General features: G+C 48.5%; 2 protein-coding genes across 13 annotated transcripts; one reads left to right on the plus strand and one right to left on the minus strand.

The window, feature by feature from the left end:
- Nucleotides 1-3,382: 3,382 nt before the first annotated feature.
- On the plus strand, nt 3,383-62,842 carry LOC144121469 (phosphatidylinositol-3,5-bisphosphate 3-phosphatase MTMR3). 9 transcript variants are annotated; one of them, XM_077654685.1, is made up of 15 exons: nt 3,383-3,657; nt 21,020-21,355; nt 22,013-22,170; nt 22,575-22,689; nt 25,963-26,076; nt 27,661-27,884; nt 28,172-28,397; nt 28,532-28,727; nt 31,407-31,592; nt 37,296-37,463; nt 39,768-40,621; nt 49,052-49,223; nt 57,359-57,469; nt 58,091-58,284; nt 58,966-62,842. In XM_077654685.1, the coding sequence occupies exons 1-15, from the start codon at nt 3,518-3,520 to the stop codon at nt 59,168-59,170; spliced, it is 3,399 nt and encodes a 1,132-aa protein (XP_077510811.1). In that variant the 5' UTR covers nt 3,383-3,517; the 3' UTR covers nt 59,171-62,842. The 9 variants fall into 9 exon arrangements, 7 of the variants coding, with proteins under 7 accessions (XP_077510811.1, XP_077510812.1, XP_077510815.1 ...); XM_077654686.1 differs by having other exon boundaries at nt 58,094-58,284; XM_077654689.1 differs by having other exon boundaries at nt 58,856-59,474.
- Nucleotides 62,843-71,451: 8,609 nt separating this feature from the next.
- On the minus strand, nt 71,452-115,096 carry Tao (Serine/threonine-protein kinase Tao). Of its 4 annotated transcripts, XM_077654692.1 has the most exons (18): nt 114,775-115,096; nt 112,940-112,981; nt 108,536-108,829; nt 101,091-101,162; nt 99,454-99,555; nt 99,270-99,315; nt 97,047-97,196; nt 95,502-95,654; nt 94,227-94,320; nt 90,380-90,461; nt 90,092-90,268; nt 87,565-87,777; nt 87,000-87,038; nt 86,246-86,425; nt 85,327-85,461; nt 81,607-82,383; nt 81,325-81,507; nt 71,452-75,572 (listed from the first exon to the last, which is right to left on the minus strand). In XM_077654692.1, the coding sequence occupies exons 3-18, from the start codon at nt 108,665-108,667 to the stop codon at nt 75,327-75,329; spliced, it is 2,781 nt and encodes a 926-aa protein (XP_077510818.1). In that variant the 5' UTR covers nt 108,668-108,829; nt 112,940-112,981; nt 114,775-115,096; the 3' UTR covers nt 71,452-75,326. The 4 variants fall into 4 exon arrangements, with proteins under 4 accessions (XP_077510818.1, XP_077510820.1, XP_077510819.1 ...); XM_077654694.1 differs by lacking the exon at nt 87,000-87,038 and having other exon boundaries at nt 114,775-115,091; XM_077654693.1 differs by lacking the exon at nt 112,940-112,981 and having other exon boundaries at nt 114,775-115,069.
- Between the last annotated feature and the right edge of the window lie 29,083 nt (nt 115,097-144,179).

Consider the following 144,179-nt stretch of genomic DNA (forward strand, 5'->3'; position numbering starts at 1 on the left):
AGAAGTCAAATGACTGTCTACAGAGCCACCCTTTTTGAGTCATTTACACATTGCAAACTCTCCACCCAGGTAGTCACTCATAGATAGCACAGATGTCCTAGCAAACAGTGTAAGTGAAGAGATTTGCCTCAGATTATTGCAGTAATGGCAGGCTATGCCAGTTGCGCAGTCAGATAACGTGCTAGAAAGGAAGATAAACATGCAAGAGTAAAAATATGTCACTACAAGTGACATGGACAGATCAGTAGAACTGCCAAGTGGTCAACAGTACTCATACATTTGTTATTCACATAATAAATATATCTGGTGGTTTCTCTGTGTGCACACTGTGAGGGCCAAACATGGTGTGCACTGCAATTGTAAGTTAAATGTGATCAGCTCTTGCTGCATTAAGCTGATGCAAGATATCAACTCAACCAATCAACCAAGAAGTGCACTCCAGCAAGCATCTGCACGCTGTAGGTCATATTAAGCGTGACAGTGCATAACTCACTAGCAAGGCCCTGTTATGAACAAAGCGAGCGGTCCCCAGAGCTCTCTATTGCCTTCCAAATAAATCTTTTGCATTCCCACGCCTGTGATTAGTGAAATGAGTAGCTAGTGATTATAGGCCTACCTACAGAGGCTAATACAAAAGCCGGAATAGATGTCAGTGCCAAGTGCCATAAATATGTCGGCATAAATGGTAGAATACAGAAACACAAAAAGCTGATGAGTTCGAAACTGAAGCTTTCACAAATATTTAGGAGAGAAATGCCAAACAGACTAAAAATTGTGTTTGCTCATGATATGCCTGATCACTTGCCTATCAGGTCATCATATTTCTACAGGTATAGTTTTGTCTTTTGTAAAAAAGTGAAATTGACACTTTTGTTTTAAGTAAATCTTGGTCAGTATATTAGATAAGTCGTCCCCATAATGAGAGAAAAATTAAAAGATGCTAATTTTGGATCCTTACACAGTGAGGCATTTACCACAATATGGCTGTAATACTGTACATAAACCAATACTAATAGCAGCATTAACTGGAAACAAATTAAATGCAACTTAACATTTAATATAAATCTGCTCTCCAACCATTATTTCCTCAAAGAAACAAGCACATAAAATGCTTAATTCGGGCCCTGGAGAATGCAGACAGAGTGCAGCATGTTTTAACTGCATTTTTCTTATCAGTTCGGGAGAAAATTTATAAACACAAGTCCAGCAATGATTTGTAATGGCATTTCGTGCAACTTATTTAACAGACAGTTAACACTGCTGTCAAGGCAACCATGCTATTCAACTGTAAACATGGTAAAAACCACATAATTTTCCAATTTGCTTATCTCTGCCAGCATACCAAAGCTTACAGCTGATGCCTCAGTGTGGCACTCGTGACAATCAGGTTGCCAACTTTCTAAATTTAACAAGGTTACACATTAAGTGAAACATCCATCCATCAGTCATAAATGCAATGGTGAAAACAAAAAAGCAAAGAATGCTTACATATCAAAACTTCTTGCCAATTTCAACGAGACAACATGCCAGATTAATATTGTACCCTCCTATGGCACTGCATGTGCCAACATAAAGGTACTCAAAAAAACTTTTTTAAGAAAGAAAAAGATAACAACAAAGAGTGCTTTCTAACGTCACGGTAACCAAAATGCAATGAGTGGGCAGGTCTACACATGCAAGAAAAAAGTTCTTACATCTGGACCAACAGAACGCGCTCAAAACCGGGTTACCAAAAGCGCTGCCAATCAACTAACAAAAACCGTCGAGCATGGCAGGATACCACTGTGTCACCAGCAAAACATGTTTCGAGTGGCCTGTCAACGCTTTAACAATAACCTCCGTGCAACTTCGAACCCGCAGCAAAAAGCGATTCCTAAAAGCACCAATCCTCCCTTGACTCTGCTCCCTTGACTAGAGCACGACACAGCAGCGACAGTAGCGTGGCCTCCCACCCCCAACCGAAGGCGGAGGTGTCACAGGGGCAAAGTAGGCATGCACCTTCAAGTCCAGTAGGTGACTGCGCAGCTTGCGAATGCCAGCGCGCGTGATGAGCTGGCAGTCATACAGCTCAATGCGCTGCAAGTTCTGGCACGTGACCAAATGCTCCAGCGACGCGTCCGTTATCAGTGGACAGTTGTCCAGCTCCAACACAAGCAGGTGCTCCGCAGCGCCGGCTCCGGCACCGAGATGCCGGATGCCTTCATCTGTCACGAGCTCGCAATGTGACAAGCTGAGCTGCTGCAACCTTGGACAGCCGTTGGCCAAATGAAGCAATGTATTGTCCGTGATGAGCACACACTCTTCGAGGTCCATCTTCTCGAGGGCATGGCAGGAGCGTGACAGCGCTTGGAATCCGCTGTCTGTCAGCTGTGTGCAGCCGGCGACCTCAAGCGTGCAGAGTGTGTGGCAGCCCTGGCTCAGAGAGACGAGTGCAGCGTCCGTCAGGTGTGCGCAGTTGGAGACGCAGAGGAAGTGCAGCTTGGGACAGTGCTGGCTGACGGCCTGTATCGCTGCATCGGTGATGTTGGTGCACTCATGCAGGTTCAGAGTCTGCAGGCCCCCGCAGAACTGTGCCAGTTGGGAGACGGCCTCGTCATTGACCAGGGGGCAGCCTTTGCTGACAAAACTCCGCAGCCTTGGGCAGCCAGCTGCCAGTGCCTCCACACCATACTTTGACACCTGGGCATGGAGAGGTGTATGCATTAAGGAGACACTATTGTAGACTACGCATGTAATGAAAAATAAAAAAAACTACAAGTGAGTGAACTGACTAAGGTTAACCATGCAGGATGTATCTGCAATGAAATATTTAAAGATTTTTCTTACTGCAGGAAAAAGAACCCCGTGTTTGCAAGCACTGGATGCCGCTTGTATACAAAGAATGAGTTACTGCACTATAGGACGCATGCTTACAACCAAGGGATATGGTGATCAGACACTGCAAAAAGATGTGCATTCCTAATACAACTCGACGACTTTGTCTCTCCTTGTATCTTTCCACTGCGCTCTGCCAGAACAAGAGATTCGAGATCAGTAAGCGTTCCTGCCTGCGGCAGTGCTAAAACCAGAAATGCAACGCACCTGATCGCACCAAGAGATGTTGATCTGCTCCAGCGCGGGGCAACCCTGGCCGATCGCCTTGAGCGACAGGTCTGTTACTTGGCAGCAGGAGCCCAAGTCGAGAAAGGTCAGCTTGCTGCAGTGCTTGCCCAAGCTCTGACAGGTGCTGTCGGTCAGCTTCTTGCAGCCGTTCAGGTTCAGATCTTCGATGTTATTGCAGTTCTGGGCGAACGTCTTGAGCGACGCATCCTCAACGCTCTGACAGCCGCGCAGGCTGAGTTTCTTGAGGAAACCACCGCATCGGCGAGAGATGTTCTCCACGACGGGTCCCTCGATGTCCGTCTGGAAGTTGAAGAGGTCGATCTTCTGCCAATTGCTGCCGTCCAGCGCGAGCTCGTGCCACAGTTTGGACACCTGCGCACAGGCGCACAGCGAGACAACGTCCAGGTAGGAGAAGATGCGAAGCAGCAGCTCCTTGGGAAGCTTCTTGTTGATGAGAGCATCGTCGTCGGCCGCCGTGACTCCCCTGACCAGCACTTCCACTTTGGCCTTGGGCGCCAGGGTCATCACTTGCCGAGGGACGGGCGAATCCCAATGGTGCGTACGACGACTAGGCGTTTTGGTCACTCGCCATCGCATGCGCTTTACGGACCTGCCTCGAACGACTTTTGTGTCTTTTTCGCGGAACAGCGCAGTGCCTTCTCTCCGTCGGAGTGACGACTTCGGAAGAGAGAGGATCGCTTACCGCGCGCGGCAGCTGATCGCCGAGTATAGCCGGCTTTTCTCCAGAATACTTTAACTCCGCGACGCGAAAGCTGCGAATGTGGGCACTTGCCTCGAAAGCGCAGCAACTCCAGTAGCGAGTTGTAAACACGCCATGAAGCGCATCGCGGGAACGCGAGAATACGACGAGGTGGGCGTATGGAGGGAAAAGCTGATAGAAACAACAGCTCTTCGTTGTAGCCTTGTATCAGGAGCGTGACTAGCGCCACAAAGATCGGTAAAGTACAGGTCACAACGAAATAGTTTTCTTTCAAACTATTTGCTATATTAATGCAACTAAATAAGCACGTTATGTCATTTTGCATAAACTGGTTCAATTTTAACTTGTAATAACTTTTTAAAAATTTTGCAAAAATTATTCACTAATAGTGTAGTAAATTAACAAAACTTTATTCAATATTGTGATAATTTTGATAGAAAGCGTTATTTTAAAAGTATATTTTTGATTTTTATTTCTAGCCTACGGTAGAAGTCTATCAAATCACTTAACAATTTCGCCATCTGGCGGCTGAGCGTTCTCGAAGGATTTTGTTGTGATGTGACGTAACTCATGGACCGCAATCGATTTTCTGCTAGGGCCCTATTTACGTCATGATAATAAGCAAAATTTTAACTACCGTGTGTAGGGAATTCAGTTTTTGTTCTCACATCTGAGCTACTTGACGTGCGAGGTAAGTCTTCTCGCAAGCTAGCCCTGATATAGGCTTTATGTCCCTGTGTATGTCGCTCATGAATGACTTGTCTGCAGAGGCCCGCTGTGTCCCGACGCTTTTATCGTTGCGACTGGAACCAAGGGGGGGCTCGATTTTACTGGAAAGCTAACAGCAGTGATCTTGCTGCTTTGAAAAACGATTTTAAAGCCGTTTTCAGCTCCGTGCAGTGTGTGCACGTCCAGGCGACGTAGCCGTCGCGACGAAAGTGGGTCATTGTGGAACGCTTTCTTCCTCGGCGTTCGGCTGGTGGTGGCAGGGGGGTTGTTTACATGGGGGCTGCAGACCGCCAGAATCGAGATGGGGCGCCGCAGTGCCTCACAAAAGCACTTCGGTAGTTGACAGTCGTTCATTCGTTTTCCACAGTGCATGCACTGCAGTTGTCGACAGGCTCGATCATCCTTACAGCTGAACCTTTCCCGCTCGCGGGTACGCGTTCTTCGAGGGGCTTGTCACGAACGTCAGTGCCAATAGAACTGTTCGCTTCCTTCGGTCTGTTACGCTTGGCCAGCGTCGTCGAAAGGCATCGCTGGAATCAGCGATCGGGCCGGAGAAAAAGTGTGCGGCTTCCTAATTTCTTCTCGTCGCCGATACCGGGCGGGGAATAAAAGGAAACAAACAGCCCAGGGAGGAGAGCGGCTGGGAGGGAAGACGTAAAGAACAACAACTAAAATCGCTGCGTCTGCGCGCGAGGTGAAGGAGCGGGCGCGCTCGCGAAGTGACCTTCAGCAGCGAGGCGGCACTCTGGAGAAACTGCATTCGCATTCTTCGGGGTGCGGCGCGCGGGCCTGTGCCCTCCCACGATTTTATTTCTTTGGGCGCGCGGCACTCCGGACTCAATCGTAATCGTAGCGTCGGTTAGCCGGCCGATGTGTGTGTAGTAGTTGCGCCGGCGGCCTTGCATCCGTCTCTGGTCGTCCGTGTCGCGCGCGGAAACCCTAGGAGGGGGAACGCTCGCTTCCTTTTTCCGTCGGCCCGCGCGGGTCTCGCAGCCTTGTGGAAGCCTGTGGAGGGCGGTACGCCCCAACGTCGTCTCGTTCCTTGGAGGACACCCCGCGTGGTACTCGTACACCGCCGAGATCTCGCTCGCCGCGCTGCTCCATTCTCTCGCGCAGCCCCCCCGCCTGGGCCTGTTCAGGTGCAGAGCCGGCCTCGCTGCAATAAATTCTTGCATTGTGGCCGTTCTTTAGGCGACGCGGCTTGAAAAAACTTTTCGTGGCGCTGAGGTGCGCGCGTGGTGTATGGAAAAGCTGTTCGGCCGGCGAGTACTGTTTACCGTGCGGGTGCGCGGACTCATCTGTTTATCGTGAGCCGCGATGTGTCATGTTGCGAAAAAGCGACAGCTAAAAAAAGACAAAAACTGATTGCGCGCCGGCCTTTTCCGGATACTAAAAGAAAGGCAACAGATCTGTCTGTCTATGTGTCGACGTTAGTCTTTTTTTTTTTCCCCCCCCGCTTCCAAGAGCTTTTAGTAACGTAGCTGTGTCTGTGGCAGTTTGTGCTCAGCTGCTGCTGTTGGGATTCTGTCGACAGCGAAATGTAATTTCAGACTTCCTTTCTGTTGTGTCTTTCTTTTTGTGGGTATGCGTAAGTTCCACCAGGAGCTGTGTGAACACTTCCACATAAATATGTGCTGTATGTGTGACAAGAAACAGTAGACTTAATTGTGTACCTGAGAGGTGTTACACGTTGGAAGGAACCCCGAAAGTCGGTGCTTTCTCAACAGTTTTAGTCCTTTGGTGGATCAGCTCGGCAAAGCAAGTGTCCCAGTGAAGTCCCAGTTTTAGTCTCTGCATTTCTGAGCGGATGCTCTTTCACACAATTGTTCTTTTTCATGGAGTTTGATCTACAGATGCACAAGGAGGTTTGTCCTCACACTGAAGCTGTGTCCCCCTGTTTTGCTTTTATGGCACTGTGTAGAAAATTAGCTTTGTATTGTCATCTGTTTGGGGTTTTTCTAAGGCAAATATTGCAACCCTCCTCTGAGAAGAGATTATTGGCCATACCACTGGTATTGCCTAGCTAGAGGATCAGTTACTCAAGTTTTTTGAAAGGAGGTTTCCTGTTTGGATGTTTCTGGGGCAAAAGCTGAGGTCATTGTTGCTTCATTCCTCACTATAATTTCATTATTTTCTGTGATAAGTGGCTTATCTCAGTTCTTCTTTCTTTTTAGTTTTTTGAAGTTTAAAAACTCAAAATTTTGTTTTTTTTCTGCTGTCATCTGTTTCGGGTTTTTCTAAGGCAAATATTGCAACCCTCCTCTGAGAAGAGATTATTGGCCATACCACTGGTATTGCCTAGCTAGAGGATCAGCTGCTCAAGTTTTTTGAAAGGAGGTTTCCTGTTTGGATGTTTCTGGGGCAAAAGCTGAGGTCATTGTTGCTTCTTCCCTCACTATAATTTCATTATTTTCTGTGATAAGTGGTTTATTTCACCTGTTCTATTTAGCATATTGAAGTTTAAAAACTCAAAATTTTGTTTTTTTCTGCTGTGTGTTTCCATCCACTGAAGTGACCATTTGTAAACATTGCAAAAAGCACAAAGTGTCTGCTGCATGCAGGAAAAGTCAAAGCCCTTTCAATACATTCTATCTTATCAGGGCACAACATGTGCAGGGTGTCGCGTCAGGTTTTTATGTATAGCCATCGTCCCAGCGGAGAAAGGCAGCAGATAAGACATTTCTGAAGCACCTAGAAGAGCGCAACCACACTTCAGGAGCATTCGCCTGGAGGGATGCTTAGGGGAAGTAGTTTCGAATTATGGCTGCGTTGATCTGGATCTGGATCAGGTTAGTGCCTGAATGCACTTTGATCATCACATGCGAGCTGTCTTGAGTTTTGCGCGATAAGCGGTCGCAAAGTGATAAATCGCGGAGTAGCACTTCATTGCTGGGTGTTATTGGTGGGTGTTGTAGTGCACTAGAGGGCACTTTTGTTTTTCAGCACATTAATGTATTTGTGATGCATCATATTTCACATTTGTCATTTTATCACCTGGAACTGCTTAAATCAGCAGCCTTTGGAGTTGTGAAGAAGTTAGGTGTGTGTAGCCTATCGTTATGTTTCTGGCCACAGATAAACATTGGGAATTTATTAACCTGGCATTTAACCAGTTTTCAGTCATTGCTGGCAAGTGACTTGTCTTGCGTGCTGGTGATGAGTTGTTTCCATCGCAGGGTTGGGAAAGTGTGGACCATATAAATGGCTCAGCTGTGTTTTTCCTGTGTGTGAACCAGTTTAATTTTCAATCCTGCAAGGATTTTGTCAGCAAGGAGGTCCTAAACATAGCTGTTTGTACACTGAAAAATATCGTCTGTATACACTTTGTCACAAGCTTGTCTTAACAGAAGTACCCAAAATATCGAGTTCCACTCAACCATATAGGCAATGAGGCAAGCATAAGTTAAGGGGAATTAACGAAGAGGCACTCGGTAAGCATACTGAAAGTGTGGTATTTTCAGGAATCTCGCACAGCACCTGGCCTAACCCTTTAGTTATTGCAGGTTATATAGTTGCTCTGTCGCCATTTTTTGTGTTGCTGCAGTCTGTGTTGCATTGCCTTTCCTTTCGCAATGCAGCACGGTAGCACAAATTAAATGGCCGAGTTAATGGTGCCGTGGAATACTAGCCGGTGTTGTACTGCTAGAGTTTGTGTTAATCACAATACACACATTTTTTAGTGTTTCATGTTAACCAAGCCTTTTTGAGTGCTCTAGCACCAAGGCCCCTCTCACCGATTTCGCCAATCTTAGTCTGAAGCCTGCTTTACCTTGAAAATCGAGCTGCGAACCGGAACCGAAGTGTGCGATGTCAGTGCACGTTAAAGAACCCCAGGTGGTCGAAATTTCTGGAGCCTCTCACTACAGCGTCCCTCATAGCCTGAGACGCTTTGTGACGTTAAACCCCCATAAACCGTGAAAACCCAAATCGAGGTGAAAATCAAAGTGCTAATGCATGTAATTCGCATTTGGCCTAACCACGCCAAATCGTCCGTTTTTTTTGTTGTGTTTTTGTGAAACTAAACAAAGGTCCAAGATGAAATGAACGGCAGCACAAGGACACTAACAAGAAAGGGACATGCCATTCATTTCATCATGCACCAACTCGCCCCTCAGGCCGTTATTCTAAAGGTCCAAGTTCTTCATCTTATGAGAAGAGAATTCAGCTTACCTGAGCTCATTCCTGAAGTGAAGGGAGCCCAGCGTGATAAAAGTGGAATCTGTTAGACTTGCACTGCTTTCAAAATTTCACCAGAATGTTTGCACTGATTTGCTTGGTACCACAGTTTATTTATTTGTTTGCACTTATAAATGCCTTAAACCAGTCATTGCATGCTGTAGTGCTTTGCCCGATCAGCGATCTTTAGTTTTTATATAAGTGAAACATTATTACCTTTCTAAGACATGGCTACTCTAAGCCATGCTGTAAACTCACACTGCTTTCACTTCAAGTTTATTTATGCAGTACTAATACCTCTTTATTGTAGTGTTCTTCCCGATATTGCAGGTTATTAAACAAGCATTTCTGTTTCCACTGTAGAAGCAAAGCAACTTCGTAAAGGGTGCTGAAGGATCGGGCTTCGTACTAGCACATAGGAAAACTAATTAACGGCATAGGTATTTGTTGCAAAGATCTCATGAAGTGACCATTTCTACATCAAACATTGAACTGAGCTGAAAAAAAAAAAAAAAGAATGCTAAGCTGTAAAGCTTTTTTTTTTTAGGCACTCAGCATTGCATATGTTGCACACAAAACTAAGGTAGTCTGTATTTGTGTGTGTTTATGATGCTCATGCTGATTGATGGAACTTTTGAGAACAGTTTTCAGTTATGTTTTTATGTGTAATAGTCAGTTCACTGACTTTGTTCTTGTGTCAGTCTTTGTGGACAGTAATGTTCACTGAATATATTAGGCTATTCATTGCTTAGTAGTATGCAGTACTAATGAGCATTATGTTACGCTAGTGCTTGAACTTCTCGGATTGGAAAAAAATTTATTTACATATGTACACATGCCAAGGTTGCCGGATACACTGACATTCACAAGTAGACATGACGCTAAGCATGTAAGGCGAGCCAATTAAAGAGGTACCATAAGCATCTTTGAGCAACTAACAGGAATTGCTTGTGAGCGATTTAAGATGGGATAGCATACCTATTCACAAAAGCGTGAAACAGTAATAATCGGACACGGAGGAAAAATAAAAATAAAAAATGAAATAAAGAAAAAGGCAACTTAGTGCCAGTTTGGCCTAAGGACCAGGACAAGACGATAGTTGTGAACAGAAATGAATGGGCACGACTACTGCTGGAGGAACTCTTCCTCTTACAAGAAAAAGAGTTCCTCTGACAAGAAACTGATCAGCTCCCTTCGAAGACAGCCAAGTATTGGCCACACAGCACGGCGTCTAAAGCCACCAGCGACCGCGGTGCATCGATTGCGCCATAAACTAGAAAGACCCGCAACAATTAACAGGCGAGCAAAACGGCCGCTGGGGAAGCGGCCGCGGGAGACAAAGCTCAAAATGCCCTGCCCACGGAATCCCTCATGAACCGCGCGCCAAAAGACGCGCTACCATGCAGGTGACTGTAGCGTGGCGATTAAATTCCAGAAGCGGGCAATTCGGACCGGTACTGGAGCGTAAAACACCCCACCGCTCTAGCCGATCACAAGTAGGCAGCACTGCCCAACCAAGTTTCCAAACAAAGTCGCGTAGGTGGTCTGGGAGAGGCGTCGACGCTATGTGTGCCCATTGAACGCGGCGCATCGGTGAGCGGCGTCGGCTTACGCTTTACTACTAGCTTGCATAGCTTGTTGGGCGTGTGTTTCATCTGGCCTTGAACCAAAGAGCGGATGTGATGGCAGTATTCCTGAATATTCACCAAAATTTTGATCAACAGTTCGTCGTACAGCATTCTGTGTGGTGTCTTAGCATTTCTCTTTGCATATAGCATATATGTTTTAGACAAGTTGGAGACTAGCTTGCGATAGGGGTTCGGACCAATGACAAATGCACCTTCAGTTGCATGCTTTCTGAGACTTGCAACAGGGGTTCAGACTGATCACATATGCAGCTTCACTTACATGCTTTAAGGTGCAGTGGAGGTGTCCACCAAGATGTCCAGATCTGAGACTTGGTGTCCTCAAAAACCCTTCTTTTCCTCAAAACACATGCTTTCGCATTCTTCCACCTAAGCAGACTCAAGTGCCCTCAGAATTTTTTACCTTTATTTTTTTCTTTTGCTATCTAGGTTCAATTAAAAGTAAATAAATTTTTTAGCGATGTTAGCTTGCATTCATAGACAGGTATCTGGGGAAAAAAATTGTGTAGAAAGGGGTGTGACAGTACTTTGCGATGCTTTGCCTGGGTAGAGTGTCAGTACATCATGTCTAGCTATTTGATGTTACCAGGCCACCGTGGTGGATCAGTAGTTATGGTGCTCGGCGAAAGACGCGAGTTCGATCCCAGCCTGGGTGGTCGAATTTCTATGGAGGCGAAATTCTAGAGGCCCGTGTACTATGCGATGTCAGTGCACGTTGAAGAACCTTGGGTGGTCGAAATTTTTGGAGCCCTTCACTACAGCATCCCTCATAGCCCGAGACGCTTTGGGACGTATGACTACCATAAACCATACTTGATGTTACCGGTTCTTTAAGAATTTTTATTCTAAAATGCCTTTTGCTTCTTCAGGTCATTGACATTACTGGAGTGGCACATTGCTGGCACGCTTTCTCAGTGATGTAATATTGGCAAACTTGGCATGTTGGTGCACCACAGCGCAGTGGTCAAGAAAGGGAATGTATATAGATTGGAAAGAAGCAAGGCATTGGCCATTGTGACGTGCAGTGTTTCTGCAATCCTCAGTTTCTCTAAAACATCTTCCACTGTTGAAACACTTAAGAAAAACTTGATTTCTGTTAACAGCTGAGCAAGGTGAATGTGTGTACTGCTCCAATGATGCATTCAGGTTGGTAGCTCACAAAAAAGCAGAGCTAATGAGAAAGCATCAGCATTTTAATGAACCTACGGGCAACTCTGTGTTTTCCCCCTTGTGTCTTTGTCCATGCACATTGCGTAGTTTTAAGAAGCATGAGCGAGCAACTAGGCCACCTCTACTCTTGTAAACTTTATGAAGCTTCAAATTTGGATCCCTCTTCTTGGCATTCGTTATGCGATTCTAAAGCATGTTTTTTGTAGTGTGTGTTTTAAGTGGGAAGCTTTATTTGACAGCACAAATTTATTTGTGTGAGCTGTAATAGTCAAAGTAACAACCTTTTTTTTATACATGATTTCGGTATGCACATATGTCAGTGTGCACCACTTTTTATGAGCTTAGGACTTTCAAACAATGCTGTGCAGTCCTGGGTTCATGGGAGTTGTTGCATGCACAAGGCATAACTAGTTTCCCATTGGAATGAGCAGACAACCAGATATCTTACAAATGTGGTGGAAATGAATTTGCATAAGATTGCACCACATGTCTTTGAATGCAGGTATCCCATGCTGTTGTTCTTTACATGCGCTGACTTGCTTAAATTCTCTCTCATGCTTAAGAATGTTATTGAGATACACTGCAAAAAATCTGCGAAATAAAGTAAGTTAAAGTCAGATTAATTTATCATCAACGTCCACTAAACAGGTGTGATGTTCAGGGGGGGGGGGGCAAGCAAAAAGCCTAAAAAGTCTTGACAAAGGCCTGCACCCCATTTGCAGGTGGCAGAGCGGCGCAGAGCCAACATGATAGAAAGTGCGTGCAAGTTGTGCAAAACAAACAAAAAATAGAAAGCACATGGCAGTAAAAACAAAACTAAGCACAAGTACATTAACATCAAGACAAGAATTACAATGCAAGTGAAATAGGCAAAAAAAAAAGTGGAAAAGCTGGCCACAATGCAAGGCTGATATTATGGAATTGCACACAAGATTGGAAACTTGAGAAAAAAGTGATAATATACATGTAAACTAGAATCACGGAGAGGTCATAAAAAGTGAAGAGTACATTTTTGGAAATGAGCAAAATGTTCAGAAAGTTAATACACTCGGTAACGTGTAGAGTAGCATCTGTTGAGCGTAATTTGTTCGTGTGTATGGTAACTGCCATTCTGTGTTTCTTGTGTTATATGCACTGTGCCATAATTTCATAGCTGCAAATTGACCATTTGCAGAAAAGTTTCTGCGCATGCGCTGTGAAAGCGCATCTGGTGCCCTCTGTAGGCGATTTGGTTTTTGTCGGAAAACATGAGCCGGCCATGCATTCCAGCGCCGTAGTGTGGCGACTAATGTGAGCTGTAACTGCCACGTAACTGCCATGTAACTGCAACGCATTTTTAACTAAACTAACCACGTGTTTTGCAACAGCGATATTTGGACGTAATGAAAGCCACGACGAGATACAAGGCGCAAAAGCTCGGTTTTTCTAGAAGAGTTTTGCTATCGACGCACGTGCGTATTCGGTGACAGCCAAATTATTTATGCTAGTATGAACATTCACCATAAATGCTACAATGTCAAGCTGTGCTATCTGAACAACGGAAGCATGCGCCGGAGCGCAACCTCGCCTATATCCGCGCATTCTAATGCTCCAGCGGCCTGTTAGCACGCAAAGCAATGCTCTGCTGTATCAGCACGAGCCGTGATTGATGTAGTACAACGGGTCGTTTACTAATCAGTTAAGTGTGGCCTGTGGCAAAAGGTGCTGCATGAAGTTACTGGAAACTCCTGCTCTGTCAAGGAAGTGCGAACATAAACGTCTGTGCGCGTTAGGAAAGTGCATCCCATTATATTGTTACACTCGCCTGCGCATAGGCGCACATTCATGCCCATTTTCATTTGGTCATTCGGTGTTCCGTTGAGGTAGCAGAGTGTAGGTATTGTCACACATGGTCCTTTTTCAGGCTACAATGCGAAAACTCTTCGCTCCGCCCCATTTCTAAAAACGGAAATGGGATGTTCTCATCCTCCATCATCCTCGTTCGTTATCAAACGCACGTTTCCAACAAAAAGCAAAACAAGCGCACGTGAACTGCTGAAAGGTGCCTTGCACATGTTTGGTTGAGAACCCTTTCCAACCAAAAGTGCCAATGAAGCTTCCCTGTTTGCGTGACAGGCGGCGCTCGCTTTTCCACAAATGGTCAATTCTTTGAGATGATGGTTGTTATCATTGCGGTCTGGTAGCATGAGGCAAACACGGAATTGTAGAGATTTGGTAATGGGATGAGGTCCAGTTTTTCAAAAATGGACTCGGTGTGTGCGTCGTGAACCTCATTTGAAAACGATGCGCACTGCTTTCTTTTGTGTATTTTATCTAGGTTCGTAGCAGTAGTAGTGCCCTAAACTAAGTAACAGGATATCTACCTGGCGTCCTGTGTTGGCCACCACCTAGGCTATAGTTACAATATGTATTGCAAGCATTTGTGGTTCTGTTCTGTTCTGCCAGAGAGTCCAGTTTCTCCTCCTGTATATTGATGCTTTGTGCTTAGGTTTTTACCTGCTCGAATCCAGCGATATCGCATTGTGGCATACTGGGCTATTGAAATAGAGGAAGGTTTTTATTGGAGACCAGAGAGTTAGGTGAGCGTGTATGATAACCACCTGTATGGTAGTCTGTGCAAGGGGTAGAGGGTGGTAGCGGTGAGTATTAGGAAGAGGAAAAAGTCCCAGGAGAGGAGGAATTGGGCAGATATTGGAAGAAAAAAAAATTTGTGCAGAAAAACAAAATACATTTATGAAATTTGGAGGTGAGCTGAACGACAGGAACGAAAGCACTGTAATTTAGTGTAATGTCGTATAGATGATGGGATAAAAATTTAAATGCTTGTTGGTGCTTAGCATAAAAGGCAGCAGTTAAGTGGGCTCATTATCATGATTAGTGTTAGGCACTTTTGAGCAGCCATTTCTGTTTCAGTCCTAATATGAGGTGTCTCATCTACCATATAAACGCGTGTAAGGGCCGCACTTTTTTTCCCAGATTCGGGGGGCAAATTTCGGGGTGCGGCCCATACACTCGATTTTCGACAAAAAAATTTTTTTTTTTCAAGTGAAAGCAAACCAATCTGGAATGCGCGGCATTTATTTACCGTTCAGGCATCACTCACGGAGTCTTCAGACTCCGAGCTGGTGCTGTGTTCAGGTAAATGTTCAGCCCACAGAAAGTCGTCTTCGGTCCCGTCTAAAACTGTTTGAAATTCCGGTCACTTTGAAACTCTGGGTTGCAATGTCGGTCGACACGGAATTCCACGCGGACAAAATCCATCCAAGCACAGTCGCGAGCGGTGCCCTCTTAAGCCGCCCTGTCGGCGTTTCGTCGTGATTGCCATTGGCCATCCATTCCGAATACTGCCTTCGAAATTCAACCTTAAAAGGCCGATTGACGCTTACATCCAGGGGTTGCAGCATGCCGGTGAGGCCGCCCGGTATCACGGCCATGTCTGTGTGGATACCGCGCAGGCGTTCCTTAACCCTACCCGTCAAGTGACCGTGGAAGCTGTCCAAGACGAGGAGCGATCGTCGGGCCAGCATGGCGCCTGGGCGCTTCTCCCAAACGCTTTTTACCCAGTCGAGCACAAGCTCATCGTCCATCCAGCCCTCTTCTTGGGCGCGAACTACAATAATTCCCTTGGGGAAAACGCCTTTAGGAATCGTTTTTCTTTTTAGGATGACATAGGGGGGCAGCTTCGGCCCGTCCGCGGTGACGCACAGCATAGCGGTACACCGTTGGCGCTCTGCGCCGGTTGTCCGCACGAAAACACTCTTCTTTCCTTTCAGTTCAACTGTGCAGCTCTCGGGACAGTCGAACCACACGGGGGTCTGGTCGGCGTTCGCTATCTGCGAAAATATATAGTTGTGCTCACGACGCAGACCGATGACATACTTCTGAAAGCTGAGCACCTTGTCGGTGTAGTCGGGGGGCAGCCGCTGGCACAGCGTGGTCCTTCGCCGAAATGATAGGCCCTTCCTCTTCAGAAATCTTCGTACCCAGCCGGCACTAGCCTTGAAGTCCTCGTGCGGTATGCTTTTAGCACGCGCCAAGGCTTGTGCCCTCACGCGCAGCATGTCTGTTGTCAACGCGTAGCCGTTGTTCCGCACTTCCATTGAATAGCATAGCAGCTCTTCTTCTAGCTCAGGAAATTTGCATGGCTTGCCTCGGAAAGCACGCTTTTTGGAGCTGGTATTCTTCAACGCATCCCTTTGTCCACACCACCACCGGACACACTTCTCGTCCACGTCAAATTTTCTGCCCGCGGCACGCTTGCCGTGTTCGAGAGCGAACTCCACTACTTTCAGTTTAAAGCCCGCCGTGTAGCTGTTGAGGTGCTTGCCCATTGTGCAACAGTGACAATGCTCGGAGGCAGTTCATGAAAAAGTGAAGAACGACAGCGCACGAGAGCAACAACTATGCCGAGCGACCACGCTAACACAACCACCAAAAAACGCATGCTTTGACAGCCAGAACAGAACAAAGTTAGACCTGGCGATACCGATGCCGATACGGAGAGCGGAAGTACAGTAGCAGAAGCTCGCGACAGAAGAAAAGATGATGATGACCCGCGGCCTCGGGCGCCATCCATGGGCGGTGTTGTATCGTAGTAATGATAATTAGCAATGAAACAGTACACGTAGCATACGGTCGAGCCGATCTGTATTCTCCTACTTCGTCGTCCTCTCTCCCCCCATGCGCGCGAGTGCGTGCAGCGCACTTGCCACACTTCATCTTTATCACATTTCCGCCGCACTTAAAAAAAAACAAAATGTCTAGCGGATGTCATAGTCTTTGAACCATGCGGGCCGCTTCTTTTTGCGAGTACTTCGGCGAGGCGGCGCAGGAGGTGAAGCCGCAGTTGCCGCTGTGGATTTACTACGCGAGGGTTGAGGAGCGGCTGCCGATTCCGGAGCGGGCGGAACGGCTGGCATCATATGGATTGAAGGCGCGTCCGAAGAAGGACCCTGGACCACGGTTCCGGACTGTGGACTGGGCGGCGGCATTCGGATGCCGTCGATAGGCGGCGAAATATCAGCGAAAAGGGCCGCTGGATCTGAGGGGGACAGTTGCTGCTGAACTACTTCTGGGCGAACCGCAGAAAACTTGGACGAGTGCCACACTCGCCCATCATCCAGCAGATAGGATGCAGGTCCACGCTGTTCCACAACCTTCCGAGGCTCCGAAAACCGAGCTGACAGTTTGCCTCGCACATTTGGTTTGCGGACACGCACGTACTGGCCAGTCTGAAAGTCACGACACTGGGCGCCACTCCGCTGGTCCGCATAAAGCTTGTATTGCGCTTGTTTCTCGTCAAGCCTCTGCCGCAAAAGCTTAAGCGCTTTTGTCGGATCCATTGAGAAGGACTGATCCGGCAGTCCTACGACGTTAAGTCTTGTGCGGGGCAACCGGCCATGAAGTAGGACAGCTGGTGCAATTCCTGTCGTGGCATGGGGCGTGCAGCGGTAGACACCGAGGTAGTCCACAATCGCTGTACGTAGGTCGCGTCACTCGCACAGAGCTAGCTGAATGTAGGACTTAAGCACTCGATTGAATCGTTCAGCGAGTCCATTAGCTTGGGGATGGTACACTGAAGAGTAGCAATGGCGTATCCCCCGTTCGCGGAGCAAGGTTTGCATGGCCATCGATGAAAATTGAGGTCCGTGGTCAGAGACAATCTCTTGAGGGTAAACCTCACGAGCGAAGAGGCCAAGCAGGAATTCTTGAACGGTTTGAGTTGTGATGGCATCAGCGAAGACAACTTCTGGCCACTTACTGTAATAATCCATGAGAGTAATCGCGAAGCGGCAACCACTGGGAGCTTGGTCGAAAGGCCCCACAATATCAATGGCAACCTTATCCCAAGGTTTCTCTGGGAAGGCGACAGGTTGCAGAGGAGCTGCCACCGGACGAGCCGATTTGTCACAGGACAGGCACACGACACATGTCCGTACCATTTCTTCGACGTGCTCGTCCATTCGCGGCTACCAGTAGAGCTCTCGCAGTCGACTTTTCGTGCGGCTGATCCCGGGGTGTGACTCGTGCGCGATGTCCATGAGGCGTCGTCGCAAACTTTCGGGAACGACGAGCCTGTCACCTCGGTACAAGACGCCTTGCACGACGGACAGCTCCGAGCGCAGGAGATAGTATGGCCTAAGGTTCTCCGGTAGGGATTTCTTGTCCGGCCATGTCGCCGATGTAAACTGAATGGCTTGAGCAACTGCCGCGTCGCTGATGGTTGCCTCTTGAAGCTCTTGTAGAGTCACGGCTGGCGATAGCAGGCAGACGAAGTCGTCGTCACTGGCGTCGAACTCACTGGGCTCACTGCACGATGTGGTCGGTAAGGGAAGGCGAGACAGAGCATCCGCAACAGAGTTGTCATTGCCTTTGCGGTACTCTACAGTGTAGTTGTAGCACAACAGGCGAGCCGACCAACGTGAAATTCGCAACGGCTGATGGCCCGTTCCTTTCGTCGACAGCAAAATGACAAGTGCACTGTGGTCGGTGCGTAGAACAAAAGGCCGGCCCCACAAATACACGTGCCACCGTTCGCACGCCCAAACACAAGCTAGGACCTCACGTTCACCAACAGAGTACTTTCTTTCTTGGGGTGTCAAGGTACGGGAGGCAAACGCAACAGTTTGCAGGGAATGGCCATTGTCTTGCTGAAGCACTGCCCCAAGGCCATATCCGGAAGCGTCAGTCGTTACGACCACGGGAAGGGCAGGATCAAAAAAATGCAACACGTCACATGACGTCAACATGGACTTCACTAGTTTGAAGCTTGAATCCGCAGCAGCAGTCCAAGTGAAGGCGGAGTCGCTGCCTCGAAGTAGGGCGCGCATAGGCTCAACGACGTCGGAGTAATGCGGGATAAACTTGGAGTAGAAACCCGCAAGTCCAAGGAGGGAGCGAAGCTCGCTGATGTTAGATGGAGTCGGAGCCTTCGTAATCGCCTCGATGGCAGAAGAAAGCGGAAACAGTCCTTCACCGCTGACAACATGCCCCAAGAAAGTGAGCTTTGGAACATCGAAGACACATTTGTGGTTGAGCTTGAGTCCGGCTTGGGACAGGCGCTCGAGAACAGCACGAAGGTTGGTCAGGTGCTCCTGTCTTGACGTGCCTGGACTATGATGTCGTCGATGTAGAAGAGGACACCTTTGCACCCTTTTAAAATTAAGTGTATCATCTTCTGAAAAGCCGAAGGCGCCGAAGCAAGGCCGAAACACACTCGTTTGAAGCGGAAGAGGCCATCATGGGTAATGAATGTGGTCAATTCCCGACTCTCAGGGCTAAGTGGTACTTGATGGTAAGCCGAGGCAAGGTCCAACTTCGAAAAACGCTGTGACCCGGCCAAGCTATGTAGAAGTTCTTCCGTTTGAGGCAAAGGAAAACTGTCGACCACAATAGCCTTGTTCGGCTCACGCAAATCGACGCACATTCGGATGGAGCCATCTTTTTTCCGAGCCACGACTGTGGGTGAAATCCACTTGGAAGCATCGACCCGTTCAATGATGTCTTGAGCTTCAAGCTTCTGGAGTTCCTCGGACACCTGCTGACGAATGGCAAACGGCAGCCGTCGGAGCTTGCAAGCAACAGGAGAAACGGAATCCTGCACTCTGACTTTGTGCACGTAGCCACGAGCAACTCCGAGTTCCTTGGAGAAGAGATGTTCGAAGTGTGGACGTAGCTCAGGAGGTAACAGAGGCGTATCAGGTGTCATGGAAAGACATTCCAACGATGCACCTTTGATCTTCATTTGTAGAGCGGCAATGGAATCCAGGCCCAGCAGCGTTGTGCCTCCCGAGACAACGTACAACAGGATGCAGGCGGTACGGTCGTGGAACTTTGCTGTGGCAACAAAACACCCTTGGACTATAATCCGAGACTTAGAATAGTCCAATAGTTGAACTGCAGTTGATTTAAGCGGGAAACATTTAGCGAAGAATCGGTGGTATAGATCTTCAGAAATAATTGACACAGATGAGCCGGTGTCAATCAGGAAGCGGATGAACTTGCCTTCAATCAGGACTGAGGCGAAAATTCCGTTTTTTTTACTTTCAACATTGAGAATAGACGCACTGCATTGAGAATAGATGCCATCCGGCATCGACGATGTGTCAGCAGTATCTGCAACTTGCTGAACTTGAACAGGACGGTCGGACGACTTGCAGAGAGAGTCGAAATGGCCCACTTTGCCGCACCGACGACACTTGCGGTTGCGGGCTCGGCATGCAGGGTTGTTCGTTAGGTGAGTTGTAGAACCGCAGCGGTAGCACATGCGCTCTGGTATTGCAGCAGCAGGTTGTGATGGTTGACTTTGGCACTTGCAGCAATGGGCCTGAGGTGGTGTTTGTCTCGATCCGCGCTCGCATCTCACATGATGTACTGGAGCGTCCTCCTCAGCAAATTCCCTGGCTTCCCGGGAAGCTTGCTCACACTGTCGAGCAAGGAGCATGGCGCGCGACAGAGTCAAGGAGGAGCCTTCCATGAGTAGGCGCTCACGCAGATGGCAACTCGAGGTCTTCTCCACCAGCTGGTCCCTGATCATATCGTCCGCCATGGTCCCAAACCCGCAGTCGCCGACAAGGCTGCGAAGGACAGCGACGTACTCATCGGTTGTCTCTCCTGGAGCCTGAACTCGACGGCGAAAGCGATGACGTGCGGCGATTACATTCACGGACGATTTGTAATGCTCCGACGGGATGGATATCGCCGCATCAAATTCGTCAAGGCGGGGCGCCTCGTCACCGGAGTGCGAAGCCGCAGCTGTAGGCGCTGGAGTGGACGACGGCGGCGCCAATGTATAAAAAATGCGCTGACCTTCCAGTCCGAGGCAATTCAGCAGGATGGCCTTCCACCTGTCCGCGCCCAGAGTAGAGGCACCAGAGGCCAGCATGTAATTCCGGAACGCCAGCTCCCATTGCTCCCATGGAAGGGCAGGACGACCAGGAGTCGGCAGGAAGGGTGGTGGTGGCTGAAGCCCAGAAAAGCTCATGACGGATGGTGAGCAGGCCACGTGAAGGTCCCGAATCAAAACAGCATCCTCGTCGCCAAAATATGTTGTATCGTAGTAATGATAATTAGCAATGAAACAGTACACGCAGCATACGGTCGAGCCGATCTGTATTCTCCTACTTCGTCGTCCTCTCTCCCCCCATGCGCGCGAGTGCGTGCAGCGCACTTGCCACACTTCATCTTTATCACAGGCGGCACCTCGAATCTCCTGTGCGCATGTATTTCGAAGGCTATTCTTGCGTGTTTCCTGGAAAGTTTGGGTGCGGCCCTTACACAGATTTATTTTCTTTTTTTTTACACATATTTCGTTCGGGAATACGGGGTGCGGCCCTTACACGGGTGCGGCCCTTACACGCGTTTATAGGGTATATATGCTATGTGTTCTAGTAGGGCGTGCTGGTGCTTTGTTTCTAGCAAACTCGCGTGATGGTAGTAGTCATTGCTAATGCAGTGTCATTCCTTTTTGATGCAGGGTCTCTGGCATGGAGGAGGGGGAAGGCTCCCCGCCCGGTGATGGAGAAAGCGGTGCTCCATCCAGCTTCCTGAACCTGACTGGGAGTGAGGCGTACCCTAAGCGGGCCCTGGTGTCAGATGACCCCTCTCTGGTCGTGCCATTTCCGTGCCTGCCGGGCGAGGCAGTGGAGTTCCTCGGCCGCTCGACACAAGGTGTCGTGGCCCTCTCCTCGTACCGCTTCTTTCTGGCGGGACACGAACAGCAGGTGAACCTTCCCCTGGGGCTACTCGAGACGGTTGAGTGTCGCGATATCTTCTACCTGCACCTGATCTGCAAGGATGCCCGCTCCTTCAGGTGAGAAGTTATCCACAGCTCCCCTTTTAGGTTAGAGGTTAATGTTGTTTGTAACCACTTCACCGTCATTGCCTGCTAACAGTACATTGAGCATTTTGATGCAAAGACGTGTCCATCGATATGACACTTTGTTCACTGCCATTTGCGCATGGCTTTGGGTCATGGAATTGTCAACTTCGTTGAGAAAAGTAGTGTTTATTCTTTGCCTTCTTGAGCCTATGCCTGAGTATTCACATATTTGTTGGCACATTACGGCGTGTGTCAGGACAGTTCTGAGTATTGGTGTTGTGCAGCATAATTTATAAAAGTGCCGAGATGTCTCAGGCATTAATCCTTCCCTGATCTCTTCCAATTTGCGTGCACCATTGGCACATAGATGTGCTAGAGTATAGCGGAGCTAACAGCTGCCAATCAACCAGCTAGAACGGCTCTAAACATGGGATTTATTGCTAAGCATGGGATGGCTGAGGTACTTTCATTGTTGTTATGGAATTTAGAGAACTGACTTTTTTTTTTATTTTGAGTGATTATTTTCACATATGTTTGTGAACTCACTCACATATGCTGAGTAGTAGAGGGTTACAGCACTTGTTGAACAGTACCCGAAGGGGCCTATCCTTTTTTTGTGTGTGGGTGTTCGACTGCTTGTTGGTGCAGGTGTTCGTTTGCCACAAACGAAGACTGCCAGAAGTGGCTCAGGCGCCTCACCGATGCAATCCAGCTGCCAAAGCGGCTGGACGACCTGTTTGCCTTTCGTTTCTACCTCTACTGCCGCGAAGAACGCTACGATGACCTCTTTTCTTCCCTCAAGAGTGGTGAGTCGTTAACTCTAATTGCTGCTACTTATGGTGCAGTTTACACCATGTGAAGTGCTCATTTTATGACCGTGTCATTTTGGCAGTGTCCTATCGTTGTTGCTTTGTCAGCGTTTTGGATCAGACTCTGTGCTTGGCTTTGGAGCATATTATCCAGTGCTGAGTCGCAAATTAGTTTTCACTTCTCATTCCTATGTCATTGCAAAGTGTACACGGCAAGATCACTGAGATTTTGTTTTGAAAACTTCCAGTAGCAGCCATTGTCAAGTTGAAATTGCGTAAAGCAGTGCATGGCAGAAGAGAGGCTCTCGCAGATGGTCTTCTCTCTTGCTTACCTGAAGAAAGAAGTGGAAAAGATGAAAAAGCAGCTATGCTAACCTCAGTTCACACCTCTTCCATTGCAGATAGGCCAAGCTTAGACAAAGACACCTCTCTACTGCACCAGGAATGCAAACGCATGGGCTTTGACACAGACCTTGGAGGCACGTGGAAGATCACTAACATTAACGAGAATTTCAAGTGAGTCACCTCTTTGAGTGATGCACTCTGTAGGCTGAAGAGCTGTAATCCATTTTAAAACTGCAGACAATGCTGCGGGAAGTGTGGAGGAAGTGCCCATGTGAAATTGTCACTTTGCCAAGTGTTGCTGCTGCCTACTCTTTGATCCTGAGTGAACAGTATAAAGTCCATTTTGCAAGGACTGTTCCAGTTCACATCAAGTTGGTGCTTATTGCATTTAAGTAAAGATCAGATTCTGCCGCAGGGTGACATTCAAACATGATTAAACCCACTCGGCTGCTGTGCCAGAGGACCCATATTCAACCTCCGCCACGGCAGGCGTGTTTTGATGGGGCCAAATGCAAAAGGCACCCGTGGTGTTGTGCGATGTCTGCACATGTTAAAGAACCACAGGCGGTCGAAATTAATCCGGAGCCCTCCACTACAGCATCCTTCGTTGCCCATGGGTTGCTTCTGGACATTAAATCCCACAATTTGCAATCTTTACTAATCTGCGCGACTCGGATCACCATTCCTAAATGCAGTCAAGATTTTTGAGCACACAAGAAAGTAGGCAATTACTGTACTGTAGTCTTCACGGCATAATTAGATAAAAAGCACGATAATAAATTGAGGCTACATAGTCTGTAGTAATGTTGGATTAAACTGTGTGGGAAAGCTCTCTGGGTCATTGTGCCTGCTTGTACAAAGGCATAGCGTAAAAACCGGAATATAGGTCGAACTTTTTTTCAAAAAACCATGGTGAAAAGTCGATCCTCGTCTTATATACCGGTCATTGGCGGAAAAACTACGGAAGTCTTGCAACAATGGGCGGCTGTACTCAACTGCGTCCCTCCATCACCATCGCCATCAGCAGCAGTGCCGTCATTTTGCGTTTCCGTAGTTGCAAAGCTACAGGGTCTTATGTTTTTATGTGTCGGAAAATAATAAATTCCTGTGTGCAAAGTTCTGGCCTAATACAGAGGAAACAGCACCCGCAAGGTAGAATATTATTGCCTAAGTTGTTTGTGATCTAAGTAAACATTGGTACTTGCCTGTATTTGGTGGAATTGGCAAGAAACTGTTTTGGGCTATGAGTACAGTTATTGCAGACTCGAGCCAAGCAGCCGGTCTCACAGGCTGCGCCATCTGCCGGACGGCGAGGCAAACGACTTCTTGGCTCGGTGGATGCGAGAAGCGCTCTCTTCGAAGATAGGGTTCGTCTGCCCGCCAGAATTAATATCACAAAGAACATCACTGCTTCTGCTACTAAATACCGCAGTAAAAATGTGACACCAACACACCAACAGCACTGCACGCACTAATAACTGATAAGTCTTCGCTTGTGAGTTGTATGTTAATCCGGAAGATGGCGCAGCCTGTGAGACCGGCTGCTTGGCTCGCGTCTGCAAAAACTGTACTCGTAACCGAAAGCAGTCTCTTGCCAATTCCGCCAAATGCAGGCAAGTACCGATGTTTATTTAGATCTCAAACAACTTAGGCAACAATATTCTACCTTGTGAGCGCTGCTTGCTCTCAATTAGGCGAGTATTTTGCGCACAGGAATTTTTTAAAATCGGGTGCATAAAAACGCAAGTCCCGGTATTTTGGTTAGAGGCTGCTTTTTTACATTTTGTTTCAAAATGAGCGGAAGCCGTTGGCAATTCACCGTCGCCTTCAAGAAAAACGCGATTGAGTACACGGAAACTCACGGCAGCCTAGCGGCACAGCACAAATTTGGAGTCTCCGAAAAGAGCATTCAGTACAGGCGGAGGCAGAAGTTGCATATTACAATTTTGTAGCAACCAGAAGAAAACATCATTTCGTGGGCGGACTACAGCATGTCCAGAATTGGAAGGAAAGGTCGCGCTCTGTGCAAGATCGCTGGCTGTGACTGCCAAATGCATCCGCGTGAAAGCGGTAGAGGTCGCGTGTGCCTCTAGACTCACGAGGGCGCAATTCAAGGGCTCGCCATCCTGGGTGCGGCGATTCATGAAGAGGAAGGGCTTTGCTTTACGGGGCCGTACTTCTGTGTGCCAGAAACAAACACACGAGTCGATGGGCGCGAGATACTGTTAAAAAATTGGCCGGGTGTACATACGAGCAGCATTTAAATGAAAATAGATACTGTCACCATTGTGCAACCTGTCGAGTCGCATTTGTTTCAAGGTCTTTCGGTACTTTTTTCATTGAAAAAGATTTTTTTTTCATTCTTAGAATTGGTTAGTTGGGGGGTCGACCTATGTTCCGGTCCGACCTATAGTCCAGTTTTTACGTACATACCGCATTTACACGCATAATTAAGCTCACTTTTTTTCTTTAAATTAAGGTTTCAAAAAGGGGATGTCCAATTTACGGGAAAAATTTTGTGAACACATCCTAAAAAACTCTACAAAGGTCATGGTGCGCTATATATTTGTTGTATTGCTGCCTATATGTCGACCCCCCCCCCCCCCCCCAATTGATACCCCTCGCTGGAAAAAAAAAAGCCGACTCCAAATATAAGAGACATACCTCCTCCCGCCCCGCCCCATGATATGTAGTTTCCCGCAGGATGGCATGACAGCGTGTGCACAGCTCAAAGCAGTAAATGCGCAGCGATACAATCACAAAGCCAGTAGTCAGAGGCAAATGGAGATAACAGGTGGTAAAATGGTGCACTCACATGCAGCCCAGCTGACTAGCTACAAATCGGACAAGAGACTGTTCAGTAGTTTCGGATTCCAGCTCGCACGCAAATGTTAAGCCGTGGAAGCGATTGCCAGCACGAGCTAGCCAGTGGTGCGCGCTTCGTCCCCTCACCTCTAGCAGCTTTTGCTGCCTCACACAGCGAGCCTTATGCATGCTGGTGGTCTGGCGCAGCAGGGAGCATAAAATATTTGAGTGCAAGTTTTTTTTATAAACCCGGGTAATAAGTTAGGCGTGCTCAAATTACACGAGTAAGTACAGTATGTTTGATCTTAGCACCATATTGTCCCCATGCTTACCACCTGTCGCTGCAACTGCTACACTAGATAACTGCCAGTCACAATGAAGAAAAGAGAGCAGCTTTGCATTTCCTTTTGAGACTTGTGTGGCAAAAACTATGCAACGAGATTCGATCACACGTCTGTGAAGCAACAATGAACGCAATGAAAATGTAGGCTTTGTTTGCCTATGGTCACATTTCTTGCATGGTTTTTAGCGGAGAACTTGTTCACGTGTGAGGAGGTCTTGTGGTCACGTATTCTAGTGACTGATGGCATGCATCTACTGATTGTCTGGTCTGTTTGTTTTCTAATGCTCTGCATACAGGGTCTGCAGCAGCTACCCGCGCTACTTAATTGTCCCCACTTCGGTGCCAGACCAGGACCTGGAAACCGTGGCCAGCTTTCGCTATTCCCGGAGGATCCCCACAGTTGTTTGGAGGCAAGCTTGCTCACCTTTCTTTTTTTCTTCCCTTGCCTGTTGTCGATCACTGGTGGCAGTTATAACTGTTTATCCATTGATCTTTCTGTCGGTGCGGAGAGGTCGTCAAATAGGCTAGATTGGAGTTTTTGTGTACTGCTTAATTGTTAAAATTTATTGCAAGACAGTTCTGCATTCTTTTAAATGGCTTCTAGATGTACTGGGCCTCAAAGTATTGAGCTTGTTAATCATGATAAACATGTCTTTGTGACCTTCTTTCCATATCAGCTTGTAGGCTTGAATTGTTTTGCTATGACTACTGATGCTGAATATATTCAGTGATACAGTTGAACCCCATGGTAACATTTATCATGGGACCACGGAAAAGAAACACGTCAGCCTGGAAATGTAGTTGTCAAGAACAGCAGAAGAAAAATTGTGAAAATTGTACATCATTACCTTCTAATTATTATTTCCCGCTTCTCTGGTATTTCCACGGTTTTGTGGCTCTCTCAGTGGTGCATGCATAGAACATCCTAAATGCCCTGCAATTGTTCCCCACCAGACTAAGCAGCTGTCGGTGGAAGGAAGATGTGCATGTTAGCTGGCCAAGTTGGAGCACACGTGCACTTCTCCGCCGTTTTTGCGGTGGTCACATTGATCCTGCAAAATTCTCGTGTATTGGAGTCTACAAACCACATTTGTTACACAACAGGTGACAAGAAAAAATGCAAATGACAGAAACAGTTTGAAGCCCTAGAGTCAACCTGAGCAACCGCATGCTGCCGGGCGCATCTCATGACAGTTTCATTTTTGCACCTTTGGTCATTTATGCTCGCATCACAGTGGTGACAAAACCACTCCAACAGCCGCAAAAAAATTCATGCCACCACTAAGTGTGTGGGGTGTCATCGTGGGGCTGTGCGTTGGAAGACGCCTAATGCTGTAGCTGTCAAGCACCAAGAGAGCGTACAGTCCCACTTTGACTGATATGCTGTCATTGTTTCGTGCGAGCTAAACGTAGGCTGTCAAAGTGGCAGCAGAGGGTAAAGCAGTAGTATGAGGGGCCACTCACGACATACTATAAGGGAACGCTGCCACAGTTGTGATATAATGGCCAAGTTTGTATGACGTGGGTTTCTGTGGGAGCTACAGCAAGGCTGCCTCACAAAAACATCGCATCGAGGAAAATGCTGCACCTGGAAATATAACAGCAGGGTTCTACTGTATATGCGACTGACACTCAATGTTGAAACATCTGGAAATATGCATTGTAGGCCCAAATTCTCACATGGATCAATGTGTGACACCCAGATGCTAGGGCAGATTGGGTGAAGCAGTGGAAACAGAAAGTTGCACTTCATCTTGTTGACACAGACGTTGTCACTGCCATTATGGGCCTGCATGGTGCAGTATGAGCTCAAAAACTGCATCTTCTGTTTGGCTTTGTTGTATTAGTTTTCCTTTGTAACTGTCATGATCTTGTTAATGCATTGTGGCACAGTGTTACTTCAGTTACCAGCTAGCTAGGCTTTGAGAGCTTGTTTGTTTAGTTCAGGAACTCACCTTTGAATTCTTGTCTCGTTGCTTTTCTGCCATTTGCAGGCATCACTTATATGGGACGGTCATAGCACGTTCTGCGCAGCCTGAGGTTGGCTGGCTGGGCTGGCGCAGTACCCAAGATGAGAGCCTGATTCAGGCCATAGCAGATGCCTGCAGCATTGACCCGGGTCCTGCCATCGTCAATGGACTGGAGAGCTTGCCTGACGACCAGAGGCTCGACTCTGATGCGTCAGACCTTTCTCTGCTCAACGGCGGCTTGACAGCGAGTGAGTGTCACCTCTTCACCTCATGTGCTGCATTGTCTTGGTTCCTCTAAGGTAACTGTGCTGCTCGAGCATAGATGTGTCATTTTGGTAGTTGGCTGTAAGGCCTACCTTTCCGTGAGAACAAGATATAGAAACACCTGTAGGCTGAGATGTTTGTGCGGAATGAATAATCGTAGGAGGTCATGATCAGGCTGGAGCTCGTCAGTACAGCAACCGTCTCTTCTGTTGTGCGGCGTCAAGGTGCAAGATGTGCAAATTGCGTTTCTTTTCCACGTCTGCCCCTGCAGGCATGCACTTTGAGCCGCGGCCAGCACCACAGCGCAAGATGCTCATCCTGGACGCCCGGTCATACGCCGCAGCGGTGGCCAACCGAGCCAAGGGTGGTGGCTGCGAGTGCGCAGAGTACTACCCCAACTGCGAGGTGCAGTTCATGGGCCTGGCCAACATCCACAGCATCCGCAAGAGTTTCCATGCAATGCGCGCTCTCTGCGCTTCCACGGCCGATCCATCCAGGTGGGTGTCCGACCTTGCACTTCCTTTCATGCCTTACCCTTAAGTGCTGCATTCGGCTGCACTTCTAGTCCAGCCTGGCATCGCAAAGGGGTGACTGGTTTGCGCTCCTTTCTTTTTCATTTTTTTTTTCCAAGTTGGATGTCAAACCTGGAGTCCAGCAAATGGTTGCATCACCTCTCTGGATTGCTGAAGGCCTCACTCATGGTGGCCAACGCAGTCGACCTGGAACGGCGGCCCGTGCTCGTGCACTGCTCAGACGGTTGGGACCGCACACCCCAGATTGTGGCCCTGGCAGAACTGATGTTGGATCCGTATTACCGCACCATTGATGTGAGTATTTCACTAGCTTTTCAGTTAGTAAATGTGGGAGTTTAGAAGAATACTCATCGTGCCGTGCCGCTTCATTTCTTTTGCGGATAAAGTTGGCGCAAATTGTTGAAGCCAAGATGCCTGGGTGGCTCTGTCATTGTACGCATAGACACTTTCCGCCATATCGGAAGAAAAAAGTGCTTTAGGACACGTTTTAAAGTCATTGTAAAGACTGTGCATGTGGCTGCTGCAAGACTGCAGTGCCTCACAACCTAGACATCATCAGTGAGACAAAATCAGGCTTACTACTCCCATAGCAGGGCAAAGGCCTCTCCCATGTCGATCCAATTTTTATTTAGTAGCTGGGAAGTTGCATTCTCTGGGACGCGGCTTTCAGCGCCAACTTTATTTGGGATGAATTTTGACGAAATCTTTTCTCCACATTAGTAATGCCCTCAGACTTAACTGCCCAAAGTTCCAGCATTATACCTGAATAACTTTTTTCTTGTACAAATTTTTTCTCTTCTATACATTGTGAAACACCTGCAGATTAGACTTAACCGCAGTAGAAGACTGGCTCAACATTCACTGCATTTCTGAGTGCATGCAACCGTGATGACATTCTTAGGTTTGTCCCCCACGATAAATTTTTTTTTTTTTTGCAAAGCATCCTCAGTTCATCAAAATGGAAAAGGAAGAATGTCATCGCATAGAGCAGAGTTCTTTGAGTGCAGCAAAACAAACGGTCAAAGTAGACAAAACAGTCATGAAGAAGTCTGCTGCACAAAGTGAGCATCTTGTCAGAAAACTGGAAAGGAGGAAAACGGCCATTTTTCGGGCACTTCTCCGAGATGCAGTGCCACCGTAGTGGTTAAACAATTTTTTTTTTAGAGTATTTCCCGGTGAATTTCAGCGATGAAACTTCGACACCATAGTAAACGGGGCATATGGAGAGGTGCAATTGTTTAAAAAAAAACAATTTTTGGCCATTTATTGAGGTTTAAAATATTTAAACCTTATAGGGCATTTTTCATTGTTACCCAGCGCGGAAATATGGGACAGACGAAAGAAAGAACACGTCTGTCCTCTCTTCCTGGGCTGTTTAACAATAAATCAAGTACCAACTTCCCCAATTCGCAGCCTTAATTAAAGACATTTTTAATTCCCCTGATATTGAGCATATGAACTGGGAATGTATCGACAAGGTTTTGCTGTGTACTTGTTGCACACTGGTGCACTCAATGTCACCCCATAGCACAATTTAAAGAGCCAATATCTAAGTCCGAGGTTTGTGTCAGTACCCTTTAAAAGAGAATTTTGGCTCTACTTGGATTCTGGGTTTTCTTTTCATGTGTGTGACATACACAGGAATGTTGTGGGCAAATGGATGGTTTATTTTTTAAAGTAAAAAACTAATCCTTAGTGGTTGGCAGGTACGGGACTTAACCAGCGTTAAAGCTTTTTCAGTTAGAATTGCTGCAAAAAGTAAAACTTAAAATTACTGTAATTTTATTTTTACAACTCTGCAGCTTCTTGTATATACCAAATTTTTTTTAGATTCACATTTTTAACCCTGAACGCAAACAAACAAAAAATGTACCCTATTTACTCGCATAATGAACCCACTTTTTTTTTTTCAGAAAAGTTGACATCAGTTTGGGGGGAGGGTTCATTACGCGGGGAAAAAAGTGTCCAACAGATTTTTTTGGAAGGGTCGAGATTTCATAAATCTCTGTCCTTCCGTCATCAACAAACGCAAGCGGCCATCATCAACAAACTTACGCGGTCAGTGGCATCTGTGCCGCTAGTGTTAAGCATCCTTCAGTTTGACACGATCCCGCAATTTTGTGCTAGCCAGTGGCGCCGGCCAATAGTGGCGAGATAACGCGAACGTGCTGAACACTGGCCAGGAAGGTCAAGTGCGCATTTTTTACTGCCAGGTAAAAACAGGACAGTGAGGAGTGTCTAATGCGAATGTTCAAGCTTTAGCTTAGAGCGCACAACGTCTTGGTGCTCTGCCAAGTTTGCTAAGCATGCAGCGCCCCCCATCTCCCCCCACCCCTCTGGCAGGAGCTCTCCTCAAAATATAAAAAAACAAATTATGTTATCAGGGGCAGACAGCAGCTTGGCGCGCTGCCACAGTCCGGTCCGTCCGCACTACACGCGCTCCCCCCCCCCCCTCTCTTCCCCCTCCTCCCTCGCTTCCCCCACCCCTCTGGCTGGAGATCTCCTCAAAAGATAAACAAACAAGTGGTGATGGGGGGGGGGGGGGGGCAGCATCTTGGGGCACTGCCAATGTCTGCGCTGGGGACGGCAACGAAATCTGAGGAACTCGCTCCGCTGGAAAACAAAAAAAAAAGTAAATTCTGGCCAACAAAAGTGGCGGGCGAGTTCGTTATGCGAGTGGGTTCATTATGCGAGTAATTATGGTATATTAAACTGCGTTTAAAATTGCACTGTGCATAAAATTTTCGCCTCATTTTCACATGTTTGTGAAAGTGTTGTGTGTAAAATAGCATGGTGCCGCTTTAACTTTGTCTGGTTTGCACACTAACAGCCACCCACGTTTGTGACATGCGGCTTCTGTGCATACCAGTGTGAGACTTTTGATCAAGGCAGGGAAGCTCTTAAATGCCACACTCCTTGCGGAGCCTTGGCAAGCGGAGCTAATATTGAGGTCTTCACCCCCTGCTTTCCCAGGGCTTCCAAGTGCTGGTCGAAAAAGAATGGCTCGAGTTTGGGCACAAGTTTGGTGACCGGTGCGGTAACAGCGCCACAGCCGATGACCTTGGCGAGCGGTGCCCAGTGTTCCTCCAGTGGCTTGACTGCGTACACCAGCTGCTGGTACAGTTCCCCTGCAGCTTCAAGTTCAACCAGCAGCACTTGGTAGGCACTGGTCATGCGTGTTTATCATGCTGAGTACCTGTTTCAAATGATTCAACTGAGCAAGCAGATGTTGGGGCTTTTTTCTTATCTGTGCAAACTGATCTCACCTTTTAATCTTTCCTATTTGTGTGTCCATTGTGTGCGCTTGTGCATGTAGGATTTATTGATAGCATTATCTAAAAACAACAAGTTGAACAACAGTGGCGGTAGATAGCAGAATTTGTATTGATGTGTTGCTACGTTAAATGCACTAAAGGTAACAGTTGCTTTCGAACTTTGGGATATGAGCTCAGCGTCAGCTGAGCATTAGTATGCAAAGCATGTGAGGTGTGATGTTCTCTTGTTACACACTGTAAAAACCCGCATATAATATGGACCTGCATATACAGTCGATCCCAGATATATCGAACTCTAAGGGTATCGCGAAAAAATTCGATATATCGATAATTCGAAATATAAAATACGCCTATTAGATGCTTATTTCAAAATTTTGCCCATCTCAAACGATTTCCCCGGGATCGCGACAAGTGGGAACTTACCGATTTGCCCCTCCAAAGTCCACAAAAAACGAAAGCACAGCTCCACGACTACCACAATTTATTTCGTAAGAAAAAAAGTCCGTAAGCTTAGTTTTCCTCTTCTTCTGCACCATGAAGTTCATTAAGTTGTCCTCAAGCTTGTTGATGGTATCCAAATGAAAAAGTCCGGTGCCTTCCATTTTGCCACAGCAGCGGCGAATGACGCTGAATGCAGATGCAAGTTCAGCCGCAGTGCATGGTGGCTGGGTCTCTTTGGCTGAATCTTCACCACTGCTCGGGTCCGCTTCCTCGGTACCTATGATGTCAGCCACAATCTCAGCATCATCATCAGCACTGACAAAATCTTGTGCTGTTACGCCATCTGGGACGGCGCCTGCGAACGCTGAGAGCTCACAAAACTCGCTGTCCAGGCATCCAGCACCGTCGTCTTTTGTGTCTAGATACCTGTTGTCTGAAGCCACCTCAAACCCTGCTTTGCGGAAGCAGTTCACGATTGTGCTTTGCTTCACATCATTCCAGGCGCCAGCCAGCATCTGCATGGCTCCGAGGGGGTCCACCTTGAGTTTGATTCTCAACCGAAGGTTGATTAGGAACCTTTGCGCCAATCACCGTCTGTAACCAACCTTAAACGCTTTCACTATGCCCTGATCGAGAGGTTGAAGCTTCGCCGTTGTATTTGGTGGCAGAAATTTGATGGTGATCTGCTTCAACTGGCAGACGACATGATGAGCAGAACAGTTGTCAAGAAGACAAAGCTTGTGGCCTGACTTCTCCAGTTCGGCATCCCAAGCTTGGAACCACTCGGTGAAAAGATTGCGTGTCATCCAAGCCTTCTTGTTAAATGCATATCGAACCGGGAGGCCTTTCATGTTTTTGACACAGCGTGGTGACCTGCTTTTGCCAATAACCAGTGGCTGAAGTTTGCATGACCCATCCATATTTGCAGCGAGCAAAATCGAGATGCGCACTTTGCTGTTCTTTCCACCAGGGCATGGACTGCCCTTCAGGTGCACAGTCTTATTTGGCAGCATTTGCCAAAACAATGCTGCCTCATCTGTGTTGAATATTTCCAACGGCGAAAAGCTATCACAAATCTCTGGCCACTCTTCGGACAGCCACTTCTCCATGTTAATGCTGCTGGTCGCCTCGCTTTCACCCGAAAGGGTCTTTCTGACGATGCTGTAGCAACTCTTAAAACGCTGCTGCCAACCAGTGCCACCAGTGACGCTCTCTTCTCCGAAGGCTACAGCACACCATTTCGCTTTCTTCATGAGCCGTCGACAGCGATGTTTCTGGCACGTGTCTCTAAAAACCAGGCATACAGGAAGAAATTAGGCAGGCCCGTGCACTTTCCTTGCTTTCTTCCTGTCAGCAGCAGCAGCCTTCAGCTTCACGTAGGCCTTGTTCTTCAGGATTGTACTCGGCATGTTGTGAGGAATTCCGAATGCATCGGCGACCAATGACTTTTTTTCGCCAGCCTCTACCCATCGAATGATGCTTGCCTTTGTTGCCAAGTCCAAATTTTTTGCTTTTTTTTTGCGTTCATGGCTCCCGAACACGCAAATAAGGCGAAAAGAAAGTACACGGCACCGCACAAGTCACAAGCGAACTTACTTTGGCCTCGCAAATAAAGCGAAAAGAACGACCACCGCACCGTACCACACCAGTCACATGTCCAAGCAGCACCGACAGCAGTGACAGCCAAAATGGCCAAAACGTTGGTGACAGCTAGCTGACATCGCTTGTTTTGGCTGCGCCAGCGGAGCCAGCCAACCAGTAACTGGACCCACCGTGGTGGCTCAGTGGTGAGGGTGTTCGGCTATTGATCCGGAGTACCCGGTTTCGAACCTGACTGCGGTGGCCGCGTTTCGATAGAGGCGAAACGCAAAGGCGCCCATGTTCTGTGCGATGTCAGTGCACCTTAAAGATCCGCAGGTGGTCGAAATTATTCTGGAGCCCCTCACTACGGCACCTCTTTTTTCATTTCTTCTCTCAGTCTCTCTTTTATCTCTTCCCCTAGGGCGCAGTTCAGGTGTAGGAGATGTGAGACAGATACTGCGCCATTTCCTTTCCCCAAAAACCAATTTTCATTTTTTTTTTTTGTAACCGGCAACATGCACTCTGCAGTGGCTTGCATATAATGAAAGGCGTCTTGCCTGTCATCAAAACACCAGTTGTTGACGGTGTTATGATCCAGAAGTCAGGGTTGCGGTGGTGCGTTTTTCTGTGGGCACACTGACCTCGCTTTGGAATGCACCACCCCTTTCCTCCGCACTCACCATCTCTGTGAAGCCATACGCTTCTCGCACGCACTTTGCTCGGCATAGGCGAGTTCCACGAACTATAACTACTGTTCAAGTTTGTGCAGAGACGACATCCAAGAATGGTACGAATTCGAAACCACGCCAGCAGTGTGTGCCAACTAGTGGAGAAACTGTAATTACTCGTGTAATTTACGCACATTTTTTCCTAAAATTAAGGCTTCAGAAAGAGGGTGTGCAAATTGCGCAGAGATTTTGTAAAAACACCCTGAAAAACTCTGCAAAGGTCATAACGTGCAATGTATACGGTATATAGCCATGTATCAGTTGACCCCGCCACTTGCTTCCCTCACTGGCAAAAAAAAATTGAACTCCACATATAAATCAATGCATTCCCCTCCCACCGCACCAACCCCATATAGTTCCTCACCTGGTGGCATGACGGCACGTGCACAGCTCAAAGCAATAAATTCAGAACGATGCAATTGCAAAGCCAGCACTCAGAAGCAAATACAGTACAACTACACTGTTACGTTCCTCACTGCTGCGTTTTCCCGGCTGTTACGTCATTTTCATCCGGTCCCGGCATAGCTCCCGTGGGATTCTATGTATTGGGAACCCAACCCTGCTGTTACGTTGTAGCTGTGAAAATGTTCCTGCATGATAGGTCGCAACCCCGCGCCCCGAACCCGCCCGGGCAATGCGCCGTGCCAACTACCATTTTGATGAGTCTTAGCCATCTTGGCTACGGAACTGGCTGCAAGAAGCCGTGCACAAGTTGGAGATGGCACCACTAGATGGCCATCCCCCTCGTGAACGTCGAACCATGGTCACTTGTAAGCGCGATCTTTGCGTGCTTAGATGGCGTCGCGCAAGCAAAAGGCGCTTCCTCTTGAGGAAAAGCTGGACGTATTATCTGCAATAGAGAACTTGAAGCATTTCTACAGGAAGTGCATCGTGAAGCGCTGTCTCGCGCATATTGATCATGGAGAGCAGCCTACGACCGTTTCAGTACTTGACGCTATGCACTACGTCGCTTCAGTGTGGACTGCAGTGGGTAGTGCACAGCAGTGCTTCGCGCGGTGTGGCTTTCGCACGGATGGGGAAGTGGAAACTGCTACGGAAGCTGAAGAGTCGGAAGCAGCTTCTTGTGAAGAGCTACCTGAGGCTATGAATGCACTGGGTGCCACTGGAGTCACATACGACGGCTATGTCGCCGTGGATGCTGCTGTCGTGACATCCGAGTGCCAAAGCATCGCCGAGATAGTTGAAAACTCGAGCGCAAGTGAAGCCGCTGACTGCGATGACAACGGGGAGCACGCTTTGCATGATTGCGGGGAGTTTGCAGAAACGGGCTTTAGAGAAGCCGCGGCGGCTCTGGACCTCCTCTGCAGGTACGTATGCACGTCTTATCTCAAAGCGGCGCTGACAGCAGTGAGGTCTTCCAGGCTATTAGAAACGCTTGGTGCTTTCCAGCGAGCGAAAGAAACTGCAATTCACTATTCTCGAGTTTTAAGTTCTAAGATCACTTTGCAGAAATAAATTGTTTCAAGTCAATGCTGTACTGTTTTCATTCATTTTCAGAGCTTTCCTCTTTGTTGCGTTTTCTGGCTGTTATGTTTTTTTCCCTGGTCGTGTGAAAAACGTATGAATGGGGTTCCACTGTAGAGATACAAGGAAATAAAACGATGCCTCACATGCAGCCCGACTGAGTAACGGCAAACAGAAAAGCCAGCGGGTCAGTAGTTAGGATTATGGCGCAACGCATGCACCGGAGGTTATGGGAAGCTTGCTTTTGCAGCCGTTCATGCGGGAAAGCTAGTGCCAGTGTGAGCGAGCCAGGTATGCGGTGCACAGTTGACTTGTTTTTACCAGAATCAATTCACAAACAAATTACCGACCTTTTTTGACACTCGCACCTTTCACGGCCGCACGTGGCAACACAGCAGCGTCAATCTTCCCAAGACTGCCCTGCACGTACCCGCGTACATGCTGATGTGTTTGAGAAGCAGGGAGTGCAAAACATGCAAGTAAAAGCTTTCTTTTATAAATCTGGATAATAAATTAGGGGTGTGCAAATTACGCGTGGGTGCAAATTATGCGAGTAAATGCGGTATCAGCCCCACCATTTAAAGGCTTTTTTTAGCTTGAATTTAGTTTTATTTGATCAACAGTTTGCAGTTTGAATTAACAAGGTTCCACAGTGCACATTGCAGTAGAATCTCACGGTGATACGAATCTCGCGGGGTTGCGTTATCTAAAACTTAGTATGATCCAAAACGAATGAAATCTATACGCACAAGCATGGGAAATACATTCATGCAGATCTGTTTACGGCTGACGGAATTTATTTATGGCCGCGCGGCCACTACTCACTGCTTCCTCTGCTTACAGTGCAACTAGCGATCGCAGGTTCGGCAATGTGCAGGCTGCGCGCCCACGCTCACTCGCGACGTCAGTGATGTGCAGGCCAAGCGCCGCCGCTCACTGCTTCCTGTGCATGCAGTGTGACTAGCGATCGTGGAGTCGGCCATGTACGGGCAGTGCTTAGTTCTCGAGAGCGCGGTTGCAGCTCACGCGTTCATATCCGTTGTGGCGTGGGAGAGGTGTTTAGAACATCCAAATTCTGCACATTGTACACAATGAACTCCGGTCAGAGAACTTCACAAATTCGTATAATCTCGAAATTCATATCAACCGTGTTCGTGTCAGAGATTTTACTGTATACGGCAGCTTGGATATTGGCAGTTTTTTTGGATGCAAGCTAATGTGGTCAGGCACATACTTGTACCTGCTTGTGCTACTTGTAGTGTTTGTTCTTCTCTTTTTTTATATGCCTGCTTTTATAATTTGAACAGCATTTGCTCATACATTTCCATGTTTATTTTGCCCTGCGACAACAGGTGAAGCTGGCCCAGCACACATATTCGGGTCTGTTTGGAGACTTCTTGGGGAACAGTGCCATGGAGCGCCAAAAGGAAGCAGTTGCCGCAAGGACGTTCTCTGTGTGGTCTTTCCTTAAGGCTAGGCCCGAGCAGTACTTCAACTACCTGTACAGCCACACCGACCAGGTTAGCTCACCACATTGCATTTTTCTCTCTGTCTTGAAGCTTTTTTTTTTTTTGCATTTGTTATCGGAGGCAAGCTACAAGCTGTTTGGAGCATTGCAGGGCACTGACTAGTTATCCGAGTACAGTGAAACCTCATTAAGGCAACTTCGTGGGACCACGGAAAAACTGCCCGCAAAGGAGGAGTACACCCTAACCGAAAACACCTTAGGTATATCCACTGATCTGGTAAAGCATAATACCTGAGATGTTCCGTGAAGGAAGGCAGACCTGGAAGCTTTTATTCTCGTAAGACTACAGAAATTCATTGCTTATGTCTGCCATTGAGGTGGCCTTGCAGCTACTAGTGCAGACTCTGAGGCACTTAAAGCAGGCCCCAACTGTTCCTTTTGTGTGAACAGGCAAAGCAAGTCTAGTGTGCACCAAATATGTCCATCGATAGGGCCCGGGATGTCTTCAGCTTCCAAGTCGGTGTCGTTTGCATTGGGTGACGTTTTGCCATGGATGCAGCTAACAATATCATTATCGGGCCACACTGGAGACGTCCCGACTGCAGTGTCTATGTCCCCTAACAAACAAAAGGTGGCAGTTTCCGTAGTGCCTTCCCACTGCAAAACTTCAGCTCTTCACAGGCGTCGTCGCCTGTAGTAGTCAATAGTCTCGACACCCAAAGCTCCGCCCCAGCGCGAGAAGCACTAGGCAGTGATGTCACTTGGGAAGCACTGGATGTGGGTAGCAATGCCGATGTGGGTAGCAATCCATGCCGATGGCAATAACGTGACAATTCAACAAGATGGGGCCAAATCTCAGCCATGCAGCAATGGTGGCGGCACATAAAGGAAAACGAATGCTTGTTGCAGCCAGCCTAAAGTGCGGAGCTACAGTGCTACGGAGGAGCTGAGTCATCGTATAGCGTGACAGTGAAAAGTGATAGCTGTGGTGATGGGCATATCTGCACGGCTCGGACTGTGGCCATTCAAGGTACCAGCGCCTGCGGAGGGTATGGTGGCAGAGCAGCAGAGGCACCACTGATGCCCATGGTAACAGGAGTGTAGAGTTCCTTTCTCTCCAGGCATATCATCAGCTTTAAGTGTACTCATCGCATGCTACGCTGTATCAGTATCAACATGTTTCTGCGATCTACATATTAGTACCATTGGTGAAGTTTCCTTGCAATGTGCGGCTTAGTAATGAGAGTATCCTTCAGCTTCGTGAAGATAAGTATGAGCGATAACCTAGGCGTTTGCAGTAGGCCATTACATTGTGGTCACCAAATGCATGAGGTTTATTGGAAGCAGAGTCGAGGATTTCGTGCAAATACATCCCAAGCAGAACGGCCTCTAAAACGAGTACACCTGAACAAGTTTTCACTATATCACATAACATGGGCATGTCAAAAAGTCGATGTCGTTCTAATTATACCAAACCCAAGTGCGGAGCAATGGGAGGGTATGCTCTCCAGCGACTGCCAGGATGACCAGATCGGTCTGATATGGCGAGCTCAGTTGACAGCAGCATCCAGCGGAGCCCTGGAATAGGGGCAACCGACTGTTGCGGAGATGGACTCACCTGAACCGCATAAAAGCACTTGCGCTAGAGCTCAATAAAGTTATCCTATCCTATCCTTCTGTATTGGCATTTTGCATTTACTAACTTATATTTTGTTACTGCCTATGCATATTGACTGTTTTAGAATACAGCTCCTCTTGTTGATAACCAAACCCAAGGCCAATATTTCAGCATGCTAACTGCTGATTTTGTTCGCAACGTTTGTATAAGCATGTCATGATTTTTTAGAGCTAACTCCAGTCATGTCTTTTCTTCTTTTCTTGCGTCAAACTTGCTGTTGAAACCTCTCTTATATGCCTGTCCAATGACCAATTAGTGCAAGTGGCTTGGGGCAACTAATCAAATTTTTCGAGGAAGATTATAGGACATTTGCAAAGTGCCTGTTGTAAGTAACTTGATACACCAGCTCATCTGGAAGCACACAGGTGTGGACAGCTATGTAGGTTACAGCCAAGCTGCAATGGTAGGAACATTTGCATATTGTCGCGAGTCTTCATTTTAGTAAATTGGTGCTGACAGTTGCAAATTAATTGTTACAGCAGCAGTAACACACAGCACAAAATTCTGCTAATGCCACAGCTAGATGCCACACTGTGTGCAGAGGCAACAGCCGCCTCTGCACTGCTGGTCATTTTTGCATGTTATGGAAGGCTTTTAATAAGGTCTAAGGCCTAAGGTAATAAGTTCTGTGGTTGGCATTAATAATCTGACGTTCAATGGTTCATTTTTTGTTAACAGGTTCTGAGGCCCCAGTGCCAGGTGCGGGACCTACATTTCTGGAGTGAGGTGTATCTGCAGCCCTCAATAGGGCCGCTGTCTCAGGGCCCACCTTCCACACCACCCTCGGAAGCCCCAGAGCCAGCAGAAGAGACTCCACCTGAGCCAGCTGGGGGAAGCGACGTGTCAAACCTCGTCAAGACCAAGTCTGTGGACTCGCTCTTTGCGGGCAGCCAGTCTGAACAGTCACCACCCGCCGAAAAACATCAGCGGCGGCTCAGCGATCCAAGTCTGAAGGGGCTGCAGCCTTCGGAGATGCACGGGCACGATGAGGCCACCACTCAGTCACCAACCTGCCGGCGCAGCTTGAGCAACGGCGCATTGAATGTCAACCACGGAGAGGATGTTGCTCCAGAGAAGAGCTCGAGGACTGCTGACGCTGCTGCTGAGAATGGCAGCATGCAAGAGCCTGGGCAGCAGGAACAGCAGAAGCAGCAGCATGTGGCATCATCTATTGAGGACTCGACCGACACACTTGTCAGTGAGGTTGGTGAGATACATGCCCCAGCCATGGCGGAGGAGGCAGTGGAAGAACAGAGAGAAAAGGATGGCGAGGACACCGTGGAGACTGCGTCTGCGTTGCAGCGGCAAGCGCACCTTCTCAGCAACACAGCCAGTACGAGCACGACGGATATCAGCAGTTCGGCTGTGTACCCATTCTCAGAACTGCCTGTGGAGGACGTGGCACCCAACAAGTGTCCGTACTGGCTGGCGCACAAAAACGGCGAGAACCTGCTGGCCGCGACTCATAGTTCCCTGGCTCGTGCTGCTACCAATGGGCGGGGTTCCCACTATTCCACACCTCTACACTCAAGGTCAGTTCTCTGCCCATTTTCGTCTTTCATTTTTGTCTGGGAAGGAGGTCACAAAAAGACAAGACTGTAGGCTTAACGTCTTAGGAGCGAAGGAACAAGACCACTGCTGCGAACCAACACCAGAACAGAACTGCCAGCCGTGGCTCGCGAGCAATGGCTGCACGAGCCACGGCCAGGTGCCGTCATTATTGTCTTCGCCGGGTGGTGTGCGCTATCCGGGTTCCCGGCACCACCCAAGAAAGGGGGCGCTACAGGACCCCCCGCATAGACTGGAAGTCAAAACGGACGGAGGGCCGGCGCTGGCACTGGAGCACTAGGTCAGGCGGCGGTGCGAGACTGTCCAGTGCGGTCTCCACGTAAGCCGGCTTAAGGCGGTCTAGGCTGACGGTCTCTTCACAACCGTTCTGTACGAGAGTGGCGGTTTTCGGGGTCCGTCATGGGCCGGTGTTAGTGGAGCGTGGACAGTGTCGCGGTGCACAAAAACGTGGGTCGAAGTGGCCAGGTCAGGGTGCACGAAAATGGTATGGTAGCGGGACGGACGCGGTGGAGTAGGCCAGAGGTCTTTAACGCAGTCCAGCAGGCGTTGAAGGAATTCTTGGGGCTGGGCTGGGAGCTGCTGGGATGTAAAGAAGTCTCCTGGAAGACGCAGCGCACTATTATACACCGGCTCTGCAGCTGAGCACTGCAAGTCTTCCCGGATGATGGCCCTTAGACTAAGGAGCACAAGGGGCAAGGAGTCAACCCAAGTGGCACAATTGAGACGGGCAGCTAGGGCGGCCTTCAGTTGGCGGTAAAGGCGTTCCACCATGCTGTTGGCACACGGGTGATATGCAGTGGTACGGTACAGCAATGCCTGGCGCCGAGAATATGATTAAGGGAAGCAGACAGGGAGGACTCAAACTGGCCTCCACGGTCGGTTGTCACGGTGCCAGGACAACCAAATCAGGACACCCACGCAGAAATGAAGGCCCGAGAAACAGTCTCTGCAGTGATGTCAGGAATGGGGACTGCCTCCTAGCGAGTGAAGCGGTCGACCATGGTAAGCATATAACGGTAGCCTGAAGACACATGTAGAGGGCCCACGATGTCTAGATGTACATGGTCGAAATGACGGCCAGGTGGTAGAGGAAGGCTTGGGAAGGCGTCTTGGTGTGACGACCGACCTTGGTCGTCTGGCAGGGCAGACACAGGCGTGTCCAAGCGTGCCCATCAGCGTTGATGCTGGGCCAAACATAGCGCTGGGTGAGAAGGCGCTGAGTAGCCCGAATGCCTGGGTGGCATATCTCATGTAGAGAATGAAAAGATGGGGCGACGTAGTGAAGCCGGAACAAAAGGGCTGGGAAGGTCCGTTGAGACATCGCACCACAAGGGCTCAGGCGAGCAGGGGCGGGGCACAAGCCGTAGTCGGAGAGAACGAGGGTTCTCTCGCGAGCTCATGGTCATTCTGCTGGGCAGTAGAATGCGGCCCAGTCGACGGTGGGAGATGGAGTGGCTACCGCGGCTATACGAGAGAGGGCATCAGTGGCGGTGTTGCCGGCACCTTTCACGTGGCGGATGTCAGTAGTAAACTCCGAGATATAAGCAAGCTGACAGAGTTCGCGTGACACGCACTTCGATGAGTTGGTGCGGAACACATATGCCAGTGGCTTATGATCGGTCAGCATGTGAAACTGGCATCCTTCTACAAAATGCCGAAAGTGCTGTATCGCGGAGTAGATGGCTGGGAGCTCTCGGCCGAAGACGCTCTAGCAGGTCTCAGTAGGAAGTAGCTTCCGAGAGTAAAAAGACAATGGTCTCCACTCGGAGTTAATGTACTGCTGTAAAACTGCTCCGACGGCCACGCTGGAGGCATCCACCATCAATCTCGTAGGGGCATTGCTGCGTGGATGGACAAGAAGCACGGCGTTCGTGACTGCTTGCTTTGCGGCAGTAAAGGCGGCCTGGGCTTCTGATGACCAAGAAATGGCAGAGGACGGGCCAGCGGTTGACCGGAGGAGGTCGGTGAGTGGGCGAAGCAGCTCTGCACAGTGCGGGATAAAGCGCCTGGAAAAATTCACATGCCCCAGGAATTGTCGTAGGTGGCGCAGTGTTGTAGGCTCGGGATAATTCTCGATGGCCTGGACGTGGGACGCGAGAGGGCGGGTACTCTGAGGATATGTGATGACCCAAAAACTCGAGCTCAGATGCACCAAAAACACACTTGGAGGTGTTCACAACCAGGCCGCACTGCTGTAGACGCTGGAACAAAGCACGTAGGTGTTGCTCATGATCTTCAGGCGTAGGGCTGGCGATAAGGACATCATCAAGGTACGCGAATACAGTCGGTAGGCCCCACGTGACCTCAGCCATGAACTGCTGGAAGGTTTGAGCCGAATTGCATAGTCCAAAAGGCATCCGCACGTACCCAAACAGACCAAAGGGTGTCGTGATGGCGGTCTTAGGTATGCCGGCGGGTTCGATGGGAATTTGGTGATACGCCTTAACAAGTCAACTTTGCTAAAAATGGTGCAGCCGGCGAGGCGCGACGTAAAGTCCTGGATGTGGGGCAGGGGATAGCTGTCGTGGACAGTCTTGGCATTCAACGCCCGATAGTCGCCACAGGGATGCCAGTCACCAGGATCACGCTTGGGCACTAGATGAAGCGGAGAGGCCCACGAACTGGACGACGGGTGTATAATGCCGAGCTGCAGCATGTGGTCGAACTCACGTTTGGCGATAGCTAGACGGTCTCCAAACAAGCGGCGTGGTCGAGCAGCTGCGGGTGGACCCTGGGTGACGATGTGGTGTGTCACCGTATTTTTAGGCGCCTGAGTGAGGTTGCATGGCTTGGTCAGCTTCGGGAAATCCGCCAACGCTTTTTTGAACTTAGAGGAAGGTATCAGCGTGCGGATGCCCATGGGAGCAAGGTCGGACAAGACTCCCAAGATGGAGAGATGAGTTAAACCGTCGGTAAGACGACGATGCCGCACGCTGACGTCCAAGTCGAAATATGAGAGGAAGTCTGAGCCGATGATCGTGTGAGCCACGTCTGCGATGACGAAGACCCATCGAAAAGTGCGGCGCAGCCCAAAGTTGAGGGTGAGAGATCGTAGTCCGTGGCGATAGACGAGGCGTTGGCAGCACGGAGCGACTGCCCTGATGACTTGGAACGATCAGCCTTAGTCGGTGGAACGTTGCTTATTTCCGCGGCCGTGTCTATAAGGAACCGGGTGCCGGAGAACTTGTCAGTTACCATAAACAGGTGGCTCGGACGACTGGCGGGACCACACGCCGCCGTTAGTGATCCCGGCGGGTGTTGCCCCGGCCATGAACAGGGCGGTATACACTTTGTGGCCCGGTGTCGAAAACGCCGGTGGTACCAGCAGAGAGACGGAGGGCTGGTACTCCGAGCTTGATGTGGGCGCGAAAGAGCGCGCTGATCGAAACGAGGAGGCCGGGTCTCTTGGGGTAGGCTGCGGAGTGCGGCGATTGAGGCGGCAAGCTCATCGAGACGTCCCTCAAGGCGTGAAATCGGCGGGTCTATAGGCGGCAAAACAGCTGTGACGGACGGGGAGGTCGCCTCATGAACGTTATCAGCGAGCTCAGCCAGGCGGTCGAGGGTGACGTCACCGGCCGCCGCAAGGACGAGGCGGATGGGCTGGGGAAGGCATTGGAGGAAAAGCTCTCGAAGCAATGCCGAGTGGTATGGGATATCGCGCTCCCCGAGAAGTTGTGGCATCCGGTGCAGAAGCTGGAAAGGGCGCCGGTCGCCAAGGTCTTCCTGGGTAAGGAGCTGCTGGAGGCGGGTGCGTTCCGACGGCATAAATCTCTCCAGCAGCTTGGTTTCCAGGTGCTGATATGGTGTAGCACCCATGGGGGCGGAGAGAACATCGGAGAGCTCACCGGCAATGTCAGGAGGAAGGCTCAAGGCGACATGGTAGTAGCGCGTCGTCACCGAGCTGATGTTGGGAGAGGCAAAATTGCTCCTCGATCTGGTGGAACCAAACTTGCGGGTTCTGGGGCCAGAAAGGTGGGAGGCAAACATGCAGTGACGAGACATCCTGCGGACGTGAGTCCTGTTCCGTGAATTCCGGTCATTGCTCGTCCTAGGTCAGCAATGTAGGCTTAACGCCTCAGGAGCGAAGGAATAAGACCACTGCTGCGAACCGACACCAGAACAGAACTGCCAGCTGTGCCTCGCGAGCCGTGGCTGCACGAGCTACGGCCAGATGCCGTCTTTATTGTCTTCGCCGGGTGGCGCGCGCTATCCGGGTTCCCGGTGCCACCCAAGAGAGGGCGCTACAAGACTTTATTGTTAAGTTAACCATCTGTCAGGAGTTTTTCTGTTTACTTAACTCTTCCTTGTTGCTACGTCTCCACCAGTGCTTTAGCCAGCTTGCTTTATAATGAGCAAGGCGTCTAGTTTTCTAGGGTTCTGCGAAAAAAATTAAGGATTTCAGTATTTTTCTCGGAATTTTGTGTTAGCCAAAATCTTTCTTTATGGTTTTGTGTTTGTGGATGTCATTAGGAACATTAGGGGGATTGGCATGTGATTAATTTAATCGTCTGAATTCTCTTGAAATGTAGAGTCTGGTAACGAACAAAGTTCTGCTGATGCCTTGCCACACTTGCTCCCCCATCCGTCCAGGCAAGCTAGCATGTCAAGCGCTGCTGTTCAGGCAGCAACTTGCCCGCACGCTTCTGTGGGACATGTCGCAAAACTGGTGCCTGTTGAAAGCAGGGTCCGTATTCCGAGTTGGTGTCATAATAAAAAGCATCATAATCTGCCGCAGCGGCCGCACCTGATTGGTCGAAACGGCGGAAGCGGATTTGATTGGTTCGGGTGCAGCAAGAAGAGTAAAAAAAAAAACGGACTGCTGATGTCAAACACATAGCGTACCATGCGCTTCGGCAACCGCAATGGAGTGACATCCTGCCGCCGCTTACAGTCGCAACCGAACCGACATCCGCTTCCGGCATTTCGACCACTCAGGCATGGCCGCTGCGGCAGATTGTGACGCTTTTTATTGTGACACAAACTCTGAATACGGCCCCAGTACAGTCAAACCTTGTTATAGCAAATGGGTAAAAGAATCGTGAAATAGTTCGATATAGCTGAAATTCGTGATATATATAGTTTTAACACTGTTTCGAAGCCGCCCGCGGCGATTATGAAGGCCGCTGAAAACAAAGCGCCGAACGCCAGTTAGATTGGCTTCCCTACACAGCATTGCAGTTACACGGCGGTGGCAGGTCAGACGCCAGCTAGGGTGGCTTCCCCGCGTTACAGTGACATCGTGTTAGAATTGGGGCGCCGGAACAAAAGGTATCACCCTTTTCACCAACTACATAACAGTCAACGTGAACACAGGATGGTTAGTGAAAAATATTTAAGAACGCTGATATAGCCAATAATTCGTAATATCTGTGTTCGTTATAGTAAGGTTTTGTGTTACCATGTTTGCACAGATATAATGCGTTTTTTTGCTTAGACCTTCTTTTTCCAAAACCACTTTGTGTTTAAAACCAAACTGCAATTATATATATATTTTTTTTGCTGTTTATGATATGTTTGCATCAAATTCACCCACTAGGCTCAAGAGCCGCGGGGAAAAGCCAACTTATCGACCATTGAGGCAAAGAATGCTGCCGCTCGAAAGGGCGCGTGCTGCGTTAACATGTGGGAGAGGGTTCCTATGGAATATTGCAGATTATTCGTTCTCACATGTTGGAATTTAAAATTTTCCGCTGGAAAATTTAGGAGCCTTAGTTATGAGTCTCCTACAATTGCTGAAATTAAAGGGTCCCTGAAAAGGGTGTTTGAGGTTGTCTATAAAATGCCCGCGTTATGTAGAGTACAGGCCAACGAGCGTTCATGCCACATACAAGACCTCAAAAGCGAGCCGATAATTTACAATGCAATTTTTAAAACTCCCACTTCCACGCCTAGTGGCGACCTGCGGTGCTGGGCTTTCGCCCGAATCCGCGCTCATTACATCAGCAGCGGACTGCTATCATTGGTTCGCGCACGTCGGCAGCCGGTGGTGGGCCGAGTGTGAGAGGCCGGCGGAGGAGCACCGACATTTCAGCGTACACAAAGTGACAAGAGGAGAGGGAAAGGCGCGAAGATGCGGAAATTCAAATTTTGACTATAGATAACTCAGCTTCCACAAAACACATCTAAAATATTCTTGCTGGAGGGCACGTGAAAAATTTGTGAAGCGGCGTTCTTTAGCGTTCTAGGCACATTGCATCTTTGTTGAGACCTCCTTTCACAGCCCCTTTAATGCCACTTGACAATTATGTGTTTATTGCCCGTGCCCTGAGAAACACTTGGGCTAGGGGAAAGATTGTTTTAAAAAAGCTCTGTCTATTGCTGCCTGTAATTTTTGTTTCCTGCAAAAGAAAGCTGTTAATTTTGCGTGCTGCTTACTCATGACCCCCTCAACAAATAGTACGTTGTAGCTCATTTGTGGATCCTTGAAGCTTAGGGTAAGCTCTAGTTGCATTGATCCAAAACAGTGGTCACAATGTGCAAGCTATCATTTACTTCTTCAGGAGCCTGGTTCTCTAGCATCCTCAATTGATCTTTTCACTGTGTGGTGCAGTCATTGCATTTTCCTTCTGTCGACGTGCAAATGGTTGGAAATCGCACATGATTTATGAACAGTGCTCGCATCTCATTCACCTTTGCTGCAACTTTTAAAGTTAAGTGATATCCGTGGTGCCCCATCACTACAACCAACTGTGCAACGGTATGCATGAAAATTGGAGGGGGCACTTAAGCCCCGCCTTAAGGGTATGATACAGTAGCGCATTGGGTTAATTCCCATATATGCAGAATTGGTCACTTTCTACATTATATTCATTGATTCCTGGGAGCCCTCATACCGCTCCTGGCGAAGTGGTGCAGCGGTTAAGCGATTTAACTACTGCCCTGCGATGGCAAGTGCTGCCATCGTTGGGCCTTGTGCGACCCAGGTTGCTCTTTCCAAGTGAGCAATCATTAATTTTGACTAGCACGTGCCGCGATAGGTAGTTTGCTCACTATCCAGTGAGCAGGTTGTGATGACGCCGCAAGGTTACGTGATCTAGGTGGCCCACCTGCCTCGTAGGTTGCTTCTGTGCGGATTTTTCGTTCGCGGTCAACAATGCCGACAACGCCGGATTTTCTGCAACAGGAGCTCCCTAACGCTTTCGCGTTAAAATGCATATTTTCATTGTTGTTAGACTTCTATAGTTGCAAAATATATACAGAAACTTGTGTTCCGTCTTGACAGCATTCTCTAAGTTCGCATCCTGCCTTATCGTTTAGTGATTGTTCTTCTGGAAACATTGCTTACCTGCTTTCCGGAGTAAATGGCAGCCTTCTTAGTAGGTGGTACTGGTGTGGTCACATATTCCACATAGGCATGGCCCAGCCGCACAGTGGACACTCGCGTACAGTGGATGCAGCTGTCACTGTTTGTCTTCACTCTGGAGGGTAACAGGAAGCCTGGAACCTTTTTTTAATGCAGTAACGCACAAAAAAAAGCCACCTAGATCACGTGGCCTTGTGACGTCATCATAACCTGCCCACTATGGCAGGTGGCAGTCATTAATGATTGGTTGCTAGAGGTTGCTTGGGAAGCAAAAAGCAACCTTGGTATCACAAGCCCCGCCAGTGGCTGTGTTTCAAACAGCCACCTGTCGGGGCAGTGACGCATTGTCTAACTGCTTCACCGCTTGCACCAGGAGTGATATGAGGATTTCCCACGATCTATGTATTTAAAGTAGAAAATGATAAATTCCGTGTATATGGGCATGTAGGCAGAGTCTAGGCGACAGACAAGGAGTGCTTGCATAGGAGGGATCTCAAAACCTATTGCATTGCACTCTTAAGGGTAGGTTAAGCGCTATGTGGTGGCAAAAAAAAAGAACAGTATCAGTGTCTGTGAAGAGATGCGCAAAGAGGGCTCCTGGCCGCTGAAGAGACCTTTTAATGGTATCGCATCGTACCCTTAGGGCGAAGCTTATGTTTCCCCTCAAGTTTTTTTTTTTTTACTTGCACAGTGGAACTTTCTTCTTTAATAGTACTTTAAATAAAATAAAAGGCCCTCTTGTGGTCCAGTGGAGTCTGTAGACAGGCACTTCAAGGATATGAAGACTTTAGTTTTGAAAATAAATTTTTGTATGGTCGGTCTTCTTAAGCATATGCAGAGTCGCCTGCTACCTTTCAAACTTAAGAAGGGGATGGAAAAAAAGTTCGAATAGTTGAGCAGTCTGAGCAAAAAAAAAATCCTATTGGGAATTTATAGCGTTTGGGTAGCTCTGATAAACTGTCCGAATAATTGAGATGTCTATAATTTCAGTTTCTGAAAGATGAGTCGGCAACTTGGCTCTGTTCAGCAGTTAAACATCTATCATTTCGACATCGCTACTGTGTACAACCCCCATCTCGTATGCATTCAGAACGCCAAGTTCGGGCTTCCCGGCCACACCCTGTGACGACAGGCTCCTGCTAGACCCTGTGGCATCGCGGACAGCAGCCGCTCCTCTACAGCAGCAGTTTGACGCCGACGGGATGGCCTGTCCTGCCGATGCGCTTCAGCAGAGAATGCACCAGATGGTTCTAGATCACATGGTGAGGATAAAGGACTAGTAGATTAAATACCGCCTCACTTCTGCAGCTTGCTCTGTGCAGTAGTGTTAGGACATGTATACTGTTCAGGCTACTTGAGCATTTTACATATGAGCCTGACTTAAAAAAATATATATGGCTGGTAACGAGATTGACGTTGCCGTAGCACTGTGTCCTGAAGGTTCTCCAAATCTGCAAATGTGAGTTTTGGATGCAATGTTAATTTAATTATATTCAGAACTCACATTTGCGATTCCAACCAGTGGGACTTTTAAAGGGACACTGAGGACTAATAGATTCTGTATCGATGGAGTACTGCGTTGTAATCACAAAAAGACCACTCTTGCCGAAAATGGAGCTTTTATAAACTATAAAAGACAAAAGAAAATGAAATGCAGTAGAGTCTCGGTGATACAAATCTCACGGGGTCAGGATGATGATGATGAAATAACTTTATTTGCACCCGTCAAGGAATCAGAGGGCGAAAAAGTTGAGTCTTGACCGCCGTCATCTTCCTCCCCTTTCAGCAGGCTGGGATCCCTTGGGAATCAGCGGTGTCCAGGGCCAGACGGATGACTTCTTTTTGTTCTTCTTCTTTCTGGCTGGCCATTAAAGCCTCCCAAGACTCTATATTCCTGTCTGGTTCGTTGTGGCTAGGGCATGTCCACACCATGTGGATCATGTCTGCTATTTCATTACACTGTTTACACCTGGGGTCTTGGATCGCCGGATGCCATCTGCTTAGTGCGAGTGGGTTCGGAAAAACTCCCGCCTGTAACTTTCTCCATATGACCTCTTCCTTTTTGCTGAGGCCCTTGCATGCTCCAGGTAATGTCTGTCTTCCTAATCTGTAATGGTTAAGAATATCTTGGTACGTGTTCAGCTCCTCGCTCGTCTGAAGGGACTCTCTACTCGACGAGACCGCATTGGGGTCCCGGTGTGTGAGTCCTCGGGCCAATGCGTGCGCTGTCTCGTTTCCCCGGAGGCCCTCGTGGGCCGGAGTCCAAACAAGGTTAATTAGTTCTGCCGGTGTCGGGCCGGCTGTGAGAATTTTGACTGCTTCGACAGATACCCTGCCTGCGTTGTAGTTGCGGATAGCCGATTTGGAATCTGTTATAATCACCCTAACATTCCGTTGAGTTAAAGCCAGCGCAATGGCTACCTCCTCAGCCGCTGTTGCATCACTCTGTTGGGTGCTGCAGCACGAGACTCGGTCTCCGCCCTCCCTGGTCGCCAGGGCTACGAAACCCGTTCTGCCTACATATTCCGCCGTGTCCGTGTAAACCACGTCCTGTCTATTGGCTAATTTTTTCTGCAGAGCTTTCGCTCTGTCCTTTCGCCTACCCTCATGGTGTACCGGATGCATATTCCTTGGGAGTGGTGGGATTCTGATTTTGTTCCTTATGTCTGTTGGGATATTCTCCGTGTGTTTGAGCCGCGCTCGAGGTTCGAAGCCTAGCTTTTCTAGTATTTTTAGCCCCGAATGGCTGCGTAGAAGTCGTTGTTGTTGCGCTACTCTGGTAGCCTCAATGAGCTCGTCTAGGGTGTTTGAAATCCCCATGTTCAGAATTTTCTGGGTGGATGTGTACGGGGGGAGGCCCAGAGCGGTTTTGACGCCTTTCCTAATTAGGATTTCAATCTTGTTTTTTTCTGCTTTGGCTAGCCGTAGGTATGGTGCCACGTATGTGATTCTGCTGATTACAAATGACTGAACTAGTCTTAAGAGGTTCGTCTCCTTCATTCCCGCGTGTTTATTTGCTATTCTTTTGAGTAGCCTACACGTCTGGCTTACACTCGATTCGAGTTTTCGTATCGTTTCGGTGTTCTTACCGTTTGTCTGTATCCTAAGACCCAGTACTCTAATCATCTCCACTGATGGTATTTTGTCCCCGTTTACCGTTAGCGTTATCCCATGTTCATGGGGCTTTGTTCGTCTCTTTTGTGGGCCGAGGAAGAGCGCTTCAGGTTTCTCGGCAGAACATTTGAGTCCTACTTGTTTTAGGTACGACTCAATTTCCTCGATCGCTCTTTGGAGGGTACCTTCGATGTGCGCGTCACTGCCTCTGGTAACCCAGAGGGTGAGGTCGTCCGCGTATATTGTGTGGTTGAGCCCTTCTATACGCGTCAATTTCTGTGGTAAGCCAATCATTGCAATATTGAAGAGTGTCGGTGATAGGACCGAGCCTTGGGGAGTACCTTTGTTGCCCAGCCTTATGCCTTTCTCTTCCTTCCCTCCTAGGCTGATAGTAACTGTTCTGTTTGAAAGAAAGTCCTTCACGTAGTTGTATACCTTTCCCCCTACATTTAGAGTTTCTAAGCGTTCTAGTATGGCTGCGTGGTCAACGTTGTCAAAAGCTTTGGCCACGTCAAGGCCGACTATTACTCTGGTATCAGCTGTATCGTTGTCTAGCATTTGTTCTTTAAGTTGAAGCATAACATCGCATGCAGAAAGATGTGTCCTGAATCCGATCATTGTGTCGGGGTAAAGCTTTTGTTCTTCTAGGAATCTGTTTAGCCTCGTTTGAATAACGTGCTCCATTAGCTTACCTACACATGAAGTAAGCGAAATGGGCCTCAGGTTTTCGAGACTTAGTTTCTTACCTTGTTTTGGAATAAGGACTAGGTTGGCCTCTTTCCACGAAGGTGGTATTCGGCCCTTGTCCCAACATTCCTGCATGTACGCTGTTAGGTTTCTAATTGATGCATCATCCAAATTCCTCAGCATGCGATTGCTGATTCTGTCTGGACCTGCCGCAGTTTTAGTTCTGAGTCTGTTCAACTCCGCCCTAACCTCTCCGATGGTGATGGGCCCATCTAGAAGAGGATTCTCTGCGCCCTTGTACTCGGGGAGGGGTGTGGGTGGTGTGCACCTCAAGTACCTGTCCCTCACTTCAGAGATTAGTTGATCGCTAGTGCCTTCGTATTTATATACGAGTTTCTGTAGTTGTTGTCGTGCCTCATACTTTGTCTTGTCCGGGTCTAAGAGATGTCTGAGCATTTTCCACGTGTTGGCTTTGCTGATTCTGCGGTCCATCTGCTCGCAGATACTACCCCAGTTTTGTCTGGTTAAGTTCAGCGCGTGCTCCTCGATATCTCTATTCTGTTTGGCTAGGAGCTTACGTATGTTTCTGTTCCCCTTGTTTTGAGCAAGGTTTTCTTCTAGCTCCCTTTTCTTGCGCCACAGGCCTATCATACGCCTGTCTACCTCCTCTTGCATTTCGTCTGCTTCCACCTCTTCGGTGGCTTCTTTAACTGCTGCGAGAAGGTCTGTGCCCCAAGATTCTATGTCCCTGATTGCGTCTCGGGTAGGAAGGTTCGCCCTGAATAGATCCCAATTTACCGCTGCGACCTTTTTGGGTCTCGGTGTGGGCGGTCCGTCTTCTACCACAATCTCAATAATTTTGTGGTCGCTTCCTAGGTCCTCCCCCGTGTTACACCACCTTGCCGTGATTTGGCCTCCGGTGAGTGTTAAGTCAGGTGTAGTGTCCCTACTCACGCTATTGCCCTGTCTTGTTGGTTTGATGGGGTCAGTGATCAAGATGAGCTCATTATGGATAATGCTGTCCCAGAGTTCTCTGCCCTTGATTTGCATATATTTGTATCCCCATGCGGGATGATGAGCGTTAAAGTCCCCGACAATGACGATAGGGTTTTTGCCCGCTATCTGTTTCGTTTTTGCGAATAGCCTGTTGAAGCCGCAATCCTTTCTCTGTTTCGGAGAGCTGTATACGTTTAAGACGAATAGGCTTTTCTCTCTCCGCTTACGCGGTATCATTTCGATTAGAGTGTGATCTAATTGGGCGTGCCCTGTCTCGTGCTGCAGCGCGGTAACTTTGCGTTTGACAAGGGTGGCAACCTGCGTGTTGTCCCCTCGGCCCGGGTACGATTTGTAACCGGGCAGCTTCGCGTTTTTCCCGCACTCTTGTAAAGCTATAATTTCCGGTTTGTCTCCGTTTGCAAGGAACGATTGTAAAACGGCCCGTTTACGCAGAAAGCCCCTACAGTTCCACTGCCAGATAGTATTATTGTTCTTTGGCCAAGGCATTTTTGGTTGCTTGGAATTCCGCGTATATCCATTGGTCCCTTTTCTCAAATTCCGCCGTGAGAGCAGCGTCTCGCTTTGCAAATTCTACTCTGATCGTTTCTGTGACTTGTTTCATGAATTGCATTAGTGTTCCGTTCAGTAGTTTCATGTCCTGTTGTTGTTTGTCGTTTAGTTGTTCGAATTTGGTCTCAAGATCCGACTCTTTGGTACGTTTCTTTTTTGAAGGGGGTTTTTCAACCTTCTCTGTCTCAACCTCTCTATCCTGCTCCACTTGCATAGGCGCCATTGCCTTTTCCTGTTGCGGTTTGTTTTCCTCGGGTTGTTTAGCTGTCGTTTCTAGCAATTTGATCCGCTCTTCTTGCTTCTTAATATAATCAGTTAAAGTCTTAATCTGATCTGCCTGCTGTTTAATAAGTTCTTTTAATTCTTTAACTGTCTCGGAGTCCTGGGAAACTTTAGCTGGCCAGCTCACCTTTGCAGCTTGCTCCTTGCGTGGCTGTTGCTGTCCGGTTTGTAGCCGGGGGAACGACTCTGACCGAAACCTCGTTCTGCTGCCGGATCTATCACGGGAGCGGCTGTTCCTTCGGTCTTCTTGCTTCGCTTCTTCAGCCTCCTGTTTGGCTTCCCATTGGCGTTTCTTGACAATATAAGGGGTGCGAAAGAGATTTTTGCACCTCTTGTCCCCGGTGTAGTGTTCTTTGCCACATAGTTGGCACTGCGGTGTACATTGGTGCCCCTCGGGGGGCGATGTCATGCCACAGCCGCGGCACTTGGTCACCTCACTGTCGCAGACGTCCGAGCGGTGGCCAAGTCCTCCGCACTTGTAACAGACCTCATAGCGTTTCTTGTATAGAAAGCACTTGAAAGTGATTCCGCTCAAGACTACTCTGCGTGGTACTTTCTCTTCTTCAAAGGTGATTAGGAAAGATTTAGTCTTCCCCATTCTTCGTGCATCTATGACTAGAGGGTTGAATCCGTTAATGTTCAGTCCTTCTAGTACATACTTGTGTGTGTATTCCACATCAATTCCATGGATGACTCCTCTGCCGCAACTCTCTGGTGCGTTCATGTAGGTGGTCACACCGCGTTCCTCGTCTCCGATCTTGACAGTTTCAAGTTTCTCCACCTTCCTCGCGTTTTCGTAGCTAGGCGAGTGGTAGGTAATCGTTCCTTGCTTGGCGTTTATAGCTAGTCTGTCCTTCAGTGCCTCCTCGTCCTTGATTCCGGCGTTCTCCCTGATGGCCGCCGCAATTCTCATCTCGGTGGTGCTCTTCAGCATTGTGAGTCCTTCTTTGGGACGCAGAACTACTTTCCATCCGGTCGCTGGAAGTCTCGGGAGGTCTGAGGCTATTGAACGTTCAGCGAGTTTCCGTCCCGCCTCTCTGTAGGCTCTCGTGTCGCTGCCGTCGGTCGTCGCAACAGTGGCGGCGTTCGCTGCCGCCGCGTCTCCGGCACCATGTTGGTGTCCTAGGTGGCGTTCGTTGTTCTCCAATTTTTCCGCTCGCTTCTTCAGTCGCATAATCCATTCTTCTTTTTCGGTTTCTTTGGGGTCGATGTCGGTTCCCACCACCGCCACTTCCATCGTCATCGTGGAGCCGGGCGCAGTCGGCGATGGCGGGAGCTCGCCGGTCGCCGCCTTCCCGGTCGAAGTAGGCCTATCGTAGCGTGTAGCGCTGGCGAACTTGGAATGACGATATAGGCTTTAAAGATGCACTTACAGGCACAAATGTCGTATCCTCGGGTTGCTTGCACCTTAGGAAACAGGTTTCAAGGACATTTACGGTCAACGTAGGAAAAATCCGCCATGAAATCACTAATTTCGCGGAGCCGACGTGAACGCGTCCGTACTCCTCGACGCCCCCTGGCGGTCCACGGGGTCAGGAAAAAATTCGTATCATCCGAAATTTTGTACCATCCAAACAAACAATCCGTATGTGGAAGGATAAAAAATGCATTCACACAGATCTGTTTACGGCTTAATGGATTTATTCACTGCTGTGAATAAATTCCTGTCGATCCCTGTAAATCTGTGAATAAATATTCACAGCTCACTACTCGTGGTGTGTACTGCGCTGACTTTGGCTATCTGCTGGCCGCACACTGCCGCTCACTGTGCGTGATGTGTACCGCGCAATCTGCGAACACGGCGTTGGTGATGTGTGGACAGTGCTTAGTGCTCGAGGGGGCGGTCGCAGCTCGCGCGTTTGTATCATCCTTAGAGGTGAGGGAGAGAGTTCAAAACATCCGAAACTCCACACATCGTGCACAATGCACTCTGACCGAAGAATTTCGCGAAATTCATATCTTCCGGGTTCGTATCACCGAGATTCTACTGTTTAGGTGTTCCCACTATGGGCCGATTTCGCTAGTAAAATGTGTGCGTCAACACCAATTTTTGGACATGGATCCCAGAGGATCCAAGAGGATCTATGCCCACTGGCATAGATCCTCTGTGGCAACCTGTCTCTTTTGGTAAGGTCGCAACGAGTTTGAGTCGACTCGCAGGAAGATTTTTTAATCCAATCTTCTTGCCAATAAGTGCGTCTTTTGCTCCCGTACAAACATCAGCGTAGCTAGAAAGAGCCAGAGATTTGATTTTTTACTAAGAACAGTAATAGGATAGAGTGCACCAAAGATCATACTATGTATAGGCAGTTGATGGCTGGTGTGAAGAATGGGGCATATAACTATACTGGTGAAAACACTGCTGTTCTCCATGTCACCAGAAAGGAATGTCCGTACATATTCACTTATTGCCTTTTCAGTAATGCGATTCTCAAAGTTTACAAATATAAGTACCTATGCATAACCCTTACGAATACGCATCAGTATTGTGGTACCTGTACACAAAAAAGGGCACTGAAAAACTGGAACGTATTCAAAGAAATGCCATAATGTTCATATATGCAAAATATAAAGAACAGGGCTTTCCTTCTTTGCTAATGCCTTCCGAATTGTGTTCAGCTAGCTGCTACTAGGGGAACAATACATGCTGCACAATGTACATACTACATTAATTCCAATTTTCACACAAGCGAACTTCTATAAAACCCCTCTCACGAGGGCACTTTCAAATGGCTATTGAGTTGTGAGCCTTCGAGATTCTCAATTGTAGTCGAACTCGCAAATTGTACCGCTGCCATACGGCAAACTTGATCGCCTTCCGAAGATTTCGTCATCTCACATCAAGTTGGTGTGGCACCAGTGCCACTGCTAATAATTTCGCATGCATGCAAGCAATCAGCCCGCGAGTTTAGCCTGAAAAGGCTAAAAGTGAAATTTTATTCATTGCTCTCATAGCTTCTTTTTTTTCTGCAAAATAAGTTGTATTTTTTAAATTACATAATTTTTCTTTGATTATACTGCTGTGATTTTGTTCTCCAGTGTGTTGCTGCGAGCACACTACATCTAAGAATGCACGCTGCTGCCGCTCATAGGCCTTTGAAATTTCGATTGAGTTCCGCGCTGGTCTGCTGATTCAGTAGACTATTGACTCAATGGCCACTGGAGCTGCCTTTGTAGCAGTGTTCGTTTGGTTGCTGAAACGATAGACTTGAATCAAAGGCCTTCAAAATGTCGATTTGACAGGGTTATAGTACAAGAACAGTTCTCTAAAACCGTGAAAGAATGGAATGAGTTACCACCAATCACTTTTGAGTCCAGCAACTTCTCAGAAGAACGGAAATGTTCTTTTTAGTCAAGTGAAGATTCCTTGAGCTGCATTGCAGCCTCAACTTTTGTTCTTTGTATACTCTCTTCACTTTTCAGTGTCTTCTTTTTGTCTTGTCGTAATGGTAATGCCTCCCCTGCTAGGCCCAGACCATTGGCCTGCAGTTTGACCAAATAAATAATTTATAAATAAAACTCAGAATACTTGTTGACTCCTACATAGCATGACAAAAATTGGTGCAACTTAAGTAGGTTATAAAAGCTGACGTCAGTAACTGTCATTTTCTATGCATTTATTGGTGCTGTTGAAAAGCTGTCGTGCGCCCATGTAACACAAATTGTTCTACGCAGCATATGCTGTGGGTAGAATTGTTCCCGAGACAAAGAAGTGCTCAGTGCTGTTTGTTCTTATCTTTTGTTTCAGGCGAAAATGGAAAGCCTAGAAACTGAGCTTCGCAGGGTCAGGCAAGCACTAGAGCGCTGCTCCTTTCTTCATGTCAATGGCAAGGAAGCAATAGAGTCTCTAGAGGACACTGTAAGTTGTCTACTGTACACATTCAAACTTTCTGGCATGAGTGATGCATGCACAAAGAGGTGCATTGTGCTATTCTTGGCTGTGCTGTCAATTGCTGAAAACGTGCTTTTCCTGCCTAAGTGTTGCTTCTTGCTGATATCATGTAAAAGTGTTCACATTTAAACATGTATTTGCCCTTAAATATGTGCCAGACAAAGGCCTCATTCTCAGGTGATCACATTCAGCAGTTCTTATCATAGTTCAAGCTACTATGCAATTCCTTACTGCATTCAAAATTGTTTGCTTAGGTTACAACATTTCTGCTTGCTTTGAGCTTGCAGTGTACAGTGTATTCAGTCGTGTATGCTAAGTCCAATTTTGGTCAGTGCTGAAAGTGGATGAGAGGTGCAGTGTCTATCTTTTGCCACTTGTGACATAAGTTTCAAGCTGTTGGGGCACGCTGAAGGTAATATGCATTCCCGAAAGTGATCATTCAGAGAATGTGGCCTTGACCACATACTCTCACTGATGCTGCCAACGCCTGCATGCTGCCATCGCCGCACCTCAAGCTCTGTCTGTGTGAAAGTGAGTGAGTGAGAGACTGACCCTGGTGTTGTGCACGTGTGGTGTGTGCCCTCACAGCAGCTTGGGTTGGACTGCAGCGGGGAGCCCCCGTGGGGCGGGTGCCAGGACGGTAGCAGCTCGTCGGAGCTCAGCTGGGAGCAGGTGGACGAGCGCGATGCCCGTGCCACGCTGTGGGTGCCGGACCACGCGGCCTCACACTGCCGTGGCTGCAACGCCGAGTTCTGGATCGGAAGGCGCAAACACCACTGCAGGCAAGCGTTCACTCCCTGCCCTCCCATTTATTTCTCTTTTGCTGTTCTTCTTAAGGGGCACTGAGGAAAGATTGAAGTTGGCCCCTCATTCTAATCACAGACAGGCCACTCTCCCTGAAGATGGAGCTTTCATAAGCTAGAAAAAGTCTAAAAATGGAATACAGGTATCAGTTGCCACCACAGGTCATATTTGCATGCAAGCTGTGGTGATATGTCAAAGCAGTATCTGTGCTCTGATCCCCAAGGCCAGGCTTCGTTACCATTCACTTCTAAACGGTGGCGATGTAGTCCGCTGTGAACATCAAGAGTTTGAATCGTGTGGTGGGAAGATATTTAAGTCGGATTTTTTTGTGCAACAAATGTGTTTATTGCTGCCAAATGAACACTAGCGTAGCTAAAAAAGAGGCACAAAATCATTCCTCACTGAAAACAAAGAGTTGGATGGAGTTGTCCTCCGTGTAAGGGAGCCCGCCATTGCTGCCTTTTCTTGTCCCCTGTGCCTTGCCCACTCCTCTCTGTAGTGCTAGCATGCTGAAAGGCTACAAAAACTGACCCTGTGTGTCATGCGCAGCGCTGCTGGTGTGCACCCGACGTTTTGAAGAGTAACACGTGATAATGAGGTAGTGCAGACAGCCTGCTGCGACGAAATCTTCCACGACCCGACTGTGCCTACTACTGCAGGAACTGTGGCCACGTGTTCTGCAACCACTGCGCAAGTCAGCTGCACCCAGTGCCCCACGAGCAGTTGTACCAGCCGGTGCGCGTGTGCGGCTCGTGCTTCGAGTCGCTACGCAGCCGCCCCTGCCGCCCGTCTGCCTTGCTCCCCGCGAACGCCCACTCCGAGCGTTTGCTGGCCAAGACACAGCTGGCTGCGGCTTCCACGTAGAAGACAAACGACGAGAGAAGGGACCTGCGCAGCACCGTGTGTGTGGTGTACCAGCTCTTGAGTGGACAGCATAACCCCTCTATCTTTCTGTTAGTCTCGCAAGACGCGAGATGGCTGGGAATAGACGAGCACACGGAGGGAGAGGACGCTCCACCTAGTTTTCTCTGTGATGGGAGTGGAAACGAAGGCGTCAACAAGTTCGTTGTTGTTGGCAGTAGAGAAAGAAGGCTGTGGCAGGTGTTGAGCACAAAGGCTCAGTGCGAGGTCATGTCAAGCAGGAATGCTGTCCAAAGAAGTTCACTGTAAAAAAAAAAAGAAAAAATAATGCAGAAACATGTTGTGTAATAGTGCCCAAAGTTTGTACAGTGTGCACAGCTGTTCGTGCTAGTCGCTTGTGAATGTTGAATGTGAAGCCGCCACTGGCAAAGGAGCTTTGAACAATTGCTGCGATAAAAAAAAAATAAAATAGGTGGTGCTGAGTGTGGGTGAATGCAGCCTTTCACATATTGTGATGTTTTGTAGAAGTGAAGGGTTTATTTCTCAGGAATAATCATTCAGTAGTGCTGTGCCAACTGTCAAGGTATTGTGCTTGCATTCCTTGCAGTCGTGCGCATTAAAAAGCAAAAGACTTGTCCTCACGAGAGACTTCTTATACCAAATGGCATTGTTGGGTTAAATGTAACCGCAATTGCAAATGCTCATTCATTGCAACAGCTTGCTTTGTGTCAGTGGCAACTGGTGTTACACGAAAGGCTAGAACGGATCAGAACCATTCGGTTAAGTGACAGCTAACACTTTCAATCTTGTGCAGCAGCATTTCACATCGTTGCAGAGAGAGAACTGTTCAAACATAGAATCGGCCTTCAGTTACATGCCTAATGTTTGCACCCACACTGAGTTGAAATAAAGGAAACTTGCCGTAATGAACTTGTGGCTTCTTCGTTCCAACTCCCATTGCATTGCAGACTGTGTTAGAAAAATGTGCCAAAAAGAATAAGGACTTTTTGGGGTCCTTGCTTCTGCAGTGCTTTGTTTTTCTAACACGGCCGGGTTGGCTTTATTCTTTATAGTGTTTTTTTTTTTTGCCCCTTGATTACCCATGGCAACTTTTCACCACCGTGCACACACAGTTTGTGGCAGACAGGAAAGAGTGTGTTGAGAAAATTAAAGAGGCTGATGGTAAACGGAACTTCCTCTTGATGCAAATTTCTGACGAAGCCCCACAGAGAGCACAACCTTCCAGGCTCCTAGAGTGACAAGCTGTCATGTTGGGTCACTTCCGCTGAGCTCATTCTTCATTCGCCTTCCTCTCTTTAGTGTCTTCAGAACATTTTGAGCAAGCCATAAGTTACAAATGGCTGCATTCCTGCAATCTTTGATGAATCCTGCGTTCTGCAGCCACGCATGGCTACCGGACATACTCATCTCAAAATTGTGTTTGACACCAGGGGAAAAGAGATAATTGTTTGTTCACTGCCAGTGAGATCATCAGCACCACACGAGACGTAAGAGACTAAAAAAAGTTACACTGACAGCTTGGCTGCTATAAGTCTACCCATGTTGTGAAGCTGACCATACATCTGGAATCGAGCAGTTGGTTGTGCTAAATACGCGAGGAAACAGTACTGGGCCTGTTGTAATGTTGCCTCAGTCTTTTCACACACTTTTCCTCTCTTACCAGGTACCGTGTGGTATTTAGAGCTTAAAGAAGGCAAGACAGTAGCCTTTTCTTGACTGCCAAAGGTTTTCCCGAGTTCAGGTGGCAACAGAGGCATTCTGCACAATGATTTGGAGTTTGTTCATTGGATTTTGAGCCCTGTAGTCATAGACAGCACATCTTGTTACCCACAGTCCTTGGCAGGTGCAATGGGGAAGGCTGTTACTCAACATCTTTGTTTCTAATGTCATAGGCTCTCCATTGTCTCTGTCCTCTTAGGGGCCCCAAGGAAAAATTGCTTCATGGTAAAGCACAAAAGCGCGATGTGTGCCGATTGCTGCAGCTGATAAACCCAGTAGTCCTTACCCTGCACCTACCCCCCCCTCTTCAGTTGGTTTTCAAATATGAAATGCAATCAATTGGGATACCTTGTTCATTCTCAATAGGCACTGTGAAAACACATTCAGTGCCATCAAAGTTGTTCTGAAGTCTTTTCTTTTGTTTCATATCGCTGAAGCTGTTAGAAGCTTTTGTCTTTTACTTGCCTTCTGCGATGTATAGAAATGTTGCTAGCAAAAAGGAAGTCTAAATCAGTTGAGGTGCCAATATGTGACATGGGTACCATCTATGAACATTTCAAAGCAATGTTGCACCTTATCAACCCTAGTTTCTCTTTATTTGCCCCCAAGGTGATGTCTTCTGGTAAGTTAAGAGTAGGCTTGTTTCCTGTAATGTCAACACTTTGTTTCAAGCTAGCTAATGTAAAAGATACTTCAGTTTGTGCAGGTGGCTTCGGGCATACCATGAGCTAATTATGCGCCACAGGGTAAAAAAAAATCTCCTATTAAAGAAACAATACATCATTACATGTTTGCAAACGCATCTAGTAACTTGTGTTGTTTTTAAGATGAAGCTTCTTTTTCAAAAGAATTTGTCAAGCTTCGAGGTATGATTATGTGTTAGTGTCAGTGTGTTAAAGGACAATGCCACCAAGCATGACCCTTTTCATTCCCCCTTGCTGGGTTGCTGGGGTTGCAGCACCTGTTATTCCCATGGCCATTAATAACAAATTCACTGAAAGAGCTGGGCCATATGATTGGATACACTGCATTATTATTGTTGGCTCTCACTTCACTTGCCACTTTTAGAAGTTAAAAATTTACCCAGGTGATTAGCCACTGTTTTTAAGTTACCAGCCACTGTACATTTTGTCCAACTTTTGCGTACTTTTCAAAATTAAGAGGTGTTGTAATGCAAGTAGCATCACTCTCTGCATTTCCATGTCCTGTGCACTAGCGAATATTGATACAACTTGCTTCTGCCCTGGTTTTTGTCACTTGCCACTTGTTAGTGCTGAACACTAAAGCTATAAACATTAAGGTTACATATCAGTAAAAAAAGCCACTTTTTGGGGGGGACTGCCAGCACTATACCGGAGTTGGTTGGAGCTTATTCCACAGCTTCTTAACATGTATTTCATGAAGCAGTTCCTGATTACCAGCTGAAAAAAAAAAAAGCCAATTGTCGCACTGAGTTGCCTCAGGCCTTCTGGCGAGTGCATTCAATAGCTAAAGGCTGTGATCTACAGTTGAAATGGTTCTCCTCTTGAATGTAATGTGTCTTGACTTTGTACCTTGTTTGCCAGTCGCTGCACCATACACTGAGTTCTGAGGGATTGTTATGAGCATAAACACAAACGAGTCCCCACCTCCCCCCTGTGTGTTTTATGTATGAAATACCACATAGAGTTTACTTTCTTTGCTGTGTATTTGATTGCTACTACCGCTTTTCCGCTTCTTTATGTCCCGCATTTCTTTGAATGTTTTTGATGAGGCACTTGTGTTCATTGTGTTGTTCCTAGGGATTTTTGTGGATGTTTCCTCTGTGTACAGGACGTGAAAGTTCTTCAGAGAGAATTGTGAATACATTTGCCCAGAAGTGTACATTTGACTGCGTTTTCAATGTAACAATTTAGCAAAGGGCAAGCACACAATAAAAAAAGTTTTGAATCTGTTCGCATGTGATCGTTGCATTGCTCCTGAACGTTTTCCGTCTCTCTCGAGCCTTAGCACCAACTGGACTTTTTCCTTTTAAGGATGAAATGTTCACAGCTCCATTGAGGCTTCAAGGTGGAAAGTCTGCAAGGGGGAAGCCAGTGTGGTCCAACAAATGCTGTGGCAAGAAAATCGAAAGAAATGTGTATCTGCCTCTCGTAAATCCCAATTGCGTGATGCTGCCTAATTGAGTTGTCAGCCACACTTGCATCCCTTATTGAGGACATGTTGTATAGTGAGCTAAAGACGTTTGCAAAAAGTAACTACCATAAATGGCAGGTGCATTTCATCATCATCATCAGCCTGACTACGCCCACTGCAAGAGGGCACTGGGAGAGGCCTTTCACTGGGAGAGGGCAAAGGCCTCTTCCATGTCTCTCCAATTAACCATGTCCTTTGCCAGCCATGGTCCCCTTATCCCTGCAAACTTCTTAATCTCTTCCGCTCACCTTTCTGCCACCCGTTGCTACGCTTGCCTTCTGTTGGAATCCATTAACCCGCGTTTGTGCCCTCACCCGTTCTGCCCACTTCTGGTCTCTTAACGTTGCACCTTTAATTTTTCTTTCCATAGTTAGCTGCGTTGTCCTTAACTTGAGCTGAATCCTTTTCATTAGCCTCCGCGTTTCTGCCCCGTAGGTGAGTACCAGTAATATACAGCTGTTGTATACTTTTCTCTTGAGGGATCTTGGTAAACTGCCATTCATTATCTTAGAGAACCTGCCCTATATGCTCCACCCCATTCTTATTCTTGTCATTTCTCTCTCATGATCCGGATCGGCATCACTACCTGCCCTAAGTAGACCTTTACCACTTGCAGCACCTTGCTGCCAAATGTGAACTGCTGTTCCCTTGCTAGACTGTTGAACATTACTTTGGCTTTCTGCATATCAATTTTTAGACCCACCGTTTTGATCTGCCTGTCTAACTCATTGATCGTGATTTGCAGTTAACCTCCCGAGTGTCTCAGCAAGGCAATGTCATCTGTGAATTGCAGATTATTTAGGTATTCTTCATTAACTCTTATCCCCAACTCTTCCCAATTCAGGCCTCGGAATACCTCCTGTAAAGAGGCAGTGAGTAGCATTGGCGAGATCTTGTGTCCTTGTCCGACGGCCTTCCTAAATGGAATTTTATTACTGACTTTATGGACGACTATGGTAGGTGCTTTACCTTCCCACAGATATGAAAACGATATATTAGCTGTCTCTTAGTTCCGTTAGTTGGATTTTGATTTCTTTTAAAATGCGGAAATGAATTTCAAAGAAAATGTTGGAAAGACGAACATGTGAGATCACTTAGCCACAGTCTTGCTCTGTAATAATGGTGCAACTTGCATTGTGATGATTGTGTTACCATGGGTGTCACTTTTAAGTAGGGGTGTGCGAATATACGAATCGAATATGTTTGACATTCGATTCGTATTCGAGAAATTGATATTCAAAAATTCCCGAATACTCGCCAGCGCACACTTTCATAAGTTCGACCGTGGCAAAACCACAATATCGGCAAATTAGCCGGTGATCGAGTTAAAAATTCCAGGAAAACAATACAGAGGGCCTATTCCCTTCCTTCTCCGTCGCTTGTCACGCGGACCTATCGCATTCCGACGCCGCTAGGCTTGACCTCGTACGAAATTCCTCAGGTGGGCTTCCCCACATATCACATGTGCTGCGAACAAGATGGCCGACGGCCCGCTTCGAACAATCTCAACGCGAAATCGCTGTTCTTTTTTAATGCTTCCGTAATACGTTACATATTTAAGGCCCACATCCGAAGAATGCGTCCTGTCGCCTTCATAACTCTCCGAGTGTGACCTCCGCTATCCCGTTTTGTAAACTACGCTATGTGGGAAAGCCTACTTGCGGAATTTGGCGGGAGCCTCCTGAAGGGGCGCGTCGAGTTGTCATAATAGGGCAAGCGATCCTGTAAAAATCCCGCCTATTGCATGGTGCATTGTAACCCGCGCACCTCTTTGGTGGGCGTAACGGCAGGCTTGACAACGATCGGAAGGCCCCTGTCACTGAGTCAAAAAAAAAAAAAAATAGCCTGCCGCGTAGTTTCGGTTTCTGAGCTTCGCCGCTGCCCCGCGGCAACTGCAACTGTCGGTCCGCGCATTTGCCGATAGTCCAATCCCGGCTCCGCGCGGCTTTCGGACGCTGACTGGCCCGTCGCGAATTTCTTTTTCCTTTCTAGAAACCGTCTCGCCGTTCCGACGCCAGTGTGTGTTCCACGGCTCCTTGCTTGCATTTGTGTTCTGCCAGCACTCCAAAACGGGCGGCTCGTCACGGGCTTACGGTGTTAGCGCGATGGAGTCGCCTCATAAGGCCTTACTTTCTTGTTGCCAGTCTTGTCACTTTATGGATTTTCTTTTGCATGACCGCGTATAGTTTGGATACTGTTATGCTGCCTAATCAAGTAGTATACATTTCTGTACACATCGTTTATTTATACGGTACTGAGGCAGTGTAGTTTTGTTTATTTTAGTTGGAAAGACCATACACTATTTTGAAAAAAATAAGAGCAACATTTTTTTATCATTTTTTTGAATTTTTTTGTACTAAACATATTCGATTCGATATTCGAAGCCATTTTTTCTTCATATTCGTATTCGAAAATCTCGATATTCGCACACCCCAACTTTTAAGACGTCTGGCGGCTTGGGTTGAAGTGGCTTGACTGGGTGAGGCTGATAAATCTGAATTTTGGCAGGCACAACACAACTCTGAAGTCTCGTGACAGGAGGGTACTGACATGGCTGATGACCATATAAAAAACTACAGATGGGATTTAAATTGTCACCATGAATAGCGGCAGTCTTAAAGTAATGATCATTATTACTGGTGACATTGGTACCCGCTTATTAAATCGAAAGCATTAGATGGCTGAGTTTCGTGTCGGCAAAACTTACTCCGCACGATTACGTCGTTCAGTAAAAATAAATGTGCAAAAGTTTGCTTGTGTTAGTGTGTGATGATCGAGATCTCGCTGTGGGAAAAATTTGGTCGATGTGGTTAATTAGTTAAATACGAAAATTACACTTTGTCATAATAACCACGGACGTCGATATAGCTTCTCCTCATGATTGTGCAAAAGGTTGATTGTGTTAGTGCATGATGAGGTCTTGCTGTGGGAAAGATTTTGTTCATGAATTGTAATCAGGTAATTAATTAAAAACGAAAATTACACTTTGACATCCCAATAGCCCCGTGTTTATGTCCCGATTTTCGTGTCAGCAAAACTTTCTCCGCACAATTGCATCGTTCTGTGAAGGTAAATGTGTAAAGTTTGTGTTAGTGCGTGACGAGATATTGCTGGGAGAGATTTGGTGGGAAAGACACAATAAGCACGGACGAGGACGTAGCACTTGAACGTGGAAAATAAAATAAAGTTAATAAATAAGTGGAAAGTAAAATAAAGGCAATACAGTAGAACCTTGCTGATACGTTCCTGGTTCCCCAGATCGCACATTCAAAATATCCCATACGGCTGCACTTTTTTTTTCTGATCTCCCGGAAACTATACATTCAAAATTTCGACAAATTATAGTTGTAAAATAAGTTTAGCGACGTACACATGTGCAAACATACAAGTAGGCCTAACTCGGGGGCACGCGACACCAGCTGGAATGCCCGCTGCGATGACCACCTCTGCGATGCCTAAAAAGCAAACAGGCGAAGCATCCAAAAAACAATAGGAGAAATGCAGCAGCTTCTTCACAGTGCCAAAGGGAAAGGAGGCAAAGCATCTGAAAACTACAACACCCCACAATGCTTAGGCGCAAAGAGGCAAAGCATGAAAAAGAAAAAGTGCTAGGAAGAAATGATAGCGTTAGAGCGATCGGCGAAGACCTCCGGATGACAACAAAAATCCTCATTAGTCAACAGCAATGCGACATGACAACCATGACTTAGCGCAGGTAATTCAAACATCCCACAACAATCGCAAAGTGCAAGTGATGATGTCGCCACTTATTTCCTCATTGGTCTGCACTGTGGGACGTCAGTGGTGGTGGTGGTAAAAACATTTATTAATTATAGAGAGAGGTGTTGGGGTCCGTGACCTGAAGGGTCACGTCCTTACAACCACTAGGTGGGGATGCCTAGTCAGGCACCCCATTGGCGGTTGCCGCAGCCCGGGCACGCTGCGTTAAGGCCCATTGGGCCTGGAGGGTGCAGCAGCCGGACAGGGTCGCCTCCCAGTCCTCTCGGGTGGGGTTTGGGATAGGGGGTAGGGATGGGTTCTGCTGGCAGGCCCACACCATGTGGTAGGTGTCCGACACCTCCCCACAGTGAGAGCACCGCCCGTCGAATTGAGGATTGAAATGCTTTAGAGTTGCCGGGCACAGCATCGTGTTAGTGAGCAGGCGCAGGAGTACCCGCTCGTTGGCCTTCCCCAGCCCTTTGCAAGGAGTGGGAAGAGTTTGGTGGGTGGATTTGTAGTAATCGCATATTTCCTTAAAAGTGTAAACCGGATTGAAATCGGAGTCCTGGTCATCGTCGGGTCCCGAGGGAAACGCCAGGAGAGAGAGCGCGCGGGCGGCGGCGTCGGCTGCTTCGTTTCCGTGGAGGCCTTGGTGACCTGGAGCCCAAATAATAGATCGGTGCGCAGGATCGGAGTCTCGGCTACAATTTTGATAGATGCGATAAGCCAGGGGAGTAGCCCACCCTTGCTCGACGTTTCGACAAGCCCCTCGCGAGTCGGTGATTATGTATTTGGAGGAGGAGTCGGAGGCTGCCAGGGCGATGGCGACCTCTTCTGCGTGAACTGCTGACTGGGCCTTGAAAGTAAGGGCGTCTACTGTTTTGCCCTCGTGGACGACCGCGGCCGTGTACCACCCCTTGGGGTCCGGGCCGGGGGCGTCCACGTAGAAGACTCCTGGTTTATTCCCAAAATGGCGGTCCAAGGCTTCCGCCCGCACCTGGCGCCTGCCATTATGGTCCTCTTTGGACATGTTGGTGGGGAGAGGCCGCACGTGGAGGGCGCGTCTCCAGTGTACGGGAAGGCGGCATCTCTCCTCTGTGAATTGGGTGTGCTGGATGTGAAGTCGGGCTAGAAGGCGGCAACCCGACCCTGTCTTTGTGAGACGAGTGTATTGGTTGGTGAGCTGGGCCTCCCGAAGCTCCCTGAAAGTGTTCACCATCTCCAGTCCCATGAGGTGGCTGGTAGAGGTAGAGACCGGGAAGTCCAGCGCGCATTTCATGATTTTGCGGAGGATGACCTCGAGAGCATCCTCTTCCTGTTTCCGCAGGTGGAGGTAGGGAGTCGAATACAAGATTCGACTGGTCACGAATGCGTTCGCCAGCCGTAAGGCGTCTTTGCATCGTAACCCACCGCGCTTGTTGGAAACCCGGCGGACCATGCGGCCCACCTGGTCCCCCACCTGCCGGAGCTTGGCGAGTGTTGTGTCGCAACGTCGCTGGTTGTGTATGAAGAGTCCGAGGACTCTGATTTCCTTGGATTCGTTAATGGGGCCGCTTTGCAGGGAGAGATTGATTTGTGTCGAGCATGTGCGTGAGGGGCGCAGATGCACGAATTCCGATTTCTGCGGGGAGCATTGCAGACCACAGTCCCGGGCATAGCGGTCCACTATGCTGGCAGCCGTTTACAGGCTGGTCTCCATGTCCCCTAGGCTTCCTTGCGTAGCCCAGAGGGTGATGTCGTCGGCGTACAGCGCGTGCTGGACCCCTTCGACGGCACCCAGCAGGGCAGGTAGGCGCATCGTGGCTATGTTGAATAGCAGAGGGGACAGCACCGCGCCTTGTGGAGTCCCCCTCGTGCCGAGCAGGAAAGGTCCATGCTCTTGGTCCTGTATTTTGATGTATGATAGTCTGTCCGTGAGAAATTGCTTCACGTAATTGAAGGTATTGATGCCGCAGTGAGTTTGACTCAAGTGTGTGAGTATGACCTCGTGAGTTACATTGTCGAACGCTCCTTTCAGGTCGAGCGCGAGGACAATTTTGTCGTTTTGGGGGTATGTGATGGGGTTCAAGATTTCGCGGTCGAGTTGGAGCAGGACATCCTGTGCGGATCTGTGTGGGCGAAATCCAAACATGGTGTCCGCGAAGGTGTTAATTGTGTTGTTCGAGGTATTCGGACAGCCGATCCCGTACCATCGTCTCCATCAATTTGCCCACACACGAGGTGAGAGAGATGGGGCGGAGGTTGTCCGTGTCGATTGGTTTCCCGGCCTTTGGGATGAAGGTGACAAGGGCCGTCTTCCAGTCAATTGGAAGTGGGGTTTCCCCCGTCCAGATCGCATTAATGTATTCTAGAAGGCACTGGTACGCTGAATCAGGAAGGTTCGCCAAAAGTTTGTCAGTCCACCACCAGTGACGAAAGAAAAATGGTGGAGCTGGGACTCGAACCACTGCACTTTGGGTCATAAGCCAGGCGTGCTGCTTCTTCAGTGCGATAGTTTAGGGGCTTTATGCAACCACCTCATGCCACAAAGTTAGCAACGCTATCGCATTTCACTCTTAAGTCTACTTAAGCGTCCCCAGAACTTTGTTACTTTTGCCATTGCTGTGAACGAACCGCATGTTAGGTTTATTCCAGTCTAAGGTCAATGCCAGACCTTGTGTCAAGAAATGCTAATTGACATCCTTATGAAGTGAAAGTGTCAAAACAGTATTCTACCTCATTCAAGATGCATTTTTCAAAATATTAACCATCTGGATCATACTTTTGCCCAGGTAATGTACTTCTTACTGCTTTTTTTTTATCAAATTAAACGAAGTTCTACTGTATTCAGATATGCACCAGACTTCAGAGTAGTTCACTGCTGGATATCATGATTTTTTCAAAGACAGTTTTTGCTCAGTCTGATGGAAGTCAAACATGCAGTGAGCCACTTTAGGCAAGAAACCTTACAGTTGCTGTTGTAACAGTTCGTTCTGCAAGCACTTCAATGTGTGAAAAGGTTCAGAAATGTCAAGGCCAATGTTTCTCTTCAGTACAACAGCATAAGTATTGCACAATGCCATCTGGTTACCTACTCCTGGCTTATAATGAGTGAATGAATGAAAAACTTTATTGAATTCTTTTGGTCAGTTCCGGAGAGTCTCCTTGCAGCTGCGTCTTGGCGCTGGCCGCCGCCGCCGTCGGGGGCTCCTTAGCAAGGATCAACTGTAGATTATATCGACCTTGAACCTAACCTGCAACATTCCGACCTAGCAAGGACGCAGGCCCATGCAATTTCAGTGAAAGCCCCACACTCACAAATTCAGTGATGGTACCGGTAAAATACTATTTGGAGCACTTTTTGGAGTAGAGGAACATCGATTCAGAAGCAGCCTGGAGCACTAAAATTTCGCCTGGAGCACATTGGAGCAATAAGAAAGTTAGAAGCACTCTGGGGTATATAGCTTTGTTTCAAAATATCTAAAATTAGCAAAAAATGCTGATATATAAAGGTGTGCCAAGCCATTAGGTTTGTCATTATTGGCAAAGAGCTGCACTATTAAGTTTTCAATTCCAAATTTAATTGAGACAATGACTTTGCAAACTATGTCTCACGGTGTTTACTTGAAGAGCAAGTACTGTGCATGGGCTCACGAGCACAGTAGCTCAGATATGTGTAGCTCTCCTGTTTTTTTCGCATATCTGCTCCATATTAAAACCTCTCCAGTATATCGTTATTTATTAGGCTAAACTAACCTTTTGGAGCCACAACTAGCCAGGTTTGCACAGCTTGAGGATAAAAACTAATTAACCAATGGCAGAGTGGCAGTTGGTCACCATTCTCTTCGGGCAGTGTATTTTGCCCAGGACTCCTTTGGCACTTGCTATCCTGTGTACCCGCTTGATCAGCCTTTGCTGGTCTTGTGGGTCTGTGCTGAACACAGTAGCTTCCCAAGAACAAAAGGTGAGGTGGAGGATGGGTGGCTGGTGCACCAGTGGGTTGGGGTGGGGCATTTCCATAGGGAGTGAGAGAGTGCGGGCGTAGGCCAGCTAGATGTGGGGCAGCATCCAGGATATTGTGTGGGGTCTGTGGTACAGGCTTGGGAAAGTGTGCACGTGAAGCCGGTGCAAGGCTGCGACATCCACTCTGTTGAGGTATCTCTCTTCTGGTGTCCGTACAGGGTTCAAGGATGAGCATGTATGTTAAAGGTTCTGTGGGTGGTGGTGGTGGTGTGGTTACGTTGCTCTCTTGGTAAATCCTCTACCAGAAGATTGTCCTTCACTCTCCTTTTGGTGCCCGGCAGGTCAGGTCTCGGGCGTGTGTGAGAGATGAGCATCTCACATTGAAGATTTCGCATAGCGGAGGCATACCTAGTAGCAAACTGTAAATTGTGGCACATGGGCTATGAGGGGCGTCGTAGTGGAGGGCACCGGATTAATTTAAACCACCAGGGGTTCTTTTAGTGTGCACCAAAATCACACAGCACATGAGAGATGTAGCATAGACGTGCACTGAATGGCTGCTTACTCTAAAATCCTCTGCTTACTCAGCTGAACTTTACCGTAATCTTGACCCTCAACCAAACCTGCACATGCTACAATATCTCTCAGAACAGCTGCAATGTGGCAACGCGAAGCGCCAAGTACTAAAGAAAACAGTAACACACCCACACTTTCTTCCGAAATCATTTATTCGCTCGTTCACTGGCAAAGGTGCATGTGACCTTGTCTATACAACCCAGTTGATGTATTTTTTTTTATACAGCACTATTTACATCAAGAGGAAAACTGTTGGACAGGGGCCAAGTTGGTAGTAGCACACAATAATAGTAAAAAAAATCATGGGGGGGGAAGGGAGGGAGGGAGTCAACGTAATGATGTGGGTAGCATGCCGCAATAGTTTTTCTGTATCTCGTGCTTCTATTATACCTACAAAAAAAAAAAAAAACGACAAAGGAATGGGGAGCTTATAAAAAACTCCAAGCATTCGTGATCACTGAACGGAAGACTGATGTCTTGCAGGACACATCCACCAGGCTCGTATAAAACGACAGCAGCAAAGTGCGACACGCAAGAACATCTTGAGCTGTATGTGAACAGTGCACCAACTTTCTCGTGGTCCGAGTTTTCGCCACTGTTTTTCTCTACTGCGCCGAGAGCGTGACCATGACCACTTCTGCATCAAACAGGAATTACTGTTACAACTGCGCTGACACAACTAACAAGCACATAGTTAAAGAAAAGGATCAATCGGTGGTGTCGCACCAAGTTTTGAGCGAGTCTAACAAAATCTGCAGACTGCTCCTCTTTTAGCACTTAAAAAAGCAAAAAACAAAAACCTTCATGCTTTTCAGCACCATACTGAATAGTTTAACATCCTATCAAACATGTATGGCACTCAAGCTCTGTTCACTGTTGCTCTGAATAGATGGGAGCAGGAACAGGAGCCGTGTCAGTACATCATATAATAGAGTTCAAAATCATGAGGTGTGAACTTAAAATGCAGTTGCTACTAAACAGATCCCAAAATACATGAAAAAAGCGCACCTAATAACTGACCCGCATTATCTCCAATGACTCCTCAAATCTTGGCTCAAACCAGGACGTCTTTGGGCAGAGCTCGGAAAACAAAAAAAAAAGAAAGAAAAGAAATGTGCTTGCCTTTCACAAGCCAGCGGGATCTGGCACAGCCCGCTAAAACACGAGACACGTGCTCAATGTAAACCGTCGCAGCTTTTCTTAGTCTATATGCACTGAGAGTGTTGGAGTCAAAAATCCAACATCTAGTACAGGCATTTGTACATTTCTAGCAGTTTTGCTCAAAAAATCAGATCGTAGGCTCTACGGAAGGAACCTCAATCCAAAAGCAAAGCATGGCCAGCACATATTTCCTCCTGGGTTCTACCATCCGATCAGCGCTGAATTGAGCAGAAGCTTGCCATGGTCACCGGCCTCAAGCATTCCAGAGACGTCTACTACACGACGATGCGTTGCACCACAACAGTGTCTTTTCCACACTGATGGTGCCCCCACGATTTTGGCCAGAACCAGAGAGTGGCATCAAACCTCAACACCAGTTCTGCGCCTTGAAAAAAAAAATCAGAAAAAAAAAGAGGATCTGCGCCGATCAAAGACTAACTCAACCAGCCACAGCATGGCACGGCACAACAAGGAAAAAAAATAAATGAAGGGTGAGAAAAAGGACCCGCCTTGCCTTGCCAGACACGGCCAGCAGCAGCACATTCTACATAAAAAAAAAAGGAGTAAAAGCATCACACTACAGCAGGAAACTACATCAGGATTTAGAGAAGGGTACGGTTTAAAGGGGGGGGGGGGTAGGTCTTTTTTAGCACCATAAAAAGGCATGCTCCTAGAGAACAAATGGGTTTCAGACAAAAATAATTTTAAAAAATGGGCAAGAAAAAAGGGAGAAAAGGGGAAAAGTGGAGGATAGGTGGGCCGGTAAAAAAGGAACACACCAGAAAGAAGAAAACGACCTAACGCGCTCTCTCTCTCCCCACTCGCTCAAAACAGACCACCACTCAATGGCACTCCTAGTGGGATGATGCGGCCCTGCTCAGAGGACTTCACACTGCACCAATTAAAGAAAAAAAAAATGGGGGCGGAAAACAACCGAGGGTCAGGTCAACACACCACCAACCATGCCACGGCGGCGGCCAAGGATGCCAATCACTACAACAAGGAGGGTACGGGGTAGAGGTACGAGAGAAAGGGTGATCATCACTCTCTTATGCGGCCAGCAGACCAAACGGGTGGCCCAGGCAGTCTGCCAACACCAGCAGGACCCTGGCCCATTCAGGTTCCACAATCCCTGGTTCCCACCCCTCATGCCACGCATGCTAGACACGCCAGTGGCTTTCCTGAGGACTGCAATTTACTTTGCCAGCACCGGCCATTCTGATCTTTGCGGTCAACCCATTGAGGACCACAAAGTTCAGTTTTTCATGCGGCAAGGCAACCTCGATTTCACCCGCCAGTCACCGGCACAAAACACCACTTCTGGTGACATGATTTCAGATCAGTTGAGAGAAAGAGGTAACAATGAATAAAAAATAATGGTCGACGAAAGCTGCGCCGGATTTGAATACAATGCCAAAACCAGGCTTCTGCACTACAGAGAGGAAACAACTGGCACTGTGTGTCACTATGTGGACACCGAATAAGTGAAAAGGCAAGTACTCAATAAATCCATTGGAGGATGCACGGGTTCGTCCAGTGCTACATGGGCAAAGCTAAAGCTGCCCATGGCTTGCACACTTAAGTGGCATTAGACCGAATGAAATAATGAACCTATGAGAGCCTGCTAGGCCCAAATGCACAACAAATGCCCAATAGCATTTGAACAAAATTATTTCACGGAGAAACCTTTTATATTAGCAAATTGCGACTTCACTTCAGTACTAGTCTGCTCGATGACATTTACTGTACTGAAGGGCTGCGCTATTCCTAGTAAAGCACCCATAGCTATGCATTTCAAATGCCACTGTAATATTAAAGCATGCAGATTACTCTTATTTCACGCGCAGTTATGAGCAACAAGAAGCCCAACAACAAAACAGTTGACCCCTAACATATGGCAGCGGCTTTGAAAGCAACAGCATTAAATTTATAAAGCATTGATCCCTCAACGCATTTAATACTGGCAATGTGGCATGCATACCAAAACTAACATCTTGCTGTTTTACATTCAACTGCAAGAGTAAAAAAAAAGAATTAATCTAATGAAAACTATATTTCACAGTAATCATCCTGGCCATAAACAAATGGCACACCATCGGCAAATTGCGTTTTAAAGATGCAGTATGCAATGCACTACTATTAGGAAAAATACAATCCCTCCTAGAAACCTTCTCCCAACAAATACACTCGGGTTCCAACAAAGTGGGAATTTCTTCTTGCACAGCCCATCTCTGCACACCTACAGCCGCTGATCTGAAAGTGGGTTGCCCTTCACAAGCTCCCAGGCCTGTCTGCATGAGAATGAAAAATTAACTAAGCAGAGCAGTCAGGCTGCCATTGCACACTCTCAAGTGTTTTTGTGCGCCTTACAGAGCGAGACTACCTCTTGTTAAGGCTGCTTCTATACCTTCAGCACCAACCTTTTTGCGCTGCCTGCCACGAGTTGGCACAGAGAAAAGGTATTTTGAAGCACGCACTTAACTGTACAGGACAGAAATCTGTTTGCCCTACAGTACAGACCAAGTGTGCACTGAGGAGACCCACCTTCTTCAGTCAGTTGATGGAGCTTTGAAAAGAGCCAAGAAAAATGGGTTCTGGAAGCCTGATTGGTCTGTGTCCGCAAACACATAAAACCAATGAATCATTAAGCCAAGAACTGCTGTCCATAAATGAATGATATGGCTTGTGCCACCACACTCCATCCCCTGTACCACACAGCCCTCCTCAGTATAGTTAAAAATTTAAAAAAAAAGAAAACGTTAATGGGGTCACCGTTTGGCTATGGCAGACTGCCGGGGCCACCCGCTGCGGAGAGTAACAGGGGCAGGGAGAGAGGGAGGAGGCCTCAGAGGGCCGTGTGGGTGAAGGAGCTGGCACTGTTGCTGTGGGCTAGGCTGAGGGTGCTGCCTGCCAGGCTGTCCGCGTCCGACGAGCCCAGGGACTCCCGCGAGGCATCCGCTATCTCGACCGGATTGAAGCCCATGTGGGCGCTCTCCTCATCAAAAGCCTCGATCTCGCGTGCCTGCCGCTCACACAGCAGCCGTTGCCGCTCAGCTCGCTCTTCCTGGAACTGCTGCTTCTCTAGCTCCATCTGCAAGGAAGGGGCACAGAGGGCACTGCACACTGTTGCCAGCAACAGGGAAATGCACGCACGGACAAAACATCAACAGACCGATGGTCAAAGAGCAACAGTGCACTAAGAACGCTGGTGCGTACCACCGCCAGTACACGCCACATACATTAAAACCTTGTTGCTATGATCCCGGTTCAAACGCTCAAAATCGCGAGCGTTAAAAATGTCCCACAGAGTTACCCCATTTTTCTCCGGTTAATACGCTTCTGGGTAACACAAAATTTCGACAAGTTTGGTCGTATAATACGTTTACCAACCAACAGCACATGTGAAAGTGTACAAGTGAGTCGAACATGGAGGCAAGCGATTTCAAGAGTTGAAATGTAGTGCAGTCACCTGGCGCAGTGGCTTTTCTGCAGTCCCTAGGTGCAAAGGGGCGACGTCCCATTAAAAAAAAAAGGAAAAATCAAATGGAGCACTAACATACAAGCTGGCCGTGTCAGCAGAGATGCAACAAGAAGGCAACAAGGACGAGGAGGCGAAGCATCTGACAAGTACAAGAAAGCGTTTAATTTCAAGCGGGCCGGGTACGGGGGCACTTCATGAAAAACAAGGATGCTGTGACAGTCAACCTCTACGGTGGCTTCTTTGCAGCGCATAGGTACAATGGGGTCATGCATCCTAAAACGACGAACAAATTTCGAGTATACTTTCGCCATTGCCGCCGACGGACGGAGTGTGTTACGAAGTCCTGTCCGTGCTCAAGACAACACAAGTACGGACTGAATTCTGCGAGCACTAGAAAAGGAGCTGTTCAGCTCATGACCCAAGAAATGCAAATCAACATTTTTACAAAATGAAACTGTCTATAAATACCTTTGTACCACATTCAACAGTTATATTTTTCAAAATTAGGTGGTTTGGATCACATATTTCCCTGGATAATAATTTCTTCCAGCACTTTTTAAATGTATCAATGAGGTTTTACTGCACCTCGCTCATGGCCCATCCAAGCACGTCGAGGGAGGATCAAGCTTTTAGTAATTTACAGTCATACCAGTGGTGATTTGCACCGTATGATAATGAACATAGATATTACGGATTACTAGCTATATCAAGCTGATTCAAAATATTTTTGACAAACACACGCAATACTAAGGTTAAATATCAAACGCAGTTGACCATAAAAGACATATTGAACAGCTGAGTGCCAAACTATGCCTGCTCAGATAGTACCCGGTAGGCTTTGCCTTACTACCTAACCTAACTTTAAAAAAATTAGCTGCAGTTTAACTACTGCTGAACCTGGTTAGAAAGCGAAAACTGTGGTGTATTGGACAAGTAGACGAGGCTTGGCATCTGTAAGGTTGAGCGTGTTAGGTAGCATGCCCACCCTACCATCCTGGCAGGTGGCAGTTAATGGTTGATTGCGAGAGGTCGGTCACCCAATGAATGCTGCGGCCTATTGCTGCAGTGCCCTGTGTCTGCCACAACGTTGTCAGTTATGCACCCTTTCTTTCCTCAAAATCGTCGGAGTCAACGCCAACGAACACAATGAACGCTGATGGCTACAGTCGCAACCGATGGCTGGGCATCCATGACTAAATACTAGCAAGGAGCCGCCGGCTCCGCGCTTTTCATTGCGCGTTCTGTGTTTGTGGCATTGCGGTTCATTGCGTTCGGCGGCTCGGCAGTGTGGCCGCTCCGAATCCCGGTATGGCTGTGGCGTGTCACGTGGTTGTGATGTCACTCTGCGGCTGTTGCAAAGCTGGTTTCTCAGAGCTGAATTTGCTCGCTCCTGCTATGCCAGTAAAGCTTTCGCTTTAAAACAAAAAAAGAAACCATGGCACTGAAGTGGTCTGTGTTCACTTCAGTACCATCCAGCCATTAAACCAGAAACAAAAATTTCTCATTGAAAGAACAGTTAAAAAGAGTGGATAACAAATGTTGTGCCCACAAAAGGCGACAACTTGTAAGGCATAAAGGCCATACTACCGCCTCAATATGTGCATACAGTCGAGCACTTTTATAACAAACGCGACGGCTGCGTGAATTACATTCAGTGTATCCAAAGTTCGCAGTAAGTGGACAGCCCACATTAAGGCTAAAAATAATATTTCGGACAAAAAAAGGCATTTATTCGTTTTAAAACTCCGTAATGTAGGTCTGCAATCAACACGCATTCCAAGCTCTCTAGTGCAGTCATGCACACCTCGCCGAGACCTTTCTTGCCGACAAGCTGCATTAGGGATGCAATGTACTAACTAGTCAGAGTTGAAGTGCGCAGAGCAACTGGTGGTAGGCTGGTCACCTCTAAACTGTCTTCACAAGGTTCTTGGCAGCCAGGGATGCCTTGTACTTCATGGACAGTGGCTTCATCGGAGCATGTCTTTGTGCCATCATGCTCTGTCATTGCCCACACTAATTGATGTCACTCCTGGCAACATCCTATCTGGTCAGCTCTGCACCAACGATGTGCTGCCATAAATGCATGTGCTTCTGATCATTTGTGTTGTAGGCAGCAGCCACATGCAGTGGCTAGGCGTCTGCGTGGCTTGGCTGGCTGCGGCCAGCGGGCGGCTCGCAGCAAACAGCAAGTCAGGCACCCCACGAACGCTGCTCACGTCAACGACAGTTGAGAGCACATTGAATCAAGGCCACATCCGCGTCCAGCTCATAGCGTTCCGTCATCGTGTCGTTGGTGCGGGAAAGAATGACACCCACGTTCACTGTGCCCTCTTGTCCTACAGGTCAGCTCCATTGAGGGATGGATACAGCCCCTCTGAACTATTGATGGGGAGGTGGTTGCGGACCAAGATTCCTCTGACTCCCGGAAGGCTTGTACCCGTTTGCCAGGCGCCACTGGACTTTGGAATTTTGAAACCCAATGCCGCGGGCAGCGGCGAGGAGATTGTGATAGATGACATGGCGTACGGCAACTTCCAACCCTTCTGGAGGGAGATGGGGTCTGGGTTACAGACTTAAAGCGAAAAGGGAACGTGGTGCCGCCCGCAAGTGAGCCTAGGTCATATATAGTTGATACTGGGAACGGCACTATACGGTGAAATCGAAACCCATCTTATACCTTTTGTCAAGCCTGCGAAAGAGGACAGAGACCACCAAGATGATGTATACGACTAATCTCTCCCTGGGATTTCAGTTTCTAAGGAAGATTCCCAAACAACCTGTGCTGACGCCTCCTACCGACACACCAAGTGTGGACGTTGCATCATTCCTCTCAAGAGGTTGCTTTTCTGTCGGAGGAGATGTTGTAGGCAGTAGCCACATGCAGTGGCAAGGCGTCTGCATGGCTTGGCTTGGCTGCGGGCGGCGGCTGGCGCGCGTCTCGTGCTCGTGCAGGCATTCGCTGGGCTGGAATAGAACTGTGCGGTTGGCGTCTCAACGCTCTCGTTTTTCCTCAACCCAACAATTTGGACCTCCGTCATTCCTGAGCCAAGGGGTGCTGAGACTGGACTTCAAAAAACCTCTTAAGCAGTGCATCTGCGAGCATCGGCCTGGATCACTTTCCACACGCACTTTCTTCTCATTATGTTGGCATTTATACCTGCACTGATAGAATCCTGCCCCTTGCCTTTGGCAACTGTCCAAACGGTCTATTATAACAGCCCATATCTGTTCACCACTGCACGCTCTTTAGCTTTTTGAGCGAGCTAACTGAGAATGGTCAACTTCGTTGCGACGTGAGAAACCTTTCCTTTTGCAGCAGAAGTAGAACTTGACATTCAGAATGGCATCATACATAGCGAGACTGCAGTCCCTGGAGTGAAATGGTAAAGCATCCGTGGTGAGTACATCCCCAGCTAAGTTGTAAGAATCCAGCGGCAAAGTTAGCATAGCGCACGAGCACACAGAACGTATCAACTGTACTGTCTGCGTGCAGCCTCCCCGGACGCACAATCGAGCATGCGACACACATCCCATATGACCGGCTGGGTCAGCATACCATCAGATTGTGGTATTCCTGAAATCACTAACACTGGTGCTGGTCACCAACCATGTGAAAGTTTCATTTTTAAGGGAAGGCTCTGGTCTTCAAATGGTAAAAAAAAGCAAAAAAAGCGATTTTTCAAAAATGGTATATTCAGGTTCAATATACAGTCGACGGCCGATTTTTCGGACCCTCTAGGGACCGCGAAAACGACCAAAAAATCAGGCAGTCCGGAAAATCAAATTTCACCGAAAAAATCACGAACTTATTGCCATTATGCTGGAGGAAGAGGTCAGCTGTGTTGCACACATTCTAAAGCTTCTAATGACTAAATTTCGCCGCGCGACACGTGCACAGACGATGGGCGGCGACCGCTTTCACGAGCTCGGCCTGGCTGTGCTGCCCCTGGCATGTCGCCGATGAATGCACGGGTTGGGACAAAGTCTAAACGGGAAAGCGAACACGCCGCTGCGGGAACTGCATTGCGGCCACAGTACGATGGACCCAGAACGAGAACGCAAAGATGGCGAAACAATAAGAACCGAGAAACGGCCGAAGCAAGCGCTCCGTCGGCGTTGGCCTCCGTCATTAGGCCTGGCGACTAGAGCTAAAATCGGCATCGTATTCGGCGATATGCACACTGCGGTAGCTTGCGTATAATGAGGGGTGTCTTGCCTGTCATCGAAACGCCAGTTATTTACGGTTTTACGATAGAAAAGCCAGGGTTGCGGTGCGTTCTGCCGCAGGTACGCTGACCTCGCTTTAAAATGCACCACCATTTCCTCCCACAATCGCCGTCTCCGTGAAGCCGTATGTCTCCCACGCGCTTCGCTGCTACCTCTTTCCGTATTCGAAACGAAAGACTCTGCATAGATGAGTTCCGCGAACTCTGACTGCTTTTAAAAAGTTCGTGCGGCAGAAGACGTTCCAGAACCGTACGAATTGAAAACCACGCGGGCGCAATGTGCTGACTCGCGCAGAACTTCAGTATCGCAAGAGACCCCTTTAAGCTTGAATTTCGTTTTATTTTTTCGATTTCCTGCAGTTTGAGTAATGAGGTTCCACTGTACACATTATATAGTGGCTTGGGTATTGGCCGCGAGTGCAAACGAGGTCCGATAAATCGAGCAGTCAGTTGCGGTGCGTCCGAAATTTCAGGTGCTCTTATACATTGGCTCTATGGGCCATGTCGCGGTGCCGTGAAAAAGACCGAATAATCAAGCATGTCCGAAAAATCAGGTATCCGAATTTTCGGTCATTCACTGTACTTTAAAGTAATCATCAACATCATCAGCCTGACTATGTCCCCTGCAGGGCAAAGGCCTCTCCCATGTCTCTCTAATTAACTCTACCCTTTGTCAGCTGCAGCCACCGTATCACCGCTAACTTCTTAATCTCATCCGCCCACCTAACTTTCTGTCGCTTCCAACTATGCTTGCCTTCTCTTGGCATCCACTCCATTATCCTTACCAGCGGCTATATTGCATTCGCATTACATGCCCCGCCTAAGCCCATTTCAAAATCTCTTCTTGATTTTGACTAGGATGTCATTAACCGAGTGGTGCTGCCACGGTTGTTTATATTATCTGACAAGCAGTGCCCCTGCCCCAATATATATTTTGAGGATAGCACAACAGCAGTGCCTTCATACGCAACAATTAAATGTTTGTTATTACTGCAGCACTTGTAAATGGACTCGACTGTATTGCACTCAAGTCCTCAAACAGCCACAGAGATGAAGCGCAGCACTGCAAGCCCTTCACCCAAGCAATAGATGTCCTCGTGAGGCACAAATACTATTGAGTGGCTCATCAGCCTCACCTTCTGCTCGAGCAAGGCCCTGCGCACCGACACGCGCTCCTGGAGCTCGTGGCGCTCCCGGTTGCGTTGGGCCTCAGCTTGCATGCGGATCTTGGACTGGAAGGCCATGAGAAGCTCCAACTCCTGCTGCAACTGCTCCTTCAGCTGGCGCACCTCCGTGTCCTGAGATTCGTCCAGCCGGATCTGCAAACACCAGTAGAAGAAAGAAATGAGTACTGTACCGTGTCATCTGCGCACCAAGTGGTACACCAAACTGAAACAGTCACTCTCGTCAACACTGACCGACTGCTTCTGAAGCATCTCGGCGATGCTCTGCTCATACTGCTCGCCCAGGATGGCCAGCTTGCGGATCTGCTCCTCCTTAAGCTTCTTAATGACCGCCTTCTGGTCGTCACGTGGCGTCGACGCCAGCACCTGGCTCTTCCACGCCTTGTACTGGCGCGTCTGGATCTTGCACGTCTCGCGGAACTGCTTGCGGATCTGCAGCTCCTTGTGCTTGAGGCTCTTGGGCTGCTGCTTGACAGCCTGCGCGTGCCGCTTGTGCAGCTCACGCTCCCGCCGCCCGCAGTACTCGTGCTGGTTGGCTAACTCCGTCTGGTGCTGCTTGCGCACCTGCTCCTCGCGCAGCTGGTGGACGCCCCGCTGCTGCCGGTACTCCAGCTCTTGGGTGGTCTCGTGGTGGCGCAGCAGCATCGAGTGGGCCTCCTCCAGCTGGCTCTGGCGCTTAGCCAGTTCCTCACGCAGCAGCTCCTGCTCGAGGCGGTGGTACTGCAGCAGTCTCCGGCGTCGGTACTTGCGCACCTCCAGCCTTAGGTAGTCGGCCTGGTGCCTCTGCAGCCGCTGCAGGGCCTCCGCCTGCCGCTGCTGCAGCTGGGCCTTGTGGCCCCGCAGGGCGGCGTCGCTGTCGCTGTCCCCACTGCTGCTCAGCTCCTTCTTGAGCTTCTCCTTGAGGTACTTGTACTCCACCTTCTGCTGCTGTTGGAAGCGCTTGGTCTCCTCCTCCTGCTGCTGCATTATGGTGCGCGTCAGCCGCTTCTCCCCAGCTAGGTTGTGCTTCAGCTGCACAAAATGGGGGGGAACAAAACTTGTAAGATGTACTTTCAATCACATCACCGTTACAGCTAATTACCGTATTTACTCCCGTAATGAACCCACTCGCATAATGAACCCGCCCCCTACTTTTGTCAGTCAGAATTTACTCTTTTTTTTTCAGCCTTTAGCTTTGTGTAGCTGGCTCCTCAGTTCTCGCCCCATCCACAGCCAGCGCAGACCTTGGCAGCACACGGGCTGCCGATAACATCACTTGTTTGTCTTTTGAGAAGAGCTCCAGCCAGAAGGAAAGGGGGGGGGGGGGGGGGGGGCACAGTGCACTCCTTGGCAGTGTGCCAAGAAAAGCTGCCAGCCCTTGATAAGGTCACCACTTGTTTATCTTTTGAGGAGAGCTCCTGCGGAAGGGGTGTGGGGAGGGGGGGAGAGCTTGCTGAGCACTAAGAGCTATATGCTGTAAGCTAAAGCACTCAGCTAAGGCACTCGTCACCACGGTCCTGGAGTTTTTTTAACCTGGCCCTGACCTTCAGGGCCAATGTTCAGCATGTTCCCGTTATCTAGATGCGCATTGCTGGATTGGGTCACAGTGAATGATGCTAAACACCAGCGGGGGCACGAACGCGTCTGACCCAGGCATTTGTTGATGACAGAAGGATAAACACAGGTATGATATGAAATCTCGACCCTTCCAAAAAATCCGTTTAAACTTTTTTTTCCCATGTAATGAACCCTTCCCCCAAACTGATGTCAACTTTTCTGGAAAAAAAGTGGGTTAATTACGCGAGTAAATACAGTGAAAGCTCGTTAATTCGAACCTCGATAATTCAAATTTTCGGATAATTCGAACTACTCTACTTGGTCCGGCCAAGCTCCATAGATGAATAAAAAAGCCCGTTAATTCGAAAGCGAGTCGGTTCTGCAACGGATAATTCGAACTACGTGCAGCCGCGTCTGGGCGGCTTGGCACACAGTACGTGGAAAAAAAAAATATGCGCCTCCGCATAGTTAGAGGCTGCGCACGTCCTAAACGGGGACAGAAAATGGAACGAGATAAAACAGTGGAAGAGTGGGTAAAACCTAAATGGCGCCATCATCGGTGCAGTGGCCTACCCTCATTTCCACGCAGCCTCCGAAACTCGCAACTAAATACTCGTTAATTCGAGCCGTTAATTCGGAAATCGGATAAGTACTGTCGGCGCGGTCCCAGCCACCGCACATGAAAGGCTATGACTTCGGATGGGCGCTACAAATTATGTGCAAAAAACTTTTTTATCTTTGCGAGTGTCGTCCATCCTTCCACCAATCTGTCGCCAACAGAAGCACACGATCAGCCGCGATCATGACGCCGGCTTTTAGCATCACCCAGCTAGCCCGGCGGTCAGCCGCTGGCCGGAAACCGCCAACGTGGGCTGTCAGCGTGGACCAATCAGGGCGCAACCGCGTCAGACTTCCGCCCGCTTCTACATGGCCGCGCCTGCCGAAACGGCCTCTCGCTTCACCACGAACTCGTCGTTGCCGCTACACTTTGCTTCATGTTTACGGCAAACAGAAGTCGCACGAAGCTTTCACTTTGTCTGAAGATGCCTGCAGCACAAAATTTTAGCGATGAAACGCGCCAGATTTTCAGAATGCTTCTGGATTTTCAAAGCTGCTAGGCTTAGCCACTACGCGTCTGTTGACATCAGGAAGTGCGGGAGGTTCAAACAGGTTAACTATTTTGGTTCAGAAAGTGGTCACAAAGAATAATTCCTCCTCTTTGTCATCATTGAATAAATAATATCTGAATTGTAAATGCACAGCTGTTCTTTAGCATTTTACTAAGCATATGGAATCATGCAGTTTCTAAATCCTCGCTGCAGCGGTTTGGCGGCAGCCGCCCGTTTTCCGCTGCTTGTGTTGCTGCATAGCGGCAGTGCGGCGGCATTCCGCCGCGCCGCTCAAAATCCGCAGCACAAGTTCGCTCCATGTGGGTCGCCCTAAAGGCGAACATACTGAAAACGAGGCTTGCACAACCGGACAAGCGCTGGCACTCTGCAAAGTTCGCTTCTCCCCCTTGCTAGAGCTAACGTGGAAAAATAAACACACCGTGATGTCATCGCTGCACAGCACCTTGGCGCATTGCCAAGGAATGCATTGTGGACCGAGACGGTGCGAAACGGAGGAAAGCGTTAACAACTGACTTTTTTTTTCTTCTAATTCTTAGGCAAAAATCGGGGCTGGGTGGGCTCGTTACGCGAGTAAATACAGTACATATACCGTAATGCAAATGGTTCTTGTCAGTTTTTTCGAGGCCATCTGATAATTTGAACATAGGATAATTCAAAATTTTTTCCCGGTCGCGTGAAGTTCGAATTAAATAGCTTTTACTGTACTGTAGGAATGCACCTGGTAACGTTAGTCTCAGAGCATCCACTGTGGGCCAGTCATGCTACATGTGGCTTTGATAATGCAAGCACACCTCAAGATAAGCTGGGGCAAGCGATTTTAATACACATTGAAATTTACTCACATTTAATGAACACGTGTCTGTCAATGACTCATCTTAAAGACATCAAGCAGGAGAGTGGCAGTAGTAGCTTAAGAGTATGCCAAAGTGCGACCAGTGAACACAAATGCTTGCGCTGCTTATTTGAAATTAATTCAAATTAACCACGCTTTTCTTATGCAGCCGTTTGTTGTCGGCCCAAGAGAGAGATGATGAACAGCAAAGTAAAGAAGTAGCACTCAAACTGCCTCTGGGGTGCCATCGCAAAAACAACGAAGAGAAGGACTTTTCACTGACTGTTCACCAGAAAGCTTGCGCATACATTTTGCATGTAAAAGTAGTCACATATTACAGTGCAAAGGAATGTTTCATGAAAACAATTGCCTTAAACCTTCTTGAGTCATGACGTGCCAGAAAAGACGTCCCATGCCGAGATTACACAATGCTTCTGAAACTCTGCAAATGCTCACCTTTTTCTCCAGGTCCTGTTGATGCTTCATTTGTAATTTTTCTAGTTCTTTACTAAACTGTTGTAACAATGTTTCATACTCCTTGTCTAGCTTCTGCTTATGATCATCCATCTCTTGTATACACTTGGCTTCCATCTGAAATCAACACAACACACCTTTTGGAGAACTGCAACTGCAAGAATAACCACTAAAGCAAAAAAACTTGTGTGCTCAAGCACTCGCCTCTTCCACACAAACCTTCAGGGTCACATGCACCAGTTTGGTGAATGCAGTCAAATGAGATTAAAATGAGAAGCAGCTCTCCATGCTGGTGCTGTGCCTCCTCAACGAGAGCTTCTTTGAACAGTTCTAAAATTGACCGAAGCTCTGATGTTAATACTTTCTTGGAAGCTCGTTTAATGCTCACTTCATTAGACATTTAAACCTCCTAATATGCTGTAGATATGTACAAGGTCCCATCGAGTTTTTAAACGCACAATGAAACCACTGACGTGCGTCCTTCAATGGAAGGACAGAGAAGCAATTTCACAAGTGCATTGTCAAGGGACACAAACAAGGTGCACTGTAGCGCCTATTGATTGCCCAAGACATCAAGGTTATATAGCACATGCTGTGCCTGATAAGGTACCCTTGTATTTTTCAACACAAAGACAAGAGAATAAATCCTCATCGGAAGTGAAAAAAAAGACAGTAGCTTTAGCGTAAGGTGTTAATTCATATTGGGACCATACCAACATATTCGTTTCGACTCACAACTAATCTTTATTACTTGTGTTAGCATCGCAGCCAATTACAATATGCACACCTCTACCTCTACATGCGAATAGGACTGTGTTTCACACCCACTCTGTCACACAAGGAGCGGAAAGCAGGCACAGAAACCACTGGTTGCAGTAGTGTTTGTGAGAATGTCACTCACCTGTTCCAGTGCCTTCTGGTGCTGGCGCCGCATGCGTTTGTAGCCCGACATTTGTTCATGCATCTGGTTCTCCTGTTCATGCTCCTTCATCTGGCGCGTCACTATGGACGTTGTCCGTATGGTAGCAAAGTTGTTGGTGGCCCCTGCATCCGTGCTATTCAAGCTGGCTGACGATGAATTCTGCAAGGGTAAAAAAAAGGGACGTGCCTATCAGAGAACATAGAACAATGCCCTCCACAATCACACAGACAGGCCTGAAGAACTCTGCACAAAGCAACTAACCAACAACTAGAATTAGCACACCAAATGGCCAAACATTTTGAATCAAAGGTATGAACCTTCACCACTGAAAAATTTATGCAGTTCTCCAAATTAATTTTATCACATGATCGTCAATCAAATGGTCATTCAGCACGCCACCATTAAGCAAAGTAACAAAATGAGTGAGAGCAGGCGCATGTACACAATGCACAAGCTGGAAGCTGAGTAGTCTTTGCTGTTCTGCTTGCACAACACAGTCACTGCTGGTCGTTTACTCGCAATGCACATGAAAGCGCACACACGTACTTTTGCCCACTTTGCCACTCTACTCCATGATAAGGCACTGAATGACCATTAGGTCATTCACCGCATATCAAAGCGACGAAATTACTCGGAAAGCAATAGACAAAAAAAAAATACACAGAATAAATCAAGTGAGATAAATGCAATGCCCACATCAATTAAACTAAACATGTTGTTCAAAACTACTTACACTATGTACAGTCAGGCCGGAAAGAAACGCGGACAGCGCCTGTGAACAAAACAAAATATTTTAACTCCGCACTTTCAGCTGCAGCATAACTAGCCTGATTCAACTTTCTGGGTAAAGGTCTGCCAAAGTACACATTCATAAAGCGGCTGAAAAAGGGACACCTCGCTGCAGAGTACAAAAGTATGGCACAAGCATGTTCACATTTCATTCCAGCCCCGACTGTACACTGTTTGTGTTAAGCATACCAAACAAATAATAACAAAACATACTGTGCATGCACTGAGCACCCTCTCCAGTCATAGCACACTGATCTTTGGCTGTAGGACAAAGTTTTGACACAATACTATGACCAACATGCAAGCAGAAGAAGTGCCTTGCAGTCATGCTTGTTCCACAAGCTCGCACCCAGTTAGAAGCACTAGCGTATAGCAACATCGAAACTGCCGCGTGAAAGAATCCCCAATGTGACAGTCCCCAAAACTAGACGTCTTTTCAAAAGCTACAGAGCTATGGTTTAGCAGCACACAAGGCGCAGCAGGGAAGGGTGAAGAAAGTGGAGACGTACGCTGTCCCGCGGATGCCGGAAGGAGGACGGTGGGTAGGAGTCCATCTCGGAGGCTGGGGGCAGGCTGCTGGTGCTGCTGCTGTGGCTGCCCGCGCTCACATTGCTGCTGCTCTGCTGGCTCTGGTTGGAGCGCAGGCTACTGCTTTTGCTGCCTTCGCCCCCACCATTGCCCGCACTGCTGCCCCCGTTGCCCCCGCTGCCCTGGTCGTCCTCCTGCAGCCACAGAGAGGCAAAGAAAACACTGAACCAGAACACGAATCACGAAAACACGAACCGGAACAAAGAATCTGAACAAAGAATCTGCCCACGTTCTTGGTACCAAGCTAAGTGACAATCCTCAGTGCCATTTTTTTTTTTATGCAGCACACAGTAGACCGTCCTTAAGAGGGGACACTACCCTATAGACTGAACTTTTGAGCCTCTTGCCCAATTTCATTTAAACTTACGGGGCAAGTTTATATCGCAGCTGGAACCATCCCTGCCAAATTTCATTATTCTAGAGTAAGCACGAAGCACGTTATGCAGCCTTTATGTCAAGGATGACTATGCTTGCTTGTGAAAAGTATCGTTTGGAAAAGTTCTTTGCGTTTTGTGCGGACTTCAGAATATCCAGAGTGCACAACTATGAAATTTTTTGTGTAGTTTTGCTATATTATACCAGAATGCTACCATATAAACAATAAAAGAATGACACTGGTTTTTCCTTCGCACTGTCCCTTTTAAACCCATTTTTTTAGTACGAAAAAAAAAGGGGGGGGGGGGGGGGGAGAATGATAAACTGAGCGCAGTTTTGTTCCTAAAAAAATTTCGCACCGGAAAGTTTGCTACAATACTAACATTATCAAGTAATATTGGAACAACAGTTTTCCGAAGCTCAGTTTAGTGAAAAAAACTGGAAATGAACAAAATGGACTACCAAGATTTAAAACCACCCCACCTTATTTTCAGCGCTCCAGTGTTCAAGAACACTCCCCAGCAGAATAATGAACTTTGATAGAGGAGGTCCCAGCAGTGATATAAACCAGCTCCGCAAGTTTCTATGAAATCAAGCAAGCTGTTCAAAAGCTCACTCTTAGGGTAGTGTCCCCCCCTTTACTGGCGAATTCCAATCAGTGATCCAGAGTGCTCTCCGGATCTGCAAAGGAACAAGATGTCTAAGGAGTCTAGGGACCATAGCGTTGCAGTCCAGTGAGAACTCAGGACCTGAATCTAAATTGCTCAGTTGAAACAGCTCTTCGGTTTCACGGTGCAAGGAACCTTGCTCTGGATCACCAAGTGGAATTAGCCACAAACAAACTTCAAGGGACCACAAAAATCTGTTCGCCTTATCAGAATTTCTTTTTTCGAAAGTGCAGTGGCCCAAAAAGGATTTACGTATGAGCGTGCTAGGTGTGTCTAAATACCTGTTACATGAAAAGAATGAATAAAATTGCCCTGCAGTGATAAGGTAATGTCAAAGAGAACCTGCATATTGCCGCACGCAAGAAGACGCCAAAGATGACGCCAAAGATGACGACTGGATCTACGAGCGCAAGGCTGGAAGAGGAGGAAGCTGAAACGAGCAGGGACTCTTTCTGGTTGACCAGTAAACCGTTTTTTATCCTCAGCTCTCCTCGGGGTTCTACCAAGTCGTGACAATATGAAGTAAGCTGAAGAGTGCAGGTATGAAAAAGCTCATGTCATCCTACTTAAGAACAGCACTGGCCTAGTTTATTTTTTTCGTTTGTCTCCTTTTCTCTCACTTCCAATGGCTAGATGTGCAGTACAGGCTCTAAAAGCACATGACCATTCTTTCTGCTGCACAGCTGTTATCAAGTACACGAGCAGGTGAAACTCAAGTCTTTTTGTCTATTGAAGGCGATGTGCACTCAGCACTAACATAGGGCCACGTCAGACCTTTGCATCACGAAAACCCAAGATGTAATGCCAGATGTAATTTCAGCTTCCATCTATTGTGCAAGCGCTAACTCGGCTTTTTATCCATCAGAGGCAATGCACGGCATGTGACGCGACGCCGAGGTCTCGCCATGTAAGGTTACTGCACTGCGTTCAGACAAGTGCGCACCTGCTTCCCGGGATCTTCGTGCAAAAGACATGAAGAAGCTCTTTTGAGCGGTACCTATATTAACTGGCGAAGAAGCGCACGCTAATTTTTTTTTTTTTTTCTAGCATGCCTCGAAAGTGCATCGGGGACTTGTGAGTATAGTTTAGCAGAGTCACCATAGGTCACGATCACTATGAAAGTTCGTCTTAACCGAAGGACATGCAAAAGTTGTTTTACGCGGATTTTTTACGAGTCTGGGAAAAAAATGTTCTCATATTGTTCATCTAATCTGAGAAGTCATCTTAAACAAGTTCGTCTTAATGGAAGTATACTGTTGCAAATTTGGCCAGAGGCAGGCCAAAGAAGAAGAAGAAGCAACAACTGAGTGGCCAACAAAGAGCAGCAGACTTCAGATAACAGTCATGTATCAACAGAACTCTAATGGCCAACATAAAATTTTACAGGTCCAAATAGTTGGCTTACCGTCGAGTCATCCTCAACCTCCACAACATTAGCCTCGTTGTTCTCTTGCGAATCAACCATGAGAATTTTTTTCATTTTGCGGTAGTTGAGGTTGTCCAGTTCTCGGACTGCCGCCTTTGTCCGCTGGATTAGGTCCACTATCACCTTGCCTGAGCGTGGTCGTGTCATGAATGGATGCTGGAAACACAAATGCAAGGCAGCACATTAGCACACACTGCTCCAGTCAAGACAGCAAGTGATACAGGCAATGATTAGCGGCATAAAAATACAAGCAGCATGCTGTCATACCTGTAATAAGTTCACGGCTGTCGGCCTATCCGCAGGGTTTTTCTGCAGGCAGGAATTAACAAAATGCCTGAAGACGTCCGACCTGTAGAATGAGCATGAAGAGGTTGTCAAGACCAAATGACAGAGCACAGCTAGCAAGTACACCAATTAAACAGTAGCAACGCCAATCTGGTCTTTGGTTATCTTAGCTGTGACTCCTTCCCAGCTCCTGTCTCGCTGAAACTTCTCTATAATAAACTAATACAGTGCAATCCATTAGAAATCCTTGCAATAATACCCTGATCACAGCCCTTCAACTAATACAAACCAACTCCACTTAATACAACCTTCAGAACTACAGCCACACTGCTACTGTAACAGTTCACCTCCCCTGCTTCCAGCCAGAGTTCTCTCGTTTTTGTTTTTCTCGAAAAGAACCTGCAATGTCTGCAGGCTGCTCGCCTCTCGCATACATTTCATCACTAGTTGAACTTTTGCAGATTCTTTTATTCCTTGGAGAGCAAAGCTTTGGAACCACCTTTCCAGACCCCAGACCTACAGGCTCCCATTACCGATCACCAGTCCCTTTATTCTTTAGCAATGCATTCGCAAGATTGTTGAAATGGTACAGCAAGAAGTTTCAATACATAAAAGGTATAACTTCACGCTTACACAAATTCTACGCTTTACAATTTCGAATGTTCCACTGCAACTACGGCTTTAGAGGCAAGAAAAAACCTGGATATGCAAGCCACACATAAACTGATTTCGCACACTCCCAATTTCTAAAGCTGCAAAAGGTACAGCAAAGCTTTTAAGCTCACTTGACGATGCAAAATAATCGATTTAATTGGGTTTTCGAATCATTCGAAAGCAAAGCAAAACCTAAAGGGAAAGTGCGAAACATTGCTCCACCACATGCAGCGCACTTCACTCAACACATCTGTGGTCAACGTTTAACAATTTACTCCTTCAGCGAGAGCTCCTTTGCGTTCGTCATGGTTGCCATGTCATTGCCAGTTGCCAAAAATCCATTCACGCAAGCTTTAACGTCCACAGAATATAGTCGCGAAATCTCTACATGTAGCTCAGTTACTGACAAAGCTCTTCACCAGTTACTGGTGCTTTCGTACTCCAATGTTCCCAGTGCAAGTGAAGGTGGTGACCAATGACAGGTACACCAGAAAGGCAGCTGCCAGTTGAAAAGGAGCGACCAAAACAGCGCGTGTGTGGTCCATCCGGCCAATCCAGACATAGCGTGGTATATTTTGTAATGAAGTCTGATGCAGTGAGCATGAAATAAAAACTGTACTTTGCGTTGGCACCAGTGTGGTATAGGCATTGCTGCCAAATGGCGGTGAAGCGTCAGTGATCTACAGCAGGTCGCGTGGCCGGCATGACGTAACCATGCCACATGCCAAGGGGTCTGAAGGGCCCTCTACGAAAGGTGCGATACCTCCGTGGAGGGTGAAATGCCAGTCGGCGTTCCAGCGCGATCCGCTAAATTTTTGTCAGTGTCCAGTCTGCAACTCGCAAGACACTGAGGCTGACATTCACCACTTGTTGTGGGTTTGCCCGGCACTGAAGCTAACCAGAATTCACTACCTGGCAGCAGCGAGTCTCCAGCCAGACAACCCGCCCTCATATATTGCTTGGACACAGGGGTCACATTACCGTTCCCTCCTCACCTTCATTAGATCGGCCCACCTTTTCTCCTTCATTTAACACCCACCCGCTCTTTTCTTTCCTTTCTCTTTTCTTCCCAACTCCCCTTATGCCCACAGGCAATAAACAACGCTATCAAAATATATATATATATATATATATATATATATATATATATATATATATATATATATATATATATGCACCAGAGATTTCCAGAGGCCTCCTGTGATATATGGAATGTGCCACACAATATGGGGTGTGACATCAGCCTTACCCAGCACAGACTATCGTCAGCAGAGACCACATGAAAGTGATCGCATTTAGCGTTCTTTTGTTTCATTTTACAGTTCATTTCGTTCAGCTTCGTTATGTCCATACTTCAATGTTCTCTGCCTGCATCTTGTGATTGTATACTTTGGGTGACTACTTGCCTGATTCGGCCAAATTGGAAATCCCCATCGACTGCAACAACGGCAAAAAAAAAGAAGCAACATTTCACAGAGACTGTACAGTAAAAGCACGTTAATTTGAACTCGAATGGGATCGGAAAAATGTTCGAATTAAGCAAAGTTCGAATTATCGAATGGGTGCTAAAATGAGCTGTTATAGCACTCTGCCGCGTGGGCAGAACCCGAAGCAGCCACATCTAGACTCGTTATCGCGAGTTAGGCGCTACTACACGTTTGTGGCGGGCATATTCTGAGAATTAAATTCACCTGGTCCTAGTGGCAAACTAAATAAACTGATCGGCCAGATATGCGCCAGAAACTGGAATGCATTCGCGTGAGCAGCTAGCTTTAGTGCTGGAATATAGGACGCTATTTATGCTCCAAAGCATGTTTATTTACAGGAAAGGGTTGTCAAAATTAAAAGTAACCTGCGAAGTGCATTTGCTTGCGTTTCTTCCGCCGAGACTCCATTAGCATCATCTGCAGCTTGCCCAAAGCTCCTGCGCAACGTTAGAGTTCTCATTGACAGAAAAGTGGCATGCTGCAACATCGAGCGACAATGCTACTTTATGTGTGCTTGGCGGTGGCACAGTCTCGTCGCCACCGTCGACTCTTCACTGTCAGCTGTTCTCACCACACGTGAGCCCTGCGATGTCCGCTGGGAACATGCAGCCCCAATTATATTGGCGTCACTCAAGGGTTCCAACGTCTCCATGCTGCTACCCATGTAGCTCGCTCTTGCGGCACCAACAAAAGCTGTCATCGCCCGATCCGCCATACTACGGTGTTTACACCACGTGATCGCAATCCAGCAACCGCGGCACAACAAAAACCTGGAACGGTTCGCGCCGAACCATCAGTGGCGCGGGTGAGTGCTCCAGCAGCGAAAACCTGCTACGACATGCACTCCGGAACGCCTTGTGCAATCGGCTTTTCTTCCTTTTCCATTGTTTTAGATCTCTGGTAAATTTGGAGCGTGTTTTACTCGCTATGGGTCAACTTCTATCTACGAGGAGCGGTGTCAGCCAGTGGATCCTGGTTCGAATTAACCGTAGCGGATGCCGACTTGTTCGAATTATCGGGAGTTTTCCTCCATTGAAATACACAGGGCTGTGCCGGGACCCGGGCGTCAGTTCGAGTTAACCGTAAGTTCAAATTAACAGAGATCGAATTAACGATCTTTTACTGTACTGGTAGCACTACCTCATGCCCACCAGAGGAACGCGCAGGCGGGGATTCCTGAACAGCGCACTGCCAAGCCAGTTAGCCTACGACGCTGCTGAGGGTAGGCGTGATATCATGCCCACCAGCTCGCGGGCAGGCACTCGCAGAGTGTGGCCCAGGGGCCGCTCGCAAAGCACCCAAAATAGAGCAATCTGCTCAAAATTAACAAATGATGACTGTATACTTGGGTAATCGTATCTCATGAATGAGAATATAGTGCTCAGTATTTCCAGATTTTTGTTCACTACCCTTTAATGCACGTTCATGTGCCCACTATGTCATGTGACACTGCATTACCATTTGAACACAGGTAATCCTTGTTTCTGCCATGGCACCCTAGGCCTTCGAATTAATTGAGCCAGTGCAATCTGACGGGCCAGATTAACCAGTGAAATTTACATTACAATATTACAGAATGGCAGAAAATGTATGAATTATCTCGGATTTCGAATTAACCGAGTTTGAATTATCGAGGTTTTACTGTACTTCACCACTGTCCTGTTAAAAGAGGAATTCCAAACACTCACCATTCCCCTCCGCCGAGTGTGGGTGAGTCATTCTGGGCAATATGGTACAAGGCACTCATGGCATTCATGTTGAAATATGGAGGCTTCCTTTCACCTGCACAGCGGACAAGCAGAGCCAGTACTGTTAGGCACAACTAGACCGACGACAGCAAAAACACCAAAGGTTACCAACGCATTCCAAACAGCTGGCTCCTGTTCAGAACGACAAGCTATGAAGGACAGCAGGCATCAAAATAATTCCCGCACTGGTGTATCATATTATCTATACTTTCCTGTGCACACTGGTTCAATGAAAAAAACTAAAAGGTATGATGTGCAGCACATGCAGCGCCCCCTGGTTCACGGCAACACCGTGGGTTCTTTCTTTTTTTTTTTCTAGGAGAACAGGGAGGGGGATGAAGGAAGCACAAATGCCTCAATGCCAAAATCACAGACACCAACGCCACCTGCCATGAGTGAAACACTACAAGCACGACCCTTAATTGATTTTGCACAGTATGCATGAACATGTCATCTTTGGTACTAGGCACGAACACACACAGTACACAAGGAAGGGAACGGGACAAAGCGCCTTTGTCCCGTTCCCTTCCTTGTGTTCTGTGTGTGTTCGCACCTAGTACCAAAGATGAAATGTGACCAACTCGCCCAAGAAGACGTTCTTTTAAGCATGAACATGTCACGGCTACATTTGTCCATGAACATCGTACGTCTCAAATTTGAACACCCACGATACCAGCATCCAGCCCCAAGACCATGTGGCTGTGCTCCATTTGGTTTGGCACAACCAGAACATACAACCCACTCACCATAAGTTGTTCTAGCCTCAACATGCTCCTATTAGCTCGGCAAGTTTTGTTCATTTGAGTCTCCAAGTATTCACAGCAGTTACACGCTGCATGCTGCACGCATTACACCCTGCTGGTTCTGGAACCTCCACCCTTCGCATTCTTCCAAATGAGCCTTAAACAATGCACAGCCAAATAGTTGTTCATATCTGTGGCTTTACCTCTCCTCCCTGCATTGACAACACGTTGGAAGCTCAAGCAGCAGGCCCGGTAAAAGCGCATTATGTCACTGGCATTCCAATAGTCAAAAAGCACCATGCTGTGGCTGCCTTTGTTTCTTTTTTGACAATGCACTCTTGAGCAGACTTTTCTTCTCATGTGCAAGGAAGCTTTTATTTCTCTTGTTTAACTAAAAAATATGACACCATTATTCACCAGTTCTGTCATGGGCTTGCCTGCATAGAATTAACAGGTTTCAGTGGCAACATACCCAGTTCAATGCAGGTGATCCCTAGAGACCAGACGTCCACCTTCCCATCATACTGGCCTTCGTCCATGGCCAAAATGACCTCGGGCGCCATCCAGTATGGGGTGCCCACAAAAGAGTTGGCCGGGCAGATCATGGATGCTGACCCAAAGTCCGCTGCAACAACGCAAGTTCAAGTTGACCACTTTTTATACCTTGTCCACAGTGAAATGTGAAGAATGCACAGACAACGCTGGGATACACATAACCAAAGGCTAGTAATGGACTGAATTAGTGATAACTACTTCATGGAAAGTTACGGAAAGGGTAAACAACAGGGGTAACAGAGACAGGAAGAGGGCATAGTGGGTCAGGGAAAAAATGTGAGTTAATGAGATACTAGCTGAAATCAAGAAAAGGAGTTGCATATAGGCAGGGCATGCAATGTATTGAACCAATAACCGGTGGTCAGTACAGGATGGCAGCAGCTGGCACAGGACGTTAATTGGAAATCAATGGGAGAGGATCTTTGCCTGAAGCGGGCGTACCGTAAAAACCGGAATATAGGTCGAACTTTTTTAAAAAAAACCATGGCGAAAAGTCTATACCCATCTCATATACCGGTCACTGGTGGAAAAACTACGGAAGTCTTGCAACAATGGGCGGCTGCAGTCAACAGCCTCCATCACCATTGCCATCAGCAGAAGTGCGGCGTGGCGAGGTCACATTTTGAGTTTCCGTCGTTGCAAAGCTATTTTGATAAAAGGCTGCTTTTTCACATTTTGTTTCAAAATGAGCAGAAGCCGACGGCAATTCACCGTCGCCTTCAAGAAAAACGCGACTGAGTACGCAGAAGTTCACAGCAACCTGGCGGCAAGGTGCGAATTTGGAGTATCCGAAAAGAGCACAGAGTACTGGCGGAGGCAGAAGCTGCGTATTACAACTTGCAGCAACCAGAAGAAAACTTCATTCCGTGGGCGGACCGCAGCGTATACAGAATTGGAAGGAAAGGTTGCACTGCGTGCAAGATCGTTGCCTGTGACTGCCAAATGCATCTGCACGAATGCGGCAGAGATCGCGCGTGCCTCTAGACTCACGAGGGCACAATTCAAGGGCTCGCCATCCTGTGTGCGGCGATTCATGAAGAGGAAGGGCTTTGCTCTACGGCCCTTTACTTCTGTGTGCCAGGAATAAATACGCGGGTCAACGGGCACGCGATGCTGTTAAAAAATTGGCCGGGTGTACATACGAGCAGCATTTAAATGAAAATAAATACTGTCACCATTGTGCAACCTGTTGAGTCGCAATTGTTTCAAGGTAAGGGTGTCTTTCGGTATTTCTCCCACTGAAAAATTTTTTTTCATTTTTAGAATTGGTTAGTTAAGGGCTCAACTTACATTCCTGTCTGACCTATAGTCCGGTTTTTGCGGTAGCTAGGCCACTGCTAACAGCAATAGCTCTCAAATTAAACCCAATAACCAGGCGCACATGAACAATAAACATGTGCACACCACACAAAGTTGCCCCAATACAAAAAGCAGGGAGAGCTTCGGAGGCTTGCTCCCTCACCCAGCTTGACCGTGCCATTCTCGGTGAGCAGGATGTTACCGGCCTTGACATCACGATGGATGCGGCCTAACGAGTGCAGGTACTCCAGGCCTTGCAGGGCGTCCTTGCATATCGCAGAGATCTCCTCCTCCCGAAGGGGCTTCTTGTGAACTGGACAAAGCAAGGCGAGGAAGGCACAGCAAGTCAGCACAGGCCTGGCGGCAACAGACACGCTTCCAAAGCACTCTTTCTCAAGTTACTGCTTCAAGTTTTTCAAACAACCCAAGCTTTTCAGGCTCGAAAGAAGTGAGAAAGACCAAGACACATGAAAACACGAAGCAGTCATTCATATACATGCTACCTCAATCGTGAATGTTAATGAGGTACGCAATGAGTAGCCTATAGCTCACACACCCACATGCGTGGATTGGCTGAAGCTTACCATGTTTTCTGGTGTCAAAGCCGTTTTTTTTTCTTGCATTTTTTGTCACTGCATCTTAAACAGCAGTGATTCTAAGGAAAAAAAACAGGGGAAGGATGCAGACACAGACAGTGATAGAGGACGACGCTGGTCGTCTTGTGTCCCTCTTTGTGTCTGCGTCCTTTTCCTGTTTTTTTTTTTTTCCTTAAAACTATGTACCAACTGGCCCAGCTCTATAGCCTATTGAAAATGACGTACTACTGCATGCCGTCTTTTGCCGTGCCCAATGATTATGTCTAAAATGAAAATGTGCACAAGAGAAAAACTGAATTAGATAGTTTTAGCACAGTGCGATCCGCGTTCAGTTACCATGATCCGCTTCTAAGGAAACCCAGCTGCGCCTGCGCAATGGCAGGTGTGTGCTCCTCAGGGCCACCTGTGCATACATAGATAGCTTCTCATCAAAGCGGATCATACTAGTGGGACACGAACCGTGCACTGCTACAGATGTCTTTTGTAAATGTTAACCTATGGGTAGAACCACATAACCTTGCCACATCCAGTCCGGCTGGCCCAGCCATATTCTAGGAAGTTTCGATTTCAGCATTGCATCCATATGGCATCTTCATGTGCGTTGTGCGTACTTGTTCAACATCAACAGGTGCCTCTTATACGTGATTTTGTTTTGTAAAAACTGCCGTTTACAGTTGGGTGCCACTTATACACAAGCGCGACTCATAGACCAAAAAATACAGTATTTCCTTTCACTAAAATTAGGTACTGTAGCTTGTTTGGTTAGGTTTTATGGGGTTTAACTTCCCAAACCAACTCAGGCTATGAGGGACGACGTAGTAGAGGGCTCTGGAAAATTTCGATCGCCTGGGGTTCTTTACATGTACTAACATCACACAATACACATGCTCTAGTAAAAATCAAACAAAATTAAAAAGCTCCTGAAATGCTTCTTCCCACAAATGTTAACAGAATATTTATGACGAAGTAACAAGCCAACATAATGTGACCAATGACGGTACATTATATAGCCCAAGTGGGCAATGTCCTCACTAGCCATCACATGAACACAACGACAATACTGATGCAGTCTACACCAGCAAAAGTTTCTTATAAAGCTATCACTCTGTTGGCAATGTTGGCTGAGGTTGTTTTCCACTTGTCATTCCTACTGTCCTCGTGAACTTAGTGTCCAGAACTGTGCACTCATGCTACAATTTTCTTACTTAAATTACACTGTTTCTTCCTGTTTTTAACTCAAAATTAGTGTTGCTCAACTCAAGCCACCTGGCAGATGCCACTTCCTCACTGTTTGAATACCCTTCTGCTGTTGTTTTGTCAATACCTCTTAACTTGGAGCCCATCTAAACATGGACCTAAACACTGCCCTTCTGCCAATAAATTCGGTCCAATGCGAGCAAAAAGTTGTTTCCACATTGGCCACACAGGCAATGAACACCAAAAAAGCAAAGAAGGAGCCCCAGAATGTCACTTAGGCAGATTTACACCATTGGCTCAGAACAGTTGTTGCCCAGTCAACTGTTCTACTAGGACGATACAAACCACCAAGGAAAGGGGATCCCCAGGTCCCCACAAAGAGTTAATTTCCCTACTTTTAACACTCACCAGGCATATAGATGCTGCTCAATAGTAACTTAGCACAGTTTCTGCTGTTCCAATTAGAAATTCCATCTTAATGAAAGCACAAGTTAAGGCAAGGAATCTCCTCAGGCATCCCCACGTTACACGTTACGAAACATGTTTCGTTGGAAAACCAAGGGAGGCAGAACAACGTAGCACAGAACACAAACCTTCAATGATGTCTGATGCGGACCCGAGACAGTACTCCATGACAAGCTGCGAGAGAGCCAAAAGGAAAGATGGTGCTCAGCTCCCCAGCAGTGGGCAACAATTAACCGAGCAACAGTTCTCTAAAGAAAATCCATGCAGATGGAAAGGCGACAACACCAACAAGAGAGCCGTGGCAGCACTCACCCAAGCAGTGTGTTCTTTTAAATAACAGCCCTTGTAGTCTATTGTGTTCTTGTGCTTTAACTGGCGCAGGAACTTCACTTCTTTGACAATGTCTTGCCATTTCTGAAAAAAAAAAAAAAGGGCATTCACATCTACAGCACAGACGACACAGAGAGCGCAGATGTTTAACCCTTTAACCGCCAATTTATTTTCCAAAAAACGTACCAAAATCAGCAATTTTATAAGTGACCATAATTTTCTCCGTATAATTCTGTTTCTGAAAATATATTCCTTCGATGGTTTCTGGTTAAAATTAACACAAATAGTTTACGAGGGTAGCTTTCCCACAGTGCATGCCGTGGTAATGTGCAGAACGCACTGAAATACGTCGTATTTATTTCACATTTTACGCTGTGACACACAAGAAATTGCAGACATTGCTTCGTCCTAAAAGTGAACAAGATTTCTTCCTATGAAATGGCTCCATAAGGTCCAGCACTACCTTGGTACCCATCGCTTCCTTACCGTCCGTATCTACGGTCCCCTTGCCAGTGCACACTATCAAATTGCAGATGTAGCCACTGGAGCATTCGCACAACGAAAACATTTTCAAGCCGAACCTTGCACGCTTTAGCGGAAAATGTTGTTTCCATGCTAATCTTCCCTTGTACAGCAAGAGGCTCTCATCAACGAACACATCCTGTTCTGGCACGTAGGATGCAAGGAAGGCCTCGTTCAGCCTTGAAATCACGGGCCACAGCTTCCAATGCCTGGGGTGCGGGTGGGTCACTTCATCCACGGGTTCCATGTCGGTGAAATGAAGGCAGCGCATCGCGTTGAAGCGGTTCCTGCTCATGGCCTTCCTGAACACTGGTGTCTCCAAAACTTCTTTTGTAGCCCAGTACATCTCCACATGATGTTTACCAACAGTACCCTGCAATATTATCAGTGCAAGGAAGACCATGGTCTCATCGCGGTCTGCCAGTTTCCATGCAGAACACCGAGTAGCGAAGTACTCTACCACGTAGCGGTTCGTCTCTGTGGCAATTATGTCAATGATGTCCCAGTTGAAAAATACCTGAAACCAGCAGAGAATGTCTTGCTCGTCAGTGGGCTGCCGCAAAATCCCAGGCACTGAAGAAAAATGGAACCGTGGAGGCGCGGGCGGCGGGTTTTTCGTGCTCACACGCTGCCACACACATGCCTAAGCAGCGACTCACCCTCGTCGTCGTCGTCACTTCCGTCGTCATCTGAAGCTGACTCCAGCATGTACACAAAGTCCGAGTCACTTTCAGGAACAAATGCCATATTGTCAGAAATGCTGCTGTCACAAATGATTCAAGAAGTAGCTCTTTTTCTCGGGACACTGCCACTACCGGCATTCCTGACGGATGTTGCCATTGTGAAATGACTCTTTTGAGCCTTGAATAACGCGCCAAAGGCGCAAAATGCGTTTCTTGATGGTCGACTACCGCCCTCAAGTGTTCAAAATCGCAGCCAATGCAACCGACAACCATAACTCGTCTTTCGAGGTGGCAGCACCGCAATATCAGGCCGGACGAGTGTGACTCGTCATTGGTGATTTTGGTACGATCTCCCATAACGAGTACAGCTCAGGGTTGGTGGTTAAAGGGTTAAAATAAGTCAGCATGTCTTACCTCGGTTGACTGCTTGCCCGTAAACGACATCTTTTTGATGGCCACGACTTCCTTGCTCGTGACGTTTCGGGCCTGCAGCACAAAAGGAGGCAGAGTACATAAGCTTCCTTACGAAAAGACATTAGCACCTAGCAAACACTGCTCTCAAAACCAAATCACAAAGATGCAAAATGCATTCTAGCAGCCATGAATATAAATACAGTTGCTTTGCAATCAACATGATACTCCTTTGTTAAACACATGCAAAACTAGTTCGAAATCAAAGCACTCAAGATGACAAAATAAATACAGAAACATGCTCTACTGATGAAATGTCTCAGTTGCACATTTCAAAAAGCAAAACAAGAGTACTGTCAAATTTGCTAGTATAAAACCCAGATAGCTAGATTGTCTACTGTGTTGGCACACATCTAACCTGCTGTCACAATGTCAAAATTGAGAACAGCGCTGAATCTAGCTCACTATTACTGCTCACGTTCAAATGAAGCAAAATGAGATCAGGAACAAGAGAAGGGGCATGAGCCAAACCCCCTTTTATGCGTGCAGGCCTGCTTTAATGCACATCAAAAGTGCTAGCTACACTGTTTACAACATGTCTTCAGCAATCAGCAACAGCGCACCACGACAGTGAACAGAAAGAAAATGAAACTTTGGTTAAAAAAAACAAGGTTTGCTCAAAAGGCTTGGTGCAGCAACGATATTAAGATGTCCGACGAAATATTTTTTCACCACTGCCCCTTTCTGCCACAACTACAAAACCTGCCACACATACATGTGTCAAAATCAAGCCAACCAGTCCTGTCCAGCTATCGGGTCATTTCCACATAATTATGTTTGCGCCAGGATGCTTTCTAAGGACAGCGGTGACCTCTGGTGCTACGAGTGCCTCTGCATGCTTCAGGTGCCATTGGCATGTATTGTGCCACTGCCAAGGAATATGCAACAAACAATGACGTGAACTTTTGGCAGCACACCACACTTACAGTGTCACCTTGAGGCTCATTCCATTATAATTGCTGTAATGGCTGCAGCCACTTGTATGCAGCAATCATAAGAGATGACTAAAGACAGCCCTCCGGAATCACAACCCACCCAGCCTCCTCCCCAAGCAGCAAGATAATCAAGGGTAAATGTGACTGCTTTTGCAGAACTGGCACATCTGATGTGTGATCGTCCAGTAATCTTTTTTTTTTCCTGCTTCAACAGTACGCCCAGGTTTCAAGAAAGCCAATTTGCTGCTTTTCCAATACAAAACACCAATAGTTAATGTTTATGACATGTAAAAATTTCACACAAAGCATCACAAAAAGACCAAAATTTGTCAAATGAACACCTGAACAATGATGGAATCATGTTTTCTTTCAAAGATGCACATAGCACAAGAAATCTACAGAAAAAATGACAGCAGATTTGCATACTTGAGATTAATGCAAAGCAGGTGCGCTAGCACTGCTTGAGAGAGTGCGAGCAACACACATTCGCTCTGTCCGGAGTCCCCAGCAAGAATCCCACACCATCGGCGAAATGCATGCTACAGGGCCGCAGCTGCAATACAGCTGCTCTCTCACTGCCTGCAGCTTTGCTACCACGCAGCCTCCTCAATGGCTAAGCCGTGCGACGCACGTGTCGCCACCTGCCTGCCTCTGGCACTTCAAGGTCGCTACTTCGGACAAACCCCAGTGAAACCTGTCAAACCCCAGTGAAACCTGCGATTGCAGGCAGTAGTTCTAGCATACTAAAAAATTATATGGGGGCCAAATTAGTCTTCATTAAAATGGCAGAGGGCACACTTACAACACACTGTTCTAAGGAAGAGTCTTTAATAATATGTTGGCTTAAAAAAAAAAAGAGCTGCGTTTTTGCAATATGTAAGATGTTAAATTAAGCTGAAATAAAGAAATCACTGCTAACGGTGGCAGGCTTTTAGGAAAAGTTTAAACACATGGGCAGCCACTTTAGGATGCCCATTTATTTTGTAGCGAACCGTGACGGCCGCGCTTGATGCTGCATAGGCAGATCACTGATGAAGCGCCAATGAAAGACGAAGCGTCGCCGCGCTGCACGAGAACGCTTGGTTTTGGACTGGCCGTCGACGCTGCCCGCCGTTCTGCTCACCATTTTGTGTCGCCTGCCATAAACTCTTTCTCCTGATATATTTGTGCACAAACCCCCTTTCACTTGGTGGAGGTGGGGATTTGCTGGCGTCCTGCAGCTTCGAAGCCGTACGCTTCCGGTCATCACCATGCCCAAAGATTTCGGCCCGTCCTGCTGCACTGCCGCCGACCGTCGTCTGCGCTGGAGCTTTGCGCTAGCGCGATCCTGCTGTATTCAGTGGTACCGGGGACCATGACGTCGAGAATTGGGTAGCCTCGTACGAGCGGGTCAGCACCCATAACAAATGGGACGATGCCCTCAAACTGAATAAAATCTTCTATCTCACGGACGTTGCGAATCTACGGTACTGCAACCACGAAGCTGATATCACATCGTGGTCAGCTTTCAAGCAGAATTTAGCCGGCGTCTTCGGCCGGCCTGCAGTACGGAAGTTGCACGCCGAGCAACGCCTACGTGCTTGGGCTCAGCTGCCTGGTGAAAATTTCACCAGCTACATTGAGGATGTGGTGGACCTGTGTAAGCGTGCAGATTCTTCGATGCCGGAGCGCGCCAAGATCGATCACATCCTGAAGGGCATCGACGACGACACGTTTCAGATGCTTCTGGCCAAAAATCCAGCAACTGTCGTCGACGTCATTGCCCAATGCCTGAGCTACGACGAACTACGCAAGCACAGTCTTCTCACTCGCTCTCCACTATCGCACCCGAAGCCTCTGGCAGCTTTGACGTTTGACTCTGACCAGTCGCCACTGTTACCCCAGATAAAGCAGTTTGTTTGCGAAGAAGTTGCTCGTCAGCACTCTCTCGTTCACCCGAGTCCCGACGCTGCCTCTTCTCTTGTGCCTTCGCTTCAGCGCGTCATCCGAGAACAAGTTGCCAAGGCTCTCCCTACCCTGCCTGAAGTTCCTTCCGTCCCTCCTTTGTTGTACGCCGAAGCCGTGGCACGTTATAGCCCCTCCACCCCTGTGGCGGCGCCCTTGACGTACGTCGCCGTGGCTGCGCGGCCTCGCCCTGTGGCGTTTCCACCCAGTCAGCCTGTCCTGCGTCCGGCACCGGTCCCAAAAGCGGCCCTGCTTCATCCTCCCTCTTCGCCACATTACAACCCTTGGCACACACCGGACAATCGTCCTATATGCTTTTTGTGCGGTTTCCCCGGCCACGTGGCCCGCCTCTGTCGTCGCCGCACGGTAACCTCTCCAGTGTTTGTGCCTTCTGCCGGCTCACCTCAGCTGCTTCGAGCTGCTCCACCTCCGGAAGCGTACGTCACCGAGACCAGCGTCCGTATACGACCCGTCGATCCCCGTACCCACGTCGCCGTTCACTGTCACCTATGCGCCATCGCCCTACGTCCGCTGACGAGGGAAACTAAGTTCCGCAGTTCCAGAGACAAGAACTGCGTGCTCTTCGAACAGCTCAAGGACTCGTCGTTCTCCCACGAACATTCTGGTGGTTTCTGTCGACGGTCTGTCTGTGTCCGCGCTTGTCGACACGGGTGCTGCTGTGTCAGTGATTGATGAGAGACTGTGCCGTCGCTTACGGAAAGTGACGACATCATTTTCTGGCTTGTAGCTTCGCACTGCAACCGAAGAGAGGATCGCACCTTTGGCTACATGCACAGCGCGGGTTGTCATTGCTGACATTTTGTATGATGTCAAATTCTTGGTCTTGCCGTCTTGTTCCCACGACACGATTATCGGATGGGACTTCCTGTAAAAAAATCACGCCGTGATCAATTGCGCCCGCGCTGAGGTAGAATTTTCTGCATTGTGTGACGAACTGGCCAACGAGCTCCATTTCGTGTGTCCGCAGAAGCTCACCGTCACTGAAGACGTCCATGTCGCTCCAGAGGCTTCAGCACTTGTATCCCTCTCGTGTCCTGCCACGCCGGCTGTCACCGTTTTATTTACGCAGTCTTCTTCCTTTGTCCACCGCAAAAACCTGCCGCTGCCGTTTGCTGTTCTCAATGTTCACGGAGGTCTCACGGAGATGCTTATCAACAATCCATCTCCTTGCCTGCTTACCCTCCCACATGGCGAATCTCCTGGTTCAATTCAACCTGCCCACCTTCTCTCTCACCTGGATGCCCCCGTGACCTCCCGGCGTTCCTCCATCAACGCTCTTCATTCCAATTCGGCACCTGATCCATTGCCCGACGCCGCTTTCCAAGCCGCCATCGACGATGCTCTTCCTTCCGCCCACCGGACGCAGCTCTCAGCCCTTCTGCACACGTTTCGCTTCGCTTTCGACGTCGCCCACACTCCTCTAGGCCGGACTTCCACCGTCGCTCATCGCATAGAGACCGGTTCTCAACCGCCTTTTCAAAAGCGGCCATATCGTGTGTCGGCAGCAGAGCGCCGCGTGATTAGTGAGCAAGTTGAGGACATGCTACACCGTCTTGTCATCCGTCCGTCTCACAGCCCTTGGGTCTTCGCCGGTGGTACTTGTAAAGAAGAAAGATGGTTCAATCCGATTTTGTGTCGACTACCGCCGCCTCAAAATTACCCACAAGGACAATTACCCTCTTCCCCGCATCGACGACGCTCTTGATTGCCTCCAAGGCGCTGAGTACTTTTCTTCCCTTGATCTACGTTCCGGCTACTGGCAAGTACCGATGGCTGCGATGGCTGTACCTGACAGAGAAAAGAAAGCATTTGTTACACCCAACAGCCTCTACGACTTCAATGTGATGCCGTTCGGTCTGTGCAACGTGCCCGCCACATTCGAAAGGATGATGGATAACATCTTGCGAAAGTTCAAGTGGCAGACATGCCTCTGCTACTTGGACGACATTGTTGTCTTTTCCGCCGATTTCACCACGCACCTCGCACGCTTATGACAGGTTTTGACTTGCCTGACTGACGCCGGCCTGCAGCTGAATCTCAAGAAGTGCCACTTCACAGCTCGGAAGTTGACCATCTTGGAGCACATCGTCTCCAAGGAAGGCGTTCTCCCTGACCCGGCCAAGCTCGTGCTGTGGCGCAATTTCCTAAACCTATGTCGCTCAAGCAACTTCGAAGCTTCATAGGTTTGTGTTCCTATTTCCGGCGCTTCGTACGCAATTTCGCGCCGATCATTGCGCCACTGACAAAGCTACTTGGCGGAAACAATGACATGTCTGGCTGGTCGGCCGAGTGCGACGAAGCGTTCACTACCCTGCGCCATCTTTTCACTTCCCCGCCAATACTTCGACACTATGACCGAGGTCCATACGGATGCGAGAGGCGTTGGCCTCGGAGCTGTCTTGGCTCTGCGAAGAGATGGGTTTGAAGAATATGTAGTTGCGTATGCGAGTCGCGTGCTCACCAAAGCCAAATCCAAATATTCCGTCAAGGAGAAGGAATGTTTAGCTATTGTATGGGCATTAACGAAATTCCGGCCCTATGTGTAGGGCCGCCGGTTTGATGTCGTCATGGACCACCATGCACTCTGCTGCTTATCGTCTATTAAAGATCCATCCGGTCGCCTTACTCGATGGGCTCTTCGCCTTCAAGAGTTTGACATCCGCGGCATCTACCGTTCCGGCCGTAAGCACATGGACGCCGATGCTTTGTCTCGGTCTCCCATTCCCAGCGACGCTGCCTGCCCCTCGGCAACAGATCCCATGCTTTCGTCTCTTACCATCGCTGATATGCACGTGGAACAGCGGAAAAACCCGTGGCTTTCTTCCCTAATAGACGCCGTGTCTTCGTCACAAAACGTTGCGCCTTCAAGAACATTACGGCGTCAAGCTCCTCACTTTGCCTTCGGGACGGCCTTCTATGCTGCCGCAACTACATGCCTGAGGGTCGGCGGTGGCTTCTCGCGATTCCCCGCCATTTACGATCTCAAATTTGCGCCTCTTACCACACCGACCCTCAGTGTGCGCACACTGGTGTGCTGAAAACATTCAAAAGACTTTTTTAGCGTTCCTATTGGCGCCGCATGTATGCCTATGTTCGGAAATACGTCCGATCTTGTATCGCCTGTCAGCGGCGGAAGACATCCGCTCCTTGTGTGACCGGCCCATTGCAACCACTCCCTTGCCCGGCACGTCCTTTCGGTCGCGCTGGCGTTGACCTTTACGGCCCACTTCCCTGTACGGTCTCTGCGAACCGTTGGATTATCGTCGGCATCGACCACCTCACCCGGTATGACGAGACGGCCGCCTTTCCTGCTGCCACTGCCCGCGAAGTTGCAATGTTCCTGCTGCATCATTTTGTTCCTCACCACGGCCTGCCGCGCGAGCTCCTCAGTGACAGAGGTCGCGTCTTTCCCACATCATTGAAGCTCTGCTTACCGAATGTCGCATCATACATCGGACCACCACTGCCTACCATCCCCAAACTAACGGGCTGACCGAGCGCTTCAATTGTACTCTCAGAGACATGCTCACGATGTACGTCGCAGCGGATCAGAGCAACTGGGACGCTGTCCTTCCTTTCGTGACATACGCGTACAACACCGCCACGCAGTCAACCACCGGTTTTACCCCTTTCTTCCTGCTGTATGTGCGTGAGCCGTCGTCCACGATGGATACCATCTTACCATATACTCCTGACGCCTCTGAGTGGACGCCGGACCATCAAAAGCATCATCACGATAACGATAACAGGCAACATGTTTTTCCAATAGGATCCCTAGTTTGGCTCTGGGTTCCAGGCACACCACCAGGATTGTCATCAAAATTCCGTACCGAATACCACGGCCCTTATTGCATCGTCCAGCAAACGTCGCCTGTGAATTACATCGTGGAGCCGCTCAACCCCTCTTCGGACTTGCGCCATCATGGCCGAGACACCGTCCACGTTAGCCGCCTGAACACCTACTATGACCCGCTCCTCTTGTCCTCGCCATAGGTCGCCAGGGTGGCTCCTCTTCGTTCCCGGGGCAATTGTAGCAAACCGTGACGACCGTGCCTGATGCCGCAGAGGCATATCACTGACAAAGCAACGATGAAGAGGAAGCGCCGATGAAAGACGAAGCGTGGCCGGGCTGCACGGGATCGCTTGGTTTTGGACTGGCCATCGGCGCTGCCCGCCGTTCTGCTTGCTGTTTTGTGTCGCCCGCCATGAACTCTTTCTCCTGATCTATTTCTGCACAAACCCCCTTTCAATTTGAACTTTTCCTCAGAGCGTGGTACCGTTAGCAGTGATTTCTTTATTTCAGTCAAACTGAAATTTGACAACGTAGTCAAACTATTTTATGATCCCTTTCGCTTTCTACAAGTCCAAGTTCAGCTGCATAGAGACCTGTCATTTCTCTCTCTTTTTTTTTAACTACCTCTAAGAGAGGAGCAAGAACTGCCTGTCCTAAACTGGTGAATAAATGGAGCTCACGCCCAAGTGACTCACATAATAGACAGCCCCGAAACTGCCATGGCCAATCTCCCGCAGGTCAACGAAGATCTTGTCCGGGTCATCCTTGTCAAACAGCTCGGCCAGCTCGGGGTCCTTGAGGTTCCCGAGGCGCGAGAAGGACGGCATGCTGGGTCCTCTCTCTCGCTCTCTCTTCCGAGCGGGAGGTTAAGGAAGGGGGCAGAGGAAGGGGGCCAGCAATGCCCACTACCGGGGCTGCAGTCCCCCAGGTGGGCCCCCTACAGGCCGACGCTCACAGCCCGTCCTACCCATCGGACTCCTGCGACTCCCCTGCACAAGCAACAACAAGCAGACCTTTGATGGCGCAGTCAGATGCACTGTGAGGGACAGTATTACCTGTCTGCTAAAGCTGTCACAGAGCCAAGTTTCAAGGGTGGCTAAGGACAGTGTGCACAGATAAAAACAAAGCAAAGACAAGATCTAGAGCTGCAACCTGACTGTCCATTGTCTATGAGTGCTATTCCTTTTAGAATCACAAGGGTGCAGTGGTACATCTAGTGAACCATTCCATAGTTGCCTGAACTCATGAACAAATTTGCATCTGTTGCCACCAGTTTAGTTTACCGGTAGAGGCATTTAGCAGCAAACGACAATGCCCGTAAAACAATGGTGCTACTTACAACAACAGAAGCTAAAAAAGCCTTAGCTAGAAAGAGTAGAAAAAAAAAAACAGGTGTTAGGAAAAGAAGCTGTAGAAATGTTTTCACTCAATCCTGGCATATACAACCAGCAAACACCCAGCATGCTACTGGGAGCATTATAAACTGTGAAAGAAGTGCAGATGCGTCATCCCCAATAAGAAGTTGGTGACTTCACTTTAGATTCACCGAATGTGCATTTTTGCGAGAAACATTTAAATCCCGTGAATATCGTTCTGGATAACAAGTTCATAGTGAATGGGGATGCCGTGTCGCTGCAACATGAGCTGCCCAAGCTGAATGAAGCCTGACGCTGTTCCTAGAATATTTGAAGGCACCCATGGTACTTAACCAAGATCAAAGCATATTCTCGGCCACCAACAAAGTAATGCCAGGTCACAGCAGATACTTGCACGATGGCGAACGCTTCCGATATCATTAAGAAATGTTATCAATACACAGTGTGACTATCGCAAGCTTCCTTTACATTCAACTAAGAACATTAACATGGCATGAGCACTCTTCATACTCAAACCACGATACACTGCAAAATAATCATTTCCTACAAACTACATCAATGAGCTTGAGACAAAGATTACCAAGCCAGTTTACAGTCAATAAGACAGAAACAAATTAGACACTTTCAAGATTTCATGTCAGTACTTCATTTCAGCACACCGATCCATACAAATCTCTTTTGAAAACTTTCTTCATTTTCAATCACAGCCCATTACAATACAATTCAAACAGCACTTTATCAATTATAGTAACCATGTTTATTTTGATCACCATGCAGCCGCTTGTGTAAAAGAAAATTTTAGAGGTGATGGGTTTTGCTGCAGAAGTATTTTACCGCAGTAACACTAACAAAACAAACTACTGAACACGGCAAAAGCTGCCTTAATTAACTGTTTAAGTGCTATTAAAGACCAGTTCATCACACACAATCTAGAATTTTGTAACCTAAGCTGAATCACAACACTATAAATGACACTTCAAATTGTCCCTTTTATTTGAGCAGTAAGGTTGAAACTTATCGTGCTTAGCAATTCAAATTTATTTCCTTCACTCGTAGTGAAGTCATTATATACAATTTGATTAATGGCATAATCAGTGAGCTTCTAATGTTCTCCGGTGCCTGCACCACAACACACATTCTCCCATAAGGCTACAAGGGAACATCGCCATAAGGTTCTGCTATAAATGACCTTAAATAGCACTGAGGCTTCATACTTCGTTACCCTCATCAAACACAGCTGCTCCTGCCAAAATTCTCTGCACTGAAGACTTAATATAGAAAATGAGACTTGCCACCGTCCTGCTAATTAAAGATTTTCAACAAAGAAAGGATGGAGATCCCTTTGAGAATCTAAAGCAGAGTTCGTGGGCACTGCAGGAAAGTGTCTTTGCCATTCACGGTACATAAGCATAAATGGCTTGCTTAAGTACGGTACTTGTAAAAGTGCAACACGAAATGCAAAACTGAACCACCAAGCTAATTAATTGTAAATGTGCCACACAAAATGCAAAACTGAACCATCAAGCTGATTAATTGTAAATGTGCCACATAAAATGCAGAACTGAACCATAAAGATAATTCCTGGCAACGTTCAACCATGACTTTCCAGAAAGATCGACTCTACAGCTGGCATACCACAACACACCACAACATGACATGCTAAGAATTAGGCGGATAGTGAGTGACAAACAATAACATTACACCATGACTGTAAAAAGAATACATGGTTAAAATGTTCAGAGGAATTGGCGCAAGCAGTTACTGTGCAGCCGGACATGGTGGGCACTGTAACGCTCCACCCAATCTCCAGCTGAATGTAAGCAGCAGTTGAAGCAAGGAATAAATTTCTTCTACTAACACTCTGCTCATGTCTGCACCCGTTAAACACACTCAGAAAGCAAAATATTCATTCAGAAGGAAACTACTCAATCAATATTCTATCACTATCACGGTACAGCAAAACTGTTAAGGATCCCTTAATTGCATATAACATGGCTACCAAGACACTTTTGCCACAAAACTATGCTTAAAGTACCAGTGACATGTCACTTATAAGTGTCCGCAGACAATTGAGATGTCAACATTAAATGCCAAATGCACCAACATGCCTGGAATGACCCATTATAAAACGTCTACCCCCCCAAGCTTCACCACGAGGGCCAAGCAGCAATGAGCGACCTGGAGCACTTGAGCACGTGGTTCTGCGGCTCTTGTAGTACCAGGTGAGAGGCATCACACAGCTGGTGCACTATTCCAGAGTCTGAGCCTTGTCACTTGGTTTGGTTTATGGTATAGTTTATAGGGACACCACAGTTGAGGGCTCTGGATAATTTCGACCACCTGGGGTTTTTTAAAGTGCACTGACACCGCACAGTACACAGGTCACTAGCATTTTGCCTCCGTCAAAATACAACCGCAGCGGCCAAGACCAAACCTGTGTCTTTAGAGACAGCAGTAGAGCACTGTAACCACTGAGCCACCACGGCAGGGTCACTTGGTTTGTACGGTTATGCTGTCTGTGCGAGGTGCCCACGAATGGCGCTATGTGTGGTATGGTATGGGGGTTCAATATCCAAAGGCTGCACATGGGTTATAGTCCCCCACCCTGAACATGACATCATGTGCAGAGCAGATATGGGGCAGCAGACCTGTCTTCACAAATGGTCTACGCTGAGTGCTTAACTCCATATATGACTGCATTAGCATGCTATACCCACACTTGAGAGAGACAACCATGGTGCTGGTTCCGGTGAATCAAGCAGTTAAATTCAGCTCAGCTTCAATTAGCACATCATTCTTTTGAAAATAAAAAGAAATTGATTGAGAGAAGTCAAATCAGTGGCTGCCAACTGTAGCAATGTTTTTTACTTTGATGCAAGCCCAATCAACTTCTATCTAACAAAGGGGCGAAATAAACAGAGTGGGGAAATAAGCCGGACATCACTGCGATTTAGCTGCCCAAAGAGAAATAAGAAATTTATGCTCCTTCTGAGGTAGTGGGCTACTGCATGTTTTTCATAATTCGAGGTACCATTCACTTGCATTAACTGTCCCATGCATCCACAGCAAAGCACATTCCGTGAAAATATGGAGAAGCATTGACCCTGGCTGCCAAGCTTTTAAAGTCCATAGCATATTTTTTTTATCTACACATGGGTTCCATGTGATGCATTGGGCACCATGATATAGCCCAAGGCACATTTTCCACAGCCCAGTTCGAGGCAGGTAATGAAAAATGGTTAAGAAAACAAAAATGTGCAGGTTTCCGGTGTTCATCTGATCTCAAACAAGGCGGCAGCTATAATGTCGGAACCCATGTATACAAAATGCACTTCTCTCTAGACAGCCCAAACTTGAAGGGTGCTTTGTTCTAGTGTTTCTCATTGCACTTGACACGAGCATTTGCTATATGCCGGCAGCATGCAACCTGTTTTCAGCCTTTCGTCACTACAATTTAAGAGATGAGAATGCGACTAAGGCCAGATCAAACCAAGAATCCCACCAGTGGCACAACTGGTACTAGAGATTTAACAAAATGATGGTACAAAGATGACCACACCTATGCCAGCCTTAAGTCAGAGACAATTTATTGGAGAAGAGTGCTCCACATCCCCATCAAGCAGCCTCTAAAATCTGTACCTTTCAAACTAAAACCAGGTCTGGCGCATGTTCTGGGTACTAGAACAACACCACACACTAAAGTTTGGAATGTATAATACTCACTCTACATCTCTCAGCATATTTTTCAACCAGAAGAATGTAAAACTGAAAGATAAGAAAAAGTAAAATGCGAGATCAGTACACTGACCTATGCAAGGCAGAAGTCCGATAGTGCTTATAAATGCTTCCAACCGAGATGCCAGTCCCACTAAGCTAAACAATCAACATTGAAAGCAAAACTTCAACTGCATTTCCACCCAACGGACGCACCTTTCAAACTGGAGGTCATTAAACAGCTGCAATAGCTCAAGTGACACAAATGCAAAGCTAAGCTGCTCATCGGTGTGCCTCAGTTCCGGTGGTATATCGTGTGTGGAGGCTAGAACAAATCGAACAAATGAAATAACAGGCCCTTGTCTTATTCTACAAAATGGATTAGGAGCTATGGATGTTATATTAAACCACAAAATGGTTTGATAAGGAAAATCTGGGTAGTCGATGTCTAAGCAACATAAATCAATGGAATACTTTGTAGTATTGCAACTTGCATCTGCTGACTGCTCAGACAAGTTTCCATGAAAACTACTGTTTATTCTTTTCACCTGCACTTGTTTACACAGCATAAGATCTCTCTGACAAGTATTCTACACACTTTTTGCATAATAGAATGGACAAAGATGACAGTTTGAGGGCTGCCAAAGGATTCTGCTTTGATAAAGGTACAAAAACGAACACATTCGGCGATTAAATGCAATATAACTAGGCTCAGCCTCGTTCAAGTCAGAAAAAATTTCATGAAAGACGATGCACGTAGCCACACCAAGCTACGCGCGATGCAAATCACGGTGACTCACTTCACTCGGCCGGCAGCCTTCCTCCGAAAAGAACCGTTTTATGGTAACCTTCCCGAGTCACGAAACCGATCAACGTCGCTGCGCTAACAGAAACTGCTACGAACGCTACAAACCGATTCACGTGCGCTGCTGCTGTTGTGCCGACGATCGGTCTAACGACCGCAGGAATGCGAACGCTTGTCTATTGCCGGGGACATTCCCACGCAGTATGGGACACCAGCGAAACTTCTGCGCGTTGTTTTCGAGCACGCATCGCACAAAACGAACAAAGACGGAAGAGAGACGCGCCTGCGTCACAGACGAAGCACCTTTGACAGGTTCACGGCTGAAACGATGGTTGCCGTGCTGGCGTCCTTTCGCGTTTCCAGCGACGCTCCGCAACAAGCGGCTCAAAAGGAATCTCTGAACGTCAAACGATGAGCCTGAAAGACCGCGCGAAGTCGCCCGGTAACGATCCTGTTCTGCAAACTCACAGGTGGATTCGTTGAAAGACACTCCCTGCAATCCGAGAGACTTCTATGAACGAGACGAACCGCGGCAGGCAATACGACCCAGACGTCACTGCTCGGGCTTCAATAATGACTCAAACGCACGTCCAGAACAACAAACGATGCGTGCACGATCACGAACGAGCAGAGTGCCTCCTGACGTTTCGGTTCGGCAGCCCACAGTACCGGCGCCTCTGACATCGGCACGTTTGACACGGCAGGCGGTTCCGAATGAATCATGGCTAAAAAACGAAATTATTGGGAGATTTCGACAGACGCCTCACTTCCGATCGAGGTGCCTTTCACACCCAAAGCGCAGCGTTCAAGCCTGCGAAAGGACATCCAAGCAATAGGATGGCCTGAGAGGATTTTCAAACGAAGCAAGAATGTGATGCGGTCTGTGCGCTGCATAACCTCGCGAATAAAATGTAGCCGATGCCCGCCCTAGTACATTTAAGCCTAGACAGTGCATTGAACCGCACAGAAGTCATCGCGAAGCGGCCTGAAGCTTCGAAGACTCGCGTTTCCGACGAATATGTACGTGGATCATACTCACAATTGCTTGCCGTTGATTTCTTGTGAAAAGGAGCCGTTCTTGTCCAGTTTATTCGCCGCGAAAGACGCCCTTCCGACCCAACACAGATCAAAAATGGCGTACTGTTGACATGCGCACTTCGACACTTCAGAGGAAAAGCTAGAAGCGGCTTCAGGTCGAAAGAGGAGGCACAAAATTTCGAACAAGAAGTCTTTCAAGTTTTCTTGGTCACAAATTGTCTTTATGCTCTTTCTGTCAGGGTGAAAACTTGGATAAAAAGAAAACAGTCAAGCTGCGCCGAGCTGAAGACATATGTAAAATTCCATTGGCTGAAGCTTGAAAGAAATTGGCGATCGGCGAGACTAAACTATTTGGCTAATTTAGCCACCGTGCACGCAGAATTCTTCATGATATGCATAAAAAAAGGCATATAAGTTCCGTTCTTTTCACAAAGAATGCGATACAACAGCTTGCTTTCGCTCATATGTCCAATATACAATTAAATATAAAGAAAACACAATATTAACTTAGGATGTTATCTCTGATGTTACACCTTTCTTGTTTACGCTGTCTGCCGGATATTTAGGCAATAATATTGGTCATATATGTTGGAAAGGGCTACTTCGACAATGAAGTTTCTGCTGAGGGCGCTGCCGCTCCAGGCGATCCATGTTCCCGACCTGAGCGCGAGATTTTGAAGTTACGAAATGGCATACACTCAGTTCCCTTGATATTTATTCACAAAGCGAACTTGTAACAGTGACAAGAGTCGAAACATGTATGATGATATGTTAGAAAAGGCGTAATGTGCCAATTTGATAAGCTGTGCCTGGCCCTTCGTCCAAGACAGGCTGACTTTTCAGAAGCACTCCGTTCGTTTTAATGAGTTACATTAGAAGCCCAATGTCGGAAAAATCTCTCCGTCCTTCTAGGTTGGTAGTTAGAAAAGCGGAGAAAGGCTAATCCCATCTCCGCTTTCAGAGAAAGTAGGCAGAGGCGCATGAAGAGAGAGTGGCAGGCTACGGGTAGAGGACAGCGGGGAGGGGTACAACGTGACACACGCTGATTGACGGACTTCGTCACGCCACCCGCTCGCACGCTCTAAACCCGTTACCAGCAGTGGCTGCTCTGCCGGGATGAACTCTAATGCTAACGCATGCTCTTCCGCATGAATTGCATTGATAGTCTATGCTCTTTTTTTTTGCTAGAATGGCAGCTTGGGCGGCTTGGGCTGGTTGGTTGAGCATCTCAATGTGAGCCGCGTGTGTTTCACTATAACCTCGTCTTTTTTTTCTTGCCGTTCACCTTGAGTCGTTCTTTTGTCATCATAAACCACTGAGAGATTAAAAATATGCGCTATGAGATAATAGTGTCACGCCGAACGTATCTCCTACGGGACGCAAAACTATGAAAAGAGTACGTATTGTCACAAATGGGTTGCAGAATCAAAAAGGCTAGGCACATGCCGCAAGGAATCAAGCAGTGTCCCAGCTGCAAAGAGCATGCGCGTCTCACTTCTTTGTCCTCAAGGCGCCGCCCGGGGACACCTGGCGGCATTATTCCCCCTCCCCATCCAAAAAAAGGAAGCAAAAATGTGGGCGTACTTGGAGCGAACGAGGTGCCCGTTACTGCGTGAAGTACGGCTTCATACGCAGTATGGGCACGACCTCAGGCTGCGGTCGACGGCGCGAACTGGGCAGAGTGCCATTGGGGAGGACTTCATATGTCACATCCGTGATGCGGCTCAGGAGCTTCTCCGACAGGCCGGGGCACCATACCGGGGTCCATACCCACACTTTGTCGTCGGGGTGGTACTCGACGTGGCGATGTCGTTGGTTGTAGCGTTTTGCATCCGTTGCCTGCTGCCGGCGGATGTGCATACGGGCCAGTTGGCGGGCTTCCTCTGCGTGTCGGGTAAATTCCTCGGCGTCTGGCGTGAGCGCCTGGTCGTCAGGGGGGCACGGAAGCATGGCGTCGAACATCGTTTGGACATCACGCCCGTAGACGAGGCGAAACGGCGTAAATCGAGTCGTTTCCTGAATCACCGTTGCTGGAGTTTTTCTTGAACAGTACGCCATTGCGAATGCAAAAAGAGGACAAGTGGCGGGAAAAGTGTCGAGGTACGCTGGAAGCATGGCCCACCAGGTGATCCATGACAGACCGCAGGTCAGCGTCAGCACGCTGCTTTGCCACTAAGTCCTAACTGCTGATCACACATAGGAAACGATTGTCATCCTCTGCGCTTTCATCAGCTTGCTCGACAGGTACGCGTGAGAGCGTTTCGGCATCTTCGTGTTTACGTCCGGACTTACAGGCAATTGTGTAATTAAATTCTTGAAGGGGAAGGTTCCAGCTTGCTAGGCGGCCTGGTGGGTCCCGGAGATTGGTAAGCCAGCAAAAGGAATGGTGGTCGGTGACCACTTTAAAATGATGACCATAGATATAAGGCCGAAATTTCATCGTGGCCCAGACGACAGCGAGGCACTCCTTTCCCGAGGTAGAATAGTTGATTTCGGTGCGCGAGAGTGTGCGACTCGCGTACGCGATCACACGTTCCACGCCGTCTTGATGTTGAACGACGACGGCACCAAGCCCGATGTTGCTAGCGTCGGCGTGTATCTCGGTAGCAGCCTCCTCATCGAAGTGAGCCAGCACAGGGATAGTGTGCAGCCGTTGGCGCAGCTCTGTGAAAGCAGCCTGTTGCTCGGCAGTCCAGACGAACGGTGTATCGTCACGTGTTAAACGGGTGAGGGGTTCAGCGATCTTGGAGAAGTCGGCGATAAAACGACGGTAGTAGGCGCACAAACCCAAGAAGCGCTTGAGCGTTTTCTTTGTAGTAGGACAGGGAAGCTTGGCTACGGCGGCAGTTTTCTCGGGATCGGGTCATATGCCATCGGCGCTCACAACATAGCCGAGATACTTGAGCTCTTTGTAGCCAAAGTGGCATTTCTCGGATTTAAGTGTCAAGTCGGCCAACCGCAGGGCATCCAACACGGTCCGCAGGCGTTCAAGGCGTTGGTCGAAGGTTTCTGAAAACACCACCACGTCATCTAGGTAAACTAAACAGGTTTGTCATTTGAGGCCAGCCAGGACAGTATCCATCATGCGCTGAAACGTCGCTGACGCAGAGCAAAGGCCGAAGGGCAACACCTTAAATTCATATAGGCCGTCGGGTGTGATGAAGGCCGTTTTTTTCGCGGTCACGTTCATCAACCTCAATCTGCCAATATCCGGTCTTTAGGTCGATCGACGAAAAATACTTGGCGCGGCGAAGTCTGTCGAGCGAGTCGTCGATGCGGGGCAGCGGGTAGACGTCCATTTTCGTAATGGCGTTCAGCTTACGGTAATCCACGCAAAAGCGCAGTGTCCCATCCTTCTTCTTAACAAGCCCGACGGGCGACGACCACGGGCGCTTAGAAGGCTGAATAATGTCGTCTGTAAGCATCTCCTTCACCTGCGTTTGGATAGCGTCGCGTTCTTTCGGGGAAATGCGGTACGGCTGCTGTCGTATGGGGCGAGCGTCATCGGAAGTGATGATCCGATGCTTCGTGACCGTCGTTTGCCGCACTTTCTAGGAAAATGCGAAGCATGTTTGGTACTGGAGCAGTAGGGCGCGGAGGTCGCGCTGTTGATGCGATCCAGGGACGTGTCCGGACGGTCCATGGCCTCGGACGCAAAGCAATCAGTAACATCGGCCAACTGGTCGGCCCGCGCGACGGCAGTAGCTCGGAAAAGGTGACGAGGTTCGCTCGTAAAATTAGTAATCAGGTGTTCCGACCGACCGTCACGGAGGTGAACAACACTTCGGGCCGCACAAATGCCATGTGTCAGCAGCAAGGAAAGGTTGCCCTCGGCGACTGCAGGTCCATCACGTAGCCCATCATCGCATTAGACGCTTGCGAAAACACTGGAGCGCGGCGGGATCAAGACACTTTCAGTGGAAATACGAAGGGCGGAGCTGCGTTTCGGAACGTCGGAGGTGTCGTCGGCTTTCGCTGTCGAAAACGTAACGGTTCGGTGCCGCAGGTCAACACCATTCTCACTGAGAAAATCTACGCCCAAAATCAGGTCACGAGAACAGTCGCGGAGCACCAGGCAGCTAACTATGAACGTCGAGTCGCTGATCTGGACCCTAGCCGCGCACTGTCCAAGCGGAGTAATGATATGGCCCCCCGCCGTCCGGATCTGCACTCCAAAGCAAGGAGTTGTATTAGAAGCGCTGCCAATTTGCCACTGATAATTGAAAACTCCGCTCCTGTGTCCACCAACGCGCTAATGCTGTGACCATCGAGAAGCACGGGTATGTCGAGGGAGAAGCGGTCCTTTAGTCCAGCTGCTGTCGTCGACGTCGTCAATGCTCTATCATCGGATGTATGCGTCTTCTGCATCGTCAGGGGGTCTTTACAGCGTCGATATCCAGCGACCACGCCCCCGAAGGTCGCTGTCCTCAGTTTTCCCGGCGAGGGCAGGGCGAACGGTCCGCCGTCGCTCGCTAGGAGTTCTGCACATTGGGTGAAAACGATGGACGGCGAGGTGACGGTGATCAGGACTGACGGCGCGCCATGCACCACTGAGGTTGCTGGGTCAGGTACTCTTCAATCTTACGGGGTCCGTTGGCCACACCGGGGCCTTGGTGTATCGGAGGGAAAACCCTGCAGGCCATGCTCTCGATATGGGCACCGGCGGAACAGGTGACTGGGCTCCCCACAGTGGAAGCACAAACGCCGGCGGTCAGGGCCACGCCAGACGTCCGCTCTGCGCAGGGATTCTCGATCACTCGGGATGCGGTGCTGCCCTGGCTGCACGGAGGGTAGCAGGACGTCGTGACGGTTGGGAACAACTGCCGCTGGATTTGGGGCAGGGCGTCGCAGAGCTTCAGCGTATGTCGGGCGGCAGTAGTCTGTGTGGGTAGGCTGTGGTTCGGCGTGTAGTAACGGAGGCCTGATAGCTTGCTGCACCTCTTCGCGGATAACGCTCATAAGGGAGCTGGCCGCTGGCTGCGACGTACCACAAATCTTCTCCAGCTCCTTACGGACAACAGCGCGGATAATGTCGCGGAGAAAGTCGGTATTGCTGTTGAAAATCGGGAGGGACTCCGTAACAGAAGCATCAAGGACTGGCCGGTCGTACGCGGTGGAACGCTATCAGAGGACCTGCTCCATCATGACTGCCTCCGCTAGAAACTCGGCAACAGTGATCGGGGGGGGGGGGGGGGCTGCGCACGAGGCCGGCGAAAAGGTGTTCTTTAACACCGCGCATTAGGTGGCGCAGCTTTTTGGCTTCCATGAGCCGCGTCATGTCTTCGACGTACATGGTAACCGTTTCGTTGGGCATTTGCGTACGGGACTGCGGGGCTCGTTCAGCTCGCTCCCGACGACCAGCGCTGACATACTCGGCGCGCAGTTGACGTCGGAACTCAGGCCATGATGAAAGAGTGCCCTCACGGTTTTCGTACCACGTACGAGCACCGTCCTCCAAGCCGAAGAAAATGTTCCTCAGCTTGACGGCGTCATCCCATTGGTTAAATGCGGCGACACGTTCAAAATGGAGGAGCCAATCTTCCACGTCCTCCAGTTGAGTCCCGTGAAAGGACTTTGGTAGCCGTGGGTTCTGGAGGGTGTAGTACGCGGCGCCTTGCACGACCGGTTGACGGGTAGGCGCTGAGGGAGAGTCGAATGGCCTGAGCACAGGAGGCAGTCGGCCAGGCAGCGAGGTTTTCTCCAATAGCCCATGCTCAGGGGGCAGCCCAAGATTTCGGCTGCTTACCCGGTGCACTGGCATGTCGACAGGGAGAGGTCTGGGGTCCTCGGCGTTCGGAGGGGTGTGCGACATATTCCAGAGCGATTTACCCAGCGCACTCCACCACAAAATGTCACAAATGGTTTGAGGAATCAAAAAGGCTAGGCACAGGTCGCAAGTAATCAAGCAGTGTCCCAGCTGCAAAGAGCACGCGCGTCTCTCTTCTTTCTCCTCAAGGCGCCGCCCGGGGACACCTGGCGGCAGTATCATTACTGAGTAAATCGTGCGTCAACATCCGGTGCATAAACCCGAGAAGGGTAATCCGAACACGACGTTCAGGGAAATGACACGGTCTCCCCGGACCGTCTTTCCTGCAACACTCCATTGAAAGAGAAACTGGGAGAAGTGGTAACCGAACCAATGGCGGAAACGGGCCCCGCAAAATCGTCCCTGATGCTGTATTAACGCGATAGCGTTAAGGAGCTCGCGTAGCATAAAAGTCGGCGTATATAGGCGGCGTTGGCTGTGAGCGAAAAAATTGGCAGTGGGTTTGCCAGGATATACGTAGTGAGAGGTACGTTTCCCTGGCTAAGCTTGCTGTGATCACTGCATGTTTAGCAATGAGAGACATTGGGCTCCATTTTAGCACCTATGCGCCGTCTATTACGCTCGACAGTCTGACATCCCCGTTTGGCAAGCCGTTCTTCTCTCTGTTCGGGTGTCTCCGCTGCTAACTTCACCTTCTTACGCTCATTCTCTATTTGTTGAGTACCCAACTGCCAGGCGACAACCTCAGGATCAGAAGAGTTATTGTTCTCTTGTCCATACCGCCATTTAGCAGCCACTAGACTCTCCTTCTGTGCATTCATATCAAACGTTGTGACACAGCAGCCCATTACATCTCCGCCTTTTATACGCAATGCTGCGCATGCGAAGCTCGGTTCGGGTGATTGAGCGGCGTGCGGCGAGGCAGCGACGAAGCGCGCTGCCGCGGCGACGCCGCAGCGCACGCCGCACCTGCTCCTCCTCTCCGGTTGCCATGGTAACGGCGCATGCGCAAAACTGGCCTCTCCCATGTACCGCAAAATGCTACAAAAGGAAGGATGTTTTTTGCGGAGCCCCGGCATCTGCCATCGATACTGAAGCATCTGGGCTGGAGCAGCGGAAATAAAGGATAGCAGGCAGGATGGAGAAATGAAATTAAAGAGGTGAAAGGAAAGGAGCAGAGGATAGGGGGAGAGGTAATATACACAAACTATTTACACAATAAAAAGGTGAACAGGCTGTGCGCCTGATTAGCAAAACCAATTTTAAAAAATTGCTGGTGGTTTAGCTCTTCCTAACCCTAGTCGAAAACGAAAAGCTGCATCTCCCTGGCTACGTTTGCGGTCGAGCGACTGGCGGTTTCCGTAGTTAGCCATACTGACACATGCACAGTAGTAGGCTTTTTTTATTTGTTAACCATCTTTGTTTATTCGAAACGACATTAAAGGCTCTCACACACGACAGTATATATTGATTATAGCTCCGGTAATATTTACAACTATATTCTTGCTCGCTGTATGCGGAGATATGGAACCAAATCCGGCTCCAAATGAGGCCCAAATCCTGCAGATAATTTCGGAAAGCCAAATTAAAAAAGAAATTGGTTGTTTTGGGGAAAGGCAATGGCGCAATGTGAGACAGGCGTCATTTTCTTTTCTTGAAACCAACTTTATTTCATTTTCATTCGGCGCGCGGTTCGGGTGCCCGCCAAGATATGTGACAGGCGTCATTTCCCTTTCTTAAAACCAACTTTATTTCAATTTCATTTTTCTTCCTCGGCTACTGATACGGAGTTCCCGGGTTCGAACCCGATGGCGGAGGCCACGTTTCGATAGAGGTCGAGCGCCCCTCTGATCTCTACCTCCAGTGAGAGGCTCCTTGCACTGGGGGTGGTGAACACCTATCGGGAGCTGCTCGAGGCGCACCTCAATAGTCAATACACGCGTCTTGCCCAGACCGTGTCCGGTCTTCGCCTCCTGGGCCGGCTACATATACAACATGACCATCACATTAAGGAAAGGGTACGAGTGCCAGAACTATGGAGAGGCGCCCTCCGTGTTCGACCGCTTCCTACCAAAATGGACTTAGAGAACCGTGCACAATGGACGGCGTCAGGCGCGGGCGAATGCCCTGCACCGCCATTATGGCTCCAAACACAGCGTTTTCTATGTATACGTTGCGGGCCCACACCATTCCAGGGGAGGATGGTAAACGGCCGCAGTCGTTCACGAGAGAAGACAGGTGAACGGCCTCACTTTTGAGGCACTTAGCACAACCCACGTGGAAGAGGTATCAATCGCCCTAGCCGCCTCCCACGCTCAATCTAAATTCATCATATCCGACTCGCGAGGGGCTTGCCAGAATTATGAACTGGGCTGGATAACGCCAACAGCGCAACGAATACTTCGGAGAGCAGCTCGGGATCGGGACCCCACGACCCGATTTCTCATTTGCACTACAGGCCACCACGGCCTACTAGGGAATGAGGCCGCAAACTCGGTCGCCCGCGCACTCACTAACCGGGCCCCCGACGTAGACCCTGCCGATATGGACCAGGACTCCTATCCTCTGTTAACCTTCAAAGATATCTCCGCTTATTACCGGGACTCACACCGCCAGTACCCGGCTCCTCTCAAGGGGCTAGGGAAAGCGGACGAGAGAATACTGCTTAAACTTTTTACTAACACTGTACTGTGCCCGGCAGTGCTCAAACATTTCGACACTTCTTTCTATGGCCTCTGCTCCTTGTGTGGGGACATGGCTGACGCGTTCAACATGGTCTGGGCATGTCAACACAATCCTTCTCTTCCGCCCCTAACCCCTTCCCCTAATCGAGAGGACTGGGAGGCGCCCTGCTCAGCTGCCTAGACCTACCGGCCCATCAAGCCCTAGTTCAGCGAGCTCGAGTGGCGGCCAAGACCAATGGGGTCAGTGAATAAGGGACTACACCTAGTACTGTAAGAGGAGCGGCCCTCTAGGGATTGCTCCCGACACAACCTCTCTGCAATTTTCAAATAAATGCTTTCACCACCACCACCGTTTCGATGGAGGCGAAACGCTAAGGCGCCCGAAGCTGTGTGATGTCAGAGCACGTCAAAGATCCCCAGGGGTCGAAATTATTCTGGAGCCCTCCGCTGCGGCATCTCTTTCTCACATTCTTCTTTAACTCCTTCCTTTATCCCTTCGTTTACGGCGCGGCTCATGTGTCCGCCGATATGTGAGACCGATACTGCGCCATTTACTTTCCCTAAAAACCAATTTCATTTCAACCTACTTCATGACCTGTGCATGCGATACCGGCAGAAGCTTTCCCGCTTGACCGGAGGTCAAGTTTCAAGGTTAATGTCAAAGGTCAAATGACAATGTCGAGATAGTTGGTGCAACAGTCGCTGGTGTCGCTGCTGTAGCAGACATAATGTGTCGAACCTGTCTACCACCGGTTATGCTCATGATTTGACCTTTACCTACAATCAAGGTGAAACTTGCGGCTACCATGACCTCCAGCTAAATTCAAGGTCAAACTTGCGGCCCCGCTGACGGCTCGAAAAGCTGGCGTGAAGGTTTTTTCGTCAAAAACCAATCCAATTTTCTTCAAAATCAAAGGAAAGACGCACAACTTTCCCCCTTAGACGGTGACACCTCAGTCGCGCTTTAAGCTACGTGGCGGTAGTTACAGATGTGGGCTGCATGCGTTGGCATTCACAACATTGTAGCAGAAACGCGGCACTGAAGCTCTAGACCGTCGGCGTTCTTTGTGTTCTCTGGCGTTACCGTTGACAACGATCTAGACTCCGACGATTTTGAAGAAAGGAAGGCGCAGGACTGGCTCCGTGTGGCAGCGGACGCCTCAGTCGCGCTTTGAGGTAAGTAGCGGTGGGGAGAGAGAGATGTGGGCTGCATGCATTAGCGCTGACAACAATGTGGCAGACACGCGGCACTGCAGCAATAGGCCACAGCATTCACTGGGTGACCAGCCTCTCGCGATCAACCATTAATTTCAATTCCAGGGTGGCAGGTTGGGCGCACTGCCTATCCATTGTGCGGAACGCACTCAACGTGGGGTTGGCACCCCCCAGGGATCTGTCCTCTCCCCTTTTCTCTTCAATGTCACTCTAATCCCCTTTCCCGCAAACTACCAACCATCCCTCACCTTCGGCATACACTCTATGCTGATGATATCACGCTATGGACAACCCAGCGCAGTGACGGAGAGAATGCTCTGCAGCCGGCAGCTACCCTCACCCAAACACAAGCGCGGAGTATCGGACTCTCACGCTCTCCAGAGAAGTCAGAGCTGCTGATACTCCGCCGCACAACACGAACTGCCCCACAGCCCCCATAACCATGACACTGGAATACCGCTACATCTAGGAGGTACACACTCTCCGAGTACTGCGCCTCCACATCCAGAACAACGGGAAAAACACACTCTCCATCCACAAACTCAAGCAGACGCTGGTGTCGATATCCCACCTAATCAGCCGAGTTTCTGGACACCACCGGGGCATGAAGGAGCAAGACCTGTGTCGTCTCATTCATGCCTTCGTCCTCAACCGCTTTCTCTTAACGCTCCCCTACCTGAAACTCCACCCAGCAACCAATCGCCACCCTTCACATATCTCCCACTGCCACTTCGGAGGAGACTGAAGATATCACCATTGCCCTAGGCATCACGCTGACGGGGGCCCGGTATACACTGTCAGACTATAAAGCTGCCATACTAAATTTTCCTCGCGGCAGAGTTCACGTCCTTGCATTTCGCATACTGAACTCTTTTGCCGCACACCCGCCCCGCCACATGGAGCTCATATGGGTGCCTGCCCACTCTGCGAATCCTGGAAACGAGGCTGCCAACGCTTTAGCCCGAGATTCTCTCTACCGGGCACCGGCGGCCTCCGATCTGGGGTTCTCACGGGAGCGCATGCATTCATTCAGTGAAATGACGCAGGCCTGCAAAGCCGAGCGTCGGCTGAAACGCCCACCCGATCCCTCCCTCGACAATTAACACCAGACACTTTGGAGGCGGCTCCAAACACGCACCTTACTCGCCTCTTATATATGCTCGCGCTATCACCAAGCGCACACAAAACCCTCCTAACCCTCTGCCACCACCCCAAAGCCACTCTCGATCATATCCTTTTCCTCTGACCGGCGGATCCTCCAACGCGGGGCCTGGAGGCTTGGGAGGCTTGGGAGACCCTACTGCGCTCCGAGGACCCGACCAAGCAAGCCATCGCCACAGGTCGGGCTGCCAGCGTAATGAGCATCCGAGACATGAATGTTTGAGTGCAGTGGGGCCCTAGGACCTGCGTGTCCTAAACTCCCCTGGTGGTGGTGGTGGTAAAACTTTATTTAATGCACTGGGGCCGGTTTTAGAGGAGAGTGGAGGGTTTCACCACTCCCGTGCCTGGGTGGTAGTCCTCATTCCGGAACACCATTGGCGGTAGCCGCTGCCCGCGCTCTTTGGACCAGAGCCCTCTGGGACTACAGGTACGAGCAGCCGGACAAGGTCGCCTCCCAGCCCTCTCTCGTTGGCTGATTTACTGTCTTTATTTGCGGATTTTTCTGGCAGGCCCAGATCATATGATATGCGTCTGCCCACATGTCAGAAGATTTATAGTACACCGAAAAAGTTGGGTCTATGTGTATTAGAATCGCAGGGCTTAGAAACTACCCCGTTTGCATCCTTCTGAGGTGTCGTTCCTCAGTTCTATCCAGGCCCTTAGCGGGTTCATGGAACGTCTGCCTACTGAGGCGCAGATTTATTTTAATGTCCGCTTATGTGGTAAGCGGATTCTGTACAGGAGTCCCGACAGAGTCTGGTAATTCAGTGGAACTCCGGGAGAGAGGCCCGGGCGGCTGTGTGAGCAGCCTCATTCCCTTCTATTCCCTGGTGTCCCGGCACCCATACCAATTGTTTTGTTTTCTCCTTGAGCTATGTGGCGCGTTTCCTAAAGTTTTGCTGGCAAGCGGCGCTGTTCTTCTTCTTATATAATTTCGACAGGCGTGTTGAGAATCAGAAATTATGTGCGTGGCGTCTAAGTGAGTGGCTACCAGCGCTATCGCCACTTTCTCGGCTAACGCAACTTTACTAGTTTTCACCGAGAGTGCATCCACCTGCTTTCCCTAGTTTAAGCTTAAACCTCCTCCAAATTTTTTTCGCTCACGGCCAAAGACGCCGACGCCGACGACATTGCCTTTTCTGAGACACGAGCTCCTTAACGCTTTCGCGTTAATATGAGCTGCGGTTTAACTACTGCTGAACGTAGTTAAAGAGCGAAGGCTGTAGTGAATCGGGCAAGTATACGCGGCTTGACGTCTATAATATTTAGTGGGGGTGGCCAAAACTTTAATAGACACAGAGGAGTTATGCATTCCAAGGAGGAGAAGCCGATCAGTGGACGTCTTTGAGGGAAGTCCAAGCACCTTCGCCTTCTCCACCTAGGAATGCATAACACGCTGGAAGATCGAACTACTCGAAGCTCACCAAACAAGCCAAATAATGCGGTTATCGACGACCAAAGTTGGTAGACAAGTCCTAGAGGATCTGCACATGTTGCTGCCACCAACAACAGAACCCAGAGGGGACACTCCCAAGGACTGGAGAGATAAACAACCAGTTAAATCAATACCCAAAAACATGCGTCCCGAGCAGAATCAAGGTAGGAGAGAAGACAGAGCCAGATCGATACAGAAGTATTACGGCAGACGCGGCGGGCCCTACGCGAGAGGGCATCTGCACCGTCACGGTCATAAAAGAGGGAAAGCAAATGGTTGCACTCTCAGTGAAAGCTAGTAAAGTTGTGTTAGCCGAGGAAGTGGCGATAGCGCTGGCAGCCAGTCACTCCGATGCCACGCAGTTAATTTCTGATTTTCAACACGCCTGTCAAAATTATATAAGAAGAAGAACAGCACCGCTTGCCAAGAAAACTTTAGCAAACGCACCACATAGTTCAATTCAGGGAACAAAAAAATTCGTATGGGTGCCCGGACACCAGGGAATAGAAGGGAACGAGGCTGCCCACACAGCCGCCCGAGCATCTCTGCCCCGGAGTTCCACTGAATTACCAGACTCTGTCGGGACTCCTGTACAGAATCCGCTTACCACATAAGCGGACATTAAAATAAATCTGCGCCTCAGTAGGCAGACGTTCCATGAACCCGCTAAGGGCCTGGATAGAACTGAGGAACGACACCTCAGAAGGCTGCAAACGGGGTCGTTTCTAAGCCCTGCGATTCTAATACACATAGACCCAACTTTTTCGGGGTATTGTAAATCTTCTGACATGTGGGCAGACGCATATCATATATGTGCCTGCCAGAAATATCCGCAAAAAAAGACAGTAAACCAGCCAACGAAAGAGGGCTGGGAGGCGACCTTCTCCGGCTGCTTAGCGGTTACCGCCAATGGTGTCCCGGAATGAGGACTACCACCCAGGCACGGGAGTGGTGAAACCCTCCACTCTCCTCTGAAACCCAGCCCTGTGCATTAAATAAAGTTATACCACCACCACCACCACCAGGGGAGTTTAGGACACGCAGGTCCTTGGGCCCCCGCATGGCCCCACTGCACTCAAACATTCATGTCCTGGAGGCTCATGACGCTGGCAGCCCGGCCTGTGGCGGTGGCTTGTTTGGCCGGGTCCTCGGAGCGCAGTAGGGTCTCCCAAGCCTCCCAAGTGGTAAGGTGCTCCAGGCCCCGCGGTGGAGCATCCGCCTGGCAGAGGAAAAGATATGGTCGAGAGTGGCTTTGGGGTGGTGGTAGAGGGCGCAGCAGAGGTTTGTGTGGACTTGGTGATAGCGCGAGCGAATATAATGTGAGGGTAAGGTGCTTGTTTGGAGCCGCCTCCAAAGTGTCTGGTGATAATTGTCGAGGGAGGGATGTGGTGGACGGTAGAACCGACGCTCGGCTTTGCAGGCCTGCGTCATTTCACTGAATGAATGCATGCGCTCCCGTGAGAACACTAGATCGGAAGCCGCCGGTGCCCGGTTGAGAGAACCTCGGGCTAAAGCGTTGGCAGCCTCGTTTTTTCAGGATTTACAGAGTGGGCAGGCACCCGTATTAGCTCCATGTGGCGGGGCAGGTGTGCGGCGAGAGAGTTTAGTATGCGAAATATATGGACGTGAACTATGCCGCGAGCAAAATTTAGTATGACAGTGTTAGAGTCTGACAGTATATACCGGGCCTCCGTGCGCGTGATGCCTAGGGCAATGGCGGCCTCTTCAGGCTCCTCCGAAGTGGCAGTGGGGGATATGTCAAAGGTGGCAATGGGTTGGAGGGTGGAGTTTCAGGTAGTTGAGCAATAAGAGAAAGCGGCTGAGCACGAAAGCATGAATGAGACGACATTGGTCTTGCTCCTTCATGCCCCGGTGGTGTCCAAAAACTCGGCGGAGTAGGTGGGATATCGACACCGCCGTCTGCTTGAGTTTGTGGATGGTGAGTTTGTTTTTCCCGTTGTTCTGGATATGGAGGCCCAGTAACCGGAGAGTGTGTACCTCCGGGATGTACCGGTATTCCAGTGTCACGGTTATGGGGGCTGTGGGGCAGTTTCGGATTTTGGTGCGGAGTATGAGGAGCTCCGACTTCTCCGGAGAGCATGAGAATCAGACCCTCCGCGCTTGTGTTTGGGTGAGGGTAGCTACCGGCTGCAGAGTGTTCTCTCAATCACTGCCCTGAGTGGTCCATAGCGTGATATCATCAGCATAGAGTTTATGCCGAAGGTGAATAGCATAGAGTGTATGCATTGAGTGCAAGGATAGAGTGTGTGCCGAGGAAACGACGTGATTTTGCTAGCATATTTGTTCACATTAAATAATACCTCAACCTTAACCTACAGCGCTACTCATAAGAGGGCCGCGGCCTCTGAAATTAAGATGCCACCAGGGGCCGGATTACGCTACTGTCAATCAGCAAAGATGTCAAAAAGGTGTCAATTAGCCTCGCTCTCATTGGTCCGCCGTGGCCGGCGGCCATTTTGCTTTTTTGCGTCATGGGTGGCTGCAGACTACGTCACGGATGTGGATGAAGTGATGACATTGCACATCTAATTATGCAGGCGCTAATTGAGTTTGTTTGTGACAGTCTCGAAGTGGTCAATTTGACCGTTGCGTTTTTGACAGAAAATGGCGGCGGTGTACGCGGCGGTACGACTGAGGCGGCTGCGCTGGCGCCAGCAACGGGGAAGGAGGGCGCACGAAGACGCGTGTGACTTGCCTGGCGAGCTGTTTTGACGCCGTTTTCGACTGGTGAAGAAGACTGTGGAGTGGTTGTGCAACGTCGCCGATGAGCTGGGAGGTTCGCGTGCGAGTACGCTGTCGGTGCGGCGGCAGGTGCTGTGTGCACTGCGGTTCATTGCTACCGACGGCTTTCAAGGTGCCGTTGGTTTCAAGGAGCTCGTCGGCATCGCACAACCGATGGTAAGAAATGCGTGCGGCAGGTGCTGGAGGCAATCTGCAAATTTTGCGCGCATAAAAGGTGGGTTCCCACGGTGACCTCTGTGCCACATAAATAAAACACGCTTGTGTTGGCAAAGCACTTTATTTTTCCCAGCAAATCGCACTTCGTGGTCGTCTTGTTTCCCATGGAAAAAGAAACAGACAACCACACATCGCATACTGCAACACCTCACCTTTTGGCATTTTGCCATCGATCGGAAGAGCCGAACACCGACTTCGAAAAGTTGTCTTCGTCGATTTCGTAGCAAGCGCTTCTTGCAGGATCGCTCAATAGGCACGTAGCCTTCATTGCATTCGTTCAAGTGTTTCTTCACACTTAGGTCAACCACACAGTAGTTTGATTTCAGACGCCGCGTAGAAAACAATAACACGGCGTGGAATCGGCTGCTTTCGTGCAAATCGGCTTGACGCTTTACCGCCGTCAGCGCATCCCCGGGGCAGCAAAAGCTACCCACCAGCCAATTTATTAGCACAACGTCGAACGCTTTTTCTTTAGTTAATATTTTACAACTTCAAGCACAATGCTTTGGTAAAATAAAAGATTAGTTACTTATATCGCTGCGTTTTTCTTAAGTCTTATTACCAAAGTTTGGCAGACGGCCCCTCGTCCTGAAAAAAATTTCTCTCGGGGCACCGTCTTGCTGTAATTGGTTGATTCCTCGTTGCGTTAAGCGGTGATGTCTTTTCGTTTCTTCATTTTGAGGTCACTTTCAATACCTTTTAACAGAATTTGTGACGGCAACGTTATATGCCAAGCTGAAAGGGTGCAATCAAGTCGAGTGCAGATTCTATCGAACAGCGGGCTCTGGCATTGAGCGCACAGAGGTGCAAGAAACAAGCTGTAATTTCTAGCCAGTGTGCTCCCAAAATTAAAAAGTAAGAGTTCTGCGCACCATCCAATGAGCTGCGCTTAAGTCAATGCACCACGTTGTTAAAAATAGACAATGCTTACAACGAGAGGTGTGAAAAAAAATAGAGGACGCTTAAGCTTCGTCTTTAAGAGTGGGACGCGACAGCGTGTGGCAGCGTTGCCGAGGGGTACAGGGAACGTCATCGCCCGTTGGGCGCGATGCGTGGCCCGTTGAACAATTTAAGGAAATGACACCTGTCTCACATTTCTCGCTGGACACCCGGATCGCGCCGTAAGAGAAGGAAAAATCGATCGACTGATCGATCGATCGATCGATTGATCGATCAATCAATGATCAAACAATCAATGAAAGATAAATCAATCGATCAGTCAATCCATCAGTCAATCAATCTATCAATCAAACCATCAATCAATCCTTAACGCTGTCGCGTTAAAATCCCTTCCCTCACGGCGCGGTTCAGCTGTCCACAGAGATGCACCATTTGAACGCGACAGCGTTAAGGAGCTCGTGTCGCAGAAAAGCCCGTGTCGTTGGCGTCGGCGTCTTTGGCCACGAGCAAAAATGGCGCATCTCGGTGGACACCTGGACTACGGCGTAAGGGAAGGAATTTTAACACGACAGCGTTAAGGATTGATTGTTTGATGGATTGATTGATAGATTGATGGATGGATTGAATGATGGATTGATAGATCGATTGATTTATCCTTGATTCAGCGATTTATTTATGTATTTATTGACCGATTGATCGATCGATTGATTTCGATTGATTGATTGATGGATGTATGAGTGATTGATCGATCGATCGATTTTTCCTCCCCTTACGGCGCGATCCGGGCGTCCAGCGAGAAATGTTAGACAGGCGTCATTTCCTTTCCCTAAAAGCAATTGTTCATTTCATTTTGCTTCCCTTACGGCTCGATTCGGGTGGGCGCCGAGATATTTGAGACAGGCGTCCTTTCCTTAAATTGTCCAACGGTCCGCTCGTCGCGCCTAACGGGCGATGGCGTTCCGTGTACAGCTCGTCAAAGCTGCGACACGCTGTCGCGTCTCATTCACACTTGAGAGTCGCAGAGGTCGCGCGACCAGCAGTCGCCTGCGACTACACCGCAGTTCGACAACACTGATGTTCGCACTTCCAAGGGTGACCTACGGGTCGCCTTCTCGTTCGATTCTCGTTTGAAATGAGAACTCTTGGAGATGACGCTGTTCGCGCGCTTTCGAGAGTTTCGTCTGCTTTGGCAGCGTCTCCTGCGCTCGCGCTTGACCCTCGAAAGTGCTCTGGTCCCTCGATAACGGCAATGTGCCGCGACGACCTGAGCGAAGAGGAAGATATAGCGGCAATGTGCACCGCGGCCGTAAAAGCGGCCTGCCAGCCAGCCTGGATGCCGGCCGCCAGCGTCAGCGCTAGTATGTTGTTTGTTCGCGTTCATACGATGCTCTGGGAAGTCTAAATTCAAAAATGAACCAGTTTTAAGGGTTGTTTGCCAGTACCGAGCTGCTGGATACAAATAAATTTATTCTCATAGCCGCTTTGCTGCTGTTGCCCAAAGCGTCTCGATCGCTTGGCGTCTGCTTTCTCCGCTGCTGAAGGCGTCGCGGAAATCGAGGATATTTTTATATTATTATGAGACGGGGTTCACAATAAAGCCTTAACGAAAGAAGCATCTTGGTTACAGCGCTGGTAAGTTCCGAAACGCCCTCAGCTTCGGCATCGATGTGAAACCGGCTAGGCTTAGCGACGACTATGGCAGCCAAGGATCAGATAGCGCAGTTCGTCGCTCGGCGCAATCGCGAGCGGTGTCGTTGCCGAAAGCTCGGCTCGCTCGCTGATTGGTTCAGCGGTTTGCGACCCGCAGTCTCGAGGCTGCAAAATCGAGTAGCGAGCGACTGGCCCGCGACTGTCGCTTTTCTACCAGCGCGACCGTTTGCGACTGTTGCTTTTCGACCAAAACAGTCGCGCGACCTCTGCGACTTTTAAGTGTGAATAAGCCCTAAAGACAAAGCTTAGGCGTCCTCCAAATTTTTTCGCTCCCGGCCAAAGACGCCGACGCCGACGACACCGGCTTTTCTGCGACACGAGCTCCTTAGCGCTGTGGCGTTAAAATGGACTGCGATTTAAGTACTGCTGAACCTGGTTAAAGAGCGAAAGCTGTGGTGAATCTGGCAAGTATACGCGGCTTGGCTCGTACCACATGCTTAGCACATGTACTTACCACAAGTGCGGAGATTAAAACACATCTGCGCCTCAGTAGGCAGACGTTCCCAGAGCCCGCCAAAAGCCTGGATAGAACTGAGGAACGGCACCTCAGAAGGGTGCAAACGGGGTTGTTTCTAAGCCCTGCGATTCTAATACACATAGACCCAACTTTTTCGGGGTATTGTAAATCCTCTGACATGTGGGCAGACGCATATCATATGATATGGGCCTGCCAGAAAAATCCGAAAATAAAGAGAGTAAATCAGGCAACGAGAGAGGGCTGAGAGGCGACCTTGTCCGGCTGCTCGCACCTGTAGTCCCAGGGGGCTCTGGTCCAAAGAGCGCGGGCAGCGGCTACCGCCAATTTTGTCCCAGAATTAGGACCACCAACCTGGCACGGGAGGGGTGAAACCCTCCACTCACCTCTCAAACCCGCCCCAGTGCATTAAATAAAGTTTTACCATGACCACAACCACCAGGGGAGTTTAGGACACAGAGGTCCTTGGGCACCCGCACGGCCCCACTGCACTCAAACGTTCATGTCCCGGAAGCTCGTGACGCTGGCAGCCCGGCCTCTGGCGATGGCCTGCTTGGCCGGCTCCTCGGAGCACAGTAGGGTCTCCCAAGCCTCCCAAGTGGTAAGGTGCTCCAGGCCGCGCGGTGGATAATCCGCCGGGCAGAGGAAAAGGATATGATCTAGAGTGGCTTTGGGGTAGTGGCAGAGGGTTAGGAGGGGTTTGTGTGGACTTGGTGATAGCGCGAGCGTATATAAGGGGAGGGTAAGGTGCGTGTTTGGAGCCGCCTCCAAAGTGTCTGGTGATAATTGTCAATGGAGGGATGGGGTGGGCGGTTCAGCCGACGCTCGGCTTTGCAGGCCTGCGTCTGTTCACTGAATGAATGCATGCGCTCCCGCGAGATCCGTAGATCGGAGGCCGCCGGTTCCCGGTTGAGAGAACCTCGGGCTAAAGCGTTGGCAGCCTCGTTTCCAGGATTCCCAGAGTGGACAGGCACCCATATGAGCTCCATGTGGCGGGGCGGGCGTGTGGCAAAAGAGTTCAGTATGCGAAATGCAAGGTCGTGAACTCTGCCGCGAGGAAAATTTAGTATGGCAGCTTTATAGTCTGACAGTGTATACCGGGCCTCCGTCCGCGTGATGCCTAGGGCAATGGTGATATCTTCAGCCTCCTCCGAAGTGGCAGTGGGAGATATGTGAAGGGTGGCGATTGGTTGCTGGGTGGAGTTTCAGGTAGGGGAGCGTTAAGAGAAAGCGGCTGAGGACGAAGGCATGAATGAGACGACACAGGTCTTGCTCCTTCATGCCCCGGTGGTGTCCATAAACTCGGCTGATTAGGTGTTATATCGACACCAGCGTCTGCTTGAGTTTGTGGATGGAGAGTGTGTTTTTCCCGTTGTTCTGGATGTGGAGGCGCAGTACTCGGAGAGTGTGTACCTCCTAGATGTAGCGGTATTCCAGTGTCATGGTTATGGGGGCTGTGGGGCAGTTCGTGTTGTGCGGCGGAGTATCAGGAGCTCCGACTTCTCCGGAGAGCGTGAGAGTCCGATACTCCGCGCCTGTGTTTGGGTGAGGGTAGCTGCCGGCTGCAGAGCATTCTCTCCGTCACCGCGCTGGGTTGTCCATAGCGTGATATCATCAGCATAGAGTGTATGCCGAAGGTGAGGGATGGTTGGTAGTTTTCGGGGAAGGGGGATGAGAGTGACATTGAATAGGAAAGGGGAGAGGACAGATTTCTGGGGGGGGGGGTGCCAACCACATGTTGAGTGCGTTCCACACAATGGATAGGCAGTGCGCCCACCCTACCACCCTGGCATTTAAGTTAATGGTTGGTCGCGAGAGGCTGGTAACCCAGTGAACGCTGTGGCCTATTTCTGCAGTGCCGCGTGTCTTCCACATTGTTGTCAGCGCTAATGCATGCAGCCCACATCTCTCGCTCCGCACCGCCACGTACCTCAAAGCGCGAATGAGGCGTCCACTGCCACAGGGAGCCAGTCATGCGCCTTCCTTTCTTCAAAATCGTCGGAGTCTAGACTGTTGTCAAAGATAACGCCAGAGAACACAAAGAACGCCGACGGTCTAGAGCTTCAGTGCCGCGTTTCTGCTACAATGTTGTGAATGCCAACGCATGCAGCCCACATCTGTAACTACCGCCACGTAGCTTAAAGCGCGACTGAGGTGTCACCGTCTAAGGGGGAAAGTTGTGCGCCTTTCCTTTGATTTTGAAGAAAATTGGATTCGTTTTTGAAGAGAAAACCTTCACTACGCCTTGCTTTTCGAGCCGTCAGCAGGGCCGCAAGTTTGACCTTGAATGTGGGTAGAGGTCAAATCATGAGCATAACTTGTGGTAGTCCAATTCGACACATCACGTCAGCTTCAGCAGCGACACCTGTGGCTGTAGCCCCAACTATCTCGACATTGACATTTGGACCTTTGACATTAACCATTGTTCTTGACCTCCGGTCAAGCGGGAAAGCGTCTGCCGGCGTAGCATGCACAGGTCATGTAGTAGGTTGAAATGAATTTTATTTTTACGTAAAGGAAATGCCGCAGTATCCGTATCACCTATCGGTGGACCCGTCAACCGTGTCGTAAAGGAAGAGGTAAAGGAGGGAGTTAAAGAAGAAAGGAACAAAGAGGTGCCGTAGAGGAGGGCTCCGGAATAATTTCGACTACCTGGAGATTTTTATTGTGAACTGACATCGCACAGCACAAGGTTGCCTCAGCGTTTCGCCTCCATCGAAACGCGGCCTCCGCCATCGGGTTCGAACACGGGAACTCCGGATCAGTAGCCGAGCGCCCTAGTCACAGAGCTTCTGCATAAAACGCTGGTTTACTTTGACGCGTTCAGCAGAACGCTAGGTGTGATCTATGCGACACCTGCCATGGAGACCTACACCCGAACCGCACTAGTAAGTCAAGGAAAATGATTTTAAGGAAAGGAAATTTCGCCTGTCACACATATCTCGGTGGACACCTGAACCGCGCCCGTGAGAAAATGAAAATGAAATAATGATATTAATAATTATAATATTTGGTTTTTGGGGAAGGAAATAATAATCATAATTGGTTTTTTGGGGAAAGGAAATGGCGCAGAATGTCTCATATGTCGTTGGACACCTGAACTGCGCCGTAAGGGAAGGAATAAAGGAGGGAGAGAAAGTAGAAATGAAGAGAGAGGTGCCGTAGTGGAGGGCTCCAGAATAATGTAGATCACCTGTGGATCTTTAACGTGCACTGACATCGCACTGCACACGGGCGCCTTAGCGTTTTTTCCTCTCGCCGTGGTCGGGTTCGAACCCGAGAACTCCAGATCAGCAGACGAAGAAGGAAAATGAAATTTAAATAAAGTTGCCCCCGCCGCGGTGGCTCAGTGGTTAGGGCGCTCGACTACTGATCCGGAGTTCCCGGGTTCGAACCCGACCACGGCGGCTGCGTTTTTATGGAGGAAAAACGCTAAGGCGCCTGTGTGCTGTGCGATGTCAGTGCACGCTAAAGATCCCCAGGTGATCGAAATTATTCCGGAGCCCTCCACTACGGCACCTCCTTCCTTTCTTCTTTCACTCCCTTCCTTATCCCTTCCCTTGCGGCGCGGGTCAGGTGTCCAACGATATATGAGACAGATACTGTGCCATTTCTTTTCCTCAAAAACCAATTATTAAATAAAGTTGCACCCGCCGCGGTGGCTCAGTGGTTAGGGCGCTCGGCTACTGATCCGGAGCTTCCGGGTTCGAACCAGACCGCGGCGGCTGCGTTTTTATGGAGGCAAAACGCTAAGGCGCCCGCGTGATTTGCGATGTCAGCGCACGTTAAAGATCCTCAGGTGGTCGATATTATTCCGGAGCCCTCCACTACGGCACCACTTTCTTCATTCTTCTCTCACTCCCTCCTTTATCCCTTCCTTAGCGGCGCGGTTCAGGTGTCCAACGCTATATGAGACATACTGCGCCAATTCTTTTCCCCCAAAACCAATCATTATTATTAATATTTTAAGAAAAGAAAATGACACCTTTCGCACATTGCGCCATTTCCTTTCCCCAAGATAACCAATTTCTTTTTATTTTGGCTTTCTGAAATTATCTGCAGGATTTGGGCATCGTTTGAAACCGGATTTGGTTCCACATCTCTACATACAGCGAGCACTAATACAGTTGAAAATATTACCAAAGCTATATTAAATATGTATTCTTGTGTGAGCGCCTTTAATGTCGTTTGGAATAAACCAAGATGGTTAACAAACAAAAGACGCCTACTACTGTGCGTGTGTCAGTATGGCTAACTATGGAAACCGCCAGTCGCTCGACCACAAACGTAGCCAGGGAGATGCAGCTTTTCGCTTTCGACAAAGGTTAGCCAGAACTAATCCACCAGGAATTTTTTTAAAATTGGTTTTGCTAATCAGGCGTGCAACATGTTGACATTTCTTATTGTGTAAATAGCTTGTGTATATTACCTCTCTCCCTATCCTCTGTTCCTGCCCCCTCACCTCTTTCATTTCATTTCTCCATTCTGCCAGCTATCCTTTATTTCCGCTGCCCCAGCTCAGATGCTTCAGTATCGATGGCAGATACCGGGGCTCCGCAAAAAACTTATCCTTCTTTTTGTAGCGACAGCTAGACTGGGCTACAAGTCGAGCATTTAGCGGTACATGGGAGAGGCCAGTTTTGCGCATGCGCCATTACCATGGCAAAAAAAGAGCAGCAGCAGGTGCGGCGTGCGCTTCGGCATCGCAGCGGCCGCGCGCTTCATCGCTCCCTCGCCGCACGCTGCTCTATCACCCGAACCGCGCTTCGCATGCGCAGCATTGCGCATAAAAGCCGGAGATGTTATTGGTGGCTGTGTCACAACATTTGATATGAATGCACAGAAGGAGTGTCCAGCCGCTGCTAAATGGTGGTATTGAGAAGATACGATTAACTCTTCCCATCCTGAGGTTGTCGCCTGCAGTTGGCTACTCAACAAAAAGAGAATGAGCGTCAGAAAGTGAAGAGAGTAGCGGGGACACCCGAACACAGAGAGGAACGCCTTGCCAAACGGAGACGCCAGATTGCCGAGCGTAATAGACGCCGCATAGCTGCCGAGAAGGAGACTATGAAAGGCATCAGTCAACGGCAACTAACCGAAGAGGATATGAAGGCCCGTCGTGTGACTGATCACACCATTCGAGTTTCCCAAGAGTGCATCTGTGACCCGGACATTTCAAGCGGACATACAATGCCAACAACAAACATACAGTGCCAACAACTAGCTCAGCCAAGGAAAGGTTCTACCTCCCGCTACGTATATCCTGGCATAGCGGAGGTAAGTCACTGCCAATTTTCTTTTTTATGACGACAGTGTAGGAAAAGACGTGATTTTGCTAGCATATTAGTTCACATTAAATAGTAACACATCAACCTTCCACTACAACGCTCCTAATACCAGGGCCGCGGCCTCTGAAATTAAGACCCCACCAGGGGCCGGATTACGCTACTGTCAATCAGCAAAGATGTCAAAAAGGTGTCAATTAGCCTCGCTCCTATTGGTCGGTCGTGGCCGGCGGCCATTTTGCTTTTTTGCGTCATGGGTGGCTGCAGACTACGTCACGGATGTGGCAGAAGTGATGACGTTGCACATCTAATTATGCAGGCGCTAATTGAGTTTGTGACAGTCTCGAAGAGATCAATTTGACCGTTGCGTTTTTGACAGAAAATGGCGGCGGTGTACGCGGCGGTACGACCGAGGCGGCTGCGCTGGCGCGAGCAACGGGGAAGGAGGGCGCACGAAGACGCGTGTGACTTGCCTGACGAGCTGTTTTGACGCCGTTTTCGACTGGTGAAGAAGACTATGGAGTGGTTGTGCAACGTCGCCGATGAGCTGGGAGGTTCGCGTGCGAGTACGCTGTCGGTGCGGCGGCAGGTGCTGTGTGCACTGCGGTTCATTGCTACCGACGGCTTTCAAGCTGCCGTTGGTTTCAAGGAGCTCGTCGGCATCGCACAACCGATGGTAAGAAATGCGTGCGGTAGGTGCTGGAGGCAATCTGCAAATTTTGCGCGCATAAAAGGTGGGTTCCCACGGTGACCTCTGTGCCACATAAATAAAACACGCTTGTGTTGGCAAAGCACTTTATTTTTCCCAGCAAATCACACTTCGTGGTCGTCTTCTGTTTCCCAAGGAAAAAGAAACAGACAACCACACATCGCATACTGCAACACCTCACCTTTTGGCATTTTTGCCATCGATCGAAAGAGCCGAACACTGACTTCGAAAAGTTGTCTTCGTCGATTTCGTAGCAAGCGCTTCTTGCAAGTTCGCTCAATAGGCACGTAGCCTTCATTGCATTCGTTCAAGTTTTTCTTTACACTTAGGTCAACCACACAGTAGTTTGATTTCAGACGCCGCGTAGAAAACAATAACACGGCGTGGAATCGGCTGCTTTCGTGCAAATCGGCTTGACGCTTTACCGCCGTCAGCGCATCCCCGGGTCAGCAAAAGTTACCCACCAGCCAATTTATTAGCACAACTTCGAACGCTTTTTCTTTAGTTAATATTTTACAACTTTAAGCACAATGCTTTGGTAAAATAAAATATTAGTTACTTATATCGCTGCGTTTTTCTTAAGTCTTTTTACCAAAGTTTGGCAGACGGCCCCTCGTCCTGAAAAAAATTGCTCTCGGGGCATCGTCTTCCTGTAATTGGTTGATTCCTCGTTGCGTTAAGCGGTGATGTCTTTTCGTTTCTTCATTTTGAGGTCACTTTCAATAACGTTTGGCAGAATTTGTGACGGCAACGTGTAATGCCAACCAGAAAGGGTTCAATCAAGTCGAGTGCAGATTCTATCGAACAGCGGGCTCTGGCATTGAGCGCACAGAGGTGCAAAAAACAAGCTGTAATTTCTAGCCAGTGTGCTCACAAAATTAAAAAGTAAGACTTCTGCGCACCATCCAATGAGCTGCGCTTAAGTCAATGCACCACGTTGTTAAAAATAGACAATGCTTACAACGAGAGGTGTGAAAAAAAATGGAGGACGCTTAAGCTTCATCTTTAAGAGTGAGACGCGACAGCGTGTGGCAGCGTTGCCGAGGGGTACAGGGAACGTCATCGCCCGTTGGGCGCGATGCGTGGCCCGTTGGACAATTTAAGGAAATGACACCTGTCTCAAATTTCTCGCTGGACACCTGTATCGCGCCGTAAGAGAAGGAAAAATTGATCGACTGATCGATCGATCGATTGATCGATCAATCAATGATCAAACAATCAATCAAAGATAAACCAATCGATCAATCAATCTACCAATCAAACCATCAATCAATCCTTAACGCTGTCGCGTTAAAATCCCTTCCCTCACGGCGCGGTTCAGGTGCCCACAGAGATGCACCATTTGAACGCGACAGCGTTAAGGAGCTCGTGTCGCAGAAAAGCCGGTGTCGTTGTCGTCGGCGTCTTTGGCCACGAGCGAAAAATGGCGCATCTCGGTGGACACCTGGACTACGCCGTAATGGAAGGAATTTTAACACGACAGCGTTAAGGATTGATTGTTTGATGGATTGATTGATAGATTGATGGATTGATCGATCGATTGATTTATCCTTGATTCAGCGATTTATTTATGTATTTATTGACCAATTGATCGATCGATTGATTTCGATTGATTGATTGATGTATGAGTGATTGATCGATCGATCGATTTTACCTTCCCTTACGGCGCGATCCGGGCGTGCAGCGAGAAATGTTAGACAGGCGTCATTTCCTTTCCCTAAAAGCAACTGTTCATTTCATTTTGCTTCCCTTACGGCTCGATTCGGGTGGGCGCCGAGATATTTGAGACAGGCGTCCTTTCCTTAAATTGTCCAACGGTCCGCTCGTCGCGCCTAACGGGCGATGGCGTTCCGTGTACAGCTCGTCAAAGCTGCGACACGCTGTCGCGTCTCATTCACACTTGAGAGTCGCAGAGGTCGCGCGACCAGCAGTCGCCTGCGACTACACCGCAGTTCGACAACACTGATGTTCGCACTTCCAAGGGCGACCTACGGGGGCCCTATTCTCGACATTTCGCCATTTTGTTCAAATTGTGACGTAGGCGTGACGTAACCATCAAGGCGGTGCCAGGTTACGTACCCACAGAATCTGATTACGTGAAGAGAAAAAAAAGTAAAAACTGATCTAGAAATAAATACCGTCGTCTGCTACTATTGGCGCCAAGTACGGAACAGCCAAGTACAGAACGCCGCTCCGGGAGCTTGCGCTGAGCCTCTGTGTTGCAATCTTCGGTGCATACGCGTCGAGGGGCAGTGCGAAGGAGTGAAATATGTTGCGGCCTCTTGAGTATCATGTCGGATGTCCGGCAGCAGCTAAGGGCAGACCGACTTAGGCTACTCAGTGCGAAAGACTCGCACGTCGGTTGTCAAAGGATTCATCGAGTTCGATGCCGCGGTGCGAGCGAGGGCGCAGCCTAGACGACTTTTCAGTCGAGGTGAACTGATGGCGTACCCGCGAGTCACGAGCGGCGCCACACGCGTGCGTACTGTTGCCCAGAGAAGCTGGCGAACATCAGGAACGGGGCCAGGGTATTCGTAATGGCGTACGTGCCGAATGGGAGCGGAAAGTGAAAGCTTTGGCCGGCATGATGCCTTTGTGGCATTGCTCCTTATAACGATCGACGACAGCTTCGCACATTTGCTTACCAGCCACAGTTGAATGCAGGAACTGAGACTAAGGCAGTTTTCTGGGGGAAAAGTCATCTCGGCCGGGCCAGGAAAGGAAGCAACGGGAGCTATATATTTTTAGAGTGGTGCCGCCACTGCTGAAAACGGCGCCTAAATACGCGCAGGCCAGCAGTCCCTGTCTGAGGACAACGCTCGCATACTTAGCGTTGTAAACTCTGCGGAAACCCACTGTTTCCTAGGCGCCGCGTCAGCTACCGTCAGGTCAGCAAAGGTGCTAAAGCTTTTAATCGCTACGTATCGGCTTTAACAGAGAGCGGGGTGCAGCGGAGTTGTATCTGTGTGCGCTTGGAAGGCCTCCAAGATGTGTTTAGTGCTGAAATGCATGCTTGGCAAGGCATGCCGATGTGCACATTTTAGGCAACGCGTTGCACCAGACTCTGTTGTTAGTCATGTTTGCATGCACCCGCGCACGAAACGAAACTACAAAGCGCGGAATATCGGAGTAAATCTCGTCAAGGAGAACACACCGAGTGCGCATCCCTTATTGTCAACTTAAATGTGCAAAGCCGGGGAAAAAATTTTTTTTCTGGCATTAATAACAAACAACATAAAACAAAGCGAACCCCCCCCCCCCCCCCCACACACACACACACACACAACATAATTTGAATAGAGCGTATCCTCACAAAATTCAGTGATGTACTCATATTTTGCTTCGCAAGCTTGCACGCATGCACTTTTGTGATGTAAGTGGCACATATATTACTTCATAAAAATTAGAAATGCTGTCAGCAATTCTGCTTGTTTTTCCCTTCCTAGAAAGGCATAAATTTTTTCTACTTGTTCAAGTGAATGCGTAACACTCACGACCATTACACAGAAGCAGCTACACTATATGTGCGATGCAAGTAAGCACAACATTCTGTGAGGTGGGGCAAAATTATTTTCTTGAGCACTTACAGGCCGCCTCACCTCCCTTGCTGTCCATACAAGCAACACGAGTCAGGCAGCGTCTTGAAGTTTCTTCGTTGTAGAATAACAGTTATGCACCTACCATAAAATCAAGCAGCTCCTTTAGATGCCTGATCAAGTACAGTACAGCAAGCTTCCAAGTAAGAGAGAAAGATATATGCCAGAAAAGGTGGAGATGTCGGATAAGGAAAAGTTCCTTCACCTGTTATTCCACCAAGGGGCAGGGTAGGAACATAGAGGTAGAGAGTAAATATCGGTGACGACACCATATTACAGTAAGACACATGCAATGTGCAGGATACTTGCTTTATTTGCTTGGTGTTATGTGGTTTATGATCCCAAAGCGATTAAAGGTATGAGAGATGCTGTAGTAGAGAGCTCTCGATAATTTCGACCCCCTTGGGTTCTTTGCCGTGAACTGGCATCGCACAGTACACGGGCCTCTACCGCTGCGGCCGGGATTGAACCTGCGTCTTTCGGGTCAGCAGCCAACCACCATAACCACTGAGCCACCGCGGCAGGTTTATTTGTGTGATGCAAGAAACTTAATTTAATGTTCATGTATGCACACTCATTGCCTAGTACACGTCACACAAAGCCCGAACATGTGTTTTGGGGCCAAGCATTCCAGTTGGTCTTGCACGCAGTATTTAAAGAGACAACTAAGCGGCACCATGAGCCGAAGAGCTGAAGGAGAACAATAACATGACAGTAAACTTAGGAGCACTACAGACAAGGAGGAAATTAATTTATTTCCATACTCTGAAGGCCCGGAAGTATACAAAGAAGAGTGGGGGAACACATAAAATTGGTAACCGCTTTTTTTAATTTAATACAGCCAAATATTGCAGCAATAGAGGCAGGAACATGGCAGGAAAAACAAAAGCGTAAGATTAGACAGAAAATAGGCAAGACATTCAATGTTGATGTCGCCCTCAGGACAACATATGGGAGGCACCAATACAGACAGCGGTAGTGTTCTGGTTAGGGTACTATTAAGATAAGTCTCCAGGATGCACAAAAAGCAATCTAGCCAGCGACGGTAGCCACTGGCTTTCGGTAGGTTTTTAATGTGTGCACCACATAGGATGCATTCATAATAATTAATAAACCACAGGAGATTGTTCAACACGAAATAAATTATCCTCACAGCACCATACAATACACAGCTAAAAGGAGAAGTCAGCAGTAGGAATTGCACCGATACGGTGCATGTAGACCCCTACGTGAAGACTTCACGCCACAGGGTTCACTTTTTAGCTGTGTAGTGGAGTATTCAAGGCACCCATCATGCTATAAACTTCTGCAAGGTGAGGAAAACCCTTGTTTTAGCCTTTCAAGGCCCTTTAAGCTTCAAGAACACTGAGTTTTGCACTTCGGGGATCAAAAGCAGACCATGTGGCCTGAAGACTTGACTACAACCCTGCAATTCATTACAATTGAAGACAGCTGGCGCACCATTAAAAACCAAAACAGAAATGTCAAAT

The sequence above is a fragment of the Amblyomma americanum genome, chromosome 2, assembly GCF_052857255.1.
Source record: "Amblyomma americanum isolate KBUSLIRL-KWMA chromosome 2, ASM5285725v1, whole genome shotgun sequence".
NCBI lineage: Eukaryota > Metazoa > Arthropoda > Arachnida > Ixodida > Ixodidae > Amblyomma > Amblyomma americanum.

Coding starts and splice junctions, on each gene's coding strand:
- LOC144121469 (XM_077654685.1), top strand. CDS start 3,518: ATGCGAAGCAGCAGCTCCTTGGGAAGCTTCTTGTTGATGAGAGCATCG. Junction 3,658..21,019: donor GGGACGGGCGAATCCCAATG/GTGCGTACGACG, acceptor TTTTTGATGCAG/GGTCTCTGGCATGGAGGAGG. Junction 40,622..49,051: donor TCCACACCTCTACACTCAAG/GTCAGTTCTCTG, acceptor GTATGCATTCAG/AACGCCAAGTTCGGGCTTCC.
- Tao (XM_077654692.1), bottom strand. CDS start 108,667: ATGCCGTCCTTCTCGCGCCTCGGGAACCTCAAGGACCCCGAGCTGGCC. Junction 94,321..95,501: donor GATCACCTGCATTGAACTGG/GTATGTTGCCAC, acceptor TCCGCTGTGCAG/GTGAAAGGAAGCCTCCATAT. Junction 86,426..86,999: donor CCGGCCTGACTGTACATAGT/GTAAGTAGTTTT, acceptor TTACCCTTGCAG/AATTCATCGTCAGCCAGCTT.